At 41.7% G+C, this 122,820-nt stretch overlaps 2 protein-coding genes and 1 long non-coding RNA gene across 9 annotated transcripts; 2 read left to right on the top strand and 1 right to left on the bottom strand.

Annotated features, from left to right (window-relative positions):
• Positions 1-8,314: 8,314 nt before the first annotated feature.
• Positions 8,315-67,969, bottom strand: LOC130145478 (uncharacterized). 6 transcript variants are annotated; one of them, XR_008820579.1, is made up of 5 exons: positions 57,741-67,969; positions 39,723-39,801; positions 29,096-29,345; positions 18,790-21,619; positions 8,315-16,345 (listed from the first exon to the last, which is right to left on the bottom strand). It is a non-coding gene; the product is annotated as an uncharacterized LOC130145478 (long non-coding RNA). The 6 variants fall into 6 exon arrangements; XR_008820577.1 differs by having other exon boundaries at positions 8,315-18,974; positions 21,240-21,619; XR_008820580.1 differs by having other exon boundaries at positions 8,315-21,619; positions 57,741-57,803; positions 59,106-67,969.
• Positions 33,634-55,290, top strand: COLEC10 (collectin subfamily member 10). Its single transcript, XM_056330271.1, has 6 exons — positions 33,634-35,091; positions 46,433-46,504; positions 47,985-48,056; positions 50,027-50,080; positions 51,365-51,460; positions 52,927-55,290. The coding sequence occupies exons 1-6, from the start codon at positions 34,944-34,946 to the stop codon at positions 53,316-53,318; spliced, it is 834 nt and encodes a 277-aa protein (XP_056186246.1). The 5' UTR covers positions 33,634-34,943; the 3' UTR covers positions 53,319-55,290.
• A 1,436-nt stretch (positions 67,970-69,405) lies between the features above and the next one.
• Positions 69,406-81,842, top strand: MAL2 (mal, T cell differentiation protein 2). Of its 2 annotated transcripts, none has more exons than XM_056330273.1 (4): positions 69,406-69,918; positions 72,185-72,253; positions 77,391-77,549; positions 79,932-81,842. In XM_056330273.1, exons 1-4 carry the CDS (start codon positions 69,784-69,786, stop codon positions 80,001-80,003), a joined length of 435 nt encoding a protein of 144 aa, XP_056186248.1. In that variant the 5' UTR covers positions 69,406-69,783; the 3' UTR covers positions 80,004-81,842. The 2 variants fall into 2 exon arrangements, with proteins under 2 accessions (XP_056186248.1, XP_056186247.1); XM_056330272.1 differs by having other exon boundaries at positions 69,424-69,918; positions 72,185-72,355.
• The last annotated feature ends 40,978 nt before the right edge of the window (positions 81,843-122,820 follow it).

Below are 122,820 nucleotides of genomic sequence, written 5' to 3'. Positions count from 1 at the left end.
CACGGTTTGTGGTATCTCCTAAGGGTATTCACAGTGAAAACTTTGTGCATCATTTTAGGGGTGTCGAAATGACTGAAATACAGTGAATAAGAGACATACAGGAATTTCCCTCACCAGCAGGAGATGAAGTAAACAAATCAGAAAATACAATTTCATCACAAACCCATGGAGGTCGGAGTTGGGTCATCATGTCAAGCAGCATAGAGAGAATATCTTGGTTTCCGTGTTCATTAAATACTCCTCTCTGCTGAGACTGAAAGCAAGAATGCTAATTAGCACTTGCCACTCTACATTGGACTGACATTGTGAGTTGTCTAAATATTCATCTGGCTTAAAATCTGTAGTCTCTTGTGACCTAAGTTATTTCTGAAGCAATTATTTATAGGTAAACAATTCTGCTTCCCCCATTCAAAACTCTTTCTCCATCTTGTGCTGTTCTAATTTTGCAAAAAATGCACAGTTAGTTCTTCTAAAAACCCCAGTCGTTTATTGCTACAACAATGTATTTCATGTTACTCAAAGGATCACATGACAGCTGTAAAATTTTGCACTTGGCTAGATTAATCTCATTGGCCAGATTAATGGACTCCAGAGCCAGAGAGTTCATTTTGCTTAGCAAACCTGACTGCTTGTATAATACTGACTTAGAGAAAATCCTGTGGAACTGCATCCCATTTTGATTGTAAAATCACTCCCTGAAACCTTAAGGTGCTCCACTGACTAATCACTAACGGCATAAAAAAATGTGTGGCTTATCTTCCATGTATACATACAGCAACAACTTCTCTTTTTATGCCACGCAGCTCACAGAACACCAGTCCGCGACCTCAGTATTGAACCCAGCAGCTATTGTCCACTTTTTCCAAAGAGACATGTAGTCTGTGTTCAAAGACACAAAGAAGTGGAGAATACACCAGTATTCTTGGTATTTTGTTCCAATGGTTAACCACCACCAAAATTATTTCCTGACTGTTTATTTTCGGTATCTTCTGATTTAAATTATGCAGACAGTTCTTCCTGATGTCATTTTGAACAACTGAAGCCTCAGTCCAACACCTATTTAAATCAAGGGAAACATTCCTATTGATTACAAAGAATATTGAACCAGGCTCTGAATTATATATAACACTTCTCTGTGGTTTATGAGATGAATGTTAAAGAAAGTGTCTCTTAATTTTCCAGCAGAAAGAAAATATGAATGATAGAGAGAATGCTGCCCTCTCATGGTTTTATGGATGAACGTGTTCCCATAATATATTAAAAATACAAAAATTATATTTTTAGGCTGCTACGTGATGATATGTTCTCTTTTATGTATTGCACTGAAAGGCAAACCTGTAACAGGCATCACTCCTGCCATGATAAATTATGTAAAAGCACTGAAAACACAGCCTATTAATGGCAGCCGTGGAGGTAATAAAGCACAAGGAGAAAAGGTGATGCAAGAGACCAGTTTAGGATCACTGTTTTTCAACCAGCTTTGTAAGCCGAAGCTGGCTGGGATGCAGTTGGGTACTCATTTTGTTCCTCCTGCCTGAAACTGTGGAACCTTGCACATTCCCACCATGAGGATGCATCCGTTCTCCAGAAGAAATGTTTCACACACCATGCTTTCCCTCCTGGAGAAGTCCAGGGTGCCACTGGGTAGGAGGTACAAGAAAAAACTTTTCTACTTTAAGAGCAAGTCAGTTCAGCAGCGTGCACCCAAATTACTGGAACCTTTTTCCCCTCCAAGTGAGGGATCTCCTGCACATGCATAAAGGAACAGAAAAAGGTACAAAGTGACTGCAAGCAAACCAGGGCTTCCTACATGTCCTTGGTAGCTGTTGAGCAGTATGAAACGTATCCAACATACCCAACATATCCAGTGTATGCAGGGACCAGGGCAGCTACAGAACTAGCCACAAGGTCAGAGCTGCCGCTGGCCTTCTGTGCCCTCCATGCCCACTCTCTGCCCTGTTGATAATTTGACCTTTGTTGTCTTCATGACCAGTTGAAATTTCACAATGGAAAGCATGACATCAAAGAAGAACCCGTGCGGTGATCTCCCTGGAAAAGGATTCCTGCAGTTTATTCAAAGAAGCCTTCTATTTTTTTGTAAGAACCGAATGTCATACCGTATAACCTCAGACCATGAGCTCAGTCATGTCCCACATTCTGCAGAGTCCTTCATGTACAAAACCATGAAAGAAACCACATCAAGATGTGCAGACCATTGACATTTTCACGTAAACATTACCCACATTTATCTATCACTTCCTTACTAGGAATAACCAAATTCTCTCCTGACTAACTGCTAAACTATGTTGAATTGGAAAAAAATGCATAAAATAACTAGTTACATTTAAACAATTCATAGGCTAGAATAGACCATGAGGTCATTTAGCCTTGTCTCCTGCATAACACGAGTCATTTGATTTCACCTAATTACTGCCAATAAGTTATGTTTGACTATAGCATAATCCTCCAGGAAAGCACTGGTGTGAAAATGTCAAGAAAGAAAATTTCTCTCTTCCTTTGGCAGTTTGTGAAGGTTAAATCTCTCTCATTCTTATGTGTCTGGGTATTTCTCCCTCACTTCTCACTAGAAGATACCTGTCAGCCTTTCAGTCATCAATTTATAGCCTCATTGACAAAGCGTATCTTAATTTCACAGATAGATCTTCCCAACAGGTGTTACTCAAAGGATTATTTTTTTTAATGGGGACTTTCTAAAAAAAGAAAAGGCTTCATCTCCAGAGCGGTATTTCTTAATAGTTATGGGCGTAGTCATGACAACATAATGTAAAATAAGCTTCTCGTGTTCCCATGTGGGGTGGCAAACTCCTGAAATTATTGCACTGAAAGGGGAACTTCACCCTTAACACACTGTCATGATATGACTTACTCATTTTCTCAAAATACAACTGGGTAGTTTCAGTCTGGCCATACTAAGACTAAAAAAATGTCTTGGATACGTAATGTGAGTATTGAACACATTTCAAAGTACTTTATTTTGGGGCTGGTTATGACACTGAAGTGGGGTGAATGGCAGCGGAGTAATTCTGGTTTCCAGTCAATCTCAGGGAGGAAAACCTATGACTTCTATCACAGTCAACCAGATATACCCCTCTGAGCACTGGATTTTACTACTCTTGAGTGTCCTAGAGCAAGTGAGAGTTCAGGCTTCCCCAGTTACTCGTCTCTCTCCCTGGTGCCAGTGTTGTATATTATGCTATGCAATTTTAAAATGTCAGAATAAAGGTAGAATGCAAATATATTGTAATTTTTTCTCTCCTCCATTTCTCTGTAACAGTTTTCTGAGCTTCAAGAGCCAACTCACACATAAAACCATATTCAAAAAATCGCTTGAACATATCCCTCTGTCCCCTTCCAAAGCAATCACATCAGAAAAAAACCCCAACAACCAGGATGAGAAAAGCTTACAACTCTTAATATTGCTGTATAGACCAAAACAGGGTAAATACCTGCTTGGTACATGTCTACACAAGAAGAAGATTCAGACTGGCTAAGCAAGCTTACCTCTTCAATCCCTCTCAAAAGACTCAAGTGGAATAGGTGTCTGGCAAAGCTACCAGATAAGGCCCACTTTGGGGAAGATCACAGACCTCAGATTTCCATTCCTTGAAGAGGTCTGATGGTGGCAAACAGAAAGAGATGCACATGTAGAAAATCCGCCGATGCAAAGGGAAATCTTCACAGATTTGCATCCTCTGTGATCCGTATGATGGTGCAAGAGGCTTGTGACTCATTCAGACACACAGCTTGCTAACAAGGCTATCTTGTTACCCACGTACTCTGGGTTGAAATTATAAACGTTTCCCTAATAGAGGGTTACACTGAAATATGACCAGTTTGCATTTCTCATACTACATCGAAGATGCATACAAGCAATGATACAAGTTAAATAATGTTTGTCAAAAACTACCCTGGCATTTTGATTCACCCAATCTGCTGGTAAATGTTCTTTCTTCCTCTCCGCAGCTATGCTAAATACAGTATGGCACATTTTACGTATTTGGGCTTGGAAAGCATTTAATTCTTTACATCATGCATCTTGAGAGTCTTAACCAGAAACATACCTTGCCAAATATCTATATTTATGCCAGTGGCTAAACCTAATGTTACAGGGAACAGCTTCAAAGGACCATGCAATCCTAGCAAATGATATGCAAGCTCTGCAGCCTGAAGCTTTAGAGAAGTGGCTTACGCACAATATTACAGACTCTCCAACTTCAGCATTACATGTAGCCAGGCACGACTGCTACTACCAAAACCCAAGCTGATAAGGACAGTAAATGTTGTTGCTCCACAACATATTTTCAGTCAGTACTGTCCCAGGCCAATAAAGCTTTGGGTCTGTTGCTCTAGATGATGTAGAGTTACCCCTGAAGGGGCTGAAGGGTCGATGCTGTAGAGCTATCCCCCACTGTAGATGAATGTAAGCTCTGAGCTAGAAGGAGTGAAGAGTGGGAAATGGCATTTACTTGCAGGTATCTTTGGGTGCGCTGAGCCCCACCTTCCTGCACTCTTGAGCATGGGAAGCTGCCAGAGAGCCCACGGTGGAGACTGTGTGCCAGTTGTACTAGACTCAGGTGCTCTCACTGTATTTCAGACTTGCTGCTCTTCTCTGTGGAAGTCTGTTTACTAAAGTAGCTGTACAGCTAAACCAGCTCCAGAGCTACAAAAGAGAGACTTACCATCTCCTTTACACATGTTTTGTATTATCTGTGCCTTGGGCTTATTTTTTTATTCATACCTCATTCTGCCTTATTAGCATGGATAAAGTAGATGATTACTACAGAGATTAGAAGATTTTTATTCAGAATCCCTCAAGGGTCATTTTGAGCATTTTCATAGCTATTTATCTACTCAAAACAGAAACCAAATGGACAAATGAAAAAGAGAGCAATGAAGCATTATGCAAAGAAAGGACTGAAAGAACTGGGATGACTTAGTCTGGAGGGGACAAGTCTTCTAAAAACATTAAAAGTAACAGCAAAATTAGTCATTCTCTACCCATATTGAGCACAGAGAAGGAAGAAATCAGGTTAAAGGACAGCAAGAGAAATGTGGGATGCACTCTGGAAAAACACTTTCTGCTTGGAAGTCAGTTAAATACTGGAAGAGAGAACTGTGTGGAGAAGCTATGGCTTCAGTGTCATCAGGGTTGTGTAAGGAGAGGTTAGGTAAACCTTTGTCAGCTACAGTTGATTTTATCTGGAGACAGAAGAAGGTCTCCACTGGCTTCTCAGGGTCCTTTCCAGGGCACAGCCACAGTCCTCCCCCAGTGTCTGCTCCCCATCAACTGACGCTGGACTCACAAGAGCTGCAGTAGGTATGAAAGCCTCAGGAAAGAACCAGGCAACATTTCCGAAAGGTTTAGGGAGAGGCTTTCCAACTACACCTGAAGACTTTAGGCCTATTATACCCGCTGCCACCACACTGGCAGAGAGGTTTAGCAGAGGTGGCGGGATGAAGCTGTGTGGTTAGCAGACATTTGCTGTTGGATGTTTACACCAGCAGACAGGAAACCAAATTAACGGACTCCTGGCAGAGTTACCGGGGCAGAGCTTTTTATTTATCATCCATATAGACATATTGCTGTTTTCTCCCACTAAACTCTGCGTGCCTTTTCCTTCAAATACAGCCCCAGCAGTCTCCTGCAAATTCTTGTCCTTGGCAGCAAAGCTGTGTTGTGTACTAGGAGCACATCAGGAGGGGACACCGTCTGCAAGAGAGCTTGAGCTGGGGATGTTGGTTTCAAAAGGAGATCCGCCCAGGAGCTATTTAAACCTGCCTCTTGTTTTTGCCAGTAACACCAGGAAGAAGGCTTACACACAGAAAATCACTTTCTCCTAATACTGGCCAGAGGCCTTTTTCAGGAAACAGAGAAGAAAAATCTCTCCCGGTAGAGCTCCTTTTCCTGTCTCCCTTGATAGTGCTTGCCTACCAGGCCTACGAAGCAACAAGTAGGTGCAGAACATGTTTGAAATGCTTGATTAGATATGGGGGAAGTAGCAAAGCTCAGATTTTCAAGGACCTTAAAGTGCAGGGCTGAGTTTGATGTCTACCCTCTAGAAGAAAGCAGGGGAGGTATTCATGTCAACCAGGTCAGGAAGTGCAGGGGAATCCACCTGTAGACTCTTGTGGCTATAAAATTAATGTGCTTAAATCCTCCAAGCAGCTTTGCGATGGCAGGGGAGCATCTTCTAATAGACCTTTTGTTCAGGGGAGGCCTTGAGAAGCTGAGAGAAACCCAGATGCACATCTGGAACAACAGTCTTCCCCCTGGCTACACCAGTTCCTTCTGGGGAATCAGGAAGCAAGTTCAAGGATGGTTGGGGCTCTTAAATACAGCACAGTGCTTTTATCTAAGCAAGGCACATTCTCTGCCCATCCCACTGGCAGTATCAGGTACTAAATTTCCCATCAGCCATGTAATATCTGTCATTCTTAGCACCCTGTCAATTTTTCTACTGGCCCTTTTCATCCTTTCGGAGCACTTTAAAGTAAGACTCAGCCTTTTGTTGCAGTCAGATGTCCCTTCCAACCATTTCTAGGATTTATCTCATGTGCGCTGCAGATGTGCTGTAGGCTCTGCTTCAAATCGTGCTTCAAGCACCATTTGTTTTAGTCATTTCTGGGTTAGTCTGTACCTCCCAGCACAGCCTAGTCCAGCCACTTGCACTCCCCACACAAAAGCGACCCACTGTGCCAAGACACTGTCTTCTCCACCCCTTCTCTCCTGGGTGAACTCACTGTCCCCAAATCATTTAATCTTTCCACTTGGCTGTGGGATAGCAGCTGCCTCTTCCAATGAAACTAAAGCCACTGGCAACTAAACCTTCATTCCTGGGAGAAACACCAAGAACAGTCCATCCATCTGTTTCTTGATCTTTTGAGGCTGTTTCTACCAAACAGTCAGAGACGGGAGATGGAAGGAAATGTGTTCAGGATTTCAGTCACAGGAAATTCAGGGGGCAGGCTTGAGGGGAGGGGAGCTAACTCAGGGAGGGAAACAATAAAACATAATGAAATGAAATGAAATGAAATGAAATGAAATCAGATGTTCAATGCCAGAATCAGAGTGGCATTTATGAGCATGCAGGAAAATACTAGCGTCCGTGTGGCCTCAATGTTTTGTGAGTGCTATAAAGCTAGCATGGATTCAGTTGGATCTCTAAAATTCTGCCACAGCATGTTATTGCTAATTCTTGAAGATTAAAGCAGCCTCTGGCTCTCCCTCAGTGGGCCAGTACTTAGTGCAGGTTGCCAGAAAATAAACAAGCAGTATTAATTGCCCTCTGTGGTGATGTTTCTTCCAAAAATGGCTGGCACTATCGCTATAGCTATTGCAAGTTCTCGCCAATGGCCACAACTGAGAAGTGGATGGGTAACTGTGGCCTTTCTTTCTGGTTTCCTACATTCACCACAGGTATATTGCACCACAGTGAATTAAGTTATTAAGACTGCACCATATCAAATGTTTCTCTTCAGGCATTCAATATGCACAAGAAAAGTATTAAACAAGGTGTCCCAAGGTTAAACGTTGCCAGTAACTGGTGATTTAAGTTCATTAAATAGTGGAATTCACACTGGAATCACAACAGCCTTCTTCTCTGGGCAAAGTTTTGACTGATGACAGGAGTTTCCAGTAAAGAAACTCAATGGACCTTCAATCTTTCCAGTTGAAGAGTCTTTTAATTGTGAATCAACTTAGAGCTATATTCCATGGAACTGGAGAGACAAACAAATACAAACGATGCATTCCACTCCATTTCAAGGGCAGAGTTTTTTCCTTTTTTTTTTTTTTTTTTTTTTAACGAGCAAAGATATCAGCTCACATACAAGTTCTCAGCTTTCCCAGTGTTCTCCATAATACATTCCTTACAGGAAAACCCTGAGTGTGGCCTTGGATTCAGAGTGTTTTATGCTTGTGCTCTTTCCAGTACTCGGGGGGAACAACACATTTCCAAAGCTCCTTCAATATTTAGAGTTAATAACTGGTGCGTGAGATCATTGCACACACCCAGCCTTTTCACTTTGAGGCTGGCTATTTGTGTAAGTTCTAATAAAGACAACATGTCTTGCAAACTGCATTGTTTCCAGGCCCAATGGTTGTAATTGTTCACACTTTGGTTAGTACTTTACATATGTTTTCTCTGATCTTTGGACAAAGTGGCAAGAGGATGCTTCAGGTGGTGTGGAATATTGACGTAATTTTCTGATGACAGAAGAAGGGAGGGTTGCGAATGAGATCTGACAGCTCTGAGAAATGATGTGAGTAGAAGGGTGAATATGAATCAAAGTATTGAATTTCCATTGCATTTTATTTAAAATGTGAGGAAGAAAAAAGAAACTGCTGAGACACGTAAGCTGTTAATCATTGCCAACTACGGCACATGCAAAAATACAAAACCACTGCTTTGCATTAGGTTAAAAAAAAAGGTGCAGAGTTTCTCCAGTGTAACCAGTAAAGTTGAGTAAATAATTCATAGGGCACAGCATACTCAGGAAGCTAGTGTGCAGGAGGTTCTGTGAGAATGAACAGCATTACATTATACTCCACTTACGAGATACCTGTATATTCCAGAAGAAGGTTAATCAGGCCCTGTCCCTGGGAATTTCAGCCTAATGATATTTAATAGCTGCCTGAGGGGGACAACAGGGGACAACAGACATGGCAGATCTGATCAGCTCATTTCCTGGTCCTTAGGCTCTGGTTTTGGCTGTGCTAGTTTCTTGTCATTACTGCTGGAGCTAGGATTTGAGCCGAGGGAACTTCTGGAATTCAGTGTTCATAAGTTACATACACAGACTCTTTGCTTTTTGGTAGAATGTCCTTTTCCTGATTCGTGGCTTGAAACCAGTAGTCTAAGTAGCAAGGGGGGGGGAAACGAGGGTGTTATTCCAGCCTCAGCAGGAGCTGCTGCCTCGTACACAGAGAGGCAACGGCTCCCAGCTCTAAACTGTATTCTTCTCACAGCTGAGCACGTTCTGGCTTTGGAGAAGACGATGGAGATCCAGCCCACTGGGCATCACTGGCGGGACTGCGGAGGCACTGCTTTGCTCAGCCGTACCTTGCTTCTGTGCAGAGCAGCCCACCTGGCTGAGGCCACACTGGTGGTCAGAGCGCAGCCTGGAAGCCTCTGATGGACATGTCATTCATTCAGACAGCGGCAGCGTGCCATGCTCCTGTGGACTTGGAGCACTGCTTGGGAGGATTATTCCCTGCTGGAGTGGCATGAGGGTACTTGCAGCAGCAGCTGCTTTAAGCATTTATTTATAATGAGGGCACTGCAGGAGGGCAGCCACAGACTTCTTTGTAGCTGGAGTTTTCTCCAATGGGAGAAACAAATCTCCTAAATCAGAGGAAATGGTTTTTGGTTTCTGTTTGTTCAATTCTCAAACTCCCTCGAGATGTTAAAAAGAGTTACCTAAAATGATCTGCTGTGAAGAGTCAGGTTTTCATATAGATGTTCACCTTTTCCCTTTCCCCACCAATTTTTGTGGCTAAACCTTTGCTCAGAAGAGCAGGCAACCAGAAGGTCTGTTACAAGTCCTCTCTTGCCTACATTGTTTATCATAATGGAGTCAATAGATAGCCAAGACTCTTCTTCTGTTAGAACAAATGTCAGGGGGTTTTCCCTTTTCCCCTTCCAGTGATACAGTGGTTATATTGTGGAACTAGGACTCAAAGGTTTGTTGCTGCAACATTTTCTCTATGTGACCTTGGACAATGTAAGGAGTCACCAAATACCTCTTTTACTACTATCGGGGAAAAAAAACCAAAGAGAAATCCAAACCATCCTTCTCCCAGATTTAATGAAATCAGGTAAAGGAGAACTTTATTTGGGTTCTTATCAGGTCAAGAAAGACTTTTCATCGGCCTGGTTTGGGAGTGGGGTTAAAGGAATTAAAGTAGAATGCTGTTGTGGGGAATTTGAAAAGGTTAAAATTGTCATATATTTATTTTAAAATCATAAAGGTATACACAGGCTCACATACACAATGTCTAGCAAGAAATTCTTATGGTTTAAAAAGTAAAGCCTTTGAAATAAACCCAAATCTCTTGCAGCAAAAGTGAGAAGAATTTTTGTATTCAGCAAAGGAAATACTTCATATGTTTTTCTTTAGTGGAAGCAGCACAAAGAACAATTCGTACTGAATTGAAGTTTTGTGGTGTCTCAACTTTGTTTAAAACACTTTGGAGAGTCCAACTTTACACTGTCTGGTAAAAAATCTATTTTTTCAATCATTTAGCTGACACAGCGTGATCTCCTTTGAAGAATGCAGAACAGCCAGAGCAGTCAAAGAGCAATTTCCTTTAAGACAAGAGCAGGCTTGCTTCTTTCTTGAAAGGCCTCATCCCTTGTTCATTGATACAGAACATTCTTATTCACGTAGATGAACTCTGGGCCTCAGAAGTCTTATAAATACTTTTGTGGTTTAATATCTAAACAAAACGAATGAGTACAACAATTCACACATTCAGTGACAAACCTCCTTTGCAATGAAAAAGACTCCTAGAAGACAAATAAATGCACAATTTTGACTCCAAGTGATGCAGAAAAGCTGCATTTAATCCATACATGCACCTGTGGCTGGATGGGTACCTCCAGTTATTACTTCTACTCACAAGAACCACTCCCTTGGCTGAGCTCAGCATTCAGAAGCCGTTTTCCTGCCTAGGGCTGTTTGGGATTTGTACAAAAGGGAACTGCAGCCATAAATTGCTTGATTCATTGGGTACGCTCACAACAGAAGCAGAGTGCATTCAGACCTGCAGCCACAGCCACCTTCATTTGAAGACAGTGGGAAGAGGTGAGCTACGTAGTAACCCGGAGGTTATGGTACTTGCTCAAGTAGGAGAGTTGGCTTGTGGACCTTCTAGGATAATAGAGCCCAAGTCCACGGCACTTGCTTCCCAGGAGAGAGCCTAACCAGAGGTCACAGGACACTCTTGAGTAAGGAGTACACTGTCCCTTCTCGTTGAGATCCAGTTACCCTGCAACCTGAATTTTATCATAATTCATGATCCCATCATCATGATCCATGAGCCCAGAGAGACAGCAATGAGGAGACCTACAGTTGGTAACTCAGCAGTGAGGGAGCTCTGCTTCTAAAGCAGGGCTCAGATTGCAGGTGTTCAGTATCAAAACACTAAAACTTTTTTTTTTCTTTGGACCCTTTTACCTCATGAAAGAGCGAATCTTCCAGTAGTACTGCTTCTTTGTAACAGATGAAACTGTGCACTGAGTGGAACTAGATTGAAGTGAAGAGCCATTGCAAAGCTTTGAATAAAATTATTCTTTACTCCCCAAAAGTTTTCTTTTCACCTCCCTCCCCAGAAAGATTTAAATTTCCCTTTACTGTTTTTGGGGGTACTTAACAAAAGTCTTAGCCATGGCTGCCGACCACCTATGTGATTTCCCTGTACTAAGTAATTTATAACTAGCCACAGATCTAAGTCATCATGAAGCGTCTAAGAATATAAAAATATAAAATTCGTGGATGCATTGTTCACTTACCATACAACAGTCAAGCATTGCTCCCTGTTATTGCCATCTTATTATTGGGAAAATGCCCAATCCCGCTCATTCTTACAACTCAGCAGGTTCTTTGAAGCCAACAGTGTTTCAATGAGAGATGACTGGCACATTCACTTTTAGGTTTTTGTTAACTAATTTCATGTGACCTTGGCAACAAAATACCTGCTAAATAATTTCACATGACTATGATGATCAACATAGTACCAAAATTTGCAGACAGTGAGCTGGTAGGAATTGCTGGACTAACGGTTGAAACAAAGACGCTCATTCTTTTTCAGGGAAAAAAGGGATACTACTTTGCCGTCCCTCTGGTTTTGCAATAAACTTTTCCATTTGTGCTGTGCTGTTTGCGTCTTCTGCGCTGGTGATGAGCTACATTCAACAGACAACAACAACAACATCCTGAACGTTTCAAGCGGTATTTTATTTTGGTTTAAGTCTATTGAAGTAGATAGTATTAAAGGTGAATGGACAGAAACGAGCATAATACACTGAAGAACCAACTCCTTTGAAAGCAGTGAAGAAACAGAAATTGCCATTAGAAGTACTTTAGTAGCAGGCTGGAAGAAGCATTACAGAAACACACAGAACAAATGGAGAGCTCATTAGAGAGGGACTGCAGTGAGCCAAACAGAAAGGCTGGTTGGGTATTTCCAGCTCCAGCTCCTGAACTTTAGTCGTTCAGGGTACCAGAAGAGTGACTTTTCTGAAGTTCTGTCTATTTTGCTAAAGGATCGTCAAGCTAAGCCTAATTAGCAGATGTTATTAGGAAGGAAGACCACAAGCAAATCCCCATTACATCCGCTCAACCAACAAACCACTTGATACAAACTGACTTCACAAAGAAATGACACCACTTCTGCTATATACCTTCGACCAGAACAATTATGACTACTTAATTTGTCTTTGCATCAGTAATTTCTCATTGTGTTTATGTCCACACATTGCTACTTCCAACAAGACAGTAGCGACAGAGAAGTTCTTTCTAGCCTTGGGGCTGTTTCAAAGACTGGAGTAGTGAGGAACTAATCTCCACTGTCTAGACAGAATTTGGCTTGGAATTTTGGCAATGAGAAATATCATAAACCTGCAATACAGGCTTGGGTGACCTATAAGTAAAAAAATTTGCATTTGGGGATGTAATTTATTCACTTTATTGGTCATTTAGGAAAGGACATAGATTAGAATCACTAACTCATTCCTCAGCTCCTCTTAACAGAAGCTGTTGTTTCTCAGCTTCTGTTTAAAGTAAGCTTTCAGGCTAGAACTTACATGTTTTGTTTCAGTTTCACCCTGTTATGTTTCTCAGAGCTAAGCTAGGGACTGCAGGGAGTACAGCAATAGCTGTCCTTCGGTGGTTAAGAATAAGAGAAGCCTTGGCACCAAAACATCCATCAAAACAGCATTCAGTGATGACAAACAAAAAGGGATCCATTATCTGCTTTCCTGCATATATTACAGACCTTGGACCTCCCTGGTTTTCAAGATCAGAGAGACTTAAATATGTGGCAGGATATGAGGCCATAAGCACTACTCAAACTCTCCATGTAGCACTGAAGCAGGGTTGAGGCAGTACCAAATTTTTTACGCCAGCTTCCTGGGCAGGTGTGCTTTTCACCCTGGCTAAAGGACGTAACATTTGCTTAGCTCCTGACAATTGTGGAATGCATTGCTAACCTCACCACAGCCTGCCACAAATGTGAACGGCAACCTACAGCAGCATGACAAACCTTCCTCCGTGTCTAGCTTTAAGCCTTCTTCTCCTTCAAGCCACATGAGCCTGGCAATCATTCAGTCCCTTACTGTCCCTCACCTGCTTTTTGTGAAAACAATGTAATTTCCATTACTGGCATCCAAAACCCAACGTTAAAAATATAAAAATCAGACGGCTATTCCCTCTTTCTTCATGGGATTTTCCAAGATTGTCTTGGATATATTTAGTATTCATGTGTAATGAGTCAGAGTGTCCACCTGTGGTCTCCATAAACCGATTTTGTAAATAGCATTGACTGATGTGACTCAAAAAAAAAAAAAAAACCCAAAAAAAAGGGGAAAAAAAAGAGCCAGTTTCTGTTTTCCAGTTTTAGTCTGAATTCAAACACTGTTTGCAGTTCCAAGAACTCTGTGGGTTTCATGCTCTGGGTCAGTGGGTGGGGAATACTGGAAAAGGCACACTCCATCCTGTCCCCTCGTTCCGGTGGGCTGTAGGTCTGCAGAAAGATGACTGTTTCATAGCACAGCAAACAACCTTTTCATTTAGAAACTGTTTAATATGCAACCTGTAGACGAGGCCCTGGCATACATACTTTCCTGTGTTCATTCCTCACTTAAATTTTGCTATTGAAAAACATTGAATTTTGATCCAGCACAAATGAACACACAAAATGAGCTGTGGTCTGGTTTTTATAGGTGCTGAAAAGAATGGAAGGATGGAAGTCTCACTGACTTTTCAGTAACACTTTGAAGAATATGGGAGAACAACCTGACTTCAGTTCTATGTTATCTAAGCTCATGCTTATGGAGGTGGCCACACTGTGAAGTGACACCTGAACTGTTTAGTTTGGACTGGAGTCACCTGTGCGTGGTGTGAAGCCCTTTGGGGCGATGGTACTTGTCCTCAGTCTTCAGACAGCCAAACTGTGGGTCTGAAATGCTCCTGCGTGAATTGAGAGGGAACTTTGAGGTTTTTTTGCGTGCCAGGGAGAAGTTTTGAGTAGACAGTAAAAGAAGAGGAGGCAGCTAGTATCCTGTTAATAACTGAAGAGTTGTGTTAGCTGAAGCTTAGATTGACCCCCCCTTGGCAGATCAATATCTCAAGTTAAAAGCACCATCATGCATAATGTAGGGATATAATATAGATTTGGGTTTAAAGTCAACTAAAAAAGGATAACTGAAATCAGCTCTGCAATGCGGACAAACCCCATCTCCAGAAAATGTATCCCTGAAATGGGAACTCAGGTTCCATTTTAAAATTTGGCATTTCTTAAGACATTCGTAAGGCTCTTCTTAAGTTCTTGCCTTAAGATCTAGTTTCATCCCCATCCTTCATAATCTTTCCATAAAATGAGCAACTAGACAGCTGTCCTATAGCTGCCAAAGGATTGTATAAAACCAGTCTCAATTAAGAGATTAAAGGGACACATAGAAGTGCACAGGTACATGCATTACAAGGCTGTACATGTTCAAAAATAACTAAGGAAATAAAGTAAAAGGATATGCTTGCTGAGTGCTTAAACAGTCTGTGGAGTTTAGTGGAAGTTTTGGCAAAAGCTAAGGGCAGACTGGCCCCTTACTAAACAGAACTGAATGAAATAACTGCTGAGTATGGCAAGAGCAGCTGTGTTCCTTTTAGGTTTTACATGAAGTGTGTTGTGTTTGGGGCTTAGAAAAAGACTCCTAACTCACAGCACCTGTATCAAAAGGTCCATTAAGACTCACAGAGCTTTTGAACCTGCTCTGAGTTGCAACCTTAATAACACTGCTTCATTTCCCTTCACCACAATTTTATGAAATTTACAGTTAGCACGTTTTCATTATGGAAGTCAGGAAATGTGATACCTTGAAGGATTTTTACATTAATGTTTCCAAAAGATGTGAATCTGGAGCTCAAAGCCAACTTCAAGGCTTGCAAAACCACTTAGGTTGGAATGTATAATATAATAAAAGGCAATAGGCTGCATGACTCTGCCAACCGAAACCATCCAGCACCACACAGATCGATTAGGATGTGATTCTGCCAGGTGCCAACGTGTCTTGTGAGTCACTGTGTACTCTCAGCTCTTTGAAATCTCAACAGAACCAAGTCAAAAGACACCCAGTGCTTACTGAGATCAGGTTTCTAACAAATTGGTAAGAGTGTTTTCTGCTATATGCTTTGAATAGAAGAAGAAACTCAAAACACCCACTCTCAGACATCAAAATTAATAAAATTACCAAGGAACTAGCATTTCTTATATCATAATTGATGCAAAGCAAGCAGCCGAGCTAGCAGATAAGATAAGGCATGTTAATTTGGAATTACAGAAGCATTTGATAGCAAGGTGATGGCTAAAGTTCTATCAGCTTTTCCATTATAAGCCACCATAAAAATCCACTGAACGCAGATATTTGCTGCGTGGTTTCTCAGCCTCGGAGTAATTCTAAAATTTGCATTTGATTAAGTAATTTCCACTGAAAAGAAATCAAATCAGTTATTATTAAGGCATTCCAGATAAAAATTCAGCTGAAGTTTGGGAGGATTAAGTTTATTTGTGCTTTTATTACCTAGCAAACTTTGGTCCTTAACATTAATTGCAATGCTTATTATTCCCTAACTGTAGGACAGACCTTCCTTATTTTAAAAATAAATTGCAAAGGAGTAGAGTAATTGCTTATTCTTTATAAGTACGTGCTAAGTGCTCCTGATGTAGATACATGTGGCTGACAATTTTCTGGTAGTGTTCAAATACGCAGTAGAAATAAAATATAATAACTGACTCAAGCCAAGTATGTCTTCTCTGTGGGAATGGCATCTTCTGCCTATTGTACTTCATACTTTTTGGTGCCTGTGATGCTACGTAAAGATTATTTTTATTTACTGACATAGCACAAATTTCCAGTGTTCCACAGGCTAGCAGTATTCTTGTTTGGATACGATCCCCAGCAGGTTGGGCTCTTTCCAAACAGGAAAGGCACTTCAGCTTTTGTTTCAGCGGCATCCCAGGCTACAAAGGCACAATGCAGAAGCAGCAACTCAGAAATCACTGAAATCCAGCCAGGCCCCCTTGGGCATCAAGCAAAGCCAGTCACCCCTAGAAACACATCAAACACATCAGCTATTGTAACAGTGCCAGCAACCTACACAGACCAAGGGGAAGGAAGTAACGAAGAAAGAACCATAGGCAATTAAAGCAGCCAGAACTTTAAAGTAATTACCCGGTCTGTAATATAGCCAAAAGCCAGGATAGATGCTGCTATCCTTGTGACAAGTGTCATCCAATATTTTACTGAGTGGAGCGGTGAGGACTCAGAGCCTCAGTGCTGGGATTTACCTGCAGGAGAGCCCCCCAGCAGGGCGTGAGTGACTCAGGGTGAAGAATGTCATCTTCTGAATCACAATGCCACTTCCTGTGGCACTTTGTTTTTCCCTCAAAGATTCCCCTGACTGCCTGATACTAGGTAGATTGTAAGATCTTTGGAAAGTTGAATATATATCTAAGATCTCAGACCACGTTTGTGCCCGGTGCAATACAGTCAGCATCCTGGCTTTGCCTCCAGGTTGAAGCTGAACCATTTAATTTCCTCCAGTCCTTATTAAAGGTAGGAATAGCAGGTCTAATTTTAAAATATGCCCTTGTTTTTGTTAAGTGTTGCCTAGTCTTCAGTTTTCTAGTCATTTAAGGAGTAGTCAGTATTTCCATTACAAACTCCTTTTCAGGGATTTATCATTGCCATAAAAACATGGTCTTATGGCAGAAATATACTCTTCACACATATTGTCTGGTGAAGGAAGGTGAGTTTAAGTGTCAAAAATTGCTATACCAGAACAGGACGCAAGGAAAAGGACTAAGGACTTGATTCTGAAAAGAATGTCAAATGCTTGGTTTTAAGCACCTGAGGAATCTCATTGAGTTCCACAGCTTTGTTTACATTTTTAATAAGCAAGCACGGGGACCAGTGTAATTAATTGTTGTTAAAAACAATTAATAAACAAAATAAATACATAACCAGACACCATACATATGCCTAGGATTCATGCAAGTAAAAGCCACATCTGCCAATAGAAGAAAGGACAAAGATCACAATCCTAACACAGAAAATCATGCCATCTCAGTTGCATAATGAATTTCAGGTGTACTTTGTTCAGCTTTGTACTCTCCGCTCTTGTTCAATTAAACTATAAGAAACTCAAGCGGTTAGGAAAAAGGATTGTCTTCTACCCTTTGAAGGAGATAGGTTTGATAACGCAGCAAGTCTTATGCATCTTCCTTCTACCTGCTCCTAATATCTTACATAGATACAACAGGGAAAAAATAATATATATTACAGTTACTGGAAGAAGACTAATGTGCGACAGAAATAAACTGATCAGTGTTTCTGTAGATAACCAGTTCTGCTACTGAGGCTAGAACTCAGAATTTCTGCAGCAGAAATTGTTCCCTCCTCTTATTAACACACTCAAAAAACGGTATCTCTTTTGTCAAAAGTATTTCTCTACACAAATCTAGCAGGACCACATCTGTACAATCCTGCGATGCAGGTAGAGGCAGACTTAAAGCCTGAAACTATTGTCTTTTGATACATACAGCTACTTACTAGCACATATTTTACTGTGTAGATAGTATGTTAAAGGAAGAGCTGAAACTCATACTTATTAAGAAGATACCTAATGGATATAATAAAATAATGATTTCATCTACTGTAGCTACAAAAATTGTATAAGACATACTAAAAAAATGTAAACATAACAGATACGCAGTATTACTTCAAGATGAAACTAAGAGATGGAATACAGAACAGATAGTGGAAAAAATATTTCCTGAATTTTTACATCATAACTATAGATGTTGCAAGAAGTAGAGATCAGGAGAAATTGATAAAAAAGTGAAGGGAAACCAACAAAGAAAGATCCATTGACAATTTGAACATATTTGCAGAGTTTGTGCCTCTTAATTCTCTACTGCAGTTACCACAAACCCACATCAAATATTCAAAAAAAGTGCCGTACCCAACAGATTTAGTGAGCTGTAGGCCAAAAGCATATGCCTGTGGAAATGAAAGAAGAAGTTTTTTGACGAGCAAGTGTGCCAACATCTTATCATCTCCTCACCTAATGAGTTGAGGTGTAAGCACTGATAAACAATAGCAATCACATCTAAAACAGAAATCCCACTTTCAACAGCATCCATTAAACCACATTTTGACAATAGTTTTCTTTTTTTTCTGTGCAGTCCATCCTATCTATAGAAATACCAGAATAAGAACACCCCTCATTAAAATACATATTACATATTAAAACACTACAGTGCACTTTAATTACCCATTCAGGTGGTTTTAACATTTACTTCCTGAGTGAAAGGAGGTGCAGCGCCTGCAGACAGACCCGCTCCTCTCAGCCCTCCTCATAATGCTGCATCTGTCAGCTCTTGTGCTTCAGTCTCATTCCATGAATTATTTTTAAAAGTGCTCATTTTTAGTGTAAAATCACTATATAACGTGGGAAAGCTGTTACATAACATGGCATGATGAAACTTACCTTCCTTTTTTTTCTTCCCAAGAGAGATAATCCAGATCTTCATATACTGGAACGGCAGCCTTCTGGGAAAAGTGCAGTTTTCTGCAACTCAGCTCCGGACCAAACTGCTCTACAAGTTCGATTTTAGCAGGCTTTGATCAAGCTTACAGAGAGCTCACTGAAGCAATCTTTCTCATATGTTTGGCCTGCAAGGGTTGAAGTTTGTCGTAGTAGTTACGGGCAAATAATTTTGAATCAACTCATAAAAGACCCATAGTGTTAAAAAAGGGAAAGGAAGAGGGAAGGGGAAAGGGAAGGGGAAGGGAAAGGGGAAGGGAAAGGGAAAGGGAAAGGGGAAGGGGAAGGGGAAGGGGAAGGGGAAGGGAAAGGGAAAGGGAAAGGGAAAGGGAAAGGGAAAGGGAAAGGGAAAGGGAAAGGGAAAGGGAAAGGGAAAAGGAAGGCAAAAAGGCAAAGGCAAAGGCACGGAAAGGAAAGGAAAGGAAAGAAAAGAAAATGCTGCAAATAACAGAGGTAGCCCCACAGGTCAAACTGTTGGGGACAAGGCATGAAGAAGCTGGCTGTGCACACAGACTGTGATGCTGTGTTTTAACCATATCAGGATTGAATCATATTTTTTGTTTAACATAGAAGCTCGAGAGGCTGAAGAATATCAAATTGAAAACAAATTTATCTAAACCTGCTCTTGTTTCCTATTGGACTCCTAGTTCACTGGACAGTCTACTAGAGGTGTTCAGGGGAAGTGAGAATCACCTGAGCAATTTTTACAGGAGCTTTCCAAGATAGAAGGAGACACCTTAATAACTAATCAATTTTTTTCAGCTCCTGAATGTAAGAGCAAAACAGGTAATAAACCTGACAAGGAAGGGTTGTTCAAGGCTGAAGACATCAACATATCCTTGACACTCTGTGAGATCAGCCAGCCGTGTTACTGGACTGATGATTACAAGGTTTTATTTACCTCAATTAAGTAGAATAATGGTGTCACAGGCTTTCCACCTGCACTTCCTGAGGGGATGTAACTTCAGAGCCAACTTCACTTTAAATGATGGTTTAGTAAAAGTCACACAGAGATTTTATGCATGTGGTACCCATTACACGTACTGGAAGCAGTGCTACCTCTCCTCCATAGTATATGTTTCTCCAAGGAAGGAAACTACCGACTTTAATCTTGTACCAAACATGCCAGCTGAAGGGACTAAAGACACAATTTTTAAGAGTTGCTTTGAAGCATAAGACAAGTGTCTGGGTAAAGCCTCATCCCTTTTACACAGCAAAAATGCAATACCCTGTGTGCTTGGTGTGTATTCTGCCCCCAGTCCCAGGAGTGGATGTATCCCCAGAATAACACAGGGGTGCACTCATTTTGCTGAAATAACAAATAAACCAACTGAGGATACTGTGGTGAACAAAAAACCCCTCCTAACAATTTTCCTTATGGAGGTACTAAGCTGAATCTTTAATACTCAAATATATCAAAATGGTGCTTAGGCACATTTAGTCTGAAAATGTCAAGTGCCATGTGCTGCTTCAGACAAAGAAATATTTTACAGTAATATCTTCTCAAAACTCAAGTAATTTTTAAGCAGTAGTTTATAGTTACTCATATGCCTTTGGGCACTTGCATCAAAAAGTTTTTACTGAGAAGGGGTCAACACACTCAGACCCAGCAAAGCACTGCTGATGCAGAAAAATTTGTCATATTTAGTCAGTGTGTTACAATGAACAAGAGCCATTTGGGATCGGCTGTGTCTCAACAATTCAGCTGCATCTGTTCACCTCCACTGGCACTGCAATACACAGAACGTCAGAAAAAGATTACTTGTGGAAAAGGAAAATAAATTAGTGCTGAAAACTTGTAACATATTGGATTAGTCTTAGGAGTAGACGTCCACATGAAGGAAAATTTATAGGAAAGGGACAATCTGCCGTAAAAGCCTACTTGGTAACTAAGCAAAACACTGAATGTCTGGGTCTGCTTGCGTTATGCAGCAGGTCAGGAACAAAACCCAAAACAAGGTGTAGGTTTGCCAAGCCTCAGCTCAGCAGCCTGGTGCAAGACTCAAAATAAAAATAGTGTCTATAATATTTAGCTTCTTTATGGCAGAAGTTGTTTTTTAAAACTTCGTAATTTGGTTTGGGGGCTGGAGGGGTTACCTTCCTATTGATTTTAAAATATCTGCCAGTTTTCTTATAGTTCTGCTCTACTGTTAAGGACAAAGGGTAAATTTCTGCTTACAGCCCACACATTATTTGCTTTACTCCTTCCTATGCCTTGGCATTTATACTAGCTTCTGATTTAAGTACTCAAAAAGTGACAGGTACATATGAATGGATGAAGCGATCCATTGAGTGCAGTAATGCTGTATTGGTAGCCCAAAAGTCATTCACATTGCTGATCCTTTCAGATTTTTGGACTCAATGGGAGTTTTTCTACACTGGTTATTACTTACCAAAGAAAGAGCATTAAGAGATTGCAACACTGGCAAAATCAAACTTGCAGAAGTTAGGCAATAACAGATTTGCATTTGCCCAGATAGCCTAAATTTTGACACTTTGTGCTCAGGCTAGGCATGAAATGGAGAAGGGCAGGCGTGCAGTGTTGCAGAGTGAAGGATGCTTGGGAAACCCCAGGTTTGGTACTTCCTGATTTCGAAGCGTTGATTTTGTAACCAGATCTAATTTCACATGAATCAGGGCCGTGGGGAAGAAAGAGCCCATGATGAAGGCAATGGCAGACCGTAGCAGAACACACCAGCACCGGGCTGAATTTGGGTTGGCCAGACAGACAAATATCTGGCATTTCCCAACTTCAGAGGACTTGATTTTCCACCTAAAAAAAAAAAAAAAAAAAAAAAAAAAAAAAGTGTGAATTTCAAGTGTGTGTGGCTACTTTACCTTTTAAAGAAAGCCTATCTGTTCACATGCAGCCACCTCTTCATGGGACATCGATGCTGACTCCTTGTGATAGCTACACAGAAGGCAGCTGCTGGAAAAAAACAGATGAATGGTCTCAACTACCAGCCACACACACCTTATTGCCAGTGGAGAGAATTGGTGGGAGAGGGGGTGGAGAGGGCTCCTAGAGTGGGGCAGAGGAGGGAGCCTCCCCCAGCCCCCTTTTCCCAGAGAGCAGCTCCAGCATCCCTGTAACCTTTCCTGCTGTGCTGGCTGCAGTGGAGCTACTGGCATGCCAGCACCAGAGTGTGGTGCTGGCAAGCTGCCACAGCATCCCTGAGCTGTGGTAGGGAGAGGTGGGAAACCCCTCTGGAAAAACAATTTTACCAGACAAAAGAAACCTATTTTTTTTCTGCACTAAGAACACCTTCCTTTTTGTCCTGCTGCATACATATCATACGTGCACACTCCTCACATAGCCATATTTCAAAGCCCTGTTGGAAGCACCAAAGATGTTAAAACTTCTCAGGAGATGAAGTAACAAGTGCCTTTTATGCTGAAATGTGTCAGGGCTCTCTGGCATACAGGTAGGCCAGCTGCCACCCCAATGATTAAAGCAATATAAGATACAGCCTCCCACAGAGCATCAGGTTGAAGAAAAATTTCCTCCTGCATTTCCTCCTTTCCTCCAGTGCACACTCACATATGGAGTGCCCAATGCTGCTCCAGGTTACCCCGACAAACGTGCTACCACTGACTTCAAGATGAGAGAAACCCTCAGTAGGTTTCTTATCTGGTCTCCCTGAATAAATCAAAATTTTAAATGTGCAAAGCAAATGCTGAGTGTCTGCCATAGCTATTACAGGAAGAAAAAAAGAATAATGTCACGTAATAGCATGTTTCTCCCGCAAGAAGCTTTGATGTCAGGAAACTACCCAAGTACAACTATTTCTTTAACTTGTTCATCTTTGGGGGTTGCCAGAGGAAGGTCTCTTTTCCCTTCCAGACCACCACAAAGTTGAGACACGGAGAACAAGTGATCGTCCACATGACTCTTCTGTAAAAGTTCTGGATTTTCCAAATGGCCATTTACAGTTAGATGTTTATTCATTTTTCCAGTCAGTAAGCATTACAAAAATAAAGGACAGAAAACCAGAGGTTATGCTAATAGTTCCCAAGTGACTATCAAGAGCGTGCAGTTTCAGTGTCTGATGCAGATGATAGTAGATTTTCTCAGGAAGCTAAGGAAAGACACAGCCCAGCTTTGTGAAATTGCACAGAAGAAAAATTTGCAAAATTTGTACCTGTAAAGCTGTATCAACAACTGAGTTTTAGGTGATTCTTTGAATTATTGGTAACATTCATCACGTTCTCTGACAGACATCCACAGCAATAGTTGTAGCAAGGTAGTGAGGAATTTCCCATCTCAGCTGAAAAGCTCTTAGGTGAGCAAATACAGCTATGACCTAAAACAATTCTTTCAGCTGAAGAAACAGTACCAGATTTCTGCTCTTCTGACACTCAAGACATATTCTATAGTTGAGATCTGACATTTGTATTGTTTTTCTTTTTTGTTAGATTTCCTGTCTTAACTAAGAATCAACCCAAATTACTGAAATTCTGTGTACTTGACTAAACGCTAAGAATGATGGCCCATTTTACTGCTCCCCAGCATGATTCACTGAAGAATCCAATATGTAGCCTTGCTCCAGCAGTGGTGGAACAAATTACACCTTGCTTCCTCGTTGGGATGTTGATAAATAGATAAGCTGTTCATCAGCATTAAATGTAACAACCCTTCTTTGTGATTTCTCCTTTTTGCAAACCTCAGAAACTTCTGAAGGAAATCTAATACAGATCAATGAGCCATACCAAAATGAAAGCACTCATGGACACAAAATTGTATTGCTGGGCAAAAGCACAGAATTGTCTTCAACAGAAACCTTTCTGCATGTCTTACGATCTTTATTATATTATTTTTCATGTGTATTCACCCTGTATTTTTTCTCCTTTCCAAAGTAAGTGAAAAACAATTGCTTGGAATGGAAGGACCTTTAATATGTCCATTCTTACGTTCTTCTACATATACCTGTTCCCATTGTGAGTTTATGTCATTCTGTTGAAGTGAACCTGGTGAAGAGATGGACTGGGCTCTTATATTTAAACACTCAATTTTCCATGCTATGTAATTCACAAAGGATTTTGTATAAAACTCTGGGAAGTTAATGTGATTTTTTTCTATTTCTCTATCACAGACATTTAACTCTTCGTTGTCTTTCTGAATGTTCACCCACAAAAATGTTTCCTTGGAGTCATGCGTTTTCACTCACTTGCATTCAAAGACCCAGTGGAGAAGTTCATTCCAGTTCTGTAGCTTCCTTATATTTTTCTCTTTTCCGTATTTACTCCTTTTCACAGAAAGGTAGCTTGGGATATTCTCTGTTGCTCCCATCTCTTTCCCAATTGCATCATGCGTTCTTCCCAAACTCCTATCACATGCCTTTCTGGTGTAACTAGGTGGGATTAAAAGAGCTACCTGGCTTTCTTATGATCACTCATGGTGGAATTTGTTTCTACCACATATAGGTACAAAGCCAAATGCTTTGCAGAAATCTATTAGAATCAAGTCTCCAGAGTTATGAGATACCACAGCCAAAGGGAAAATACAGCCACAACTTCTTCTGGACCTGAACTGTCCTTGGGAAGAACTGCATAAGTGATTCTGTGGCATCGTGCCTCAACTCCTTAGCTTTGCTAGGCCTAACTGACTCACGCTGGATCATCTCAGCTCTTCTCTGTAACCAGCGCACTGATCGATCTGCAAAACAAATCACTTCCCATGCATAACGGAGGGATGACTCTCTCTCTGCTTTATCAGGCAAATTGGCTGTCTCATCTAAAAGGTTATTTCTGCAAAATGTTGAAGTTTTGTTGCAAATATCTGAACTCATTTTTTTCTCAAGAAAGATATTAAGTAGCATCAAAAGAGAACAATCCAGGTCACTAAGGACAGTCAGGTAACATCGCAGCCACCTCCCTATATGAAAGACAGTGGTAAGACTTAAAGCCTCCCAACTTAAATAGCTGTGGAGTTTTTCAAGAACACTATATACTGCAACAAGCTAAAACAGTGGACATCAAGATTGTTATCCGATGGAAAGCAAACTAAGTAACATGTATTTCTGTGTGCTGAAAAATTTCACTGGTAAGTACTACACTTCAGGATAAAAGGTGCTCTCTACCATGTCAGCTTTTAGGATATAGGATATAGGATGTAGGGCTAGTTGGCATTTGGGCCTCCAGTTCATAGGAAGTTATAAATTCTTCAGATGCAATTGTTTATTTAAACAGGCACACATATTCAATATACTTTACTAAACAAGCACTGCGGAAGGTCCAGCAGGTTACAAGATGAGGGTAACTAGCCACTGGAACAGGGTAGTTGTGTTTTCACTCACTTTAAGTACTTCAACAGTGATGATACATCTTCCCATCACCACCAGCAGCTGTAAGCAGGAACTGTTCAGTGAAATTCCAAGGCTTATGTTACGGAGGAGGCCAGCTGGGATCATCATAATGATCCCTTCTGGTCTTAAAAGCTCTGAATACCGTATGTAATCCCTGTAATTAATCTAGCTCCATAGGCTTCTGTTTACGAGTTAGTTATTTTGGCTGTCTGTATCAGGAGAAATAACTAGTTGCGGCCAGTCAGGGTTTATTGAAAGTAGGGAATTACTATTTGAGGTGAAGTCTGTTTCTAAAAAGCCTGCTGTATAAGCCTATGCTCTTTGGAAACACCAGAGTTGATCTCTATGACACATCTTATTTGCCGAAAGTTTACGGTAGATTGACTCATGCAGTTTTATGTTGTGCTCTGTTTAAAATACTACTTTTTTTTGGTTGAGTGGTAGCTGTTTCAGTGGTTACCTTTTGGTTTGATGGTTTGTTTTTATAGGGCAGAGAAAGTTTACCCAAATTACGAGCAGTTGCCAGTACTGCCTGAAGAAAAATGTCATCCTGACATTGATTTCTTTGGGGAATGAATCATGCAGCTATATAACTTTTAGCAGTGCCGTCTGTCTAGATTTGTGATCTTTTTTCTTTCTTTTAGTACAAAGTTTGTCACTTGAAACAATGCGTGATGTCTCGTCTTAAGCATATTTATAGTTTTCCCCGTGTTTACTAACAGTTCTGTTCTGTGTGTCACTTGTGTCTGGTACTATGCATCATCAGTAGTTCCATTTCAGTATAGAAACCCATAATTTCACTTTATATTTTGTCCATATGCATCATTTTTGTGGCTATGTTTTATCCATGATGGGGCATTACAAGGAGGTCTTCTTAATGATAGAAACCATAATGTGTCCCAAGTATAGCACAGTATGGATAATTGCAGACAGGAGTTCAGGAGTATTTTTGGTTTTGACAATTAATGACTGCCTGCATGAAAGTTTTAATGCATTGCATCACATAAAAAAAAAACAACAAAAAAACAAAAAAACCAGAACACCAACAGAAAACCAATGGCACATTCTTTTGGAGAGTTCCCTTAATCCAAAGAAAATTAAAATGGTCAAATCTTTACATCAGCCCAAGCAGAAAATGTAAGTAATGAATACAGCTTTATGGATTTCTTCAGGTCAGATGCTGCTCATTTGAAATGTTGCACTTAGGAGGAAAGGGCTGAGGAATCCCAGGAGCAGCAGAATCAAAACAGCAGATGTTTCTAGTCTAGTTCTAATCCCATGTAATTAGAATAACAGATAAATCATAAGTTCTTATTTTCTCATCTCTGCTTTCTTTTTAAGTTTGCTTAGTTCTTTTTTTCCCTTGCTCTACTTCTGTGTGCCCCTGTTACTTACTATTTATTAAGTGCTGGCTGATGCAAATCTTTGGAGTTATGAAGCTATCATGTTTGCCATGTTTAGGGGCTCTAGTCAATAAATCTCAGCTCTTGCCCTTTGCTTCCTTGAAAAAGGCAGTTCAGCATTCATTTTGTGCCTCTGTTGCCCTTCCCACCACAACATGGAGAGACACTCACTGAACACGTGCCTGTCTGTATGGCAGAGCACGATGGTGGGAATGGTCATCACATCTGAGGGAGCCAGCACAGAGGACACACTGGCATCCACACATAGGAAAAGTTCACAGTTACTGACTCATCCCCCGCCACAGATCCTCCTTAAAGGAAAACACGTGCTGTCTATGAATCTCCTCCTAGTGTTAACAGGCAGCAATTCACTTTCAGATCAATTAAGTCTAGAAACAATATTAAAAAAAAAAAAATCATTGAAAAGAGGCCAGCTTCAGCTGGGGAACTGGCATAGGCAGTATCGAGCAGGACGCCAGTCTAAATCCGCTTCCAGTGCTCATCTGTACCCTTGTGGAATTGGCTTCCCACCTCTGTGAGCAGGCACCGTGCCATCCTACTGCACGGGTACTAGGGTGGGCAGCCAAGCAATCCTGTGCACGCACTGACTGTGGGCACAAAGGGCACAAATCCAAGCCCAGGAATGTGGATGCAACAGTATGGCTGGAGCCTCTGCACAGACTCAACAGTTACGGACTGTGTCAGCAGTGTGAAGCTGGAATCACCTCCAAGATCAGCCAAACAGCCTCCTCCACTGTGTGAAGTCATTTTTGTCACCAAGGGATCAGGACATATATTGCACAAGAAAAGAAGAGGGAGGAAAGGAAGGACAAGAGCAACTGGAGATTTCTTAATGATGGGTTGGCATTCAAGCTCTGCCTGCCCTTTGCGTAGTCCTTATTCTTTTGATTAGGTTGTTGGTCTTTGGAAAGAAAACATCCGATCTGTGATGGAGCTCTGTGGATGCTTTGCATGGCAAATCTCTTCTGTGCTGTAAAGCCAAGGACCAGTTAATATTAGAGATAATCTCTTATCAGCTGCACACAAGTTCAGGTTTATTCTTAACTGCTTCTGGCTGATCATGGCCCAAGGGATAAAACCTCTCTACCACAGTGTAGGACAAAAACCTACAAGGATCTGCTGTTTCCTCCCAGCACATGCTGCTCTGACCAAACTGCAAGCATCTAGCAGACTGTAGCAATTTCTTGTCCCTTAAACTGAAAGTGACTGTGAATCCCATAATAAAGTTGGAATCTCCAAAACCCTTGGAGAAATGACAATGCTACATAATGTTTTACTGACAGTGTTGGATATAGTCCGATGCTGTCCTTGGAACTGATTTAATGTTACTTCTAAACTCATAAATTCGTCTGAACACTGCTATAAAAGCCCACACATTAAACAAAACCATGCACCCATTCTTGGTGATGAGACATACTGTGCTGATCTATGAGCCTTTCTTCTATACCTATACGTACATTGCTGCAGCCAGAGAGCAGGTAGATTAAAAAGCAAAGCACCCAAGCAGGTGTCACTTCCTATGCGAGGATGAGACAAACAGAAACTTAAAGTCTGGGGGTGTCCTGCCTTGGGGAAAAATGCAGAAAATTCAGTGGTTCCCATCAATGGCAAAGTAATTACTATTCAGAAATCTTTTTATAAGACCTGTAGCTCAATTTTTTCCTTGCCAGGAGTGGCTCAGCAGTAGTTCCAAGTGATGTGAATTACTCCAAATGCTAGGAGTCACAGCAGTCCTTTTATCCAGTCTGTACTAAGTGCTGTACTTATTATGTTAAACCATTGTTAAACTAAAATCCAGCCATAATGACACCACATTGTATACCTAAGCAAGCACCCACAATTCAGAGCCACGCATATGAAGTCAGGATTGGAATCCAGCCTTCCAGTTTTCAAATCACAGGCCAAAAGCTCTGGAGGTACTAGCAATCAAAATTCAGCAGAAAAATACCATTACCTTTTATCCTTTTTCATTAATCAAAACCTGAAGTTGCAAAAAGTCCAATTCATTAGCAGGTTATAAAAACCCAAAACAAACAACTTTCTGGGTATAGACTGAGTGAAGGGGTTTTTTTTTCCTTTGGTTTTGTTAGGCTGTCAAGCAGAAAATACACCACCACCATCACCCTCCCTCCCCTTCACTAGCAAACAGTCTGGCAGACAATAACTAGGAAGGTGGGAGAATGAGGTTCAAAACTTTCTTTTTCTTGCCAAAAGGACACCCACACAGACATGAAACAAATGTTACGATACACATTACACAACACTGTGCGTCCCCAAACACCAGGGAAGCAACTCAGGAGGTAAGACAGAGTTCACTGAGCAGGACAGATGTCTTGGGACACATTTAGTAGCAGGGTTCAGGCCGTGATGGAGGCCAGGAGCTCTGAGAGCAGCAAGTGAGCCCCTTCGAAGTGGTCAGCCGCCAATGTCACCACTGGTGGCGTTCAAGAACACAGAAAAGAAAAAGAAAAAAAAAAGTCTGGAATGCCTGTTATAGATTATGCATATATTATCACATACCTCTGGGCTAGGAAGGAGGTCTGCAAGCTTTCTCTGTTTTCCTGTGGATCCTTCTTTGTTTATTGTGTTCTCTTCTCTCTCATCTTCCTCATACCCTTGCCTTCCATTTTTGCTGGATTAGCTCATAAACATTCCAGGGCAGGTAGATGCCTCCTGATTTGTTGGGGATTCTTTTGCAAAAAGCGCTGAAGAAAGTGCTAAAAGTTGTTTGGTTCTGGCTCTGTTCAGAAAGTGTGCAGCAGAGTTTGAACTGAAAAAGAAGGAAAAAAAAGAGAGAAACTAAGTAATTATAGATCTATATAATCTATAAATATGCAGTTCAACAAAAAGGTCAAATGGGTAATGCAAAGCACAGCAGCTGAATGCTAGGACCAGGAGAATAAGATCTTGTAGGACTTGTTAGTCTTGTGCTTTGAAGTTTTGTTGTTGCTCCGTACAACAAACAGGTTTCATATAAAATCCACAGGTCAGCACATCACCTGGGTACCACTTACTCATTTGCATGTTTTTTCCTGGGCACAAGCTTAGTGTCTGCCATCTCTTGTGACTATGTCTTCCACATATCACACGGCTTTCTCCAAAGAACCACACACAGTTCACCACTTCATGGAAGGGTTGTGAGCGCGCTGGCAAGCAAAGCTCAGCTTTGCACTAATACAAAGCTTCATACATGGCTCTGTCAGTCTGTACTTCAAGGTCAGTAACTTCTCTGTTCTCTTAAAAAATGTTAAAGAGAGCAAGATCAACCTTTTTTGGTTTGTCATGGTGGGGAGTATACATGTTCTCTTGGGGCAAACTGAGCACAACTTTGCTGCTAATCCTTATTATAAACTTAGAAAGCAAACTCAAAAGACTGCTTGCCAGTTCTATTTCAGCTCACAGCACTGTGTTTAGGTCTGTTTCTAAATAGAAATACTTTCATTAACCATGCAGCCCTCTGTTTAATTTCTTAAATGTTTTATTATTTTTTTTAGAGAGGAGCCTCAAACCAGAATGGGAAAGACATAACTGGGCAGGACAGAAGTGATTCCAGGCAGAAGATTACATTTGGTCCCTATTTCTGCAGCCCAAAATAACAACTCTCCAAAGAGCATTGGGGATATTCAAATTCCAGAGCCAGAACTCTAAGCTCCATGGCTCAAGACATGATGTGATCTCTAGGAGGAGAGCGAAGGAGAGCTCTAAAAGACAGAAATGCCTGAGATAAGAATGTAAAAATCCAGGGCTGGGTACATGCCCATAATCTCTCATGTGTAAACAAACAGTTAAATTTGTGACAGGGAGCAGCGTGTTCAGTTTTCTGAAGAAGACATGTTTCCCAGAAGGAATTACATAAATATTTATGAAAATAAAGCAGGAAATATTTTCCCAGGGTAGGACACTGGTCAGCACTGCATCAGGTCAGCAGAAGCCGGGGTTTATTTTGTCAGTCTTCCCCTGGAACTGAATCATTGCCCTCTTGTTTGCAAAAATCTGTTCTGACACAGGAAGAGGCTGCACTTAGATAAACACAGTTACAAACCACACTGAGTATTTCACTTTCTATCACATCTCTGAATGCATATATGAATGCCTTACTTTTTTTGGACAGCTTCTCTGAGTAGTGATTGCATGGAAAACAATAGCAACAGGTATCTTAGGCCTCTGAGGAAGTCCGATGCTGGATGAGTGAAGACAAAGACATCTTCAGTAGAACCAAAAGCCTGCAGGTTAACTGCCAGGGAAGTATTCTTAATGAAAGTATTTACAACAAAAGTGCTTATACACATTCACTGGGAGCCAGTAAATTCTTGCAAAGTGCAAAAGTTAGAAATGCAAAGTTGCAATGCAGTGCTACCTGAGCGAGCAGAAGTTATACGCAGTTGAGGTCTGTTTAAAAAACGGGGTATGGAGTTTAGCACTGCTCCTCATAAAGCATCCAGCAGCTCTTTCAATCTGCGCTCTGCAAACCAAGCTCCTTCCGAGATTTCGGTGCTGACCCGGGCACCAGCTGTCTCCAGATCCCTCCTGCCTTGCAGAACATGCTTCCAGGTGGAATCTGGGTCAGCTTTTCTGTTTAAGCCCTAAAAGTTGAGGGGGATAGGAGTGGGAAAGGAGAGGCAAGAGTATCCCAAGAAGGGGTTGTAAGCTCTAAAGCAGACCTAAGTTTCTGCTAGAGCGTCATCCCTGTGTCAGACCAGGGAACACTCACACCCATCCCTCAAGGTACCCAACTCAACACAGAGTCAAACTCACTAGCAGGAAAGCAGGGAGATAGGGGAAACATATATTTTTACGCTGCTGAGGTTGATAAAGCCCTTCAAATATCCAACAAAAATTACCTAAAATCATTAGAGTCCTACAAGCTGTATTTACTGAACACAGAAGCAAGGAGATTTTGGAGAATTTTGTTCTCAGTTTGGTTCTTGTCAGTAATTTGCAGGCATATCAAGTCTAGTCATTGTTTATATCTTACTCAGAGGAACAACAACTGGTGGAGACTGTGTTTACAGGCTCAAGTATTCACTGCATGGTGTCAAAACCAAAAATGATTCTTTACAAAATAGGCCTAGGATTACTTTCCTCCCTACGCTTAGCAAACTACACGTTACTGCTTTTCCTTTCCATTCTCTCTAAGCTTTGCCACTGCAATTGATGTATCCAATACAATCGGCTGATACCAAGTTGTCATGACCTCTGACACCAGGAGAACAGAAACCATCTAGGATCCCAAAGCAGAGGAATATTGTACAGCTTTTTTCCTTTTACTTCAGATGCCCCCGGATTTATTCAGTACGATACAGTACAGAAAAGGAAAGTTCTCCTTAACACTAAATTTGGGTTAGAAAGGATGCCAGTGGACTGTCAGCACTTCTGGCTGAATCAGACCGTGGTTATAAGCAGGATGTATTAAGCTGGAGTCCAACCACAGGATCTGGGGCTCTACAAATTATTAAAATTGGCTCTAGATCTAGCAGTCTTTTGATGAACACTATTTCAGAATGCTGTCCGTAGTCTTTATAGTTATTGACATTTAACTGCTAATGTCTGAAAATAACCAAGTGGACGTAATACACATGACCAAGGAAGTACTTGTACTCCAAGGAGGCAACGCACTACACAAAGGTTACCTGACTATTGCTCTTCTCAAAGGACCAGAATCCTTCAGGATTTTCTTTTGTGTCTTCTCAGGGTTTCCTTGTAAAGCGTTCATGCCCTAGGAAATATTTGTTTTATGCCTTTTATGTCTGGACAACACTGCCTGGTTTGTTTTTCTCTCTTGCCTACAGACATTTCTCTAAGGCCGATTCAATGAGAATTAACATGCACAATAGGCAATGTGCCTCATTAAATCTCTATCAGCAATGAAGCTGCTTGAAGATTTTTCAATGAAACTGGTTAGATAAATACCGATTTGCCAAAACTCAAGCTTTTTGTGCTAGTATATCAGTTTTGATGGATTGCCTGTTAAAGCAGGTTTCCTAGCTTCAGGACAGGATTTATGGTCCAACATACAGGAAGACATAATCGATTAGCAAACAGCCTTGTAATAAGGCAATATAACCTTAAGGCTGTGGTGCAAACATTGGTTTGAATTAGGCAGAGAAAGAATTTGAATCTGGATTTCCTACATTTTTAGTGCCTTCATTACCGAGCTCCTGGATATATTAAACTTCATTTCTCACTGTGTGTTTAGGGGGTTTGTGACTGTCATGGAAGGAAAAAAAAAAAAGGTATTGACTTCTTTTCTAATGTGGAATAAGAACATTTGTAAATGATCACAGCAATAGTAGCATCAGAAAAATGTTCCCTGCTTAGTCCTGGTCAGTGACTGAAGTGGTTAAACAAATGGTTTCCTCCCTCACTTACACTTACCCCTCTTTATCCCTGATAAATAACAAAGAAGTCACTGTAAGTCTCTCAGTACTGTGGAACAGCTAGCATCATTCACGTCAGTTTGGCAACATTTCCCAAAAAGCCTCCTCCAAAGCTAAGTACACTAGCTTCCCACTCCTACGCTCTCTATTCTTGCTCTTACATTGACCTTCTGCTCACAAAATGGAAAGTGAAGAGAAAAAAAAGATAAATAAAACAGATTTACAGTGTACAAGTCAGAGGCACAGTGCCCAACGCAAATCACAGAGTTTATTGCTGGTACGACTCTATCCATCTATAATCCTGGCTTTCTCTTTCCCCCGCCTCTAGCTGTGGTGTATCCGTTATCAAGGCCACATTTGAGGGTGTTAGTTAGATGACATTCTTTAGGACAAAGACTGCTATTTATTTCTGAAAAGTACTGTATACAGTTTAACAAAAAAGAAAAGTGTTTTGAAAAGTGGGACAGTCTGCGACCAGGCTAGAAAGAAAAAGGGAGAGGAGTGTCTTGACCCCTCTTGGGACTTTGGCCAACATTTCATCCCAGATGAAAGCTTGAAATCAAAGCCTTCCTTCAGCCTTTAAGAAAAGGAATTTGCTTTTACATCAGTGTTGCTACTTATTCTGTCTGCCAAAAGGATGAAACGTTGTACGGCCAGGAACTAATACTATCTTAAATAATGAAGAAAGCATCTCAAAAGCTATGATCATAGGAAATACATTTTTTTGCCTAGAATGGAAAGCAAATGTGCTCTCACATGCTAGCCAGTTCAAAAGCTTAGTTCAGCTTTTCAAGTAGCTGTCTCCTTCATTGCGTGAGAAACCAGAAGTTAATGACATTCCTGAAAAGATTACAAAAAGTTATCTCCCCTTTCTTTTCTGCCAGGCTACCTTGAATGGTCTGCTGTCCTTTGTTACTGTGCCCTCCCTAAGAGAAAGCTAGACTTTTTTCTGGGAAGGGATTTCACACGGATGGATAGCTGTCACAACTCCTTCCAAGAGGGTATACAGCAGTTTTGAGTGCTACCTGTTCCTCTATCCAAGAGGCCTCCTACACCTGGTTTCAGCACCCAACTGAAAACCTGACAGCTACCTCAAGCAGATCTGAACCACCTTCAGCTTCCTGGACAACCCAAGGATGACATTCTTCTGGGACCTATGCTACGCCACTGTCCAGATATATGGCCTCTCCCAACACGGGGGAAAGGTGATATGACAGGAGGTACTGCAGTCAGTCAAGCTCATCCTGCTCTGTGACTTCAATCCTGAAGTCTGTACCGTGTCTACCAACATAATCTGGGCTTGGAGCAATCATTGTGGAGCAATCTGTCAGCACAAAACCATCACTTGTGGGTTTCTGGCTTGAACACCCATTGATAACATCAACTTTCATTTGCTACTCTGGGGACAATGCATACATGGCACCCAAAAGGAGTGAAATAACATCAGTGACTTCCACCCACAGCAGCCTGGCAGTTTGTCTGTTGTCACTAACAGTCTCCTTGGAGGAAAGTTTTTGTGGAAAAGCCTCTCTACATGTTATATGGAGTCTGCATTACTCTTCCAGCACACAACCAAACACAAGTATCCTATAACTAATAAGTACTCACTTGGATGCAATACTGAGGTCTTTTGTCTCTTGAGTAAGCGAAAATCTGGGCATGAAAAGCCAGTGCAGAAAGGAAAAAAAAAATATTACAAAAGAGATATTCCCATATATTGAAGAAATTTTCCATGCCAAAAGCAGCTAAACATCTCACAGATAAGAGATAAATTGGAATAAACAGCTGTCAGTGTTAAATAAATACCCTGGATAATGTGCAGGACAGAAATAACTACAGCATCGTCAAACTCCTTTCTTCACTTTATTTAGCTGTTCTTGCATGTAGCTCCCAATCTTTGCACTGTTTCAGTTAGTGGAGCATTTATTTTTGAGTCAGCTGCATTTGTTAAGACTGTAACAACGAAAGGCATTTCCTGAGAAGCTGCAAGGATGAGCAGCAAGAAAGAACAACAGCTAAGGAAATACGGGATCCTACTAGTGCTTTTTATCTTCCAAGTTCAGATTTTGGGGTTTGATGTTGACAATCGACCTACAACAGATGTCTGCTCGACACACACAATTTTACCTGGACCAAAAGGTGAGGAGTATCAGGTTGCTAATGCTGAGACCAGTACCGATAAAGGCTGATTTTTAAAAATAGAGACATGGAGGGCTTGTGGCATGGGCTGGGGATGAAAGATGTGAATTATTGCAGACTGTACAAACATCTAGAAAAGCGGAACTGTGATGGGGGAAAGTGATGAAGCAAGACTTAAATTTGCTTTTCTTTAGTTTCAGCAACTATACGCTCATATATGTTAGACATGTCCTTTTGCATCTTTCTCCAGGCACATAAATCTCTTCTTGTATTCATCACACAAACAGTACAGCTAGCAGCCACAAATTGAGTGACTTTGTCTAAAAATAGGCACCTATTGTGAACTGTGAACGGTTCACTTTGCACCTACAGGTAGGGAGAGATATGCTATATTTAAAATGACTGAACTGTCATTATTTCCAAATGTTTACTTGTAAACACAGCTCTGCTGCATTCATCAGACCCGATCCAGCAGCTGTTGTTGAATTAAACAGGACCTTCGCTACAGATTTCAGCAAGAACTAGATCAGCTCTGGCATGTGCAGGTCTTTTATCTTCAAAACAATTTGCAAATATCTGAAACCAAATTTTCTGCATTAACTTACTTTTTGTGTAACACAACTAACGTTAATGGAACTGCCTGGAGGGTATCTTGGCCAAAAATTAGGTCCTTGATGCACAAACCTATCTTGCGGTGACGGACCTAAAATACATATTCCACACCATGGCTATTGCAGTTTGAACTATTGCTTTCTTTTTAGTAATTTATTGTAATTTTTCTATAGGCTACAGACCGAGAGAAAAAAATGCAACTGATTTAAATTTTAAGCAGAAAAAAGATTACCAAGTCAAAAGCACTGCTACAGATTCATTTGTTTTTATGATGGATTATTCAAATGCATGTTGCTTAAAGGACCATTTTTAATCAGCAAGTTAATTCCTTTATGATTACAATCCAAGCTTAAACTTTTGCTGCCACAGCATAAATGCAGAGAGATGTAATGATCCCCAAGGGAGCTAGTGGGAGTTTGTTTAGTTAGTATCTGAATAATGGCAGGCTGGAGAACAAAGTTTGACAGAATTGTGTTTAACAAGTCACAAGGCTAATGAGGTGGTCTGGTGACAACACAAGACTAGCTGAGACTCCAGCTGGTTTCTGTGGTCTAGCTTGTAGAGGGAGCATTTAAAGGTTAAGTATTATGGTTCTTTGCAAGTGTGATCCTGAGAAAGTCAGGATTTAGTCATTACCAGTCAGTCCTGCTGCCTCCTGGCTGACACCAACACACGAGAGGAGCCAAACAGTATATTGGCACGGTCCTCACTACTACTTTAAAATTAGATTACCATGCTCAAGGTCCACAATTGGTAAAAGGAGTATCAAGAAAATCACCTCCAAATTACTGGCTCACATCCATTGCAGGTCATCAAATACATTTTGCAGTCTATGGTGATACATTTCTATAGACTAATTTCAGTTCCTACCAGCTGAGTTCATCCGGGACAGTTGTTTTGAATGCCAGTCAGATGGGCAATTAAAGACTTGAGCAGGCTGAGTTAACTACCCTGTTACTCCCCAGGCATCCCTTGCTTTCAAGGATGAGGCATGTTGACCTAATATGGCAGAAGAAAGTCTGCTCTGCTGCCAGTTTTCCTCTATCTATCTTATGTCTGTGGACTCAGAACACATGGTCCCCAGTTTACAATCACACCACAGCCACAGGCAATATTCTGCTGCTCAAACTTTAATATCAATAATGGACAAGCCTCTGACTTTTGTTACTGTAGTTTTATTTTCTGTGCTACATCTGTTGTGGCCCTTTGTCCACCATTCTCCCCAAAATGGCTTTTGATCTGCACAAGTTTCTATCCCTCATCTCCATCCACTCAGCTTCTTCAGCTATGGTAGAGCACAGTGGTGCTCCCACAAGACAGAGGTGCTGAGCTTGCACAGTATGTTGGCCAGCTTCTTAGCACCATAGGTAACAGATTCCTGTTGTGGCAACTTCCTCCTTTCATATGAACATGGAAGTGTCTAATGGGCCAAAGGAACTAGAAGTGCAAGGAATTAAAAGGTATTCAATAGCTGTAAGACTTCCTACACCTCACCTATCCCAGTGCAAGGCACAAGTTGTCCTGTAGGCTAGATCTAATCCGTGGGCTACCAGTGGGATGGTTCCTGGTGCTGTATGGCAGCCATACTGCTGTTTCCATCACACAGTGCAATGGAGAGGAGAAAGCTGAGAGAGAAATGAGGTTGTCTGGAGAGGCTCAGAATTTATAAACTGCACTGTTTCTTGCACTGCTGGAGGTCGGATTTCTCCATTATGTAGGCATTCACAGTTGCTACAGAAGCAAACACTCAACTCTCTGCATGCTGCCCCTGAAACTCACCTGTTCAGAAAGGGTCATTATTGTTGCGGAGAACTGACCGCTTACTTGTACAAGCCACAGGTAATTTGTCCAAGTTAATTTGTGCAAGCCAAATTCTTTTCTCCTTCAAAAATATACTCTTTGTTATGCTCACACCTGAGATGTCACAAGAGAAGTATGATATGAGTGATGGGATGAAAAGAAAGGGTAATTCCAGGCTGCCTATCAGGAAAGTCTTCAAATCAGTTGTGACAGTCCCATCAATTGCCAAAAAAGCATGAGGCAAAACCAGAGGCCGTTCTGTATAACACAAAGAGATAGAAAATACTCTGGAAAGATGTAGTCTCCAAGGGACAGAAGGAATGCAGTAATGGTCCTGTTAGCCTTTTGCACTGTCTGTTGCAATGATAGAAGTCAGTGTGAATTAAACTGCTCGGCGTTAGATATGAATAGGAGTTGGAGTCTGACCTCTGGTGGTTCTGCATGATGCTAGCCAGGTGCCTTGCAATCCCCTGCATCTACCTGCTGTTTTTCTATCACTGGTGCAAGCAAATGAAAGCTGAAGTCTGTTTGTAAAGAATTATGCAAGTAAATTTTCTAAAGGGCACTCCAGAAAAAGGGAAAAAATAGAACAAGAGAAAAGCAAAAGCTGGCACTCCTTTCTGAGCTTCCTTTTCTAGGTGATGCTCAGGTTTCTTCTCAGAAAGTGGGGATTATGTTAATGAATACAGCCCTAGTGCAATAGCTGTCTTGTTCTACCTTCCTGAAAAAGCTTTTGAGGTACACAGTAGTCTGGCTTCAATAGAAGTTAAAAATTGAAATGTGTGAGGAATTTTATAGGACCCTTATTGAAATACCCTAGGAAACAAAAAATTTAAAATTAAAAAAACACACATGTTTTGGACCAAAACAGATTTTCAGTATTCATAAGTAGTGACTCTTTGTGTTTGATCTGAGATGTTTAGGGACAACTTGGTCTTAGCTGGACTGCTACGGCACAGGACCTCTAAAAACTTACATTAGGTAATACTGATCCACAGCTGAGTAACTAAGGCAATAAGGGCCAAGTTCTGTACCCCACTGACTTCTTGGACCCGAAGAGAACCAGATCAAGCATAAAAATACCCAATTAATTTCTCAGAGAAGCCAAGTGCTTGGCATAGCAACATTAGTCATGTCCCTACCACTTACTTTCTACCCTTCCAAGCCTGGAAGCAGGCTGGTCTGTTGCTGCTGCAGAGAGAGGACCTGGGACTATGGGGAGGCAGCAGATAATGCAGTGAGAGCAAAAGCACAAGTTGTTGGTCCATGTCCTGGCAGTGGCAGGAACACCAGGTGCTGCTCCCCTGGGATTTGCCTTCGACTGGTGTTCTGGCTCTGTCCTTTCTTCTAGCCTGCTCTTGCCTGGAGACTGCAAGCTCTGTTTTGTCTAACCTGCAAAGGAAGCTTTAAGTGAGCTGTTGACATAGATGAGATGGGTCTGACCTGCTCTGCATAAATCAATAAGCAACAACATGAGGGCAGAAATACGCAGAGGGCACAAAACTTTGACTCATAAACTCCTATTAAAAGCATGAGCAGGATGAAAAGATGACTGTGGTGGGGGCTGGCTCTGCAGAAGCTGATTTCATGTGGATTCATGGAAGCTCAGTGCTTAAGAAGCCTGGCTCTAGATCTTGCTGTCACAGGTCTCAGCTCATTTCCTTTGAAATCCAGACACAGGAACTTCAAAGGTCTTGAATCAGATCCAGGTTGAGAAACTGGAATGAGATGAAATCTGAAGAATGCCGGGAGTTTCCCATAGCAATTTAGATGTAAAACGTTTCCTTATTATTATTTCTGACAAATGATGCTTATAAACTCTGTGACATTGGCTGGTTCCTCAAAATAGCATTTACTGTGGTCTCCAGTATAGCTGTCCATCTCTCAGCTTTAATTGTGCTTACGCAATTCCACTCCTGGAAAATCTCAAACTCTCTCAGAAACCAGATATGCTGTTATCCGCATTTCCTTCTGAAAATATAAAATGCCTTACCACATCCTATAAGCTGTTCAAACCTATAACTAAACTTCCCTCTTAGCGCCTCATGTTTGATCTGAAGAGCCCTTTAATTTCAACATAAAATTCTATTTTTCATGGCTTTTAGACTTCTTCATTTTAGCAAACATTAAGTTTCTGAAGTTTATCAGCCTGAACTACAAAGCATGTATGTGGGGACTTAAATACACAAATTCAAAGATACTGGGTCAGTACTTCTTACCAGTGTCAGTCTGATTCCTCACTGAAGCCACTGTATTCCACAGGTCTCTGAGATCATGTCAGAATGGCAGGGGAACAGGCTGGGAAAATTAAATCAGGCAGATCAAGTCAAAGGAGACTCAGGAATAATTTAAACTATTTCTGTGTTACTAAAAAGATAACGTATGTCCCAGTCATGCACAAAGGCCCACACTTTCGAACAGTACAAGTCAGCAGAGCTTCAGTGAGCCTAGTGAAGGCTTGGGTCTGGCTCACACAATGCAACAGGAGAAGAGGGTGTTTCTACCGAAGTCAGTGGATGTTCGTAAGTGGAAAGCAGAAAAGTGAGCAGGGAATCCATTTATTTTTGAAGACCCTTTCTATTTCATCAGGGAAGGGTTCCTGTTGTCTAATTTGGAGCCGGGTGAAGACAGACATTCCAAGAACGGTGCAGTCTGTGGGAGCCTGAGCCCTGCATATTCCTGCAGGACACCTGGGACAGTGACTAGTTGCAGTTGCACACTACAGCTGCATTCATCTGTTAGGTGTACAGATGTACACACGTCATCAACACTTCTGCTAAAAAGGGAGGCCCAGCATCTTCTTCCCTAGCTCTGACCACGCGGTTCTACCTTCACCTTGTGCTGCCTCAGCTGTTTACTCATCAGACTTTTCCCTGAGCCGATTAGCTCACTCACTAAAAATGTGTATTCGCTTTATTGATATATTCCTCTGTTTAGTGAGCTGAATTCCTTCAACAGAGAGTCAGAAGAGTGCTCAACATCAGGCAGAGGGGAAGGAGGCACGCAGGCCAGTGCTGAGGGCTGAAGGGGGGAAGGACAGGGAAGAGGACATCATGTCAGAGAGGCAGAAAATGTCAAGAAACGGTGTCCTCCCTAGCCACGTATAGCTTGAAAGCAAGAATCCCCACTGCCACAGGAAATTTCCTAAGGATCTCAAAGACACTGAAAGTGAAATTAGAGGGAATCGTAAGGCTTTCCATTGATGTAGCTGTGACGCGCTTGTACACTGGAAAGACAAACTGGGCTGTATTTGCTTATTTCTTGGAGTCCGTGACTCCCTCTGGTGACAAAACCTCTCAACAGAGACTGCATGCGCAAATGCTGCAAAGGTTCCCCGTGCTCAGGGTCACTCAGTGTCTGTAGGCTGCAGAGCTAATTCTCCAGCTGTCTTCCAGGAGGGCAAGGGATTCGGTTGCTCCTGGAGGGTTCTCAAGGCTTCAGAATGGTGCACATCTCCTTATCCCTTTAGTTTAACACCCAGGACAGGCAGAAGTCACCTACACTCTTCACATGCTGTCTGTAGAGGTGGGGAGGGTCCCCACGCCAGTTCAGGTGGAACTATGAGCATGGAACATGGAGCTCAGCAGGACTGTCCCCTGCAAGATCAAGAAGGTAAAACTGCATAACAGATTCCATACAAAGCCTTTGTGGTGGGACATTGGCTAAGCCTAGGAATGCTAAATGCATCCAAGGCAAGCAGTGCAAAGCATCCATGTGCATACTGATCAAAATTCAACATCCTTCCCCCCTCTCACAGCAAGTAAGTCATGCCCCCAGGGCTTCTCAAGGACTTTTTGGCTGCTGGTGGCTTTTTTCAATTCTGAATATGCCCAGCATAAGTGATGTTTCTATTATTTGAAAGCTGGGTATGCCCTAGAGGGTGGAGGAAGGTATACCTGCAAAAGAGAGGCTGAGAGAGCATTAAGATTTCTGTAGTATTTTTGGTCAGGGGACAGGAACTGGAGCTGACATGAGGCCATGACTTGCCAGCACACCTGATGAAGCGCCTCAATAAAACCCTGTGTGGACCCTGGGGAGTCTCTCAGCAGACGTCCGAGTGAAGAACACATGCATAAACCCAGCTAGAAGTCTTCTCCCAGCTTTAGCCTTTAGGCTACCTGCAGACATGCTCTCACTCTGATGCAGGGCTGTCTCTATAGATAAATGTGGACTACATAATCCCCAGGGATTACACCCTGCTTCTCTAAGAACCAGGGTCAGCCCTTGAACACAAGACTTGGAGAGTCACTAAATATATGTGAAAAATTTAACCTGAAAACTTCCTTAACTGGTGAATACAAACCGGATAAATTGCCTACAAAAGATTCATCAGGGAAAGCTAAGTCACTTGAAGGTCAGTAAATTCTTACTAATTATATCCTTACCAAATGTAACCTCTCAAAACTGTGTTATTTAGTGAAACTCCTAAAAAGGCAGAACCCCTTTCAACCGCCTAAAAATCCTGCTGATTATTAGACCTTCAGCATTTTCCTGAGCTTGTTTATAGGAGAAGGAAGGAGTGGAGTTCCCTCTCAATTACAATTAGAATTTTCTAATGGCTGCGAAAGTCATTTACTGCTTATGGCTTCTGCTTTCTTTCTGTCTTGCACAGTCCCAAGCTGGAGAAGTCTAATCATTTATTGTTGCATGTGTTCATTTTAATAGTCTGGTATTTTAAATCTGTAACACAGAAGTGAATCAGCTTGAGGGAATACTAATAAGGTTGAGAAATGGTCTTGCTTCAGCTACTGGGTCCAAGTGCTTCACCCATGCTTCAAATGCCACTGCAGTGCATTATCTGACATCCTTGCAACCACAGTTTTAAGGTGACGATCTGCTAATTAGGTTAAAACTTAACCTGACACTGCCTCAAGTGTGAAGCAGCACAAAGGAGAGGTTAACATCTAGGTATAGACTACAAGCATATGAAGTCAGGGATCAGAAGGGGTTTTTCTGTAAGAAATCTCACGTTGCACAAAGCACAGTACTACAAAATTCAAAAACACATTACAGAGTACTGACAGGATTTAGATTTTTTTTTTTTTCTGGTACAGTACAAAAAAAGTGCCTGATACAGTGGGATTACCTGTCCACGTGAAGTCACACAGGAAAGGGAGCGATACTTCTAAATTAGAAATGAAGCCAGCTCAACCCCTGCCCAAAACAAAGTCGACCACCCCCTCACAAGCCCTCCACAAGCCCTCCTACCTGGTTGCAAATCATAGCGAGACCACACGGGGGGAGCATAACCCAAGGGTTCACGTGTCCTGCCCAAATTTGAGAGCACTGTAAGCAACACCTAAAGGAGCATTTATAATTCTACCACTGTATTAGCAAGCACTGGGCTTAATCCAGTCTTAAATTAACAATGACATGGTACCACTAATTAATACTGTATTTCTACCCTTGCTTTGTAATGGCCTACCCATTCTCAGGTGCCGTATGGGGAGAAGGGCAGGATTTCCCTCCCTTACAGACACACAAATTATCATTCTTCCCATTTTCCTATGTAAAGAACCTACGGCAGAGTGTAGCCAAGATGAAACAGGTGGTAGGTCTTACTTCCCTCTCCCTTAGGCTTTTAGAGGGCTTGAGTAAAAACTGGGACTACATGACATGTTAGCTATAAAAGTTGAGACACTCCCTAATCTCTCAACACGTCCAGAACAAACTTTCCCACACCTTTTACCCCTCTCACCTGTCGGTGCTCAGTCTGATGGCCTATACAGGGCAACCCAGCTTCATCTCCAGCAGCCCCGTGTGTGAAAAGCTTGTTCTAAAGTCTCAGAAAAAAGCCACTTCAGTGGCTCGAAATGTTGAAAGTGAGATTGGAGGAAAACATCTTTGGCAAGTAATCACAGCTTCTCCACTTGCATATTGACTTTCTTTCCTGGGATCTATTTCTAAGATTAACTGCCTAAGCAATGCTTCTTGCAAAAAAAACCAAAAAAAAAACCCAACCAACCAAACAAAAAAAGCATCTTTCCCACACAGAGATTTTCCTTCTGCAGCAAACAGTTTCTCTAGAGCCTTTAACCCAACAGAGCAGTCTGCAAGCCACAAAGAATGGAACCAGCTGGTTTGAGAGGTGACGAGGACTGCCAGGGTTACAAGCCCTGGTTTGGAAGGTCAGTAGGAATCTGGTTTGCTCTCCTGTGTGACGCAGGCCAGAGAAACTCCCTCAGCGTTTCTACACCAGACACAGAGTTACAGCGTATCTTACACAAAGGAATTTATTGCATGAGACAAGGTTGGACATGAAAAGCCTCCTACGTCCCCCTCCCCTGCCAGAGAGTGCAGTCCAATTGTTAAATATCCCCATGTTGCATTTCTTAGTCAGGACCCATCCAGCTTTTCCAGCCTTTGAATCACACCCTTCTTCCTTTCTGTTATCACAAATTTCCGCCCTGTACAGGTCTGCAGACTGTGATCAGATCAGCTCTTAACCTTCTGCTGGAATTTCATTTCTCAAGCCCTTTGTCAGACTCTGGGAATCTTTTCTGAATTTCTGAACTACTGAGAAATTACTTTTGCACTTTTCTCAAGGGTTTCATAGATGGGTTTGGAAAGGACAATTTCTTGGTTTACCAGTTGTAAATGTTGTTAGCACTAAGGTCAACAGCAAAATTAAACTGCACGTTCCCTGGCTCTGCTGTTTGATGATCTGTAGACAAGAACCCAGTACAAGCAGGCATCCTTCCACCAGCTCCAGGCTCAGCCCTGCAGCTTCAGCTGCATATCTAAGGAGCTTGGCATTTGGAAATATATAGTGATTTTTCCAGTATTTTAAGAACCAGTGAAAATAGAGATGTTTAAAATTTGTATTGCTGACTGCTTATAGCCTTTTCTCTTCCTACTTTGTCCTGTAGCAGACGGTGTTAAAAACAAACAGGGTGCCTGATGGAGCCAGCATACACACCGTGTCATGCTTCCTCCCGGTCCATCCCTCTAGCAAATGCCTCCTCCCCCAACAGTTCAGCCCTTTATTTTCCTCAGTTTGCAACACTGGCCACTCGGCCGAGAGGGCATCCTGACTAACGGGGCCACTCTGCCTTCCACCACAGAGTCCCAACACTGAAGTTTTTTTCAGGGTACAGGCACAGACTCAGCCCAGTCCATGTAACTGACATGGAAAGGAGCCGAACAGCTAATACTTCATTTTATATGCTGCAATTCATACGCATCACTTCTCATCTGTCATCACCCCACAGAAGAGCCCACAATTGATACACATCACTTCTCATCTGTCATCACCCCACAGAAGAGCCCACAATACGCTACAGCCCTGTGGCTACAGCAGTAGGAGAAGGTACATCAGGAATCAGTGGGCACTATTTTTCTGAAAATAAGAATGAGACTCAATGAAACTATCAGTCTTCAAGCAACCATGGGAAGCTATTTTCTTCACCAGCACATAATTAAATCATTGACCTCTTTGCCACAGGATATTTATTAAAGGGGCCAAAAATATAAATGGGTTTAAAAGGCACAAGACTCATCTGTGCAGGGAAGAATCACTAGTGGCTGTTCATGAGTGGTCTAGATGCAGTGCTTGGCTCAGGCAAGCCCTTCAGGCCCTTAAACCACTGCATGGGTCATAGTCACCTTCAGCACACCCAGTTCCCTGAACACCTTCTGCCCAGGCTGGAGGCACCATCCTCAGGGAGACAGGTTATTGGTCTTGTCACATAACGTTCAGGCCTCACTTCTCTTTTGCTGACATCCAGGCAGTCTTCCCTCCCTTGGGCCTCCGATACGCTGAACTGCATGCAGCCTTTTCTCCCCTTCTGGGCTGCAGGCACAGACACAACTGGCTGCCACTCACACGTGAGAACCTGGCTTGGCCAAGTGACCGTGGCACTGCTTCCCACTGCACCGCAAGGTTTATTGCAGGCAAGGGCAGGGAATGGGGGGAGAGGGAGCAGGGGACAGAGAGCCCGTGGAAGGCTGCTTGTATTCAGTGATGGTCACTTGGTGCAGAGGGGTGCAAAGGTGGTTGTCCCCCACCCTCAGTATTTGTCTGAAAAAAAAATGAGGAAAGATGTTCTTGGGATTTGACTAAAAATGAAGAAGTACAAGGTAAGAAAATCAACTCCAGTTATGCCTCCAATTCCCTGCAATAATGTGAAGCAAAATTGTATGCTACCAAAGGAAGGAGATAACATTTCTTTCCTACTAATTGCTGTCTTGCTCCTTTGGACTGTAAGTTGTTCAGCAAGACTGTCTCTTACAACAGTAACTATATAGTGCTGTACAGGAACCTGTGATACAGGGTCTTGATCTCATCTGGAGAAATCTCTGTACTACTGTAATAAATGCAATGATTTTACCTCTTACAGATACTCTGTATCTCATTTTCAAAATAAAGCATTGGAGTAATTGCAAAACACGCTGGTTATATCAACATATAAATGTCACTTGTCAAAAACTAAAGGCAAGACTTCTGCCATACTAAGGCCTATGTTAAGAACTATTTCAACATATTTACATTCCTGCATTCCAAAAGCATCTGCATACCTTGAACACAGAGTCACCACGAAGAGAGTTACTAGAAACAATTAATAAATTCCTATTGGTTGCCCTGGCAGTTCGTCTTTGTGCGAACAGGTTTTCCAACAGAGAAAGACTGGCTTATTTATCTGCTTTATAGCTAATATGTCTTAAAAGGTGGGACTAGAAATTTGTGTTGTACAATTCTCATATTGGAATAGCCACTCCAAAAGGAAAGGTTTTAGCTTTCCCTAATGACAGTCAGATTCATCAGCTCTTCTCTGGAAATTTATCCTATGGTTACTGTGCCATCAACGTGAAATACAAAGAAATTATTAGGGAAAAAAAAAATGTTAAATTTACTTTAAGGATGGATAGTTGCACATACTGCACTGAGAGAAACATACCATGATGCTTTATTCTTTTTTTTTTTTGGAAGGTGATGAAGGTGAAAAAGGAGATAGAGGAGAAGTGGGTAAACAAGGCAAGGTTGGACCAAAAGGACCAAAAGGTATTTATAACCATTTGTTGGCTGCTGCTAGTATATGAATGCCTTTATACACAACTGTACTGGTGCACAGGATCAGTTTAATGCTTTTCATTCCTGTTGCACCAGTGGATTTCACAATCTTGTCAAACATTAATCAGTAAACCTAACAATACTTGGAGAGCTTGGTGCAATTCCTACTGATATGGTAATACAGCTATATATGGCAATAAATTCAAAGAGTCATGTAATAAACCAGTACATGCACTGCTGCTCTCTCAAGTGGCTGTCATGAGTGTGACCCAGAATGCCCAGATCGTATGTATAATCATTACCCAAATCATATGTATAATCAGCAAGATTACTGTTCTCTTACTGAAATGATCCTTTAGTTGAAACTGAATTTTGAGGGTTATTTCCTAGTAATAGATCAGGATGCTCAATAAAATTCAGTCTCAGTTGTCCTTGTTTTGCAGAAAAGCAAACAGAGGCATATACTCTGACACAAGGTTTCTCTGATCAAACAGCATCTAAGCTGAGAACAAGGAGTTGTAGATGTCTTGGGACTCAGCTCTATTAAACCTATCCCCTGTCCATAGTGTGAGCTGGGCAGAGCATTCGGAAGCACTAGATGTGATGGTGTCAGCCTTGTTTGCATACTCTAATTCAAAAGCTTGATTTATCATTAGAATTTAATGATCATGCATATCCATGGTCTTTCTTCCCTGATAGTGGTTTCAGGCTAATCAGAAAAGTTTTTTATAGTTTTATAGAAACTTTAAAATCGCCCTGTTATTATTGTTATAATAATTAAAAAAATATCCATTTTTAAATACATTCCTATGATTTTGCTTCTTACCTTAAAAAGAAGATCAGGTAAGATACAAGGAAATGGGGTAACCAACCATTTATGAATCATCTTAGTGATTTTAAATTCAGTGTGGAAACTAAGATTCCCTAAATTGGGCTGTCATCATTAGCCAACTATTTTAGAACTTAAACTTTGGTGCTCTGAGGACTGGGAAAGCACATACAGCAAAACAAGTAGCTCCCTGTTTGCAGTCCTGCTTTGAGAATGATTTCCAGCAAAGCTGTGAGGACTTTACCTCAAGTCAAAAAGGAAAGGCTTTTGTCTGGGGTGGAGAAAAAAACACCCAAATAAAACCTGCTGTTGGCCTGGTTTGGCTGTGAAGTAAAATCAGTATTTGAATACTCACTAACAGTTTTAGTTTGCATTTTCTGTAAGAAAACATGACGGTTTGGGGCATTTGAACAGGCAGTTCAGTTATGAAGGTGCCTTGCAATGTCCTACTGTTGTATCCTACAGTAGCAGAGACCTGCGCTGTCCTCCAAACGCCCTCGGGGCTCCACTCATTTCAACTTTGCCACACATGCAGACTGGCCACGCTCAGGAAAAATAGCAGCAGTAGAGACCTAAATAGTGCCTTGGGAAAGAAATGACAGAAAGCATCCATACTCTTTTCCTCTTTATTTCTTCTCTTAGGAAACAAAGGACCTGTGGGGGATGTTGGTGACCAGGGAATGCTTGGAAAAATTGGTCCAATTGGTGGAAAGGGTAAGCTCTGGTCTGGGAATTTTCTTGTTTTTTCCCTCAAAGTAAATATGTATTTTGTGAGAGTTCCAGGTATGGAGTAATACCAAATAACGGCTGTGACCAGTGCTCTCCAAATACAGTTATGCCTAAAGATTGGTGACGAGAGCTGAGATATTCTTGTTTTATTTCCCACATGCAATATATCCGACTTACTTGGCTAAAATAATTTGCTTTATGAGTTAAGAAGTCAATCCTCTTTAATGGTAAAAGAGGAAGGAAGAAATCTCACCCTTGTGGAGTAAATCCTCTGAATGATCTAAAAGGGCAAGCCCAATTCAAGTCTCTGCTTTGGATGCTGAAGGCCTAAGTCAATATTCTGCTGCTGCTCAGGATGCTACACCTTGTCTCCTGCCCTGCAGTGCGACACGTGAGCAAGTAACGCACAGGACAGCTCAGTAAGGAAAGGATTTTAGGAGTTATAAGAAAGCATTCAACATAACCAGGGATGACAACTACTTGCAAATCAAGGTAGACCCCAAGACTACCTGGACAATAATTTAATGAAATTATGCTCCAGTTGTCTGAGAAGAAGCTCAGGCATTCCTTACCAGTATTCCTAAAGAGTTGCTTAAGAAGAAATACTACTTCTGCCAGAAGGAGACCTGTCTTGAAAGCTGAGCAGGGACTCCACCATCCCCAGGGGAACTCTGTGGTCTCTAACCAGCACATCAATCCAGGTATGAGGGTGAGCAGGTGGAACAATCTGGGGAGCTTCTCAAGCCAATGTTTTTAATAAACCTTTGATGGCCTTTAGCCAGCCTCCGTGTCAGAGAAGAACAAAAGAATTTGGCCTGAGGGACTAATTTTCAGAAGTACCTAGACAAATGAAAACACAGATAGCTATCTCCTAAGATGTCTTCAGTCTCCAAAGGAGACTAGAATTTAAGAATCCCACAAATTTGTTATCTTTACCTGTAAGTAAACCAATGCCCTGAGCCTTCAAATCAAGCTCTCTTTCAACCTGAACGTATACTTTATTGTCTCCTAGTTTTCCTCATTTTCTTTCTTTTTTTCTGCAGAAGCAAAAGTCACTAAGTCACTGCTTAAACCTACCATTAAAATTTAAGTTCTTAATGAAGCAGCCCTGAAATTTCAGCTTGTAAGTGTGCAGTGTCAAGCAATGCCAATTAAAATGTCTTTTAAAACCCACAACCATATAAAGGAAAAAGCACATCAAAAAATAGCCATCAACAAGGCAGAGCAATCATTAGTATTTTTGACCTCTGAAGGTTTTAATTCATAAAAGAACAGCTGACATGAATTTCAGAAAAAGTCCAGCTGTTCCTGACCCAAATTACAGCTGAGATTTTTTAAAAAGCTAGTCACCTCCACTTATCTAGTAGCACAGCTTGGAGCAGTATTTCTACCATTTTTACGATTTACAGAAGAGGAAAGCAGTTGGATGAAAATAAATCGCATTTCCATGAACTATATCTGAAATTAAATGCTGCTCCTTACTGACCTTATTTTGTGCAGGTGCTAAGTGCTGCCCACACGCACAATCTGTTGCACACATGAATTCAGTGGCTTAGTGCACATCACCCTCATGTGTTGCCTCAGCCCATCACGGAGCTACTGAACGCAGGGAAGGGCTCTGTCCTGCAAGGCAATGAGAGAACCCAGGTCTCACCTTTCAGATTTCTTGAGTGCTTTCGGCCTCTCTGGATCATTTTGCAGTTTATATTTAAAGTAAGTGGTACCAGGAACCAGCAGCACGCAAGATGCCTGTGTTATCAGCGAGTTAGCTATTAAAGGGTTCTCCTTATTTCCGTACAACAGAATTAATCACGGTTTGTTTGACTTGGCACATCTACCAGTACAGTACATGAGGGAAGCACACCGTTAATATATTATTAAACAGGTTTTTCAAATAAGCTCCCCTGACATGTGCACTGTCTGAGATCTGAGAATATATTTTCCTCTTTATTCAGGTGACAAAGGAGCCAAAGGCTTATCGGGGGTTTCTGGAAAAAAGGGAAGAGCAGGTATGCTATGTATCTTTCTCTGCAGAATGCTCAAGTCTGCTGGGTCTTTGATTTCAGGATTGGCTTGTCTTGAGTTTCAGCAGATTTTGAGGCCAATGGAAAAATTTAAGAATAGATGAAATGAACAGGAAGAGACTGAAAAGTTTTGTTCAGCAAAATGAAGGCTTGGGTAGGGATATGACTGATGCCTATGAATATGCCAACATGCACAAAATATGGAGAAGAGTCACCTAAACTAATAGCAATGTTTAATACCATAAAAACTAACACATACACAGGCCAGCAGTACATTTACGCTAGAAACTAGAAAAAAGTGTCTGAATACCAAAGGCATGAAGTCCTTTATGAGTTTCCTAATAGGAGCATGGGGATGAAAAAATAGATTTTAGATAAAGCATAATCTATTGTCAAAGGAATGCAATGCATTTTCTTACAGGAGGAGAATTTGGACCTGATGATCCAGAAAGTTCTTCTCAGTCCTAATAACCTTGAATGTTTTCCCACCTTGAAAATACAGCTGTGTTCATTTTTAAGAGATTTCATATGCAATGCCCATTTGGTTCTTAATGGGAAATCATTCACAACTTATTTTCTTCCTGAGGATAACAGAGGAACAAACAAAACCTATACCAAGCCAAATTTCAGTTTACCAACAAATATATAACTGAGACTTCAGTACTTGAAAGTTATTGATTATTTGAATTGGTATTGACTGTTACCGCTGTACCACAGCTGAGTGCAGCAATTCACTAACATAGCCTTTCTACCAAAGTTTTGCCAATCCCACCTCTATGCATACTCACAAAACTCCTTCACCGAGAAAGCAGCAGTTCCCCATTTCATGGATGCTGTTGTTTCTATTAGAAGGCCAGGGAACCTGTGCTGTTTACAGATACAAAGGTATCCCTTCGGCATTCAGATGTAACACTGTAGTGATCACCATGACAAGTCACACCTCTGCAGCTAGATGGAATCAATAATGATGAAAGGGTCAGAGGATGTGCAAATCCCATACTGATATGGGTGGAAAGAAGATAGCTAACACTTCTATCCATGTTTTTAAAAGCAGGGATTCTTAAGCCAATTAGCAAGGGAGTGTACAGAGCCAAAATATTAAGGGGGTTAAATGAACAGAAGTATGGCCAGCGGGGCGGGGTGAGACTGGCTCTCCGCAAATGGAGTGGAGGTCTTCAGAAGGTTTGGAAGTGAGCTACAGATGACTCCCCAAGCGCAAGCACAAATGCTTCTAAACAGATAAGTCCTCTATCCCTTGTATTGCACCAGGCACGGTCTGTGACTGTGGAAGATACCGCAGAGTTGTTGGACAACTGAATATCAATGTTGCTCGTCTTAACACGTCCATCAAGTTTGTGAAGAACGGTAAGGATCCTTATATATTTGATGTGATTTATTTGGTTCCTATAACATTTATCATTGCTATTCTTCTACCATTGCTGCTCTATGGCCACATCCACAGGTGACCCAAAGAGAGGGTCCCACTGTGTGAGGCACTCTGAATTATTATTATACCTGTAAGGATATCAGCAGCAGATGACTAAAAGCAAAACCAATACAGAAATTACCAACAGCACAACAGAAAGAATCATGAAAAGCACAAGGCACGGCTCACTAACTGCCTCTGCACCATCAGCCTGCTCAGGCTCAACAGCCACTCAGGCAGTGAAACAGAGAGGTTTGTGCCAATCTGCTCCAGACAGGCAGGAAAAGCAAGAGTAACCTCTTGATGTTTCTGCTGCACAGGAAGGCTGCAGACACAGTACTCCTAGTGCTCCCCTCAGTGCAAGCATCATTTTGCTGTAACAAGGGACCGACACTCAAAGATGTGGGTTATAAGAAGCCACATTTGCAGGCAGCACTGTCAGGCAGACCATGTAAACTGCCCCCACTTGAAAGGAAGGAAGTATATTTCCTGGCATAGCAGAGATTTTGAGAAGGCTTCACCCCTGCTTCTAAGACTAGGTCTGCATCAGTAAATAAAACGTGTTTGAGACTTTTCTCTGGCACTGTGGGCAACCAGCACAGAACAGCCCGCATCTGTGTTACAAATCCTACAAAACTGAATGCCATAGCACCAGGAGCGTCCCTTTACTAACTCCTAAACTATTCCTGAGGTAACTCCTGAATTGTTTGGGAGAGTGTTAATCGCTCCAGGCCAAAGCTCTGCTCAGGACCATCAGCAATCCATCAGCAGGGACAATCAACTTCCAGCTGTCCAGGCTGCTCCCGGGCGCTGCTTGATTCGCTGGGATATACACTGGTTCAGAAGTTTGCCTTTTAAACCTGCTGAGCAGCCACAGTTTTCTTCCTAGTCAATGCCACTTAATGGCTATAGCTGCTCTGAATATCAGAGCTGTATTTAAAATGTCTTATTTTAGCAGTCACATTAACTTTCCTCTATATGGAAAAGGCCTGAAAAACGATCTTTATCCTGCATTTCTATCCCAGGGCACTCTTTCACAATTTGTATTCAAAAACATGCAATGTAGGTGATCCAGAGTTAGACATTGCTATTTGACCATTCAGCATGCCTTGATTTGATTAGTACTAGATATCCATGAAGTAAAATTTAAGTGTCACAGTAGACACACGCCAATCAAGACTGAATAGTTCTTGTCCGAACGTGTGCAAGGTGCCTTTCAGTCCCATTCCTATCATCAGTTCCTGATCATGTCCTCATCGTTCATCACAAATTCGAAGGTGGGAATACTTTTCCTCTCTCTCTTTAATTAGTTAGAATGTAGAAATCATCTCATTGTTATATTGGAACAGAAGCACTTTCAATAACCGTTGACATGCCGTTAAGCAAATTTTTTTCCCCTTTAAAGTTATAGCAGGTATCAGGGAGACAGACGAAAAATTCTATTACATCGTGAAAGAAGAGAAGAATTACAGAGAAGCCTTGATCCACTGCAGGGACAGAGGAGGAACACTGGCCATGCCTAAAGATGAGGCAACCAATGCCCTGATCGCTGACTACATTTCCAACAGTGGCCTCTTCCGAGCCTTCATTGGGCTGAACGACATGGAAAAAGAAGGACAGTTTGTGTACGCAGACAACAGCCCGCTGCAGAACTACAGTAACTGGAAGGAAGGGGAGCCTCACGACCCAGCTGGCCGCGAGGACTGTGTGGAAATGCTCAGCACAGGAGAGTGGAATGACTCTGAGTGCCAAGTCACCATCTACTTCGTCTGTGAATTCCTCAAGAAGAGGAAATAAAAATGCCGCAGAATATGCGTGGCACCTGCTGTACATACAATAACCCTCCTCATTCATCCACTGTAGGGAGAGCAGACAACCAGGGACAGGGCTCAATCCAGCCTTCACTTCACTGGGTTAAGCAAGAGTAACTACTGTCAAGATGACAGTGACCATAAAGTCAGCACAGGTCTGCAGAAGGCATCCAGCTGGTTGGGAATTTTTAATTTCTATGTGGAATTTAAGGTGGGCATTTCTATGTGTAATTTAGGGACAAATTTAGAGCATGCAGAGGTGAATATGATTTCACTAATGCCACAAATAGTAACCACTGGTGTATTAAGTTACTGATGTGCTTTGCAAAATTCACAGATGGGAAGAGTGTGATCTTTACTCATCTCTGACCTGCACAGAAGTCCCAGTATTTCCTTGGTGACTTCAGAACTGGGAGAACAGATTTGCAGTTTCTCTTAAAAATATCCTTCTTTTGCTAGAATCATATAGTAATTTAAGTTGGAAGGAGTCTCTGGAGGTCATCTGGTTGAATTGCCCATGCAAAGCAGGGCCAACTGCAAATTTTTATTAGAATTTTTTATACTCTTCTTAATTTGACTGTGCAATTTGTTGCCTGACATGCAGGGGAGGACTTGCTTATCTCTGCTTCCAACTGTCATCCATCAGGCTGATCTGAGGTGTGAGGAATTAACTTAGCAATCTGCATGCAAGCCTGCACAACTTGTAGGCAACCCAAGAAGAGATGGAACAGTTCTAGTCTCCGATGGCCCCCAAAATCTGTGAAAAACATAGAAAACTCTAGCCCAAAGAGAACGATGGAAAGGAAGCAACACCACTGCTGTAGGCTGTAAACAGGCACACATAGTATCAGCTATACCAACGTGCATTGCCGGTTTAACAAGTGATTCTAGGAACATGTTATCCCCCTAACTCAGTAGCCAGTTCAACCACACCTGAATCTGGGGGATATTTAGGGGGATAAAGGCTGTTCTATAGCTTCTTCCTATGTTGCAAAGGTGTGGGAGAGCAACTTAGTCATGCACTTTAGTGGGACTCTCCACAAATGATGAGCAGTAAGTGTGAAGGCGTTGCTGTCAGTGCCTGGCTACTCATATCTCCGTGTCAGTATGCCCATAATGGATCATATTTTCCTATCTTTGATAATACTGAAGAGGCTCTTTCTTCAAACACAGCAACCATTTTGCCTTCAGAAGCGAGCCTGTTCTTAGTCATGGTTCACCTTTCCTCACAGCAGAGGGTTGCACAGTCAAGGGAAACCCCAGGGCCCCTGCAATGAGGGTCTATAGATTTTGTTTCCTACGTGACACTAAAAATGAAGGAATGATATCTGGAGGCTAAGGAGAATGCTAGACACTAGGCACAGTGCAGCGATTTAGCCTGCAGTTCACTCTGAGCACCAGTTGCACATAGTCTTCATCTGGGTATACGGAGAGGTGGCCATGCCACCAGCTCGTAATGCAGAGGGTCAGCTCCAAGCCTCCCTTCTACTGCTGTGTACAACACTGCAAAGGGAACTACACATCCGTCATACTTCCTCAGCCTCACCCTCAACAAGAAAATCCTCCAAACCATTTAGCTGGTTGTTAGTTTGACTCCAAGCTAATCTCTGAGCAATGACCAGTGCAGGAGCACCCCAGGACACTCTTGTGACTCAGAACCACTCTTGTAATCCAGTTTCTCTGCCATTTGTTCCTCCAGAAAACCACCTGTTGCTACCAGCAGATTACCTGTGTAGTTACACTCCTTCCTGGAAACTGTTCAGACCCGTGAATGAAGGGGTGGGACCACATTTCTTTTCATTGCTCCCCTGCTATGCTATGAGAGTATTTGGGCAAACAGGTTCACTTAGCACAAATAACTCATCCTGAATTGTTCCCTTCCTGGGAATTGATACTCCCCAAAACTAAGCAGAGTTACACTTTTTAGGATCTATAGTAATAAACTCAATTAAGCTAAACACTTTGGGTTTAGAATCATTAATGGGTTATGATAAAGAATTAATGACTAATTCAAGGCAAGGTTTCTTGAGCAAAAGTAATGCCTTTTAGAAGTTCAAGCCCAGGGCTGCTAGCCTCACTCACAGCAGGTCAAGTCCTTACTAGTCATGCAGAAGTGGCATAGTAACTTCCCTGTGGGTAGGCACAATCACACTGATACATTCTCCACACCTCATCTTTACTTCTAACCCAAAAAGTCACCAAAACATGCTTGCCAGACTGGGGGTTCAAACTTGGGAAACCTTCTGGCCATGCTGAGACCACTGGCTAACAAAATCCAGAGATGTCTTTAAAGCTATAGCCATCACGAACAGGCCATTTTCCTGTTCTTTAGGAGGAATCCAGAGCTGAGAGAAGGTGAAAGAGGAGCAATACATTGCTGCAGGATCAAGCTCTGCCTGAGATTGGATCAGGTTCTCTCCTTCATGTACAAAATAAGGGAATACCTATCTAAACTGAAACTCTGATACTTTTAGGAGACTGTGAGTTATAAGTAATCCTGGAGTATCCTCCATGTATGGGAAAGAGTGACTGTGGCAGCCTCTGGCTGTATGGCTGAGGGAAGCAAGCAAGGAACTTGTGCTGGGTTTCTGCAATAGAAAGGCCAGAACTGCCCAGTTCCTCCATCCTCCTCCTCTCCTACCACACCAGCTTTGTCCTTTTTAAAATAGAAAAAAATTCAATAAAACTAACCCTCATACCCACTACGTATTCACATAACATTGGGCAAGGCTATACCAGTTGAAGCAAGTAGACCTGGCGTGGCTGTTCCTTTGCTAACTACAGAAAGGGGACAGCAGGGCAGAGGAGCACAGCACAGATGTTCAAGCTAGCCAGGCTGAAGTGTGATCAGCTGCTTGTGCAACCCGTTCCTGCAGCACTGGGTCCCAGTTAATAACTTTTGCCAAGAAGCCTAACTCATAGGCCAAGCCAAACAAAAAAAGGCTGTCCCACACAGGAAACCTGGCAGGTAGGTCCACACAGCCCTGCACTGCGCCATGCGGACGCAGGCTTGAGCCTGCACTAACTCAAATATTATAGCTGTATTTTGCAGAAAAAAAAATAATGCTTGTTATAATTAAGAATGTGGACTATATCACAGGTTTCGCTGCTAGCCAATGGAAATTCAGTGTGGTGGGTAAAGTACCTTAGGTTTCTACGTGAAGTGGATGGAGCCAGGAGCACAGGAAATGGTGCCTGACTATTCAGGATTTATGGTCTGTTAGAGCTTGACACCTAAATCATTTTACCCAATCCCAATATTATTTTTCCCCACGTTTTTCTTTTCATTATTCACAGGCTGAACCTTTCATGTTTTAATTTATGCCTGCTGTTTCTTGTCCTCCCAGCAATTACCACTGTGAAGAACCTGGCTTTCTCTTCTTCAAGACTCCCTCGTAGGTCCTGGCAGGCAGCTATCAGGTCCACCTAAAGCCACCTCCTCTCCAGGCTGAACAAATCCAGTCCTTTAGCTCCTTCTCACATGGCTCCAACTCCACCCATCTCAGAGGCCCTTAGCTGAGCACGGCTCCAAATTTTCAACACCTTTCCTGTACTGGGCGGGGAGGGGGGCTCAAAAGGACACGGTGTCTAGATGTAGTCTAACAAGTGCTGAGCAGGAGCACAATCCCTTTCCTCAAGCTCCTGGCTGTGCTCCCACTAATGCAGTGAGGATGCTGTTGCCAGGGCACACTCCTGATGCATGGGCAGTGTGCTGTCTGACAGGACTCTCCAGAACCTCCTCAGTAAAGCCAGTCAGCCCCAGCATGTACTGGTGCAAGGATTCGGCATTCCTGGATGAGAGAAACTTTGCATTTGTCCTTGTTGAATTTCATAAGGTTCCTGTTGGCCCATTCCTCCAGCTTGCCTAGGTCCCTCTGTGTGGCAGCCCTGCCCACAGCATATCCGCTCCTCCCTCCAATTTGGTGTCATCTGTAAACTGGAGGAAAGTGGACTTCATCAGTTCCTCGATGTAATTGGTAAAAGTGTTACAAAGGACAGCCCCAGGATCTGGACCCCTGTAGCACTCTACTTGTTCTCTACCCAGAGGAAAACTCATTAACCATTCTCTGAGCCCAACCATCAACCAATTTTCACCCATCCTAACTTGGATGCAAGAATGTTGCTGGAGACAGTGGCAAAAGCCTTGCTAAATTTGAGGTAAATGACATCTGCTCTTCCCTCATCCACAAATCCAGTCATTCTTTCATAAACACAATCAGGTTGTCAGACATGATTTACCCTTAGTAAATCCATGCTGATTGTTCCCAATCACCTTCTCCTTCATATGCCCAGAAACATGCTCCAAGAGGACTCACTCCTCTAAGCTCCACGAGCACCAACACAATGCTGATCAGTTTTAGTTCCTTAGATTGCCTCTGGCCTTTTTGAAAAAGGATGTAACATTTACCTGTTTCCAGCCTTTAGGAACATTCCATGATCTCCATAACCTTTCCAATGTGATCGAGTGGGCCTGCAGAGACATCAAACCAGTTTTCTTGGCACCTTGGATGTGGTCTGTTTGGTCCCATGGAGTTTTCTGGTCAAACTCTCTCAAGTAATCTGTGACTAAACATTCACATGCTGCTGGTAGTTCTCTTTGAACCCTTCCCTGAAGCACACAGGAATAGGATAGCTTGTTGGTAAAGATGGCAAAGAAACCTTAGAATACCTCAGCTTTATCTGTGTCTGCATTACTACGTCACCTGCTCCATTCAGCAATGATTCCATGTTTTCCTTGCTCAGCCTTTTTATACTAACACAGCAGTGGAAGCTCTTCTTGTTGCACTTCCCGTGCAAGGCTCAAGTGCATTTAGGCTTTGGATCTCCTGCAGCTACCCCTACAAACTCAGGCAATGTTTTGAAATTATTTCACTGTAGTCCATCCCTGCTTCCATCTCCTTTATGCTGCCTTTTTGCATCGGAGCTCCACCAAGCTCCCTGTTTAGCCAATGCCACTCTGCTGATACACCTGGCTGTAGATGTACAGTGAACACAAGACAGCTGCCTAAGACCTTGCTACATCACAGCAGGGACACTTCAGCATGCTTCCTGCCTCCTGGACAGCCAGGATTTTATGATCTTCTATATTCTGAAGATTGCCACAGTGCAAGCATTACCATCTTGCTCTCCCCAGGTCTAGAACGTGCATAAGGCACAGACACCTGTGGTAAATCTAATGTTTTAAAAACTAATTCTAATAAAACCAATCACATAATCAATATATCCCGTTAAGAATATATTTTCCTCAAGCATTTCAAACAATTTCACATGGGCATTAAGCAGATACACTTCTTTCACTGCCTTTGGTCTGTTCAATCACTTTGAAAAAATGCATAGTTCAGCACCTAGAGCAATGGAGTGCCACATTCTTGACCACAGCTATAAGAATACACAAGCATGTCTATTTAGTTTCACATAAATCTGAAATGGCACATTGCAGCTGTAGTTCAACTGGCTGAAATGGCTATTAAGAGATGCAATTTGACACTGTTTGATGATAAAAATAGTAAATGTGCCATAGAGAGAGGGATTAATTTATGGTTATTTGGAAAGCACTGCTCTAGATTGTCTTGCTCTAATCCGTTTGAACGGGGACAAAACACATGAATTGCCATTTCCTTTTTCCCCCTCTCTTATTTATTGAAGTTGTATGTAACCTATTCAACACGTGTAAGAAAGAATGAGCAAGATCAAAGCAGTAGCTTAATCTGGGTTGCTTTTATGCTTGGGTAGTAAGGGAGAACAGCAAATTGTAAAAGCATTCTCTGCCTACCTGCCGGGTGCAGCGCGCCTGACTGCAGCCCCAGGGCCCCACCCGCGCCTGCCCTGGAAAGGTTTCTGCATGCAATGTTTCAACACCGGGAGGAAAAGTTTCACTCGATTTTCATGAGGTGGGTGGGACCAGGAACTCGCATGGCACTGTTCTGCAGATAGCAGTAGCTGCCTACCGAAGCATAGTCACTAAGTACACAAAACTCTCACTGGCCGGAAAGCGTGTGTGATCAAGTGCATTTCTGAGTTCTGAATCCCCAAGACCCTTAACATCCTCAGTGCTATACCTATGCTTAAATCCCGTGGAAGTCCTGTGCCTAATCAAGTGAAGATCTACAGATGCTGGGGCAGCAGAGGGGCTGTAGGTAACCTCATTGGTGTGATGCAGTACAGCATGGGAGCGTCTGCAGAGCCATGACCTCCTCGTATGATGCAATTTAACTATGGTCTTCCCTTTTGCTGCATTTGTCTTTGCGTATGTGTTTTACGAAACAGAAATAACTTTTCAAAAGTAACCAGATTCCAACTATTACTTTGGTCTCCTTATTGCAGACATAGTTCAAGCCTTAAGAGTACAACAAATAGAAGTAATGTCCTTTTGGAAACAGATTTCAGCCATGAATCCCCGGGTCTTTTTCCCCCCTTACTACATGTTTCAAGCCTTTGCTATCTTATTAACCTCTCAGCAGTGAATTGTCTAGCAAGAGATGCTAATTTTCCCAACTTCATACAATAGGAGTCTTTATATCAGTTGCCTCACAACATTCCCTGAACACGTGGGGCACTCTACCGTGCGGAGGGAGGAAGGCACAACAATGAAGAGCAGTCAGTTAGTAAGAGATTAAGTAAAACTGTGCACAAAAATGTGAATACAGAGTTGGCGGATGCTTAGCATGTGAACTGAGGAATTTATTTCCCACTGTGAGCCAGTTTCTAGGTCTTGAAAATACTTTAAAGCTTGTCAGAGGAAATCTGAAAGGTTGTCAGTAGATGAAAAAAGAAATCTCAATTCCATAACTCAGGAATCCCAGAGCTTCCTGCAAGTTCACATATGTAAGACAGAGAACTTTCTCAGGACCCGAGGAAGTAGAAATACATTTTTGACAAAACCAAGGACAATTAGAAGTCTTTCCTTATGAAAGGCACAATTTTTACATCCCTAGTTTCTCATGTGTGAACGTTTTCCAACATAGGCACATACAGGGGACCCACTAAAGTTTAAGCAAGGAATGCTATGACTGCACTGCACTGTTTTCTCCTTGGTCAGGACAGTGTGTGACAAATGGTAGTGACTGTGCATGCCATGCCATGCCATGCCACTAAAAGACACTCATAAAAGAGAAAATAAGATGATAATGATAATAGTAGTAATAGTAATAATAATAATGATCGAAGAATAACTTTACATCAAAACTATCCAAGTAGCCATGAAACTGGGAAGCAGAGGAGGGAAGGTTATGGAATAAAGACAGGTATCCTTGCTTATCCTATTCAGTTGTTCTAACTACATACTTAGCTTCTGAGGATTCAGGCTTTGGTTCCTCCCAACACACAAGGATCTGATTCATAACTTAGAGCTGTCAAACTGCATATGCTATCATCAGTCCCTATATTCATCCCCTTTTGGTCGCTGCAGACAGGTAATTTTCTCTGTGCATGGAGAAGGGTATTAGCTAGTTCCTATTCCAGTGGAGGTGAGGCTTACTAGAAAAGCGGGAAATGAGGACCAACTGCTTGTATTCTTAGCAAAAAAATGGGAAAGAGAGATTTGGAAAAGGTTGAAGAGAGCCCCTCGGAAGCACAGCCCTGCATTGATCCATCTGGAAGACCATGGGGAAAGGAGCTGGAGAATGTTTTGTAGAAACAAATTTGAAAATAAAGATTTCCTACAGAAAAGCCAGACCGGGACATGCAAGGGAAGGAAAAAGGTTGTTTAGTTTGAGGTAAAGTGTGCCATTCAGTGTTGGGCACCCAAAACATGGGTAGACATGAATTCCACTGATCACCTGAAGAACTGTTTCTGTGGAGCTGGAAGGATTCTGGGCAGAAGACAATAAGTTCAGCATGGGGGAAGCTGAGGAGAGCTTTCTGCCTGCCATAGACCCAAGAAGGAAGGAAGGTCTTATATTTGCTTTGTGTTTACCTTACCACAGACCACGTGAGAATGTGACTCAGGTTCAGAGATACCACTCGCACTACTGACCAGCACAAGAGGCTGGGAAGCTCAGAAGTCTCTGGAAGGCTAGGGCAGGCTGATACAGCTTCAAGCCTGGATGGGTGTGCCCTAGGAACTTACTCTGCTAGCCTTTGACAGAAAGAAGAATACAGACTTGGAGGGCAAAGAAAAAGAGGTGTAACAACATTTCTCATTCCCTATATCAAACATCTTGGAACCAAGTACGTATGTATATGGCATACACAATTTCTTCAAGTTACGTTGAGCCAGTCCCTTCAATCAACCAGTCTAGGCTTTCATTTGACTCATTTTAAGCACCCTTTATATTTACTTCCAAATCACTGCAGAAAACACTGAATTTTTTTGGTACAGGGCTTTCTCAACCTAACTTTAGTTATCTGCAAGGCAGATGTCCACATCAGGCCCAGCCACCATAAACTTCCTTTGCAGTCAAGAAGCAGATACAAATGATTCATATGATCTATTTTCAGACACCTACTGGAGTACAAAAGAAATCATTCCTCAGATGTGGCTATTTCTTTCCTGCTTGCAGTGGAGGGTCTAGCCAGGTAGCTCAGAGGTACACATAGGCATTTAGTCAGCTGAATCCCATCCTGGTTTCTTTCACCATGCACCAGAAACCCGAAGGACTTCACATGAAGTTAATTATTTCTTTCCAAGTATAGCTAGATGTAGAAGTGTATGAACACAACATTAGCCCTGTACACCAAATTACATCTTCAAAGTACTCTATAAACACTAACTACACAGCAATTAGACTATCCTATTAGTAAAATAACGCACAGGATACTGACCTATTTATTCTTTTGCTATTATGTAAAATTAATGAGCTGCATTTTTTGACCACTGATTCATCCTTCTTCCAAATAGCTGTGGATTAAAATTTAAGCTACTTAAATACCTCCACGAATTACTGGTAGGGAGAAAATGGCAAGACAAGTATTTGAAATGCACTGCTACAGATTGTAAACACTCAGAAGGATATGTGAACATAAGGTACCACTCTGAATCAGATTCAAGAATATAAGAATGATTTTGTTTAAGGGAGGCTGCTATTTTAGGTTTGTTTGGTTTTATTTTTTAATTACTGCCTTGTAAATAAACTAAAAAATTTTCCTGGTAGCTAATTCATTATCCCTTTCCCTCCCTTCATCCAGCATCTCTGAGAACAGTGTGCACATCCACTGGGAGGAGTTATTTACTGTAGAGGGTGACTCACTACGTAAGAGGAGCATGTACAAGAAGTGGAAAGATTTCAGGAAACAAAGCCCAAAGTCAGACACTAATGAACACAAACTGTTAACATCTGTGAATTAATTAAAATATTCATTAACATTATCTGTGTGAGTAAATTCTGCAGCTGTCACTTGAAAGTAATGAAATGAAAGTGACATATTTGGTCTTTAACTTATTTTTCATAGTCTATAAATGACATCCTAGCAGAGAGCGTCTCAGTGTGAGGACAGCACAAAGCACTTCAGCTTTCTTAATGATTCATAACTTAAAGGATGCTAGTAGAATCAGATTGTTTTCTACCACGAAATTGCATACATACTGTGTGTAATACTTATTTCTTCATGAAGGACGCCAGGCTAACAGGAATGCAGCTTAACTGGTTTAGGATTTATGAAAGAAAGAAAAAAAACCCTCACACCTATTTGCTTTCCTATGAATCAAAACCTACTTGATGCTTAAACTTACCAAAACTTTGTGAAAAAAACTGAGGCTGGGTGCAGTAGGAATTGAGTAGTTGATGATAGGCCTGAAGAAATACATTCATAGTAATCCCCTGATTATAAACACTTGTCAGTTCATCGCATTTGCAGCTGAGATTCCTCCAGCCTGTTCCCCAGAATGAGAATCCCTGATGCAGGTGGGAGTAACCACAAACCTTCCCAAACTCAGGGTCTTTTCAAATAAGATACTGTTCTCATCTGTTACACTAACTTCTGATGTTGCTTCAACACCTGGTAACAGAAGTAACAGAAACAGTTACTATTTGGAATTTGCCACCTGCATCAGGGATGGTTTTCAGAGGATGTAAACACATCAGCAGGCAGCATTCTCAGTCTGACACTGAAAACTGTGCATTAGAAATAGGTTTTGTGCTCTGTAAAGGGCACCCAGCTCCTGCAAATGCCTAACTCCCTATGGGAGTGCCCTATGGGAGTTTTACCATTGCAGAGGACAGGCAAGCTCATATCTAAAGTTCAAGGTTACAGAGCATGCATTTGTGCTCACTCTAAGTAACAAAAAATGAGACAAATGCTGATATATCATGACATATTCATCTTTATTGAGACCCTTGGAGTTCTCCTTGATGTAAAACGCTGTAAACTTAATGCAAGAAAACGCACTCCAGATACTAATTTCCCTAAAATCACCTATACATAAGAACATTTGAACACCTCTTTATGAACAATCTGAATTTCATAATTAAATCAATTTTCTTTCAGTAGGAATAGATAACTGTGATGATCTGATTTTTCCCTTTACTTAATATGGACACAGCAGCATACAGTGTCCAGAGGTGCAGAAGCATGGCTCAGACCACGTGAAGGCTTCTAGAGGCTGCATCAGCATTTCATCTAAGAAAAATAATGATAATGGCTTTCCATCTATCATCTTGAAAGGGAAGCAACGTCCATGTACTGTACATTCCATAAAGAAGATCAAACATGGCAGTGTATCTGGCTCATAAGTTTTGTGTTTATTTTTAAACTGATCTGTTAGTACTGAAAATTAATTAATTTCAGCACAAGCCTAATCAATCAAAGAGAAAAAAGGAACGATTTTGCCTTGGTCTGACCTACCCTGTACCCTCACTTTCACTAGCTTTAATGCAAAGGAGGCAGAGTGAAACCATGGCTGGGGGAATAGGATCATTTCATTTGGCAGCGGCAGCTCAGTTACACTGGCTTATGTGCAGCTTGAACTACCACAAGAAAGTTCATGAACGTCAGAGGCATATGATTCTCGGAGGCTGGGGTCAAAGACAGTTTTGAGATGAAGCACAGTCAGTAAAAGGATTACAGGTTTGCCAGTGATTCAGTTGTTGAAAAGCTCCCGCTCAGACCTATAGATCCAGTAGTTAATGTAAGTAGCAACAGAAGCCAGTAGAGTAAGACCCAGCTATTTTAAACAAACTGAAACTAACTACAAATATAGAGGTTACTTACGAATCCCTCAATGATGCTCATACTTAGTATCAAATAACTCTTTACCATGCTACTAACAGTCATCAGGTAAAGGCCTATTGATGTGTATATATTCTAACACTAAGATAAATCCTTTTTATTTACAGAGGAATAAATTCATAGTGCTTTGAAATCTACAGGCTCACTCCTTTTGCAGCAGTGTTTTTATGCTATTTCAAAACCTTACAGAGCTTTTTTATACAAGCTTATTTTAACATGTCTCTCTGCTGCTCCTTCCTGAATTCATTCATCATAAAATGAAGCCACCATTGTCTTTTGCTTAATTATCCTTTGCCTTCTATTGGATTTTTAGCCAGGAATTTGCTCAATAAAACAAACAGTCCCCCAAAAGCAAACAAACTGCAACTGAGGAAAAAAAAGTGACTCCCAGTCAGCACTGATAGTTCATCAAAGCAATAATTATACACTCCTGACCAACAAGAGGTAAGTTCAGAGGCCAGTGCATTATAATTAAACATTAGTACATCAAGCCTTCACTGATGACAAAGTGAGAAGAGCCCCACGCTGCCAGCAGTATTACTGGCATGGCACTGTGTTGCATCCAGCTTGGCAGCACTTAGGCAGCATATCCTCCTCTCCCACTGCTGAATTCAGGTTCCACTGTAACCAGCTAACCTGTTCCTCTTCTACACCATGGAGCAGGAGGGAGACAGGGAAGAAAAAACATAAAGTACTGCTGCAGTGCTGTTTGTCTACTTGTTTCCCTGGACAATTCTTAAACGAGCTTTAAACAGCCAGTGCCATTCACTCATCCCTCACCTACAAGAATGTTATGCTCCAGTTTGCACCTCCGACACGTTCCCATTCCCTGCTGAGGACGACCCACGCAACTCATTTTTTCTGCTGGCTCATCTATACCAAGAGCAGCACATTGACTTCTTGAAATATTTTCCCACTTGGTAACTTTGCTCTGCTCTGTCATGCCCCTTTCTACCCACCTAGCCTACTGCACCATGTGAGTTCAGGATCCTCCTCTCTACAATGAGATTTTGCATTTTTACCTTTGCTGCACCCTCACACATATCAAAGGAACTTCTCAGTGTAAATGAAAGGAGAATTGGTCCTTTGACTCCATGTTATACTATACTGCTAGAGAACTGCAGTGCAACAAATTTGTGTCAGCATCCTTAGGAACATGGAAACGATGTTACCGGGCAGGTCAGAGATCTCATTGTGTTCTTAGTAACAGCAGCCTGCTCCACCAAGCAGGGTCTCTGGCTCAATGCCTGCCTCTTGGCTGTGTGGTGCCTGTGTGAAAGGACCCTCAAATTCCCTCACCCAGGCAAGTAAGGATTCCCGGCTTTAAAAGGCTTCCTGAGACCGAGCCTCTCACAGCTCTGGGCACAGAAGACACTTCTGCGAGCAGAGGCCATATCCAGAGTACCACCGCAGCCTTAAAGCCAGACAGAAATCGTTGCTTAGAGCAGCTCGGAGACTGCTTTAAGCTGCTCTGGGAACTGGTTTGGTAACTAGCCATCCCTGGGACCAGTGGACCAAAATGGTGGCACATTTATCTTCATATCTTTCCAGCAGGCATCTTAAGCTCAGTTTAACTCGATCAAATGAGTGATTTCAACAGGGTTTTTTTCCCCTTAGTTTGATGGTGCAAAAAGGGACAGCATGCAATCAAAAGCCTGGCCTTGCCTGTTAAAATAAAAACTGTCATGCTGCCTCCCAAGAAACCTCCCAGCAATGTGGTGGTATTTGCACACTAATTCGTAATATGCACTGGTCCAACTATGACATTAAAGTTCTGTTACCACTGAGTAAATACACTATACAAATGACGCTCAAGGGTTTCCTTATCATTCATCTTATGTAAACCAGTTTTATGCCTACTTAATTTCACTGGCTAAAGGGGAATGACTCCTGAGTTTGCACCAGTATGTGATCAGAATCCTGTGCAATTTCCAGAAGCATGTTAAATCAGTTCATCCATAAAGAGAACAGTCTGCATTTTATACAACCAACTTTGGGCTTTCTATTTTTGATATATAACTAACTAAGGGATAAAAGAGTCTGTTTTCTTTCTTAAGAAAGAGCAGCTTTGCAAATACATTAAAAAAAAAAAAAAAAAAAAAGCCACAGAGGGCTTTTGAGGGCAAGTTCCTCCAGATCAAGAAAGTAACTGGAAGAAAGCGGCAGATCCTGATACAATCGGAAAAACCTTGCTCAGCTCTGCTCTGGCTTAGGAAGATCTGTTTGTGCAGATCTGCCTGTGGGTAAACAGAGCCACATGGGTAGAGAATAGGGTTACTTTCATTTATTTTTTTAAACTTTCCAGCCCTTTGGCTATTTTGGCAGACCGCCCTTGTGCACACTACAACACAAGACATGAGATCGGCAGAGTTACACATGCTTCCAGAGGTGCTTCTGATAATGCACTTAGATAAGGTGTTAAGGCCATGAATACTTTTATTGGCATTACTTACATCTATTACTCTAGCATCCTTAAAAATCTTCAGCTCTTCCAGAAGTGACACGCCACAGGTCACAAAAGGTAGTCTGAGTCTTGCAATATAGGACTAGCTGTATAAGTAATTTTCATTTCCAGCATGATGTATGTCTATGTTTTTTCAAAGTATCAATTTATTTCTTCTAATCCCTAATCTTATATGTTACGGTTAACAGCTGACTACAGATTTTCATAATCTAATGCGTTTTTCTAATGGTTGGTCAATTGGGGGAGGGGGAGAATTGCAATATTCAAAATTTCTATATATATTAAAGATATGCACATATTACTTCACTACACTTGGAACTTACATTATTTGTAGTTCTGTGACAATGCCAACTTTACATTAGGCTGCCATAAACATAAGAACACGAAGGGGAAGGAGTTTGGACTTTATGTAACTGTTATTTAAGAGAATTTTTTAGTCCTTTTGGTTGTATAGACAGACAGTCTAGTATGTACAGTGAATATACTTCTGTTTACTTGTTGACTCGTGGATTTGAAGCAGCAACATTAGTTTACCCTGTAACATGCCAAGATGCAATTAGTTACACAAAAATCCTATTAAAAAGCAATCCAAAACAAACATGTCCTTTTGCCATGGAAACTGAAAAATGCAGTCCTGATACTAATCTCTTAAAGAATCCAGATTTTTAAAGATTCAAACAGTATATATATCAGTATACAAAGAATCCCACATGGCATTGTAGCACATCCTGCCCGAGCACAGTAAAACCAACTTAAACAGCTACTTTCATTTAAATGACTAGGATTTAGGGAAAAGTACTGCCATAAATTTGTTGTGTCTATGTATATCTAGCAGTGAAATTTATACTTCATTGTGAAAACCTACCAAAATTCAAGAAAATTGGTGTTAAAAGGAATGTGCAGGTTAAAATGAATGGTATTTACAAGCAAGAAAAAAATGACTGCACAAGGTATGCAATTACCAGTAAAATCCAGTGCTGCTGGAGATTAATTGTAGGGCTGGATAATAAAACTGGAAATGTTTATGACAAGTGTTATTTGTACTTCCTCTGTATAAGATAAGGATAATGATATTTCTTGTTCAGACTCATAAACTGATCAACCCGGTTTTCTACCCGCTCAGATTTCTCCCTCTTCAGGGCAGTCTCAACAGATTTAGGGCCAGACAGTGAAATTAGTTGGACATATGGTCTCCAGAATGCAACCCCAAGAACAAACCACCAACACCTAATCACTTAGTCAGAACCCCATTCCCTTCCAAAACACACCCAAATCAGGATCTGTAGGCACGCATCTCCAGACCCGGCAGCCCTTCCCTGAAGATAAATGGACAGGACACAAGGTTCTTTTAAAATAGGTCTAGAGGAGGAATATTATCTCATCTGATAACTGATGGGGTAAAGCTCTCAGAAAAGGGGGGAGGGCTTGGCTCAGTGCTTTCCTAAGCCTAATGAGAATTCAATCCCACATCTCCCACATCTTAAAGACTGCAAGAAGCATCCAGCTACAAGGGGTGTAGGGATGAGAGAGCACAAGAAAGAATGCAAACCGTTGCTTCTTCTTCCTTTAGATGCCATGATTTTGAAGCTAAGCAGCTGCTACTGCATTTTAGAAGCATCCCAAACCTGTTCATGTACTAGGCACGCTGGAAGCATGGATGAGTTGTGTTTAGAGGAGCCAACTGCTCCCCACCTAGACCTTGGATCGGGGTGGGGAAGACAGGCATCTCAGGCTGAGGCATTTCTTGTCACCACAAAAGCACAACTGAGAAACGTCAAACATCTAAAAATAAAGGAATACAATGGTAACACCCAAGCTGGTTCTGCCTGCAGAGCAGCTGCATACACTTGCATGAAACCTTCTTAAAATGTAATCTTTAAAAATTGAGCTGCGTATGTTGAGGATAAACACCCAGCAACACTGCATGGGATAACACTGGGTGAAACTGTGCCTAGTCATCCCTCATCCTGAGCTGCAAAGGGAGAAACTAACCGAACTGCTGGATGATACCACAATCCTTCATCTGGGGAAGATAAATTTTACTCAGAAGTACAAGAAAATGCATGATAAGCGGTCTGACGAACATAGAGCTTTCTGGACCCTCACCTACCCAAAACTTTTACATCAAACAAGCATTTTCCATTACTTTTAAGTAGGTGCGTAGGGTTGAGTTAGACCGAACAAAAAGAAGATCACAAATGAACGTTTTTGGTATTTTGAATAGGCAAACTAGTTACGTTTCTCAAAAAAAAAAAAAAAAAAGAAGGAAAAAAAAAAAGTGCAACCTCGTAATTTTGAAGCCACAAATATCTGTAACCAGAAAGTAAATAACAACCTTTTGCAAACCGGCGTTAGGAAATAACGCCCAGAGCGCGGCTGGATCTGACTCAGGGCCGGGGAACGCGGGGCACCGCCGCGCTGCCGGGGCAGCCCCGGCCGCACACAGCGCGGCCCCTCCGGCCGCCGGGAGGCCCGGGCCAGGCCTCAGCGTCCCGCAGCCCGCCCCGCCACCGGGCACCGACACCGACCGGGAGAAACCACCCCCGCCCGCCCAGCGCCGCCGCGGCCTCCGTCCTGGGCGGCCCGGGGCCCGGTGAAGCGGCGCAGTCCCGGCCCCGGCACCTCGGCGGTGGCCGCCCAAGCCCGGGCGAGGCGAGGCGGCGGGGCGGGCCCGGCGGCGGGGCGGGCAGGAGGGAGGCGGCCGGGGCGGCGCGCACCTGCTCCCTCCTTCACCCTCCTCCTCCTCCTCGCCCACCTGGCCGCGGCTCGGCCGTCCCCGCCGCGCTCGGCAGCAGCAGCCGCCGCCGCGGCCACAAGCAACATGTTGCCCAGCGGAGCGTCGTCCATGCCACCGCCTCCCAACCCCGCCGCCTACTTCCCGCCTCCTCGGGTCACTTTGCCCTCCGGCCTGGACATCCTGCGCACCTACTCGGGAGCCGTCATCTTCCTGGAGATCGTGAGTGCCGGGGGTGGGGGGCGGCCACCGGCCTGCCCGCGCTTTCGCCTCCCCTCAGCGCCCCGCTGCCCCGCTCCTTCCCGTCCCGCCGCGGCGGCGGTGCCCGGGCCGGGGGCGGCGAGGTGCCTCCGCCCGGGGACGGCCGAGAAACCGCCCCGCGTCGCCCGCGCTCCTCACCTGCCATTTTGAGAGCGAGGAAGGTGCGGGCGGCCGAGGCTGCGGCAGAGGCGAGGGAGCCCTCCGAGCGGCCCCGGCGCCGGTGTCGGTGTGGGCAGGGCAGCGGGACCGGTCCCCGCTCCCCCCGGCCTGCCCCGGCACTGCCCCCGGCGACACCGGGAGGCCCGCAGGGACGGGTCTCACGGGGGGTGTTTAAGCTGTCGAGCATTTGAGCCACATGGAATCCCAGACCCCCAAACCCACACCGTGGAGAGTTACGCAGGTTTTTACCCGTATGCCTGTTACGGGCGCTATGCAAACTCCTACAAGTATGTCTAATGCCGTGTGCGTGTAAGACCTTTGAGCTACGGCTGGGTGTGAGGCGCTGCAGGGCCGTGGTGCAAATGAATAGGAGGAAAAAACCCAACACCTTGACAGAACTCATCTGATTTTATTAATTTAGTTTATTTTTTTTTCCCTGGGGTCAGAGCAGGATACTGCTTGGGTCCCCAGGCTCTGAGATGGATCCCAACCTGCAAGCTGTAAAACTGCACCTGAGCAAAACACTCAGAACACAAGCCCGGGCACTGAATCAGGCCCTGAGTCAGTAGGGACAAAAGGTTAATTAGGTTGGCCAACCTGTTACACATCTGACAGCCGAGCTGAAATGGACAGGCGTAGTATAAGGGAAATGGCACGACAGTGGGTGCTGAGATTAGAGCAGTCTCTGTGGTAGATTTCTAAATTTAAAGAAGCCTTCAAAGTTGCGCATTCAGAATACTGAAAACAATTCACGTGTCTCTGCTTTTTGTTTAACAGACACTTTCTGCTATCCCTTCTGCTTCCTCACTGCCCATCACTATCTGGTCTCTGAGCAACAGACTTGCACCTGCAGTCTTGTGAAACTAGAGAAAGTTTGGTTCTTCACAACAGCTAAAAAAGGAACCCTAGAGAACAACTTGAAGGCTAATACATAAACCCTTGGGAGCTTTGAACTGAGACTAGCAATGCATCTTTACATATATGCTGCTGCAATGTAACACAAGAGAGGAACCAACTAATGTTATAGCAGGCATCTTTTGAAAGGTATCTCTCATCCAACCTTGATTCAAACGAAAGTTCTCTGAATCTGGAAATGTTACCTCTAACTTTGTAGTTGTAAATCTGTAGGATTTAAAGAGGAAAGTTGTAACTTGCCTTGAAATTGATTGTAGCTGTCACTACACAGCAGGTTGGATTATTAAGATAAATCTTTCTGTGAGAAATGAGCATATTTCAGATGGCAATTACAAATTTCTCCAGTTATCCTTTTTTATAAAGAGGCAGGATTCGAAGGGAGAACTAGTACCCTTCCTTAGGTCAAGAGCTGTTTAAAGTAGGCAAGCCTTAGAGTATGTAAATTCTCCATCAGCCTATCATAGAACAACATCCTCACCACTCATTCACTGCAATCAGTATGCTGAAAAGAAAATTGGCGGTGCTGAATTCTTCCCTGGGTTATGAATTCTGGAAAGCTGTGTGTTTTTCTAGACATTACAACATAATTTACAACTCACCTTATTCTGTATTCTAGTTTTCTTTTTTACTTTATTGCTTAATCTCTTCTCTTTCAGCTTTCTATTACAAATGCATTGAAAAAGAGGATGTAGTTTAATCTCTTTTCTGTATCCCATCTGATTAGGACTACAAAACTAAACAGTATGAGATTGAATCCAAATCTGGTGTACATCCTTGTCATGCTAACTTCAGTGTGTCTATATAGAGATTCGTATCTGTGTGTCTGAACAATGTTTTCAGATTTCTTATATTTCCCTCAAAATGAAAGCAAGAGTAAAATTTGCACCAGCAGAATGCAAGTCACCTGGGTTTGTAAATCCCGTTTTCAAGACTATTTTAAGAGCCCTTAATAATTTCAGAGTGGCTTCATCTTACCACCACTTAGTGCCTATCATTTCTGAGAACGGCACTTGGGCTCTCTGAGTACTTTTGAAGTGTTTCCTCTTGGTTCCTAAAAGTAATCTGAGGACATGTTGATGTATATTAGTTCTTAGACAGAAAGGACTGAATAAAAGTAATCTTCCAGTTCATCATCTGTATTCCTTTCTTGCAGCTATTTGGAACGATAGTCTGGATTTTGGTAGCTTCTACTGGAGTTCCGCTGCTGCTGCTGCAGGGATGGGTAATGTTTGTAGCAGTGACTGCGTGGTTCCTGTCCATTGTGTTCCTGTGTGTGTTCCTCTTTGGTTATGCAAATAGAATTGCTGTCAACTGGAACCAAACAGTAAGATTTTTTTTCTTTATTTAAGGATTCCCTTTGTTTTATAAATGGAAGATCATTTCATGAGTACTGATCCTAAGTCTTAATGTCTGGCCTTCTGTTTTAGCAGAAAGTTTTTCAAAACAGAGGAATTCAAAACTGGAAAAAGAGGGAGTAGGACTACAAGGATGACAGAGGAAAATACAGGACCTCTTTTACAATGGAGTCTGAAAGAGCACAGCTTTTTAAACTGTTTGAAGGAGCATACTTGTCCTCTATGAGCCCATAAAATGCATGAGCAGTAGGAAGAGGACTAGTTTAACACGGCATGACAACAAATTGATTTAAATGGCCAGAAGTAATTGTGGACTGGAAAATGGAAAATACTTTCTGACTATTAGACAAGTGGTAGTAACACCCTGAGAATAATGCGGGGTAGAAAGATACATCTAATATTGTAAAGGAGGTGATAACATTCGTGAACCCATTGTGTGATGTGGTTGTCTGAGATAGCATGGACTGGAATAAGTCACCCAGGCAGTCTCCTCCAGTTCCTAAGAAAGTCTTCTGCTGACCTTTGGGTCAATTCCTTAAAGCTAGGGCAGCATTGGTGAGTGACTGTTAGACCTTAGGTGGTCAAAGACAACATAACCTGCAGTATGATATCGGTTAACATTTTTTTTAGGAGACTTAAGATTTATCTTTCTTAGAGGAAAAACTAGAGAAGAGACTACAGGTATCATTATGCACTGCTCAGCATTTCTTCATTGTGGAGACAAGACTTGATTTTTGCTGTAATGGATTGTTATGGCTTGTGCCGATAGTTCTCAGACTATACCTTCCCATTAAAACAGGGAAGCGGTTGGCTCCAGTTTTTACCGACCACATAGATACCTCAGGTTATTGACTGCTATTATGTATCCCTTTGTTGTTATTAACTGGTTTTTACCTTGAGTTTCTAGCACTCAAGTAGTTACTCTCTTATTAATAAGAGATGCCAAAACTGTGATCAGAATGGGAATTCCCCAAAAAATTCCGAAAGGACTGGAACTTCTAAAATACAAAAGTATGGCTGTTTAGAACTGCTGATCACCTTCACCTTCCTCCTGTGTGGCTTAGTTTTCCTATTGACACTTCTTGATCATAGCTGGAATTGTGTGTTTCAGTATCAACATCTGCAATTATTTCTCTGTTCACGTTACTCATGGACAGTCCCTTAAAACAAAAGGTCTTTAAAGCAAATCATAGAGCTTCATGAGTCTGGGGCTCTTAACTGGTAACTTCAAAGCCCATCAGTGTTAACAGACTGGATTTTATTAAAACAAACTTTAGTACTTTTGATAGCAAATACACATCCATACAGTGTCAGCTTTTCAGCACAATACAGGCAGTAATTAGGCTAATAACGAATTACAATTACAGAGACCTTTACAGGAATTTATGCTGTGACATCCTCGCAAGTTATGATGCAACAAAGCCCTTGAGCATGTGCATAACTTAAGTAAATTAATAGTGTCCTGGGTTTCATTGAAACTGCCAATTTACAATCACGCATCTATTTAAGTGTCGCTGGGTGAGGGCATAGCCTTTTATAGATTGAAAATGCTACACAAATGTTCATCTTACAACAAATTTGTGAATGTGTCTTACACATTGGCTACTTGATGCTGGCAGTGATTTGTTGTACTGTTAATTTCGTCCCCTTGTATGTGAGAAATTACTGAAACACTTTATGTCAGGAAGTTGCTACATGACTTGTATAAAAGCTGCATCTGTGGGACTCTGCAACTTAATCTAAATAACTCTCATAACTAAGTCAACATTTTAAATAAATTCAGAGTGAATCATTTGATCTCTAACATGGTAGCTGAAATCCAGCCCCTTCAGCCATCAACAAAGCTAAGATCATTTGACCTATTTTCAGGTACCCAAATGTTCTGTAACCTGTTGGGACTAAACTCTTCAGCTGCACTTCACAAGGATTTTTTACCTTCTGTTGTAAATAAATACTAGAAACACTAGAACTATTTTTATTAGTATAAAATAGTGTACCTGTTTGTTTTAATATGGCATGTATTTAGGTAAATACACTGGTTTTGCTATTTCTTAAACAAAATAGAACTCGGAAGCTACAGGTCATTAGATTGGGTCAAAAATGGGAAGTCATGGTTTAGTTATATTGGAGTACTGTAGCTTCATGTAAAGATTCATGAAGAAGTGTGGTTTAAGACTCCAGGAGTTTAAATGTAAGTTTGCAAAATAGGATTGGGTTCTGACAGTCCTGCATTTAGTAATACCTTATGTCACAAGTAGCTCCATTGATCCTAATACTGATACTTCAAAAGTAAGATGCCACACAGATCGGGGGTGGAAATATGGGCCTTATGGAGGTACATCACTCTGTGCATCACTGTATTAAACCAGACGGTATGACAAATACTGTCCTTTACAGCCTGACTCACAACACACTCATTTACAAATTAGATGTAAACTAACATATCATGCACATCTGGTAGTGTTTTACAGATACTTTGTATGAGATTTCAATGATAATACAAGTGTGGAGGCAAGGGAGAGTCAGGCACCATGCTAGCAATTACTAAAAACCAAAAAAACCTTCCTCATAAGATGTTGGGTTTTTTGGTCGCAGAAACATGAAATCTTACTGATACTACATAGCTTCACTGTAATTACTGCCAGGAGAAAGAAATTAAAGGGTCTGGCAGGAGAATGAAGGAAATGAAAAAGTTTGTCTTCTGAAAATATCTCTCCTGTATGTAGTAAGCACAGTCTTCCTCATGGAGCTATTTTGCTCCTTTGTGAGCTGTGGTGCCAAAAGCATACAGCTGGTAACGCTGGCATAGTTGCATGCTTGGTATTTAGCAGCCCAAGAATAATGGATGTCCTTGATTATTCATGGGTTTGTGCAGACCTTTCAAGTTGCTGGAATCCTGTGTTATGAAATGTCAGGCCATGATATGGGGTCCAGTATTCGTCACACAGCGAACACACACCTGCATGCAGTCTGATGTGGTGTGCGTAGGTGGCAGCATGAAAGCTGTGCGTGTCCATCTGCCAGCTCAAGTGAGCAGGGGTAAGCCACAACAGCTAAGTGTCTGGTGGGGAAGTGCCTCCCCCAGCTGCAGCAGAGCACTGCAGCTTCTGTGATGCTTCAGCACTCTTGTGCTGGAGTAGGTCCCTACTATTTTTTTCTATGACATACAGGCATTACAGCAGAGCTGGTGACTGAGGGAATGTTTCTTACACCCAAAACTTGAGATCTGGCAAGCTTAGCCCATAAAAGCTATCCAGCTAGGCTAGGAAGGTACCCTCTGCCCCCTTCTCAGTTCTGTGGATGTCAGTGGGGCCTCCTGGTGTTACTCCAAGAGGAAGTAACTGTTTTTAAAAAATGGAAAAAACCCCAAACCAACAACCCAGCCAGAAAGGAAAACCAAAAGCTGGGAATTACTGCAGGTGTTTTGCCAAAACTGGCAAAACTTTTGCCAAAACTGGATTCCCAGTAATTGGGAGTCATTAAGAAAAGCTGTACACTCTGTGACCTAATCACAAATGATCAAATGATTCTTAATTAAGAGAAAATTGTTTCCTGATCTGAGTGGAATGGGAAACTGTAGTAACAGCATATATCATAACTTATAAAAACTGAACAGGGTGTGATTTAAGTAGCTTTAGCTGCTATCAGATACAGAAAAACTGATGAGTTGGGAAAGAAAATTCTTTAAACAAAAATAAAACCTCGCATTTCCAAAGACACAGTTCTGTAAACAGGGAATGCAACCCATTCTCACTTCCATATCAGACAGTCAATAGCTAGTGCATACGAATGCTGTCTGCTGTTAGGATGGACTCATACGTGGTGTACCCTGGGTTCTCACTCTTGGCATTCTGGTATTCCATTATGTTCAAGTGAATTAAAAGCACATAAATAATTCCTTAGTGCTGGAGGCAGAATATGCAATGTGGATGTCACCAAAAAGCATGCATATACTTCTGTATAATTTTAAAAATTGTGTCTATGGCTTTTGCAGACCTGCATAGGTATAGGCAGAAAGTATATGTTGTATAGACTCAGGAACTGAGTGCAGTGCAAATGTCAGCTTTGCAGACTCAACAACAGAAAGAGATGTTGGAAGAATATTTAAAGTATTTTAAAACTGCACTGGAACATGTCTTGGCTCTTGCTGTGTGGAACACTGGACTCTGAAATACAACCCCCAGTAAGATTTAGGCACCAGAGCTGCTTTTTCATGTGCTCCAGTAATAGAATCCAGAAATAAGAGTTAGATGTTTAAACCTTGTGTTCAGCTAGCATTCACCACAGAGGAGGGAATCGCCTGGAGAAGGCCAGGAGAGAAGCATATTTAAAGTGAATCCTAACTCCTGTCCTCTCAAGTGTCAGGCATTTTATTCCACAGTATCATGAAGTACTTCCAAATTACTGTATTTTGGGCAGAGCCAAGTCAGAGAGAGTTCTCAAGAAATGCCTCAGTTCTTGGATTCTGATTGTATCATGAAGTAAACTTCAGCTGTGTCAAGGCTGAGGTGTTTCTAGGCATGTACAGAAGCAAAATTTAAACGTGGAGGGGGGACTTCTGGACCTTAGGTTATAGCTGAGAAGGGATTTGGGGGACTGCAAGCTTGTATTATACTGCTTAAATTGTGATAAGATTGGCCTGCATGTCCCTTCTTTTTTATCTAAGCCGCATGAAGGGAGAGCAATGTAAACTCTAACGGCTTTGAAGTGATCTACAGGGTCAGCATATGTGCATATAGGTGAGCACATGCCTCTTAATCTGAAAGACTATAGGGTTTGGGGAGAGTTGCCCTTCATCACTGATTATGTTAGTGAGTTGCTTATAATTGCAAGCAACTGTGAAAACATGTGCAGGTTAAGCTTTGCATGGATTTAACACTGCTTATCTCAAATTACCGTTATCGGTGCTCATTTCATGTTTCAGTGCTTGGTTTCATTTGTACTGAGACTGGAAGAATTAGATACGTATTGCAGCCCAGACTGATTCTGTTGTTTGCTTTTCAGGATTTTCTTTTCCATGGGACAACTTTTGTCTTTTATTTTGGAGCTTTTCTACTGCAAGCAGCAACTACATCTCTACATTACTTTCCCCGCAAATTCAATTCCACCACACAAGAGAAGCTTCTAGCTGATCATGAATATAACATAAGCATAGCAGCCTCGGTATGTATTTCATACATTTATATCTGAGAAACAGAAGTCTGTTGTAAACTTTTGTAGCCAGCCATTTAACTTGGGAACTTAATAGCAAGCTGGAATAGAAGGAGAAGTTGTGAGAGAAAGGATTGTCTTTGAGTGTGTCTAACAGTGACGTGCAAAAAATACTGGAATAAGCTAATGCTAATGTGGTAGGTGCTCAGTTGCCTGTCTTCGCTGCTGTGTTTTAAATATATGATCACTACAGCTTATAATTTTCAGACGAGGTATTTTGTAAAAGCAATGTTGGTTATTAGAATAGAAGGAAAAGATAGTAACTGGGCCTTCATCAAAGCATCAGGTGTGAATTTCATGCTTGTGCTCAAACTTTCAGTTACTTTTTTAATACTATTTAGATAGTCCTGAACATGCCACGGGGAAAAAACACTTGGACTAGCTCCTTGTGAAGTTCCAGATATGTCATTTATTACATCAGGCGTAAATATCTGTAAGGGCCCTGTTGTCTATTATGGCAAGGATTAGAGTGCTTTAATTGATAGCCTAAGCTCAGACTGCATTTTTCTCACTCACTGTAGTTGCATCATCACTAAGTCATTGCATCTGGTGATGTGGGTGTGCATAGCTGTGTAAGAAAGTACACCAGCCTCTAGCTTTCTCCCAGGCTGGACTCCTGAAGGGCAAGTAGAGGTGTGCCAGTAAGCTTCACTTAAAGAACTGAAGCTACTGTTCTTATTTTTTTGTACCATACAGAGGGTCTTGCATACCCCAGGGAACTGTACTTATTTATTAAACTTCTAAAGCCTTCTGAGGGTATCTGTTGTCCTTAAAACTAAATACACCACAAATATTGTGCAGTACAACACATTCAGTTAATCGTAAGATAAAAACAGATGAACATAAGGTGTAAAGTTCACATTCTTTCTGCAAGAGGAGAATAAAAAGGAAAGGTCCTTTCAGTCTCTGAAGGGGTGAGGTGGGCATGGCAGTCTCCAGGCCCAGAGTGCCTCACCGTTACCCTCTTGCCAGTAACACACTTGAGCACATCTGAACCCTGTATGGGCCCATATGGCACAAGGACAGAGGTGGTGTCTCATACCTGTGCCTGAACTAAGGGAGGGCTTTAAACTAAGCAGGTGTCTAAGATTCTACCCTTAAGTGTAGCTCTTCAGTTCTTGTTCAATGTTTTCAGATCCCAGTGAATATATGGTCATTTTGTCTGACAGCAGGATGCCGAGGACTCCAAGAGACCTTTCCTCCCTCCATACTGTTTTTCCAAGGGAGCATTCAGTTCTTCAAGCCTCTCAAATCCCTGTCAAGATAGGGGAGGTGGAGACTTTTGTAATTTGCCTCAGTATTTTTCATTAAGAGATGCTGGGAAATGGTGAATCAGATAACTGAGTCTTTAGTGCCTTTGCATTGTTTCCGAAAGTATGTAATTATAAAGTCAGGACATACAGAAAAAAATTGTAATCCTTTGAAACACTTGATTAAAACAGTCCTGTGACCTACATGGAAAAAAATAAAAGGTTTCTAATATTTTGTCTTTTAAAATTACTTTTATATACTGTGATTAAAAATATATATGTTCATTTTATATGGGTGATAGTTCCACAGTGTAGCATCTTTTCAAAGCTTTCATTGTGAAATTAACACTTGTATAGAAAGCCAGGGATAGGTTTTTACGACATGATTGAATTTGTATGTTCTAAGAGACAGAATCCATTGTTAACACTGGACAATATGAGAAACTTTTTTTCAGCAATTCAGTTTCTCATTTCTTCCTTCTGGTTTATGTTATATATTCAAGTTTGCTGTGGCATGACCTTCAATTCAAGTCTATTCAGTTCAGTTCTTGAACAATAGCAACTTCCTGTCATTTCTCTGGAAGTTGTTCTAATGGCTGGTTATCTGGTCAAGGAGGCCAGATTTGAAGCTGTTTCTGTGTTTCTGCAAGTAGAAGAGTTCTGCTGTTTGGAGGGATGTGTTGTCTTAGTTGTTTGCTGGTAAAGGCATTAACTTGGAAACAAATCCAAGATTAATGTTTGATCAGTCTAGATAAGAGGAAACTGAAATACCCAGTGTACATACATATGATTACTTTGTACCGTAACTCATGCAGACATTCTGCTTCATACTGTATTTCAAAACGTCTTCTGAAGCAGGCAAGTAAGTGAAAAGCAGTAACGTGGTGTTATAACAGAGAGGTTCATGAGAAAACTTAAGGGGATCCAAAACCTATCTTTACCTTAAGCATTTTGGCCGGGGGAGGTAGCTTTTGAATCATTTGTGTTCCTGTATTCATTTAGAATAGGAAAAAAAAAGTAGAACAATATAATGTGTGATTCACTTTTTCCTTGTTTCTTCTTTTTATTCCTGCTCCTTTTTTAGATTTTTGCCTTTGCAACAGCTGTTTGTTACGGTTGCAGTACAGCCCTGGCATTAAGAAGATGGAGGCTATAGCAGTTGAAGAAAGGTTAATGCCTGAGTGTTCTACTTCAGGTCAAATTAAGTGCTACATGTCTGTTTTACTGTAATCTAATTCAAAAAAGACTTTTTGTTTTTTGCTTAAACTCTATTTTAAAGTGCTGAAATAACCCCTAACCAGAATTTCCTTAACAGATAACAAGTTTCCATCTCTTCCCTTTCTAATTTTTAATTTTATTTTGTACTCATTAGAAGCATACTCATTGTATGGTGTTACGGAGTTCAGGCATAAACAAATGTGTCATTAGCAGATAACAGAATTCTAGTGCTAAATCAGAAGAGGAAGAAGATGGAAACTAAACCAGCACGTTAACTGCACAGACAGCTAAAAAGCTCCCCTCCATTAACTCCTGGGATTGGGCCTTAAGTGTTTTGCAGCTTACAGTGCATTCCACACAGGTAGAACCTTGAGGGTACGGAGAAGACTCCTCCTGGTTTTAATGTGTGCTGCTCCTTGCAATGATCAGAGCCCAGGCTGACCAAATTTGTGATACCAACTTAGTATATATATTATTAACTTTGATGTACAGAGAAAATATTTTAAATATCCATCCAGTGAAATCTTTTGATACTCTTTTATAGCCATATCCAGCTATGGTCATCTGATCCTTAAAGCTTACTGTATTCTTTAGTAGGTGGAAACTGTTTGGGACTGTCAGTCAGTAGTTCATTAGTTTTAGGAATTCAGCTTAATCAGATCTATTTATACTGCAAAACAAAACAGTGCATTTGTGTTATGTGTGTATATACATGGTATATTTTTGTTTAACAGGAATATTTGCACTGGTTTAATTTGTAGAAGTACAGCGTTGGTTTTGTTAACTTCAGGTGCTGCATGTTACTTATTATGTGAGTCAATAGCATTTGAATTGAGTACCAAATGGTGAATAACATCTGACCTCAATTCTTGCGGTATGTTATTTGTTGCATTCTAAACATGCAGTGTTGTAAACGTGTTTTTATTTGGACAGATGCCTATGCAACATATTGCTGAAAGCAGTGGAATGCAAAGCAGTCCACCCACTATGGAGTCTGCTTTTGGCACAAATGAAGTTTAATTGAGCCTCTCCTGAATAACCCTGTTGTATAATGACACGCAATATATATAGAAAATTAATGTAACAAAACTAAATGACAGCATTGCGCTCTGCTCCCTAACACTTGTGCCATTATGCAGATGGTGAAACTTTTTTTTATAATGCTAGGAAATAGTTTTTCGCTCTTGTGAATAGTGCCAAATTGATAACCTGGGAGAATAAAGGCTCTCTGTCATTTGTAAAACAACTTGCCAGTGCAGCTGCATATTCTGCAGAGACCAGCAGTGGGTTGGGTAAGGGAAGACAGGACTTTCTTCATTCCCAGGCCTACTCATTCTCCTTGAGCCAACGAGGGTGTCTACTATGAAGGTTACTTTATCAAACTTGTCAGGTACAAGGATCTGTGAGAGCCAGCCACCCTCAGCAGTGCCCTGCAGTCCCTGCTGACCCAGGACAGGTTCTTAGGGATGACACAGCAGTGAGTAGCCGCCCTTCTGACTACTGGAACCACTTGGTCATCCTGAATTACTGCAATGGGATGTTTTCTTATATCTTGTTTCCTGAAATTTTTATCTTCCAAAGATTTTGTACTCTGGCTAATTATTTTTTTTCTAATTCTCTATTTGCATTGAAACTCACTTTGTGAACTTTTTATCGGGAGCCATATACTTTTAAAAATACTTCATACTGTATGAAATACATTTACACTGGAGTATATGGATGAAAGTATGTAACAAAGACTTATGCTAAGCAGCATTAAAATTACTTAATATATTTATGGCAGTAGTCTGTTTATTAATTCTGTCTTTGGAAAGTAACTACCTTGCAACTTGGACTGACCTGATGCTAGACATAAAATTAAAGCTAAGATTTCTTGACAAGGCACAAGTACATTGGTGATAGCTTTATAGCCATTTGCCATGTGACACAGCATGAATATTAGTGAGGAGAAGAGTAAGGTTGGCTGGGACAACGTTGCAAGTGGGTGCTAATCTTTGGTGTGTTTTTTCCTTCATCCTGCAACCTGCATATGCACTGCACACCACAGGCTATGCATGCTACAGCTACAGTCTCTGCAGCCAGCTGGGATGGTGGGCGAAAGATCTTAATCTTTTGCCTGTTTAAACCTACAGAGTATGAATCTCACACATGGTGTCAATTAAAAAGCTGTCCAAGTTTAGAGGTGTAAAGATCATGATTGATGGGCGCTGTTCAAGTCTCTTAATCTACTTGTGGAAGTCCAGATAGCAGTGTGGTTAGCACAGCATGGAAACTGTTTGTATAGTGAGGAAAGGCTGAACTTTCCCTCTTCAGTATCAAAGACAAACAAAGGGCAGAGAGGAGATAAAGGTAAAGACTACAGTAATGGAGAACAGCTTTCACAGCTAAAAAGGAGTGAAAGAATGGAAATTTTCTGTTAGTATGCAAGGAGTTTGCAGTACTTGGAGGAAGATCTAAGGAAGGACACACCAGAACAAGCAGTTACATTCTTTCAAAAAAAAAAAAAAAAACAAACAAGAAAGGAAAGGAAAGGTGGGACTCAGAAATGGTATGTGCAGGCTAGGATGTCCGTATGCAAATACTGATACAGGAATAACACGTAATTCTTGTGATAGGTATTACAGGTGATACATGCAAGCTGGTTCTAATAAGTATCACTCTTCCCTGTACAAAAATTCCCCCAAGCCTATGACCTTGAAGAACACAAGCTTGGACCTCTTCAAAGAATGGAAGGGGCAAGGGAAGACATAGGGAGATAATCTATCTCAATGAATTTAAGGTAAAAGGAATGAGACCACAGATGCCAAATAGCGTTTTCATCAAACACCTCTGATATGAAGCTGCAGCACAGGAGTATCTAAGGTACCATGCAGGTCCCTGCTTTTAGGATCAGAGAATATTTCATGGGGTTTTTGGGTACCGTTGTGTAGTAGCTGCTGGTAAATAAGCTCTCTCTAAGGAGACTTTCCTTAAAGGATGCAGAGAGAAGCAACAGTCTGTTGCTTATTGCTAAAGAGAAATGAAAGTGCACATTTTAGAAAGCTAGAACTTTCTCAGAAAATATGCACAGCAAGTGCTTCACTGAAGTCCTGACACTGCTTCTGTCCTACTGAATGCCTGGAAATAACCCAAAGTGACACAGGTCTTGAAGTAATTATTGATATATACAGGATCTGTCCATTCAGGTGGTTGTGATTTCTCTGGCTGTGTACATTGGTTATAGCCCCTGATGTGAGTGAAGTTATGCCACTATAAAATGCTGTCATAAAATGCAGTTGTAAAACACAGCTGTAAAAGGTGAGAGAGGCAGAGCCAGTGATTGCACAAATCTGTGCCCTTCATAGAAAGTTAAAGAAAAAAGTACTGGATAATCACTAGACCGGTGTCGTCTTTCTCTTCGGCTTCCAAAACGAGATGATGACAATGCTGACTCCTGTTGCACTTTCTCTAATCATTGTATTTTTGCATTTGCTTGATAACTTTAAGCAAAGATTGATATTCATCATTTTCCTATCTGAATTTGAAAAAAGAAAGAGAGCTTGAAACTCAGCTAGCTTGTTTGTTCCAGTTTTACATATATACTGTGAAACTACTCTCCCAATGCATCTCACACTCCATTGCCAGGCTGTCCAGTTTGTACAGAAAGGCTTCCTAGGTCTTGTCTGTGGTAACGGTGAACCACAAGTTCTCAAACTGAGGTGCAAATAGCTCATTGCTCTTTTCAGTCTTACAAAAAGAAAAACTTCAAAGGGAGAGCATGTTGTATTTCTTCTTAGCTGTATTTTGTACCATTGGTCGTGATTCATTGGTCTTTGTTGAGACACAAAACCATCAGAAGCCAAAGCAAATCTGATGTATTGAAATCAGTAAACAGCAAAGGAAAGTATTTAATTTTTTTTTAGAAGTTGAGTTCAGCATGACTATTCCTCTTTCTCCCACTGGATTAAGTGTCTTTTCATCCCTTACCGTGTTTATCTAAACTCCCTTCTAACCTGAGCATCTCAGAATCTCCTGTATTTATCCTTAAGGTGCTCCTGGAAAGAGTAGTGCTGTTCTCATTTCACAGGTGGGTGACTCAGACATAGACACTAAGCATTGCTTGCTGAAGGCCTTGCACAGGGGATCTGTGGTGGAGCAAGAAAAGGAAACCTGTTTTTTTCAAGTGAGATGTCAGTGCTGTGCTCAGCAGCCTGTACTGCTGGCTGCACTGAGCAGGAAGGGGAGCCGTATAGCGTGGATTGTATGTGACCTGTTCCACTTCTGTCTCTGTCATGGTGGGATTACTCTGGCAATTAGTAACACGGGGTTAAAAGGTAGAATGATGCTTTGTGAACGATTATGAGTCAAAGGGAGGTTTAACATGCCAAATTGTCATTCCTAGATCAAACATTGTAGTTTCTGGGTGTTCTGACCTTGAATTTTGATTATCCAATTGTAAATAGGCTACGCAGAGTTCCTGCTTGAGGTGTTGATCTACTTGCTTCATTTTAATAGAGGAAACAGCTCACCAGGATCTGCAGGTTTCAGCTGCTTCCTCCTATACAATGTGTTTCAGCCCTAAATTCTTGGCGTTAGCAAAGTATTACCTGTCATAAGCCTGCCAGGGCACAGGTTTTTTTTCAGTTCAGAAACTTGAGCTAAGTTTTGGCAACTAACTTGTCAAGCTATCTTTCAAGGGAACACAATGATCAAGTCAGATTATGTCTAGGTGTGGTTTTAACACCTTTCTTGCTGTGGCATTATTGCAAATATCTATAAGGATTCTGGATTTTGGGGACAAAATATTAATACGCTTATGTCCAGCATATTCAGTATCAGACTTAACTATGCCTGGCTCCAGAGGGGCTCCTCATGCAAGGACTCAGCCTGTGGGATCCATGCCTGATTGCAGCATTACTAGTAATTTAAAAGAATTACTGAATATTTTAATCTCATCCACAAACCTTTTCCTGGTCATCTCAGCAAGGTGTGGCCTATGTCACTGGACCCAGTGGTGTGGCACAAGAAAAAGCAGACCAGAAAAAGTCCAGAGGGGTTCCTTGCAGCGAAAAGCATCCTTCTGCACTCCTCTCTCTGCAGGGCTGGGACCTCACGCAGACCCCTTGCCCTGTAGAAAAGTGCTGGGGCTTCCTAGTGATGCGATTCCATGCTTGGGTAGTTCTACTCGCAGTGCCCATGAATGATTGCCTTTTAATATTACTTTATTACGGGTGTCATTTTAGGTTCAATAAGATTTATGAGACAAACCGATGAGGCAAGAAGTGTTTTGTTTCTATAAACACTTTGCTGCCTCTTTTTTGTCCCACACAAAGATCATAGCCATTTTTCTTTGTGATTACTTCTTAAGTGGAAAACATACTTCAGCATAAATTAATAGTGTAATTGATGATATCATAGATCTTACTGTTCCCAACTTGCATGACCTGGAAGTATTTCCAGACTCCTGGGTCCAGGTGAACATCGCAGCTAGGTCACAGCCACAGTAAGACCTAAACACACATCTTCTCCCTGCCTTTTCCCTGTATTTGGAAAGAAAGGGAGCTGCAGCATGATCTGGACAGGCTGGACAACCCAGAAAGCAATGTGGTGTATTGGGTATGATTCACTGTTCAGTCGCACTAATGGGCACAGATGGGCTCAAGATGGTTCCACCAAGATAACATACAAAGTTATGGCAAATGGGGAAATGGAGTGGGAAGCCTACTGATTAGAAAAGGAGATTAAGACTATAGTGCTTGGTTGTATTTGTCCCCTGTATAAAATCTGGCATTGAATCTAGCACTTTACTCCTTAATATACCTGTTTTTCAAACTAAATAACTTGGCCTGGGGTCTGAAGCCCTGGGAAACCGGTAGGGCCAGCTCAGAGCCTTGGGCTGTTAGAATAAGAGGCAAGGTGAATCATCAGCAGATGCTTTAACCCAAAACTCTGGAGCAGAGGAGAACGGGAAGTGTTTTCCACTTCCCAGGTCCACTCCCCAACTTGGTACCAGCTCTAAGAGTTGGAAGAAGGCCAGGAGTAGTTCTCTTCCTCTCCATTCCCTGGCTCCAATCACCATGGGCCCTGGATGAGCTGGGGGACAAAAAGGAAGACTCGGACAGAAATGCCATCTGAGTTCTGAGACATGCTCGACCTACCCAAAGCAGTGACAGCTGTTCCTGGGCCAAGTCCAAGGTTCAGTCCTTGACCTACAGTAAAAGGTAAATCTATCCAGTAATTAAGCTGTCAAACAACAAGCCCGAGTTTTAGCTGGAGCAAATGTTCTTAGAAAAAGACAGAGCTACCTTAGAAATTTCATGATGAACGAGAGGCCAAATTTTTCATCTAGTTATATAAATGCAACTTCTTTTGAGGTCCAGTCGCCAGTGAGGAATTTCACTAATGGAAGTAGGAACAGAATTTTCCCTTAGAGAGGCAATAGAGCTGACCTTTGAAACACGGTATTACAAATTCCTTGGCCTTGTGTCATTTGCTTTTTCTCCCAAGGATCCTGCTGCTGGGATAAGTTACTGCTGGAATAGCTGCTGCCATTAAGGGAAAAATAGCCTTCGTGGCCATGGCAGACTTAGAAAGTGTGAAGAATCCAAGATAAAAATCCAGCCCTTGTAGAATCTCATTATTCTGGGGGACCTGACTCATGGGTTGTGGATGCTTTAGGGCTGGCAATGCTGGACAGGGTATGTGAGGTGCCACATCACATAGAACTCCCAAGATGAAGAGCTGCTACAATATCACCAAGTCATAGAATCATAGATTCATTTAGGCTGGAAAAGACTTTTAAGATCATCGAGTCCAATAACCCGGGACCACCAAGTCCACCACTAAACCATGTCCCTAAGTGCCACATCTAGGCATTTTTTAAACACCTCCAGGGGTGGTGATTCCACCACCTCCCTGGGCAGCCTGTTCCAATGCTTGACCACCCTTTCAGTGAAGAAATTATTCCCAATATCCAATCTAAACCTCCCCTGGTGCACCTTGAGGCCATTTCCTCTTGCCCCATCACTTGTTACTTGGGAAAAGAGACCGACCCCCACCTGCCTACAGCCCCCTCTCGGGGAGCTGCAGAGAGCGACAAGGTCCCCCCTCAGCCTCCTTTTCTCCAGGCTGAACACCCCCAGCTCCCTCAGCCGCTCCCCATCAGACTTGTGCCCCAGCCCCTTCCCCAGCCCCGTTGCCCATCTCTGGATACGCTCCAGGCCCTCCGTGTCCCTCCTGCTATGAGGGGCCCAGAACCGAACACGGGTCTCTCAGAGATGCGGGCACCTCAGCTGGCCGAAGCGATACCAGGAGGGGAGACCCCTGGGGCATTCCCCTCCCTCCCGCTCCCCGCGGCGGTGACGCGGCAGCCCCGCTCCGGAGGGCGCGTTACCCGCCGCCCGTGGCGAGGCCAGCCGGCACCAGCAGATGGCGCCACAACCGCGGGTTGCGCCGCGGCCGGCCCGTGCCTCAGCCCGCCACTCCCCGCAGCTCCCCCGGCTGCCCTGAAGGGACCCGCCGTACCTGCTGTCGTTCCACTGCCAGCAGGCCTGGCGCCTCCGGGCGGCCTCCATGCATTACCGATTTCATATCCCTCAGGAACGACCCCAGGACACCACTACAGAGCAAAGTCCCTTTCCTGAGGAGCTGAGGCAGCTGGAGGCGATTGCCTTCCCTCTTCTCCCTGCAGGACACAGTGGGCTTTATTGACCTCTATAAATCATTTGTGACTGAAATCCATGGAGCTCCAATAGGCTGGAGGAGCAGAAAGCAGCCTTTGAGCCTTAAGGGGATTTTGGAGGGACTTCTTTTCCCTAGGGAGTTATAAATGTTAACCAAGTCAACTCATCTAAAATGGCCACCAAACCAGCTCACACCACAGGGTCACTGCAGATCACACCAGGCTGTCTCAGGCGGTCAGATTCTGTGCAGGACTTCACCAAACTGCGTTGGCTCAAAGGTGGCAGATAAACTGCAATATAGATAAAGCCCGGGCAATGAATCTAGGAAAAAATTATCTATATCAGACTTGGAACTGAGAGTTACAACTGAGGAAAGAGATCTCTGAGCCACTGCTGATGGTTCTCTGAAATCATGAGCTCAGTATGCCATGGCAAACAAAGCGCAACAAAATGTTGGAACTTGTAAGAAAGTTATTAAGAACAGGACAGAGGGTGTAATGTTGCTGCTGCATTAAAAATAAAAAAAAAAAAACAAAAACTGGTGCATTCTTGTAGTAGATTTAAAGGGCAGCAAAAAAGGTTGAGGTGTCGAAGCTGCTGCCTTACGAAGCCTGAAAACACTGGCACTCTGCTCCAGATCGAAGGAGGCGATGGAGTGATGTAATTGTGATTTATAGTACGATGAATGTGCTGGTTAAAACAAGCATACAACTGTTGCTTACAGGAACCTGGTATGGGATCTAGGGGGTGCTTGAGGCAACTAGAAAAGATTCATTTAAAAGAAATAAAAGATAGTACTTGCTTGCACAGTGGGTAGGGAACCTCTGGAGCTTGCCAACACAGGAGCTTCTGGAGGCAGACGGTATTAGCATGTTCAAAAAGGGATTAGACACATTAATAGGTTTTTATGCTTAAAGGATGAGGCAGGAACATACTGTCTTGTATCCCTAATCCAACAGTTGTAAATTAGGGGAACTAACTGTGACTAGTTAGGGAAACTAGTTGTGACCAGGGGAAAGGGCTGTAATAACAACCAGCCTCACATGTTCTTCCTAAACAGCATATCCTCTTGGCACCGTTGGAAACAGGGCAGCGGGCTGGACGGCTCATTGCTGGGGCCCACAGGCCATCTCTTACATGCAGCTTGTGACTTCTTGCAAACAGCAAAGTTCCCCTGCCTCACCTACACTCTCAGTCCTTGCTGCCTCACTGAAATGCTGAGTTCACCCCGAGGCTGACACCTGAGGCCTGCCGATAGTTTAAAATCAAGCCAGCCAAAATAAGATTTTTTAGGAAAAGGTACAACTTGTATGTCCTAGCATAAACAGAGCTGCTTGATTCAGTACAAATGAATAACAGTGTTGGCTCCTGGTCCTTCACAAGGCAATGGAAGAACAAGAGGTAAAATCAGGTCATGCTTTTATACACCATTTTGGGAACAGTAAATGGATAAATACAAGATGCCAGAGTCAGCTGAGAAAGTCCTACCTTAGCCTTTAGTACTGCTCTTCAGACTTTCCCCAAACACATTTTTTCAGCAGTGACAAGCTGAAAGCCAACTGTCAAAATGAAGTATACGTACAAGGTTATTGAAAAAGAAGATTCACAAAATTTTCTAATTATCTCCTAGATACTTTCTGTCCTGTTTTTTTTCTTCCCCAGTTCATTACATTTTCTCCTACTGTTATTTGAGGGCTGGGCTGCCAGGATGCACATGCTCATGCATGCAAACACACACACGCACACTACCTCATCTCACTCACAGTTTTCATCATCTAATTCCCTTCCCAGTCTCTCATAGCATCCTGGTTCAACCATTCCCTCTGCTCCATTTTTTTTTTTTCAATACCATCCTAGTTTTCTCAGTGTAGTGTTTTCAGTCCCACTGTGCCTTGCTGGTGTTTTATCCCTGCCTCTTCTCACAGTCCTCATGCCATTTTTTATTCTTCCCTGTTGTCAGCCTTAACCAACTCATTGCTTGTGCTAGATGGAAGACAGCGATGTAGTCCTCTGAGTGTCTTGAGCAGGGCTGTGGGACTTCAGGCAAGCGAGGAGTTACACTCCTCTGCTGGGCATGCCACTAGTGCTGAGTGTTGAGCGAGGGGCCCGGAGGTGGTCAGGTGCCTGCCTTTCCCTCACAAAACACACAGCAGCTTAGTAATATGGTTAGTTACAGGATTTTTTTTTTGCTATAGGTGAAGCAGTTTTTCCCAGTTGCTCTATTGGAAAGGATGGAATGACTTCTGATGAAACCTTTCCCAGACAGTTCAGCAGAAAACAAGCAACCAGCATGCAGAATGTCAGCCTCATTGGTTTAAAATCTAGCAAATCATAAGCAACTGAAAAAGCCTTTCAAAGGAAAGTGTTAAGTTTCCTTAATGGCAGGCAAGGCTTCCTGCTCTAGCCATAGCATCTTTAACCCTTCACACCAAACGTGTCCCTGTGACACCAAAGGAAGGCTGCCTTTTTAGGACAAAATTTCAGCTGTATGATCATCGCTGAAAAATGCTTGTATTGTTATGACCAAATTTTCTCAATTACAGTCTAAATGACATTTTCCTGAAGTAAATGAGAATGTGGTTTGCTTTTCAGACTGTCTGAGTGAGAGGAGTATTTGCCACTTTTAAAGTCCCCTCCTTCACCGAGCATATGTACCGCTTTCCTGGAGGTCTGAAGCTGAGGACCTCTTTTCCTTCTGCTGTAGGGCAGTGCTCTTGGCTTGCCCAGCTGTGCCAGCTCATGTCAGTTGGTCTTTAACAAAGGTTCTTTTGTAACCTTTATGCTTTATTTTTCTTTACCCAGCAGCCTCCGTGATGGTAAGGGAAAACTCTGATGATAACACCAGTAGCTCTCTGAGAGAGGTACAAGCATATGGGGACAGGTGGAAGGAACAGACTTCCAGCACCTTGTTTCAGACAGGTTCACAATAACACGCTTCCCTCAGAGTATCTTTTACTTGAATATGCATTAAAGGGTAGCAAGCAGCCATATTCCATATAACTCTGGGTATTCAGCACAGAGGCTGCACAGCTTCCTGGATTGCCTTTGACAGGAGTCGAAGCTGACCTGGAAAGCTTTCCATTTTCCAGCCTCTGGCTTTAGCAGTAATGTCACGTAAATCCAAAGGGAGACAAGTGACCTTCTAGCTCATGCTATTGTGCTAGTAACACACATAAACAAAGCCTGTAGCTAGAGGGGGAAGAATTTCACCGAAAACAAGGTCTGCAAAGTCCTTTTCTTTTTACCTTTTTGTATAACACTCCTCTGATAAAAGCTGTCCCCTGAGTGGCTTGTTCTTCTTTCATCTAAGGGGTTTAAACTCCCTTCTCCCGCTGTCAAAAGAGATCCCTAAACACCACACCCTCATCAAGGCTGAAACTCCTCCCAAACACACAGGCTGAAGTTGTTCCATAATGAATAAAGGGGTGTTACATTCACATGGCAAGAGCCATCAATAAACTTCAGGTGATGACCATTTTCCCATCGTGTCCTTGCCTTCCATTACCAAACAGCTACAGAATACCCCTGACAGGCTACAGGTTAAAATTTTGATAGCTGTAGAACATGATCAAATTTTTGGACTATGATATCATTACAGGCGCCCATAGCTACTATCAGCCTGGATGAATTTCCCACTCTTCTCACAGCAACGTGGTGTGCTGAGATCTGTCCCCAGGCGCAGTCTCAGGTGAGCCTGTTTCCGACAGCAATTTTGGATGTCCCCAGCCTGGCTGCATGCCCCATCCTGGCCCACTGGCCCCACCGAGGGTACCTGTCCTGGAGGGAGCTGGCAGCTCTCTCATGGACGTGGGCAGGGTGTACTGAGCAGCACATCCAACAGAAAGGGGAAAAAAGGATTTAAAGTATTTCCTATCTTTAGCATTTAAAAAATACCGACTGTTCCAGTGTAATAGTGTGCCCCTTGTGGCTTACTTTACAGCTCAGTCCAGCTCTCTCCTTTGATGTTTTGCCCACATTATAATAAACTTCACCAAAGAAAAGGAAAACAGCTTGTCTCTGTGAGAGCCATGAACGAATGAGTTGGAAATGTGAACTGAACTGAAGCTGTACCGTGTTTTTTTCAGCTGTAGATTCTTTTATATAAAGTGGCTTAAAAGGATACTGTAAAATTCAACCAAAGAGAGTGATGGTCAGCCTCTCTGGAATTTGCCTGGGTAGAAAATGTTGTGTTTATGAGCAGTTTTGGTAAATTACTAAATTTTAGTAACTGCAGAAATGGGAAAAATACTTTCTTCAGAGCTAGGTGTCTAAGTTTTTTCTTCTCTCCAGACCCCTGGTTTCAACTAGTTTCAGTATCAAAGAAACCAAACTGAAATATGAAAAATGTGACTTCTGGGAAATAATCAGTTGTGGGAAGAGCAGAACTCAGGTCTGAGAACTGTAATTGGAAAATAATAATTTCTCTAAGACTCACTAAAATGTATGGCTAAATCCCCAGTGCCCTTTAAGTTAAAAGGGAAGTGTTCTGTCTAATCTATCCTGAACAGCAGGAGATTTTTTTCCTCTCACTCTGTTCATTCATTTCTGTTTGTATCATTCCTGGAAAGGGACTTCTTTTTTAGATATCTTCTAATTTTGTGGTGGGGATTGTGGATTTTGGCAAAGTGCCAAAGTTGAAAGACTTTCAAGACTGAAAGTTTCTAAGAAAGAAATTATGTCAGATAGACTCTCTTACCTCATATGACACTTGGCCTGAGATTTACTGCTGCTTTTTTCTAGGATACTGGAAGAAAGCTATGCTGCCACTAGGAGAGCAGACTGTAGTTCATCTTTCAAGTACTCCTTCACAGGTTTTATCCACAAAGGAACAGAAAACTTTACCAAGAAAGTGTAGTGCATCAGCGGTAGCAACATGCCACATGAGTTAAATTTGGGGCATATTTTTTAAACCATGTATGTGATGTGAAAGTCTAAAAATCCCGTTGCTTTTTTAAGTCAGGAAGGGCCAGCTCCCCAGAGGCCTGCATTATGACTACTGTGCACGTTGCCATACCTAAATATGGGTGCTCAGCACTCAAACTGGAGTTTCCTGACTTGATTCTGAATGAGAGGGCAGGTAAGGTGTCTCAGTGCATGGCAAGGAGACACTGCCGTACTTATAGCTAATTTGCATTTCATTTTCAAGGTGCCATGTGACAAAATACACTGGAAAAGGGTCCAGGAGACGAGGAAGCATGTTATCAAATGACTTAAAAGGCAATTGCTGCTAATTATGCTTCCCTTTCAATTCCTATGTTGAACAGCCCTGTGCAGTATTTCACTTTAATCTCAAGGGGAGTTCCTATAGCACAAGGCACTGTGCTCGCCATAGTGCTTTACTCTCATCACAGCCCTGGTTGCAAGCAAGGACAGTGCATATATTGCTATGCCCGGGGCAACGGTCCCCACGCCCTCACTGACATCCATCAGTGATGCTGAGGTGCAGCTTAGTAGGCAATACCCTGGTTTGCTCTCCCTGTTGGCATCTGGTCTAGCTTTTGAATTTCATGTGGTTTTGAGCAGTACTGGAAGACCTGGAGTGGAGAACCATGCTAAATGAGGCAAGCTCTTCCCTCAAGCTCTTGCAGAACGCACCAGCAGAGAATTACATTGTAATGTGCAACAATGTGTGGGATATACTCGCAGCCATCCCTTATGGGGAACAATTCTTTCAAGACAAGACCCCAACTCGGAGGCTACCTGCAGTGAGTTGTAAGACCTGCTGTGAGTAGTTTGACACTACCAAGCAAGGCACAAGCTATTTATTCACCTTCTTCACTTAATAAGGACATGCTGTTGTATATACTGAACTCATGCCTGCCCCGTTGCTCTGTGGATGGACTCTATTTGTTGACTCACTAGGAAGAAGACCATGAAATACGGAAGGACTATCTTGGAGGATGTCTGCGTGCTCTCTGACCTCATGGGGATGAGAAGAAGCTCCTTCCATAGAGTGTGCTGCATTCTATCGCTGACACCACATTGCTCTTTTGCAGAGTATTCAGTGATGATCCCAGTAGTGATCCTTTCGTGATTTTTAGTTGAGCAAAATTCCCATTGTACAGTCAGCCTTTAGACATTTCAGGGGAAAATCTTTTATTATTAGGGACAGAAATTGGGTATGCAAATCCATTCATTAATATACTCTGGCTTTTCCAAAGCATCTCCCCATGTAGTTTAATCAGAAGCCACGTGAGGGAAAGAGGGCTAGAAAAGTGCATTTCCGTAAGGGTTTTATGATTTTTCTGCTCTAAGGCTCAGCACTTATATGATGTAAATCTCTGCAATATCACATCACTCTGGAATGCCAAAAAGGTGTCATTCATGGTCACTTTGACTCTCTGATGCTCCAGGACACTGAGTGTCCCAGAATGAAAAGCAGAACTGAGATGCCAATGGCAAAGGCTCCAGCACAGGTGTCTCAGGAAGGCTACAGTCGTGCCTCTGCAAGAAGTCTTCCTGATGAAGCTAAGTACAAGTCGGTTTGGCTAGCAGGTGTGAAATTTCACCACAGAAATATATGCAGGAATAAAATGCAAGCCTCTGGCAAGTCATTTTTGTATAATTTCCTTGCCAAGTGCTCACACTGGCGCTTACACCAACAACTCTGCATGCAAGTCGGTACAAAACTGACTCCCAGTTCCAATATCATTCCGTCCCCACATGGCTTTTGCTGAAATCACCTTACACTTCACGGTTCCTTAGTATTAAGCACAGTAGTTACAGCTGACAAAACCTAAGATTTGTAGAGGCCCTAAGCTAACACACCAGACCAGATCTACACAAACTGAACCAACGCTGCCCAGGAGCGGTGACTCTCCCAGCACATCATCACAGCACGCGTGGGTGTTCCCCTTGCAGGGTGGGTCTGAGCTGGGACTGGAAGAGGGTCAGGATTTGCTATTTGGTCAAAAGCAATGTTCCAGAGGGCTGCTAAGAAAGGTACCAGATGTGTCCTACATGGATAGCGTAGCTAAGGACTTCAAAACCAAGAGACAGCGGGACACAGTGTCCAATAGCCTCACACGAAGTCCTTGGCATTTGCTAATGTCTTTAGAGGGTACTGTGAAGAAAATCATCTAGGGAAGTAGATTGATGGCAAGAGGCTATCACTTACAGTTTATTTTTCAGTAAGGTTTCATCCTCCATCCTATTCCTGTGCCTAAAGAGTTTAATTTTTATTTTTTTTAATTTGAGTGCTTAGCCAGTATTTGGAGCCACAAAGGTCATTCCCTTAGAATAAGAAATCGTTAATAAGATTCAAGTATGCACTTAGAAAAATAAAGTGTATTTATAAGAAAGCTTTTAAAAATGTATTTTCACTAAACTCACAAATGAACCACAGCAGCCAACTACCCTCACCAAAATCTGCCCCACAGCAAGCTCTGCACTCAAAAGCCTGCACCTCTGCCTCTTTCCTCCTCTCCTGCCCTTTACTACTCGTGGCCCAGTGACTAGCTGCCTGTCTCAAATGTGCCAGTTACACTTCTACTGCCTTCAAAATGCAACATCTCAAAGAGCCTGTCTGACACGTGCAAGGTGCGGTTCTCAGTCTCCTCCCCTGCTAGTTATCGCCATGGGCCCCTGGGGTCTTGCTTGGGTCCACTCTGCCTTACCATTTGCAGTGTCACTCAAGGTGGACCCCGCACTATGGGGGGCCACTTTGAGGGGGACACCGCTCCTACTGTCAGCCCTAAGCATACTAGGGGGAGAAAAGGCTATTGGTCCCCCTGCAAGAGTCTGGAGACTTCTGTCAAGGAGCCTGTGAAGTGTTATTTGATCCCTAGAGTCACAGAGTATGGATGCATGTCCTAAGTGTCTTGCCTCCAGGCTGATCATTTTGGAAAACAATCACAGCTTGGCTGGATTTTTAACACCTTTGTTAACAACTTAGTAGGATGATGGGACAGAGTGTACCCTCAGCAAGTTTGCACATGATACAAAACTGGGAGGACTGGCTGATGTCCCAGAGGATCACGTTACCATCTAGAGGGACCTGGACAGGCTGGACAGTTGGTCTGACAAGAGCCTCATGTGGTTCAACAAAGGGAAATGAAAAGTCCTGTCCCCAGGGAGGAATAATCCCAAGCACCTGTACACTCTGGTGGCCAACTGGCTGGAAAGCAAGCTATGCAGAAAAGACTCTGGGGGTCTTGGTGGACACCAAGGCATGCCCCATCATTGGAAGTGTTCAAGGTCTGGTTGGATGGGGCTTTGAGCAACCTGATCTAGTAAAGGATGTCCCTGCCCATGTCAGGGAGTGCTGGACTGCATGGTCTTAAAAGGTCCCTCCCAACCCAAAGTGTTCTATGGGTTTACGATTCTATGAGCCAACAATGATGTGCTCTTGCAGCAAAGAAGGTCAACAGCCTCCTGGACTGCACTGGGCAGAGCATTGCCAACAGGTTCAGGGAGGTGATCCTTCCCCTTTGGTCAGCCTTGGTGAGGCAGATCTTGGTAGTGTTTCCAGTGCTGGGCTCTCCAGTACAAGAAAGACACGAACATATTGAAGTGAGTCCCAGTAAGGGGACATGAAGATGATTAAGGGCTTGGAGCATCTGGCACCCGGGGAGACAACAAGAGCTAGGACTGTTCAGCCAGGAGAAGAGAAGGTGCAAGGGGATTTCATCAATACCTGATGGGGAAAGTAAAAAACACAGAGCCATGCTCTTCTCAGCAGTGCCCAGTAACAGCACAAGAGGCAATGGACACAAACTGAAATACAATAATTCCATTATACAATAATTCCATTTAAAGTAAAACCCCTACTTTTTCCTACTGTGAAAGTAGTCAAACACTGGAACAGATCACCCAGAGAAGCTCCATCCTTGGAGATATCCAAAACCCAGCTAGATACAGCCCTGAGCATCCTGCTCCAGCTGACCCTGCTTTAAGCAGGGTGGTTAGACCATGGATCCATAGTTCCCTACCAAGCTCAACTATTCCACGATTCTGTGACTTCGGCAGCATAGGCAAAGCAAACCTTGACAGCAGAAAGGCCTAAATGAGACTTGACTTACACTTAGATGGACTTCCTTCAGGCATCTAAGGAGCAGAGCAAGTTGCTTTGTCAGCTCAGTTGATTCTCCAGCAGCAAATCATCTTAACAGCAGTACTTGTGTAGCAGTGTCTCAAGGTAGGCACAACAGAATGAGAAGCCACTGCTCAGCACTTCAAGGCAAAAATTTTAAACTTGCTGAAGGTGCTATGAATCACAGAAATACAGAATGGTTGAGGTGGGAGGGGACCTCCTGAGATTGTCTAGAGAATTCCTTTTCTCTGCACACTTGCAGCCAGTTCAACATGTTAGATGCACTGAATATGCACTGTCACAGGCAATGAGACTTGTCTCATCACAGCAAGATCCTCTCTGCAAAGCCCATGGACTGCTGGATGCAGCTTTGCGTCTGGACGCTAACAGAGATCTCCCAGCCATGTGTCCTACTGTTGCCCTCAGGCCGCTTTGCAAGTCATATTGATTTCAACTGATTCATCTTTCTTTGAGTATTTTTGGGGAGTTATTTCTCTTAGTTTTTCCAAATCTCTACCATGGAGGGGGTTTCCTCCCTTTTTTTGTCAAGTTGGGATTGTATCACTGATAATAATGTATCTCTCCTGGTCTTTGATCAGATGGCTTTTCTTTATGTGTAAGCATTTAATCTTTTGCAGTAACTACAAAGTAAGTACTCAGAGGATTTGTGTTGATGTCCAATAAAGAAGTGGTGTTTAATGAAAGGAAAACACTGAACCACATTTTCTATATTCTGACTTCCAGGGAGTTAGGGCAACAGGAATGTTTAACCTTTTTCTTTAGTCATACGGAGTCTGATCCAGTTCTCCCTGAGGAACATCGTAGTCTTTCCACTGACTTTCATATGTCTGGAGCACATACACAGCGTACGCAGTGCATCTCCACCACATCAATAACTCATGGAATGCTCTTCTGACCTTTAAAGAGTATATGGTACATTTTATAGATATATATACCCACACGTATATAAAAGGAGTACAATTTTACTGCCATGGCTAGGCATAAAAGTAATCATTAGGAAGTCTTACCTTGTACCTTGTGCTTACTCCAATACTGAAGTCTACAGCAAAATATGAATGTGGAGGAATGAAGGGAAGCCATTATTACTTTTTCTATGAAAATGCTATTTTTATTAAAAGCAGAAGGTGAGCTGAAGGCACCAGTCCTCTTTAAAATAACTTGGGGTTTAGCATCAATAATGGAAATATATACACTGTGGCTGGGATATGTCTAGCACCTCTCCCATCTTTTCTGACTGTCCATAAATAAAAATTTTAAGGCCAATGAATATAATCAATGAATGATCTTAATATTCTGCTCTCAAATTGTTTCCATTTCACAGGAAGTTCAAGTTTCCTTCAGTAAATGGTTCATACTTTCCCATGCATTCTTACATTCTAGTAAAATCTATTTTATATGGATTAAGGCTTAGTTTATTTATTGGGGAAGAACAGGAATGCCACAGAATAATCAAGAATGTTATATTTTTAAGGTTACATTTCATAAAAATAAGTTAGCAACTTTTTTTTGCCTGCTGTTTTGCAGTGCATCACTGCTTTCAGTTTCTTGGGTAGATAGTGCTAATTTCCTAAACACAGGTTTAGACTAGCTGAAATGCAAGTCTGAGATCAGAAGTGATGACAAACCTTTGCAACCGCCAAGTCCCCCACCATTTTCCATGGAGCTCTGGAAGGGGCAGCAAGTCCCTGTGCAAGGATCAGACCCCAGTACTGGATCCTCGATTGCTCCAGGCAGGCAGAATTTACCAGCTGGTATCCCAAACAGTGGAAGTCTGGCACATTTTCCGGCTCTTTCATAGTGTCACAACCTGGAACCTCAAGAACTGAAAAACAGTGGGAAAACCAGGACATGTCAACTGCTCCTAATGAATCTGGTTTACTAGGTGTAAAGAAAAACATCACCTTTTTTTATAAAACCACGTAGTTATTTTTCTGAGAACAAATGTTCTCAACAAATTAAACACCTTCTACTTTACAAGGAACACAAACCTCTGTTCATTGTAAATACAGTATGTCCTGCTAAAATACTGAAAGAGTTAAAACCCTAAGTGTTCCTGCAGGAGTTAACTCTAAATATTAAAGAGCTGGAATTTTCCATGATCGTTTTATAAAAACTTCACCAGTATCTGTAATGAGCCCTTTATCACTAATTTACTTCAAATGCTTGCTGGCTTTTGGATACTGGCTCTAGGAAAATCCTCCACTCACTCTTGCCATTTTCTTTCCACTAGTCTAGAGGAATGTTTGTTAACAGTCCTTCCTCACCTACTCACCATGTATCACAAATATGTAATACTTTATCCTGGATTCTGGTTAAGTGCTCAGTACACAAACTCCAAGCCATCAGCCAGGTGCTTGACAAGGCTGGAAGAGGAAACAAGCAGCTCCCACCTATGGGTCCAGGGATTTAAAGCAGAGGTAGGGTGGGTGGTGGAGCCATTTACAACTGTCCCTTGGGTCCTGCCCTGGAAGAAGGATCTGCTGAATGGTCAGAGCTGGCAAAAGCCACTGGGAGAGGCAGCTATGGAAAAGTGCTTAAATTCATGTATCGCACAGGTTCCCTGGCCATGGACTTGTTGTGGAGGAGACAGGAAGATGGAACTAGTTACTGGAAAGTGTTCCAAAAATGCAGCAGGTGGAATACTTATTTTTTACATACACACACACACACATATATGCATACATATAACCCCAGCACTGTGGAAGCCTACTGCCAACATCTTAAACAAGGGAATTCCCAGTAAATATCCATCTGTTTTTACCCAGGATGTTTGGGAGACTGCAGATGACTTCCATGTCATCTGAATGCTGTCTCACTTCTGTCCCCAAGCAGGGAGGTGATCTTACCTGCACAAAGCACATCACTTCATGTTTTGTTCCTGGAAGACAGACCAGGGATATGGGTGAAGCAAAGCCACGCTTGGCTTGCTTACCCTAAACCTGGGGAAGATGACACTTTGGGGCAAAAAGAGGAGTATTCTTGTCATCCACTTCTGGGAATTTTCTTTAAGATTTCTCCCATTTTTTGTGACCTGGTCTAGTCCAAGAATAAGAAAGAAAGAAAGAAAGAAATGTGCTCCTTGGGACTATTTCAGTAATACCTAGCGATAAGTTGTCTCTGGCAGAGATTATTTCAGCAGGATCCAGAGAGGATTTAAAATCCAAACAGAGACAGGAAAGCAGCCCAGCACTCCATTTGAATTGGTGGCAGAATTAAGTCAAGTGTCTCAACAGCACCCGAGATCTTCCGCCAAATATTTCTAAGATGGCATTTTAAACTGGAATTATACGGTGGCTGCTCCTTTTGAGAGCCTGCAGGGACATAAAGGAGCATAAGCTACACAGACACTTTCCTGTACTGTTTCTCCAAACCTCAATAGTACGCAATGAAGGAGGAGAGAGCAGGGGAGGCATAACTGTCCTCTCAGCTCCTTGTTTGCTGGTAAAGGATCTATGGCAGTAGGTGCAGTCTCGACCCTGCTTCCAGGTTTTTGGCCATGAAAGTAAGTCAGAATGACAGGAGAATAAGCTTGCTACACACCCATAAGAGCTTGAGCAAATGGCTCCTGTTGCGGGATCCTTAGGGAAAGTGAAGTTATGGGCCAGCTCACAGCCTATGCCTAAAGGCAGAAGCTGGCTTTGCAGAGTTTTCTGTCATCATCTTTTCAAAATCTGGCTCCTGTTTTTGTGTCCAGGTAATGCATCTTGCAAATCTATCACACGTGCTGTGAAAGACAGATATAGGTGTGGTTGTACATGTGGATTTCTGCAGGTACAGCTGAAGGCATGCTGTCACTTCTGACTTTTTGCTCCCAACCCTGGCAGAACTCCTTCCAGCTACAGCCCATGTAATTTGAGGCATGAAAAACAGAGTCTCTAATTAAGAAAGCACTGAAAACACAGGTTTCTAGATTGGATGCTTATCAGTTATACACCAGGCTCCCTCTACCAGCAGAATCATGTTGCTAATCTATTTGTAGAACTTGATTTATGAAAATTAAGACGACAGCCAAATTATGTCAACTTATGGCAAAAAACATGTATTTTTATTTCAGTTCAGATTCCAAAAGGTTATTTTCTTTCTCATAAGACTATTTTTAATGGTAGAACATATGTGTACCCTACCTAGCCCTGCATGGAATGCCAGGACAGCTGAAAGCACTGCCATTATCTGATCCACCAAAAGGTCAAGCAAAAAAATACACGGTGCTCGCTGATATTTATTTGCCATTTCTAAACCTGGACAGAGCCAGGGTATCACAGTGATTTCTCTTAGCACTGTGTGCAGAAAACCATGTTTCCTATTCCATCTCTGTCTTCATATCTGCCTCAGTGTTAGCTGGAAGATCCTGGTGTCATCTGCTGGTAAACCGAATTCTGTTAAAACTACAAATATTAAATGAAATGAATCTTGACAGTCTACATTCTTACTGTTTCTTCTACCATTTCCTTAAACACAAAGCACTTGAGGTTGTGAATAGCCACAGACATATTTATTACATATATTCTGTTGTGTAAGAGAAGTCATAAGGCTGGGCTTTAGGCCAAACTCAACGCCCATCATCATTATTTACCCTCAGGAGTATTTCAGAGTTATTTCTGAGATAATTCATTGAATTCTTTTAGGTGAGAGAGTCCCAGGCTGTTTGCTCAGCTTTCAGGTGTATTCAAGGTAATGGACATCAGCCTTTTGGTGCACCCTTCCTCTGTGGTTTTCCCTCTGCAGTGATACCACGTGGCTGACAGCAGACAGAAAAGTCACCCACTGAAGAGGACAAATGAGGAAATCTTTCTTAGGACATCTGCCTGACACCCAGCGCTCAGATACATAGACTGCTGAAGCCTCCGTTCAAGTTTCCTACGTTTCATAAAGCCAGATGAAATCAAAAGCAGTGTACGTAGACAAAAATATGTGTAACCATATATACACATAAATATATAAGAATCTGTAGTTCTTGGAAGCACAGTGAGCTATAGGCTTGTTTCAAGACTGGATAGCAGAGGTATAATGTTGATGTAGGCATGAGAAGAACTCCTCTAAATACATGCTGCATCTGACCTTTTGGACCAAGGGAGATGTTACCAGAAAACCCATTTATAACAGACATTGGGAAGGGGAGGTACTCTAAGCTCTGTAATGTGTGTTATTTCAAAATTCCAGACCACTTTCCAATAGTAATGAAACAAGACCAGTGATGGCACCTGTGCATTTATTATTTTATCCACATACGTACATTTCTTTAGCTAGTCAAAGTAGTATTTTGTTAAATTAATTTGGTTCTGCTATCACATTCCTTTACACAGTTAGACATTGCTCCTGAAAATGGCTCCATCTTGGGCTCTCCATCCTCAGAAGGAAAAAAATGAGGTTCTACAATACACCAGCAACCACAAACTAGAGCCGGGGCCTGCTTCTGCTACTTGAAGATGTTTAAAACCTAAGGAATGTAACTGTGTGCCCAAAACAGATTAATAATTGTGCAAGACAGAAGCAAGGGAGGATCAGCCAGGGTTGTGACTGACTACAGGAACCTGGGACCCTGCTACCTATCAGCAGCATAAGGGCTCAGTGATTGCAAAACTACAGTTCTAGAAAGCTTATTTTAGTTACCGGTTTCATGTGGCTCTTGTCACTGATGAGGCTTGAAAGCAAGGACAGTTATAGAGAAAATAGCAAGATGCATTTTATGTTATGGTCAAGTGTTTTTATATTTTGGTGAGTAACGTTTTCTTCCCAAATCCAGCGATTAATTAGTAAATAAATATACATTCTTAATTTCAGAGTCTAAGAACCACAAATTCCTCTAAACCAATGAAACCTGCTCCTGCTTGCCTGGAGGCTTAACATTTTCTATTTCAAAAGCTGGATTTTACAGACCAAATCTCGGAATTTTTGTGTGCTCATATTAATCTATCACATTGCAAATTTAATCATGCACCTGTCTCTGAGAAGACTGAAGAAATTCTTATAATAGTTCTCCACATTATAATAGTTTTCCATATTCCTGGTTCCCCTCTTGCCAGAAGTATTGGCTAACAAACTGTGTATACAGCAGTTCTCAGAAAAATACAGTAGCTAACTATAAACCTCCAGGAGTTGAACGGTTTTAACATTTAAACTTCTCTGTATTATTCAAATTCCAACATGATTTTCATTCCAATTTCTTTCTCACTTTGATCTTCAATATCTGATCCCACTGAAGTGACTTTGAAAGATACCACACTGACATTTTGACACATTGGCATGCTAGAAGAAAGAGGAATGAAAGCCTATTGTCTTACGGAGGAAGAAGTAAAAGTACTGATTTAATTTTATTTTTTTATTATTGCAGCAAATAGCTAGAGGGGGGGATAGACACAATTCATCAGCACTTAATTTAAATTGCTGTATCTTCATTTTTCTATGTGAACTGGTACATGTTTATTCCTGTAGGTATGCAGACTGCATACTTATCGCCGAAAACTTCAGAAATATGTGGGTGTAGTCAACGTCTGTGATTGCTTTTGCTGAATGTTCTGGACTGTCACAATCTTCTGATAATAGAGGCAAAGGGAAATACCTTCCACAATGTATGTAATGCAAGAAATGCACGGTTATAAAACATTCAATTTTTGCTTGTCTCATCTTTTCCATTTTTAAAATCCTAAATAAATATTAACTGTTTAATCCTACCAGCGCTTCCTTGAAGAAAGGAAGTAAAAGCTTTACCTCGATTGCACAGATGGGAAGACTGAGACAGAAATGTAGCATATCACAAAATATACCTCTAATTCCCAAGTCAGAAATTTGTATCATTTATCCTGAATACTCAGCAGAGTGGTCAAAATGGACCCGTGTATTTTAGGAATGTCATAATGACTCTTCATAGAGATATACCAGCATTTTTCATGCAAAGCAAATAGAATGGAATAAAAGTTCATCAGGGCTCATTGCCATAGATACATTCACCCTTTGGAATATTAAGTATATTATGCACTGCTTCTCAAGTCTGTGTCACCTCTGGCTTATGCAGTCAGTTTGCAGTTCTGATTCAATCATCTTGCAGGCCATTTTTATTTATGACTTGACATGGAAAACTTCTTGCTCCATTTATGAGCTACCTGTGGAGCACTATTTCAACTAGTTTTACTTAGATGATACTTTATCCAACAGAGAACAAAGCCTTAGATCAACTTGGTGGCCAGCCTGGGGCTACTCCCTTATGTCTCACTTTTTAGATCATTACTGACATAATACAGAAGCAGGAGGTGGATTATTTTGCCCTTGACACCCCTGTACATTATTGCTGAATATTCTTTGCAATGTGGACTTCTAAGAACAAGGAGCTGGTTGTGTAGGACAGGTGAGTCCCTTGTGTGCCCTCCCACTGCATGCCCAAGCTCTTCTGTGGTGCGTACATCTCTGCCGGTGCCTCTGATCAGGGCACCACTCTGAACTGGATATGCTGAATAATTTACCAGTCAGGAGAGTGCTGTCTGTTCCAACTGCTGTACAACTAATTATGAACAGATGACATGCACAGGTGCTCAGCTACCAGCAGTAGAGGTCTTTTAAGCACAGGGAAGGGTCTGTGAACTCATAAAATCATAAAGGCCGGAAAGGAAGGTTACAATCTCTGTCTAGCCCAGTCTCCTGTATGTTGCAAGTACAGTTTTTTTCCAAACATTATTTACATCATACTGTAAGTGCTGGTAGAGCATGTGAAGGTGAAGCTAATCCATTTGCCTCCCTATCCTCATTTGGCCAAGATCCACCATCCCCAGAGTACTCAAGGAACAATTAACAGTGAGAGGTATCTCTGGATCTGCCTGTATCCTTCTGCTCTGCTCAGGAAGGGGCCAGGGCTGGAATTTTGCTTGGATCTCAAGGCAAGCTGAAGATGTTGTCCCTGCCATCCTCGTAGCCTGAGTCTGTCCACAGCCAGAATTCAGGCAACCACACTGACTACACAACCGTGAGCCACGCACAGCTAAAATGCCACAGGTTGGCAGCCTGTGGCTAACATCATGGCTTTGAAAGAGGTGGTGCAGGACTAACCTCAGATTCTTATCACTTTGCTGTCTCCTGGCCTCCTTCACCTTCCACTGACACTCATTCATCTGCCTGCCGGATTCACTCCAGAAACACTGAATTGTGGCAAACTGAATTCATTGCTCATTTACTTCTTGTCACCTGTTTTTCCTTAGAAATGCAACTAATATGAAGTGTGTGAACAGAGGTTCATGTCCTGCTTAAATTCATGGGTGAAGTTTGCTAACCTTGAGTCAGACATGATGAGACCCATCGTATTTCCCCTAGAAAGAGAAAAACCCCAGAGTTTGAAGTCTGGTGTTACAAATATGGCCAGAGTGAGATTTTGAAATTCTGTCAGCTTCATTTTAAGCAGTTAAGATCTACTGTTATTGTGGTTTGAAGGTAAACTTCATGGCAAACATCCTTAAATTAATTTGGATATGAATTTAGACATACAGTTACACACACCTATTTTTAAGGACAAGGATATTGATCTTGGCAAGGCAATAAATTCCAGTAATATCTCTCTGCAGAATAAAGCCAAAACAATTCAAACCCATGTATTTTTTTGTCTTCACAACAGTTTGCCAAAACCATCATTTTGTTGGCCACATAATTCTGATTTATATTCAACAAGAGTAGTAAAAAGCTTTTATAGAGGAGACAGCCAGAGTGACATTTTCCTATAAATCACAATGATTTTTACTGCCACAAGATCCCACGGCTCGACTTCAAATACAACTGTGCTGTAAACTGTGTGGATGAAGCTGCATTCCTTCTGAATGAGAACCATGTTTCCCTTTCTCAGTGAGTGACTCCACATTCCTATTAGTCTCTAGCAGATAAAAACAATATCCAAACAAAAGCAGTTTTCAGAGCTGGTAGAGCAGCAGTGGGAAAGCATGTTCAAAGTGGGTGTCACTCTATACCATATCGTTCTTTAAATAAATAAATAAATAGATGAAAGCAGATAGGCAAGGTGCATACTGGACAGTAAGTTCTTATTCTCATGTTTCTGTTGGTTGCAATTTTGGGGAGTATATTTTCCTGCCAGTAGAGTATGGAAGAATATAACTAGAACCAGAACAACATTTAACTACTGACCTGGAACATAACACTCCTGAGCTTCTATGTAATCCTCAAGGCACTTTAATCAGGTAAAGGGAATTGGGAAATACTGGTATGGTATTCACTTCTTAACCTAGCAAAGGAAAAGGATTGTTTAAATTAAAATTAAAAATGAAATTAAAATAAAAATTAAAAAAACCTGTTATATATTGTTAGGCATTTATTTCCCATGAAATGCTGACATTTCTGTTCCACAGCCCTTTTATTTTCTTATTTGGGAACCATACCCACCAAAACCAGGTGTATGGAGCAGGGTCAAGGATGCAGCATTCTGATCTGACTTTACATTAGATTTAGGCAAATGTTTATCCCCCAGGCTCAGGATATGCTCCTAATGTGCCAAAATCTCATTGAGACCTGTGATGAGTCTGCAGCCGTATCCAAAACAGAACCTGAAAATGATTTTATTGTACTCCGTCATGTAACCTTCATTTCCTAAGTCTATACACATCGCCTGAACTCAGGTGACAAAGGTTCCTGCACCTAGATTATATGTTTCTCAGGACTCCAACTCACTTCTGAGGCCACACATTCAACTTGGCTTTGATTCCATTCTGTGCCAGGATAAGACGTGGGTATCCACATCCATCACCCCACCTCATTTCCAGGATGTGGAAGCCAAAGTGCCCATGCTGGAAGACAGGCAGCAGGTTCACTCTCCCTCCACACCAGAGTCCAGGACCGCACAAACAGCAGCCTCCCTCCAGAGCTCCAGGCAAATGCAGTTTTATCACAATTTCCCCCACTTGCTTCTTTCCCCCCACAGCCACAGTTCTGGGACAGCTGGCTTCAAGGGACCATTTGCTAATCAGTATGGTCAAGTGAAAACATGAATCTAAAAGACACAGGTATAAGAAGGCAACAAATAAATGCATTTTCTAGTGACAATTCAAAAGCCACTTACATGGTTGATGGTGCATGGATCGTGTTTATTTATAATGTTATCTAGAGGACAGCAGTCCTGAATCTCCTCTTCACAGCACAGTCTTCATCCCAGCCTCTCTCCAGAACACAGTCAGATGAAAATGGGAATTCTGTGGGAGTCCAAGCTCAGGATCCTCCAAAAACCTCTGTATAAATGGAAGAATGTTCAGATTTAAATCTCTAGTTGTAGGCCATTTTGGGGTGGGGAGGAAAGGCACTTATACTAGAGTGCTAATAAAAATATAACAGTTGTAAATTGCCGGCATATGTAGAAGGTTGTTTTTCCACAGCTCTTTAAAAATAAGAGCCATTTTCCCTGCTCATGCAAAGATTATCATTGCTATATATAAGCAGAGATAAGAGGCTTTTTATGACATGCACCTCAGTACGAAATAATATTCCCCTTTCCCTTTTCAAAGAATTTGTTTTCCACTTCTATGACTATAAATGCATCAGAATCGGGAAATCCTGCAAGCTAAACCACCCTTGTGGGAGCCAAGAAAATAAACCTCTTTACAATAGAGCTATGGACATTGGGCTGGCAGCATGGCCAGATGGAAAACGTGCAGCTGCCTCAGTCACCTGTGGGGCATACTCTGAGCTTTCCACATAGCCCTTCTATCTCTCGTTTGCTTTGAAAAAATAGAAAGTTACGAAATATTAATTATGGTAGCCATGGAGGAATGTGAAAAGGTTCAGGTTCAGCTTGCACAGACCTGCTGAAGAGTGGTTGCTTCTTACCCCTCAGACCATGGCCAGATCACTAGGAAATAATTCTCCCCTGCGGATTAAAAAAACCAGATTGTATTGCTTTTACCTCTGCTTTTACCTCTACTTAGTAAAGTCAGCCCTTCCTAAGTGCCCTTCTCTAATCCAGAAGGCCAAATTAGGATGGCGTGAGGCAGCACGGCAGGGGTCAGTGCTGTGGCAGAGCCTCGTGGTGTACCCAGCCCCTTCTCTCAGCTGCAATTCCTGGCTCCCTCAAGTCCCAGTGATTTCAGAGAGATTTCCTTTCCCTGGTTCCCTTTTCCACAATGCCCACCGCAAGCTGCTTGCCCTTTCCTGCTGAGAGTTTGGGTTCTGCCCTCACTCCTACAGCTTTTTGAAGGTGCTTCTCCTCCACATGGGCTGGGGAAAGCAAGCCCGGGCAGCGTGTGCCAAGCCACTTCAGCGAGTCAGGGACACGTTTGGCTTCTTCAGCTACAGAAACTCCGCATGCTCTCCATTGCATGGAATCAGCCAATGCAATCAGCAACCTTACATAGTCATTTTGGGTTTTTTCTGACATTGAAACACTAAGAAGTACAAATGACTCTGAAACAAGCATGTTTTGGAGACAGTACCTAAGAAAATGGACAAACTGGGACTGCTTTTATTTTGAAACAGTCGTGATCGTGTTCCTTCTACTGATTTTTTCTTAACATCTTCAAGTAGTTCTGGTTAAATAAGACTTCCTCAAAGTAATTTTCTTTCCTTCTACCCTCCACTACCTGTAAAGATAGCAAAATTCAGGCCAGCATTAGGATACTGAACACAGAGTCCTGGCAACAGAATAAAGGTCCTATTCCCCCTCAGACAGTCTGGAAGCAAAGCAATATTGTTTGGCTGTTCCTGTACCTCCCGTTCTCAAGGTTAGTTGGTGCAGAGGAAGAATTACATTTGGATCAGAGGTGCAGGTTAATCAATAGAAAATTGAAAATGGACGCTTGCAGTACCACTGGTAGACAGAAATCCAAACTGATTTTATCATACAGGTCTGGGGTGGAAACAGTGTGAGTGTAAGAACTTGAAAAGAAACATCAGTGAGGGACTGAAAGGAAATCATTACTCTAAACCTAGAATCAAAGCCTGTGGTGCCTTACCTGGGGCCTGATTTGCATTATGAAAGCTTCAGAGGGTGACCTCAAGAGCTGCTCTTCTACAGCGGGGAAGATGAAGACAGAAGTAGTTTTCTGAGGTTGATATCTGTTACTGGGATCCAGTTTTGGGGCCCCCAACACAAGAAAGACATTGGCAAACTGGAGCGAGTTCAGTCGAGAGCCACCAAGATGGTTAAGGCAGGAGCACTTGTCCTTGGGGAGGAGCTGAGGGAGCTGGGCTCATTCAGTGTGGAGAAGGGATGGCTTTGGGGGGACTTAACAGCCGCCCCCAGTCAGTGCCCATGAGAAGCCCATCAAGAATATAGGGAGCCAGGCTCTTCACAGCTGTGCCTCGTGGGTGGATGACAGACTGGGCGTAAGCTGGAGGAGGAGAGGTTTGGACCTTTGGACTTTTCCTCCTGAGGGCAGTCAGGCACTGGAGCAGATGACCCAGAGGCTCTGCAGTCTCCATCTTGGGGGGTGGGGGGTGGAGGTGGGTTTCAGTCCTGACTGGGCTTGCTCAAAGCCTTCAGCAATCCAGTCTGACCTCAGAGCTAACCCTGCTTTGAGCAGGAGGCTGAGATAGAGACCTCCTGAGTTCCTTTCCAATGTGAATTTTCCTATGATCCTATGATTTATTACATATTTCCCAAACTATATGTTTGATAGAGCAGATAATAGTCTTGCCTAATCTTTTAAAACTCTGTTTACAGAAACAAATGTCACCTACTGTGTCCAGCAAATTCCTTCTTCTGACTGCTGAAATTTGCTGGTGTCTCATTTATTATGGTGATTTTTATGATTTGGCACCACTTTCACAAAAACCATTCAGAAGCCATTTCGTATCAAAGCAGGCAATCATACACAGTCGCTTCAATTGGAAACCACAGGTCATTATGATCTATAATAGCCATCATGTGGCTATTCTCTGATTTTTGTGAATAAGAAATGAAAATTTAAATAGTCACCACCAAGTATTTAGACTCCACATCCAATTAAATGACACTTCTGTTTTATTGAGTATAGCTTACTTGATGGTATTAAAGAGTTTTAAACTAACTTTTCAAAGACTAGTGGACAATTTATCACCAGAAATATGGGCAAATACGCTGATGCCAAGAAATGCTCCCAAAGTATTAAGCTGTTCTGAATAATATTTCAATACAATTGAAGCTGCTGTTTTCATGTCCCTGAAACAGCAAAACCAGAAATATTTGCAAGCTGTTTTGACATTCTTGAACACACCATTAAGCAAAAATAAAAGAGGTTGTCATAGCTGCTGTGTCATAATGGAATGAGTTCGTCTCTCTTCAAACTGGTAGTGGCATTTTGCTAGTCAGAACATCAGGAAAAAATATTAAAATCAGAGCCAGAAAAAAAAGAAAAGACTCACAAGACAGTATAAATCATCTTTTGTTTTATCTTAGTTCAAGACTTATTCCTTTTTTTCTTTCAATCTTTTAGTCAATCTTTGAAATAAAGGCAGGGAAATAAGATCCAAACTAACGAAGATTAGTTACATAACAAAAGAAAATTATTGTAGTTATTATTTCCCTGTCTTGTACAGCTTGTCAAGAGAATAATCAGTAAAGCAAAGTTTACTTTCAGTACTTTAAACTGAGTTTCCATTCTGTACATTACCTGCCTCTGTTTCTGGACCTCATCAGAAGCACATCAGGTGCATTGGCCACTATGGCCTTAAGTTGCAAGTACCTTGTGCCCCCGTCTCTTTATGGATTATGTATATCTAGAGATTAATACTCATAACTGAAATTTAAATCTATAGGAGGGAATGATTTTGATTACATTATTGATATAATGTTGTTTAGCACTGGATTTCTCAATAGAATTTGCTAAATGGTAAATTGTAATAAATAAAAAGTTAATCCCAAGAACAAGATTATGTCTGATATTAATAACCAATGACATGGAAGCAGCTAAAAAGATGCATCCTTAGCATCTTTAATTACACGTATCTTCAAGGCTAAGATACTTATTTCACCGTCATGATTTCTGTCATCATAATTCTATAACCAATGTGGAATGAAACAGTTCTGCAGAAGTTACTATGCACAGAAGACAATACCTTTCCAGAGACAGATTTCTCAAAAAAACATCTGCTACTCATAATGTTCACTCAATAATGTTAGAATTGCAGCAGCAGCAGCACACCTGTAAGTACAGCTGTTGCTAGAGAGACAGCTGGCAGACAGGGTAGAAAAAAGTACAAAATTTATCTTTTGGTTATATCAGAAGACAGGTTTTAATACATTACATATAAAACGAGAGAAAATCCTAGCTCAGAGATCAGTTTGAGGTACTAGGCTTTTAAATTTCTTCATTATGTATAATACATAATGTATGCATTCTCAGAGTTATATAGACACAGAAGAAATTGTCCCCGTCTTGCTCCTTCCAGCTTGTGGATGGATAATAAGAAGCAGTGCACAGAAACATCCTTTGAATTCAGTTAGCGTATTGATGTGATAAGAATTCTCATAAATATGCCCTCAAATGGGCATTGGTCTATCACAACTGAGAGAACAGACAAGCCTAGCATGAAATTCTTCAAAAGAATACACTCTATTTGCTTTCATCCAACACTGAACAAGATCTACGGCATTTACAGCACTGAGGATGAGTTTTTCAACAGGCAGCGTTTTGGCCAAAACTGGGGAGAGAAAGCAGGCACTGCAAAATTTGAGAGCATGGATCAGTGCTCTGAGCAGGAGGCAGACACAGTGATTGCATGTATGACAACTGAAGGCTTAGTGCTTGGAGATAGTGTCACATCCCCTTGAGAAAAATCAACAAGTACAACATTTGTAGCTTGGTTTTATGTTTCCAAGTATCTTTGCCACAGAGCTCAACATTTGTGGACAAACATCAGTTGCTTACACCTCAGTTACAAGAATAAAAATCTACCTCTCTCAAGTCCCTTTCTTTTCCTGGACTTTCACGGCAGTGATGTTACAGATCCTCTCTCCTTTAGTCTTTCACACTTTGGACATTAAAGGGGTTAGAAAAATATGCAACAACCTAATATTTATCCTCATTTGATTTCCCTGTATTTCCTCAGTTTACTTTCCATTTTATTTCTGCACTTAACCTGCCATAACTGTTTAAGAATTTATTGCAGTGAATGGGAAATTCTTTCTCTGGTTACAACTTCAAAAATATGATCAAGCTGTAAGAAAGACAGTGTCTGAGCACAAGGGTGGAAAGGGCTGAGGAGATAAATGCCTATTATGGCTGGTTTCTAAAGACCACTGCTGACAGCAATTCCACAGTTTTACTCGGGCAATCTGTCCCAATGCTTCACAATCCTTCCCTTTAAAAAATGTATACAATGTTAAGCCAGAATCTTTCACACTGTGATTTAGGCTGATCATTTCTTGCCCTGTTCAGTAGAGATACGACCTTAGTCTTTGGAACTTACTTAAACATGCTTGGAAGACCGTTGACATACCTCCACATTCATCCTTGTCTGTCTTTGGTTAAGAACCCCAAACAAGTCATCCTGTACTTCATACATCTTTTTTTCTAGCCCTCTGATAAATCCGTGCTGCTCTGAACTTCCTCCAGTTATCTCTACATTTCTTCAAAGGCGGTGCCCAACACCAGACACTGTATGCCCCCTGCTTAACAGGGTACCTGGTTCATTGTATTTTGGAGACCACATCTTTGTTTATACATCTCAGAATGAAGTTGGCCTTCTCCCAACACCATGACACTTTTAGGTCCTGTTCATTTTGGACATCTTTTAGTTTTTCAAAGATCAACCACCTATCCAACTGTTCCTAGATTTATGCACTTGGTTGCTCCTGACAATGAGCTACACTGATTCCATTGAATTTTAGACCATCATTTTTTATGATTTCTCCAATTTTTCACAATTTCTTTGAATCTTTATCCTGTCCTCCAGCATTCCTGAAGTCTCTCCCAGCTGCTTATCTTTGGCGAGTTTAATACTACAGTTCTCTGCTCCATCACTTAAATAATGTATTCCAGTATTGAAGATTTCTCTCAACATACTGATACTTTCTCTTGGGATTCCAGCTCTGCCCTGTATGTAGGCATAACAGTTTCAGCAAGATTACATCTTCCTAGCTTGCTTGTCATTAATACAATTCAAATTGTCTCAGAGTTAGCATGTTATCTTTTGCTTCACTCATCCAGAATGACTTCTTCAGTGCAGAAGGAAATTTGATGAGTTTGATATGAACCTTCCTTGAAAAAACAAATTGCTCATCCTCTTGTTATCTTCCAAATGCCCACGGATGGTTTCTTTAATTATGTATTTGGTCTAGAAGACTTTAACCTAACTAGAATTTCCCAGCTCTTTACTTTGCAAGATAACTTCTGTACTTGCTGTTTTCACATATCCAGTATTAAATTTGATCTCCACAGATTCTCAAAGATAACTGCCTATTTTTCCTGAGCTTACTTCAGCAAGTTCTTTAGGCGCCCATGGATGACTTTTTTCAAGTTCAGATGATTTCTAAACAACCAGTTAGCTAAAGATTCTCTAATTTGTTTTAAGTTTGTCCTAGACTGAGGCCCTACCCAGTACTGGATCAGTTACCAGCTGATCTTTTAAAATATAATAGATTCAGAAGCCACATTAATCTTCTAGGTGTCATCTTTTGCTAGCTCTCTCTAATGAACAGCAAACTGGAAGTACCATTGTGCTTTCTGTTACCATTAGTGTATACATATATACATGAATATTAATGTATAATATAATATTAGTAATATTGACTTATAATAGAATGTCTAGTTATTACTCTGCTGGCCCTAGCCAACTATGTTGGATTTTTCACTTTGGCTAGTGCTATTGATTTATAATTAATTCATACCAAATTCAATTTATGTCTCACTTCCTATGTGCTTCCTTCTACAGTTAAATGTCAGTGAAGAGCTAAACGTGTAACCAGAACTTCTTTAAACTTTTTACCTTTTCACCATTTTTTGGCAGTTTGTGCTCGTTCCTTTAAAGCATTTTCTTTGAAGATTTCCTGTGTCTCCTTAACTCCCTTTACCTTGGGTTATATCTTTATGAAATCTTACCTGAGAATCCTGAGTTCATTGATTCCTGCCCTAGAAGCCTGTCCTTTTCCTAAGAACAGGGAACTCACCAGCTCCTTGTCACTTCTGTTGCCTTTCTCCTTCACATTCATAACCATCTCCTCCACTTCTGATTAGAATGAAGACCAGAAGAGCATCTCCTATGGATGATTTAATTCCCTTCTGTCATGAGAACCTACTTTTTTAAACAGTTGTTAATGGTGGATATCATAATGTTAAATTTCAACTCTTTTCTATAGAACTGTTAGCGGGAATATCTAGTCTAGTTAACTAATCACTTCATATGTATGTACTAAAATGTCAGACAACAGACATAATAGTAAAAGGTGACATTCCGATATAGCTGCAGTTGTATAGGTATTGTATTTATACTCTAATGTTCCGAATTGCTTCCCTGTTCTTAATTTTTTTTAACAACTGCATTAAACCAAGGTAATATCTGTCTTATCTATCTAATCAAAGCTTCCTACCAAGCTTTGATACATCCTTTGAAAGTCTTTTAAGGGATCAGTTTTAATGAAGCGGAGCCAGTTCTCATTTCGTTTAATCCTTTGCCAAAAGCGGTGTTTCCACTGTTTTTACACCAGGTTAATTTGTAAAGAAAAAAATGTAGGACAAAGTAAATACTCAACAGGAAAATGTCTACAGGAAATAGCCATATTAAAAACACCTAGCCTCTAAACAGTGAAGACTGCATCTTCAGCCTTAGCCAATGACAGTCATCCTCATCTTCAGCAGCTTCCAATGTCTTACTTTCATCAGGTTGAAGCTCTTCTTCCTCCTTTCATTAAAATGGCTCTGTCAGTGCTAGGATCAGACTGGTGAAGAAGGGAAAGAGCATAGTCAATAGAGAGGTTGCCTAAGAGGCTAGAGGTAGGAGAGGTAGAAAAAGTATTTCTGGTCTTCTCTCCCTGAAAGGAGAGTTAGCATTAACCTCACGGTCTTCATCTAACTAATACCACAGGGTAGATCAGGTCTCCTGACCATTCAGGCCAAGGGGTTTGCTGGAACACTAAGTTTCTGGCCCAGAAGCCTGGACCTTCTCCTGCTAGAAACAAAAGAAAAGGGGAGAAAAGTGTCATTCCAACATGTAGCCAAGGCATAGCTAAGCTGTGCACACAAACCAAAGCAGGTGACTACAGGCCATGTTTGGCAATGAGGGAAGCAATAAGAGAAACCCACCTCCCTCCTTCTATCAGTACACTGCTTTATTTATATTCTTACCCTCTTTATCAAACAGACCTCTGCAAACCTGTTCCACCTACAAGGGAAGCAGTAACCCTACGCTGCTTTCACTCTGCTAGCCTCACAATACAGCTTCAGGTTGAATGACCCCCACAAATTCTCCATTGGATCCACTAAAAATCTGAGGTAGGAGGAAGGGTCTTCAAAACTTTTGGTTTTGCATTAACACAGAGGTTAATGAATCTAAGTACAGTTTCAGCCATCAGAAAGTCTTTTTTCAGCTGAGAAAAGCACCTTGAAGGAAAATTTGATAAGTGCTATAGGAAGGCGCCAAAACAGTTTTAAATGCAACTTGCAACGGACTTCCTGAAAGAGATTATTTAGGAGAAAATGAGGCAGGATTTCATCCCTGCCTCTTTTTTTTATGGTCCTATTCTAAAGGTATCCATAAAAATACAATAATCTAGTTCTTCAGGCCTGAGAAAGGGTTTTATATCTGCACTGTCTGACTTTCAGAGGCCTTTTAAATATTTTGGCAATTGGAGCCATCATTACAGATTGGAAGTCTGTTGAAAAGATACCTTAGAGACATTTGGCTTTACTTTGCATTCTTACAGAAAGACACCATTCTGAAGAAAAAAGGGAAAGAAAATAAAAAGAACTTTACTGTCCTGCTGAGAGTCACTTTACCTATTTTTCCCCTGACCAGGCATCCTATTGGAAAAGCATTGCAATGGATACCTGGACTCCAATGACATCTTGAGCAGCAAATGGATTTTGGCTTTTTTCTTTCCAAAGTCGTGCTTTTTTTTTGCTTTTTTCTTTCCACCTTCTGATAATATCATTATAGAACAGTCCCTTGCTCTGAACAATTGGACACCCAAAGGTCCATCAGGGGCTTTCCCGTTGAATTGAGATTATTCTGCTGGGGAAACCAAGGAGCTCGTGTTAGGTTTACATGGAAGCTCCAGCAGATTGGAACATGGCTTGATCCAGAGATCAACTCCTTTCAGCTCCAGAGCTACCTTGGGGAGGTCTGTGCCACCCTGTAAGCTACGGTGTGATATACCTCTATATCACCATCATCTCCACAGGGAAAAGAATAACTCCTTGACTTCTTGCCCTAAGTTGCTGCATAACTTGCCTCTGAACCACTAACAACCTTTTTTTTTGCCTTCATATTCTGCCTAATCTTCTATCTGATATGACCCTGGGACATCTGTCAGCATTACCCCTCACTCTCTTACCCTCACTGGTATCAGAGTGCTTTTCCCCAGAGCAGAGGCTCTAGGAGTTTTGGAAGGCCACCAACCTGGACTTCAGCTAAGTATTGTATAATGTCTAATCTGAAAAGCCATACAGCGCAGCAACTTTTTAAAAGTCTTTTGTGGTCAGAAGACTCTACAAGAGTTGAGAAACTGCCAGTTTCCTAGCTCATGCTATGGGACTATCCTCAGGGGGAATAATATTGCCCACAAGTTGTATAACTCCTTTTATTCGTTGCTTTATATTTGTGAGTATCATCATTAGTACGAGAGGCGGAGGACCTCAGGGTGCCAAGATTTTACGTGATTTGCTCAGGATCACAGGAATTCTGGAAAAGTCAGGATTTTCCCCTTGATCTAATAGTTGTGCTTCACACATGTGCCTCCTACCTGCTGTTATTTAATACCCTAGAGAACAAGCCTGCCCCAAATCTGCTGATTTTGATGGAATTTTTTTGTATTAACATCAACAGGTATTGGATAAGACTCAGAGTGGGAATGCAGACAGGACTGCTATGAAGCAGAAAAAGCAGAAAGTCAAAGAATTCGGGAAAGCAATATTTTTGAATGAAATATGAAATGACAGAAATGTCAGTTAGGAAAAAGAGAAGAAAACATTAAAAGAGGTCATGAAGTTAATCAAAGAATTACAAAGTGACTGAATCCTGCGAAGTAAAAAAACTAATGAAGAAATTTATAGGCTTAATTACCTTAAAGTACTTAATTAAAAAATATGGTTACAGAGTATGAACTATACTCTTCATGGTTGTTGGGGAGAGAGGCTGATTTTCCCCAGATCAGCAAATGTGCTGGGCTTGCCATCTGTCAGGTACGAAAGAACCTCAAAGCCCAATCCAGTCATTATCTGTAAATGTTTTGGGATGTTTTTGTTTTAATTCTATGACCTTCTTTTGGAAACTGGATTGAGTTTTACAAAATATGTAGATCTCTATTTTGCTGACTTTTATATGGAAAACTCAGGCAGCTGTATCCCAGTATTTGGCATCTCCATCTCTTTCCCTCATCTACACTTCAGTGGTTTGGCTCACACAGAAGCAAGTCAGCCAGCTGAGGGACATGCTCGATGGAGCCCTGTGCTGGAGTTAGTTTTCATGCTGACTCCAGGAAAGGACTTCCCAGCTGTACCCAAGTATTTGCACATAAGCAAAACAACCGATGAAATAGGTTAATTCTCCTCACTGCCCTTCTTTTTCTCCTCCCTTATTTTTAACCTCCTTATTCTTACTTTTCTCCTCCTCCGTCTTCTAGGTTCATGTATCTCATCCTTTTGTTTTCAAAAAAGCCTGTCTCTCCCTCTGATGCAGACATCCCATTGTTAATGTGAGTGACCAAGATGTTAAGCTCCACAGGTTAGGGTAATTCTGGATGTATTGGCTGAAGCACTCACACTGAAACTGGGAACAGGACCAGTACTGACTTCACTGGGAGCAGTGTTAAATCCATGGGATGGCTATAGAGGATTTCCATATCTAAAATTTTCCAGCAGCTTTGAAACTTAGAGTGAGATTTGGATCACCAAAATATTCACAGTAAGACATAATAATACTTTATCCATTCTTCCCCCATGAAACTACTTGAATAGAAGTACTCTGAGAAAAATATCTAACTGGGTACAGTTAGAATCTGAAAAGTAGAAAGAAAAAAATAGATTGTGAAAAATCTTAGTTAATTGGGAAGCCTACAATGTGAGTACCTTAAATGCTGGTCTTTAAAGCAGAGTACTATGGGCCTTAGAAATCTTATGGGAGAAAGTAGAAAATAATATAATTAAAAAGAAAATATTTCTCCCAATAACTGCATGTTACAGAAGCAGCTGCAAGCATGGTGTATTTACATTTTTGCTGTCAGGACTGTTCAAAACTGGCAGTTGTTACAAAACAAGGTACTTCAAAGCTAGTTGAATTTTAAGTCAATACAGCTTCATCAAGATCCTACTACTTGAAAAGCAGGTTCTTTAATTTCACAGAAAGATTTTCTCTTGTATGAAAATAAGCACTGACATTTTAAAAAGCTATCAAAATACTCAAGCCACTGCATACTTTGTCTGAGAAAAAAGCGTATTTTTACTTGGAAAAAAAAAAGATGACAATGTTTTTGGGCTCTACTCAATGCAGAATGAAAACCTGAGCTGACAGAACTAAGGCACTGATCACATAATTGCATAACATTATCATATAAAAATTCCCTAAATAACATAATATTTATGTGAAATCCTGTCTCTTGTTCCTGGAATTCCTAGGGAACTGGGCAGCCAGGGCACCACCACCTCTGGGGCAGTGAAAAACCTCAGGTGGATCTAGTTTTGGATAACCGCGTATGTTTAGAGCAAGCCACACGACATCAGTGTCCTAACCCATCCTGCTAGATTTGAGGAGATGGAAACAGGTTACCGTTCCTGCCCTAAAACCTAGACCAAATTTACCGCTCCGGGGCTTGTCCTTCACCATATTACAGCAAAGCCAAGCAAAATGAGATGTCATTCTTCTTGATGGAATTTTAATGCAGAAAAATCACCTGAAGTACAAGGCATGTGAGAGTACACTTTGAAGTGGATTTGTGACACCTACCTCAATCTCAATCTAAGGAGGGTTTTTAAGGGTTTATTCAACAGATTATATGAACCTTACATACAGACCTTATATTGCATTGACTACGTTTTAGGACTAGAAATCTATATCCTCCATTATCTTCTCTTTGTCTCCGAGTGCAAGTTCACCTTGTTCCATTGATGAAACAAGGCACCTTTATTAAACAAAAGGCATCTTTTTGGCACAGTGAACTGCTGAAATCTAGACAGGCATTTTCAGGCTTTGCCTGCACTGCTTTCTTCTTCGACTGTCTTGTCTCCTTTAATTGTTTCTTTAACATATTCAAGCTTGCTTTCAAGGTACTAAAGACCAGGACCAATAAGGACTATATTCAGCAAAACCTGATAGTAAGAAAAACCTCCCCAAGGAGATCAAGTGGTTTAATAGCAGGTTAACACTTCAGCTAGAGCGCTGTTCATATTAAGCTGTGGGTCTCCGAAGCCTAGTGGACCTTGTCAACTTTCCACTCATACCACAGTCCAGAAGCCTCTGGGTGAAATAGCACTGAGATGACTCACTATGAAAACACACAGATGAACACTCACATACCGTCTTTCTCATGTCCATGGCTGAAAGTTGAGCTGAAGTGTGAAACAGATTAAGCAAGCCACTGGTTTTGAATCACTCTGGAGAGCTGGAGCTGTTTTTCACTCCTTCTGCAAGACAAACTCCTTATTAGTTGACGATGAGATGTTTCTCCATTCATATTTATGTTCATGTTCATAATGTTTTAATACCTTGTTTTTAAAGATCTTATTTCCTTGTATTAAAGAACAAGAGTACACAAAGAATCCGTGAGAGGAGCTTCTCCCTCTTCCTTTATTAAAGTCATAATTTGAATGTTACTGAATAATCACTGTATCAGAGGGAGTACAGAATTTTCATTGCTACTCAGTCCATGTACTTAGCACTTCAGCTGCCTCCCACTCCTTTGACCCCTGGTCTCCGTTCTGACATTGCTAGTGGGGATACCATTTATTGTGATGTATCTGTGATATCATTACTTGTTTCATGGACACTGAACTACAGATTTGACTACATACATTATGAAATAATATCTTCCTTCATAATCATTATAATCAGCTAAGCAAGACAATCAGACATGACCGAAACTTAGTTTTGAATTACATCTGCTAATCATACATAAACCAGTTAATGATACATTTTTCTGTTAAACGTGGATAGTGTAAAAAAAACCACACATTTTTTTTCCAAATTGCTGCTCTATTAAGCCTTTTTACCAGTAACCTATTTAATTACCAGTAGAATCCTTATTTACTAAAGAAGACATTTTAATTCTTAATTGGCTTGTTAACTTTTAAATGTAAAATTTACATAATCTTGTCTACTAATCTTTATACATCCTGGAATCCACTTATTCATTCACTCCACTTATTCACTGGCACTAGTGCTGTCTTTTCAGTAAATGTTTGAGAGCCTAGTTTGACCATTTTAAACAAACGTTTTTAAGGAAAAGTATCATCTTAAAATGCTGCCAGTTTCTTTCTGTGCACAACAAAGGTTTTAAAAGTTTAATTTAGACTTTACATTATAAACTATCACTTTTACATTTATTAAATGTCCCGAATTACATTAACAGGAGATGCAATCAAAGTACTCAAATGAAAATATTTAAAGTCACAAAAACTGAATCAGAGTAGAAAAGCAAGAAATCATGTTGTACAGAAAAGAGGGCATATAGTTTTGTCAAAAAGGAAAAGAAAGTAGACCATCTACTCAATGAAGAACTCACATTTGGTTAGAACAAGCTGATATTGCTGAGACAATGTTTGGATGAACAAGATTTGATAGTGCAGTACACACATTTTTTTATCTTACACTGTGAAATCTGGAGCGATGAATACATGAGTTTAAAACTATCTTGCAGAAAATATTTAGCATGATCGTAGGTACTATAACTTCTGCTTTCCACTTCCACTAATATCCATACATTCTTATGATTAAGTAAGCTTGTTAACTTTATTTAGGTTCAAAGCTGTCAGGATCAGGGATTGTGTCTTTTTCTGTATCTGTGTTGTGCCTACCACATAGTATTCTAGGAATCTATAATAACATCTAAAACAAAAAATATAACATGGTTATTAATTAATAACTATCATACGTACCATATCCGTTAATTGCTTCTGCCAAACACTAATGTTTAAAATCTGCTTTACTGAACTTGCCAAGATCCCAAAATTAGCCTCCAGTTTTGTCATGACTGTTTTTGGAGATAAGGTTTGAATGTCATAACAACTGATTAGAAAGTTGCATTATTAATATAATATATGCCTCTTTTTTTGCCTGTATTGCTGTAGCTTCTCTTTTCCTTTCTCCTGGTTTGTCCCTGACCTCCTTTTATTTCTGTTTCCAGTTGATACAATTTTTCCTCTCTTCTTGGCAAGAGGAACAAACTTGCGGCCTAGAGACTTTAAAGCATACTTCTGTAGCCATGGATTTCACATACCTATCCTGCTGTCTGCACAGCATTTTAACTGAAAAGCTGTACTGAAGCAAATATTTCTGGAAATTTTTATGAACTACAAGAACTTTACAGCCATTTATAATTGCCTGGCATTGGTACTAAAGGATGAATGGGTGTCAGTAGGCAGGGCACACCAACAGCCTTTGCCAGTCTTGTTAACACCTACATGAGCTGCTGCAGAGATTAGAGAGCAGAGCAATCAGATGGAAGGAAACAGATCAGAGCACAGCTCTGCTATGCTTTACTATCCTCCTTTCCTACCTCCCCCTATTTCTTTTAGATTGCTGCACAGGAAAATCCAGTTGTCACGGATGGCAAGCAGCCTGGAAGAAGGTGCTTTTTCCTTTCATTAAACAAACAAGTGAATGGCTATTTGTTGACCAAATGTTTCAGTCTTCCTCACTAGGCAGGTTTCTTAACTCCTGGTCATTTGTGTTCACAGCATGCTGGCGCTACGCTATGGTAGCACCTAATAGTAGCGGCTACACTTGCTCCTCATAAAGGTTTCACGTATTGAAACCTATCAGTTGTGAACGTACCCTGTTCTCTGCTGCATCCGAGTACAATTCCCTCACATCATCATCTCTCACTTTTCACTCTTGCAGCTGTTGTAATATTTCAGCTTTTATCTAGATTTATGTTTGTTGGAGAGCCATCGTTCACCAAAGTCAATAGATATTAAGGACAAACAGTATCATCCATTAGTGGATCTGAAGTTCCACACTTTTCCTTTTTTGAAGGAAATCTTCCTTCAGATATATGACCACATCCCTGCGAATCGAGTTCTGAATTGCTATTTCATTGTGGCAGTGGGAAGGTACAGAAAGCAGTTGCTGACCATCTGATTTGATCTATAGGGTATGATTTTCCGTTCTTCGATCTCATGACACCATCTACACTTTAGAGTTCCTAATTTCTTCCAACAAAACTGCCGCAGGATGTCCAGTGCAGTACTCGTCATGCATCTAACATCTTCAACCCAGTCTCACCTATTACAGATGTACGAGGTTATCAAATTACTGTCTTACTAACATTTATTTGGAGATTTCCTCCTTTCTTTGCTTGCATTCTAGATTTAGTGATAGTCTGGGCATTAAACAGCCAATCACTGAAATTCACAGTGAGACTCCTGTCCTGCAGTTTCTGAAGTATTGTTTGCACATCACCATAAAAGTTACAATTGTTTTGTATTTTGCAGGACTAGCCAAAAGAACTTTGCAATGTGGCAGGAAGATACATTTATCGTGCAAATGCCCATGAATACAAACGCATATGAATACTAATGCAGGGTGCTCCAGCCTTCTGTAAATTTTCTTGTCAACATGAATGTTCAAAACTCATGAAGCAGGAGGTAATGTGAATGTCAGTAATGAAATCATTTACTACACTATCAGGAATGCTTTTCAATCTACTTCCTCAGCTGTGCAGACTCTCACAAGATAATAGCTGGTAACACTTCCAGCACATTACAAAATTTACCTCTATG

Source organism: Falco biarmicus, chromosome 3 (assembly GCF_023638135.1).
Source record: "Falco biarmicus isolate bFalBia1 chromosome 3, bFalBia1.pri, whole genome shotgun sequence".
Lineage (NCBI taxonomy): Eukaryota > Metazoa > Chordata > Aves > Falconiformes > Falconidae > Falco > Falco biarmicus.
Note: the sequence above shows the minus strand (reverse complement) of the source record. Positions and strands in the feature narration are given on the sequence as shown.

Bases quoted from the DNA above. Each gene is read 5' to 3' on its own strand.
- COLEC10 (XM_056330271.1), top strand. From the start codon at position 34,944: ATGAGCAGCAAGAAAGAACAACAGCTAAGGAAATACGGGATCCTACTA. The intron at 46,505-47,984 runs GTATTTATAACC...TTCTTCTCTTAG, and splicing joins TGGACCAAAAGGACCAAAAG to GAAACAAAGGACCTGTGGGG. The intron at 50,081-51,364 runs GTATGCTATGTA...GTATTGCACCAG, and splicing joins TGGAAAAAAGGGAAGAGCAG to GCACGGTCTGTGACTGTGGA.
- MAL2 (XM_056330272.1), top strand. From the start codon at position 69,784: ATGTTGCCCAGCGGAGCGTCGTCCATGCCACCGCCTCCCAACCCCGCC. The intron at 69,919-72,184 runs GTGAGTGCCGGG...CCTTTCTTGCAG, and splicing joins CCGTCATCTTCCTGGAGATC to CTATTTGGAACGATAGTCTG. The intron at 77,550-79,931 runs GTATGTATTTCA...CTCCTTTTTTAG, and splicing joins ACATAAGCATAGCAGCCTCG to ATTTTTGCCTTTGCAACAGC.